Source organism: Apodemus sylvaticus, chromosome 2 (genome assembly GCF_947179515.1).
Source record: "Apodemus sylvaticus chromosome 2, mApoSyl1.1, whole genome shotgun sequence".
In the NCBI taxonomy this organism is placed as follows: domain Eukaryota; kingdom Metazoa; phylum Chordata; class Mammalia; order Rodentia; family Muridae; genus Apodemus; species Apodemus sylvaticus.
The window spans coordinates 54,402,105-54,536,005 of record NC_067473.1 but is presented as its reverse complement, the minus strand read 5'-3'; the positions used below and the strand labels follow the sequence as shown (position 1 = coordinate 54,536,005).

At 45.0% G+C, this 133,901-nt stretch overlaps 2 protein-coding genes across 3 annotated transcripts; one reads left to right on the top strand and one right to left on the bottom strand.

Annotated features, from left to right (window-relative positions):
- Positions 1-20,428: 20,428 nt before the first annotated feature.
- Klhdc10 (kelch domain containing 10) lies at positions 20,429-78,251 on the bottom strand. 2 transcript variants are annotated; one of them, XM_052173375.1, is made up of 10 exons: positions 77,969-78,251; positions 48,187-48,273; positions 34,434-34,655; positions 33,055-33,209; positions 31,114-31,262; positions 29,063-29,147; positions 28,352-28,418; positions 27,825-27,872; positions 25,951-26,090; positions 20,429-25,046 (listed from the first exon to the last, which is right to left on the bottom strand). In XM_052173375.1, the coding sequence occupies exons 1-10, from the start codon at positions 78,123-78,125 to the stop codon at positions 24,837-24,839; spliced, it is 1,320 nt and encodes a 439-aa protein (XP_052029335.1). In that variant the 5' UTR covers positions 78,126-78,251; the 3' UTR covers positions 20,429-24,836. The 2 variants fall into 2 exon arrangements, with proteins under 2 accessions (XP_052029335.1, XP_052029336.1); XM_052173376.1 differs by lacking the exon at positions 48,187-48,273.
- Positions 78,252-87,691: 9,440 nt separating this feature from the next.
- On the top strand, positions 87,692-109,745 carry Zc3hc1 (zinc finger C3HC-type containing 1). The gene is made up of 10 exons (XM_052173374.1): positions 87,692-87,873; positions 90,697-90,808; positions 93,132-93,282; positions 93,738-93,821; positions 100,004-100,131; positions 101,694-101,848; positions 103,158-103,398; positions 103,675-103,887; positions 105,884-106,087; positions 109,365-109,745. The coding sequence occupies exons 1-10, from the start codon at positions 87,728-87,730 to the stop codon at positions 109,437-109,439; spliced, it is 1,509 nt and encodes a 502-aa protein (XP_052029334.1). The 5' UTR covers positions 87,692-87,727; the 3' UTR covers positions 109,440-109,745.
- Positions 109,746-133,901: the final 24,156 nt, after the last annotated feature.

The following is a 133,901-nucleotide window of genomic DNA, read 5'->3' as shown; positions in this document are numbered from 1 at the left end:
AAGACAGCAGTAAAGACCCGCAGAGGCTGGCAGCCCTGCTCGGGAATGTGTCCATCTTTGAGCTTCTTGGAGCATCGGCAGGCTCTTGGGAAGGAAGGCTTCAGGGAAGGATGTCTCATCTGACCACCTAGGGAGGGAAGGCACAACCAGCGCCCAGTAACACTGCCATGGGCACTCAGTCACTTCCCACCGAGTCTAGGGTGGTTTCAGATCTGGCTGGAGCTGCATCTCAGTAGATATCAGTATTTCCCTTTCTTTACACCCTGAATGACTGATGGTTCATAATGGATTCCATGCAGTGGGGAAGAAGAGGACCAAGCAAGATGGATGTGGCCCAAGTGCACCACCAAGGACAGCATTGGCCCCAAAGATATTTCGTAGCAGCCCACAAGAAAATAACCATGCTTTCTGTGGAGGGAGTTTAAAGATAGAAGTGCTAATGCAGTGCTAAGGCAGTGGTTAGAGGCCAGCCTGTTCTATATAGTGAATTCCACGACAACCAGGGCTACATTGAAAGACCCAGTCTCAATAAATAAATAAGTCCTGCCTCCAAAACAAAGCAAATATTCTAAAATCAGTCTGACTTCAAAGAGCCACTTGACAGAATGCACTAATTTGTAGGGGCAAAGCAGTGGTTTTGAGTTTTGGGTTTTTTTGGTAGGGGTGGCTTTTTGTTTGTTTGTTTTGTTCTCTGAGCCAGGGTCTTACTATGTAGTCCATACTAACTATGAACTCCTGAAATCTTCCTACCTCAGCCTCTATAGTGAGTGCTAGGATCACAAACAGGTATACATCATTTACCTGCCTTCACGTGGAATTTCTGGTTGTAAGGTGACAGGAAGTTGCGGACAGTGCTCGTAGTGAAGAGAGAGAGTGGCACTGGGAATGCTTCCTTGTGTGGAATCACATCTTCAGGGGCCTTGACAGTTCACACCCCACCTCAGCCGCACAGCCCAGCTACTACGTTAGCTCCTTCCACATTAACCCTGGCTGTCCCCCTTCCCTTCCCCTGTTTTTCTTCTAAACTAGAAGGAAAAAAATAACAGACTGCTTTCATCAGCTGCATCCCACAGGGTAAAGTTAGAAGTGGGCAGTCCACTCCTGCGGGGGCAGCAACCAGGCTCAACTCTTTCTCAAACAAATGGCTCAAGAACAGCTCTGATGGTTTTGGCCCAGAGTATAGGCACCAATTTACTGCACTCCAGCTGCAAAGAAAGGCCCCTGTGTGCCTTAGAAGTGGAGTACCATCCAGACCACCCTGTGGCTGGACATGCCTTGCTAACTAGGGAGAGAGACTTGCAGAGGTCTTGCAATGAAACCATGGCCACCACACCTGGTGGCTTGAAGGTCTGCATGGCTTCCCTCATGAGCTCTGACCATCTTTTAAATCAATTCAACACAATGGTCTCTGTTCATGTCAATGTGTTCTGCATGAGTTCTTTGGTTTTTTTTTTTTTTTTAGGTTTTTGGGGATTTGGGTTTTGTTTGTTTGGTTGGTTGGTTTTGGGTTTGGTTTTTCGAGACGGGGTTTCTCTGTGTAGCCCTGACTGTCTTGGAACTCACTCTGTAGTCCAGGCTGGCCTCAAACTCAGAAATCTGCCCGCCTCTGCCTCCCAGAGTGCTGGGATTACAGGCGTGTGCCACCACCGCCCGGCTTCTGCATGAGTTCTTTAATGAACTTTTTTTTTTTTTTTGGATGCCATTTTAGAAATCCCTGGAATAGAGAACTTTAAAGTAGTGGTTAGATCCGTCTACACTAAGCGGCTTGAATCAAGCCTGAAGGAAAAACCACATCCTAATGTGGCCTTTAATGGACACTGACACCACATGCTTCTTTGTAACCAGGACAATGCTCTCTCACTTGAAATGCTTGCTGTATCCTCCACTTTGACCTCACCACATCTGCTTCTCCTTACCAAGCTCACTACCAATGCTTTGTAAAGTTAGTGAGGGGGTGGTGAGATGGCTCAGCAGACAAAGGTGCTTGCCACCAAGCCTGACAAAGAAAGTTCAACATGGTGAAAGGGAAGACCTGACTCATACAACTCTGGCTTCCTCCCACACATGCACTGTGGTATGTGCACCCACACACGTACACATGAGTCAGTGTAAACCTGTCAGTGTAAGGTCTGCAGGTTTCTACTTTATGACCTTCCTTGTGGGCACTTCCTGAACAAATGGACGGACGAGAACAAGTTCCCATAGACTATGATTTCCTTAAAGTCTGAAAGCAAATGTGTGTGAGGTGCTCAGTAAATATTTGCTGAGTTTAATAACTGGACTGTATAAACAGAGTTCACTGAATTTCTTGTGCTGGAATTTACAGTGAATACATCTTCTGTGCTGAAGACCACAGAGGGCACCACAGTGGGTTGGGTAGTAGAGAAAGGCCAGGAAGGAGCTGGCAGCTGGCTGAGTCCAGGTCTATGGAAGGAAAGTCTCCACTCCATTCCTGTCCCCACTCCCCCCCTGCAGTGGATGCTACGAAAATGGAGTCAGTAGTAAAAGGTCTGCAGATGGCTGTGAAGAACAAGCCATCTGGAGCTATTTCTGGCCGTAGCCTTGCCATCTCAGTCAGCACCAGATTGGATTAGATGCTATGATTTCCTTAAAGTCTGAAAGCAAATGTGTGTGAGGTGCTCAGTAAATATTTGCTGAGTTTAATAATTGTTTTATTGCTACTCACAGTTCTTAGCGGAGTCTATAGCCAAGTGTGTGTGTGTATGTGTGTGTGCGTACACATGTGGGTGTGTGTTTGTACTTCCATTGAAATAATGTGAGCCTGAGGAACGTCCCCTCTGCTCCCAGGGTACCGTGGTCATGTGCTCTGCCTGACAAGACTAGAGAAGTTGACCTAGGAAGGCCTAAAAAGAGACACCAGCAGACCCTTCACTGACAGTTTTTTAAATGATGTTTATCTGTGTGGTGTGTGTGTGTGTGTGCGCGCGCGCGCGCAGCGCGCGCGCGCTCACAGCATGGGGCACATGTGGACAAGGGACCATGGAGGACAGCTTTCTCAGACGCCTTTTATGATGAAGAAGCTAAGCCCAACGTGACCTGGTCTTTTTTGTTTGGTTTTCATTTTGTTTTGGATTTTTTTGGTTGGTTGGTTTGGTTTGGTTTTTTGAGACAAGAGTTTCTCTGTGTAGCTCTGGCTGTCCTGCAACTCGCTCTGTAGACCAGGCTAGGCTAAGTCTCAAACTCAGATTTACTTGCCTTTGTCTGACTTGCTCATAATCTTACAAATACACACTCTGGCTACATTATTTCAATGGACGTACAAACACACACCCACATGTGTACGCACGCACACATGCACACATACACTTGGCTATAGACTCCACTAAGAACTGTGAGTAGCAATAAAACAATTCCCCCTGGAAGAACAAACGCAAGCCCCTGGGAGGGCTGAGGCTGAGGGAATCTGCCCACTCCTTCCTCTGCAGCTGGTGGCTGTGCAGACAATGGGCAAGTAGACCTGCACATGGATCCCAGCGTCCTAGGTGTGTAAGAGATAGGCGCAAACACCGTCTGGCCCTTCTCCCAGCCTCAGGGATGCCGGCTAAGTTGGGCAGCTCCTTCCTGCTCTGCAGAATCTGCCTTTGAAGATAAGCATCATTAGTGCCGTGCACTCGGTCTGGCAGGTGGTGCCAGCGGCTAAGGAAGGACCCACCCGCAGCCCCCATAAGCAGCCTGGTCTTCCGCATAGCATGGTGGCTCAAATTCAAAGACGCCGTCCTGAGAAGAGGAGAAAGCGAGGGAGACCGGAGCTTTAAAGGGCTGGGAAGCTCCAGCATTTCTTCTGTTGTTTGTGCCAATGGAGCTACAAAGAGCGTCAGGGGGAAGAGCACAGCCCACTACAACTGGGTTAAGGAATGTCACAATGTTACTCATGGATAATCTAGAAGATAGATTTTACTCACCAAACACAGGCACATGGACATCTGCATGACCATCTTTGGAAAATACAATCTGCTATAATATGCAATGCCAAAAATGATTCATTAATAGCAAGGAAATCTATTCTAAGAATATAATCAACAGAAAAAATAGTTGTATCAAAAAGTATTCATCGTGTGAGCTTGTTATTTACTTCTGAATTATTTTCGCAGTAGTGGGAATCCAACTTGCGCTTACACATGCTGGACAGGAGCCTGCTGCTCAGCTACAGCCCCTGTGCCCCACCACACCCTTTTACAGTTTAAGCGCCTAACAAAACCTGGTCCTGAATCCCGAATCCTACCTCACCCTCTCAAGTAGCTGGGATTATAAACCCCATGCCTCCAGTCACAGCCATGGTACACATATATTCATTCTACATCTACCAGCATTGAAGTAATTTATGGTGGTGCTAAGACTGTCAAGGAGACTGAAGATTAAGTTCTTTCCCTCATACAGTGTCACTTAACAAAACCCCATGCTAGTGTCCAGTGCTGGGTCAATAAGTTACAGTCAGTCAGCTCAGACTCCCCCAGAGATGCCTTGGTGAGATGCTAATACATATTGAATGGTATCTTGTTAGTTCACCTGCAACCTTGAAAAGTCTGTGGGCTGATGAAGTGTGGGATAGAACTAACTGTTACTATGTAAAACTCTGCATGTGATAGAAGATTAAACTCATTGTTACTTACTTGGAATATAGAGGATTTTTGGTGTTTGTTGTATAAATGCTTTTGAAAGATATATTACTTTAAAAAAAAAAAAGATTTATTTACTTATATGAGGACATTGTCGCTGTCTTCAGATGCACCAGAAGAGGGCACCGGATCCCATTACAGATGGTTGTGAGCCACCATGTGGTTGCTGAGAATTGAACTCAGGACTTCTGGAAGAGCAGTCAGTGCTCTTAACCTCAGAGCCATCTCTCCAGTCCTGGTATATTACTTTTTAAAAAAAAAATATTTGTTATAATTTTTTAAATTTTGTTGATATATTGTATATACATTATTCTGCCTGTATGTATGCCTACATGCCAGAAGAGGGCATCAGATCTCATAATAGATGGTTATAAGCCACCATTTCATTGCTGGGAATTGAACTCAGGACCTTTGGAAGAACAACAGCCAGTGTTCTGAACCTCTAAACTGTCTCCCCAGAACAGTATACTACTTTTTGAAATAATTTATTTAAAATAGCTTTTGTTGTTATTTTTGTTCTTCTGCAACAGGTTTTCTTTGTATATCCTATATCCTTGACTGTCCTGGAACTCTCTCTGTAAACCAGGTTGGCCTCAAACTTACAGAGAGCCACCTGCCTCTGCTTGAGTGCTGGGATCAAAAGCACGTGCCACCACCACCTGGCTTTAGAATTTCTTACAGGATATATTTAGGAGCTCTTCCTTATATCGTTGTTTACATAGTTATAAGCCTATTGTTTAAAGACATATACTAAAACAAATGTTATATTCGTATCATAAGCATCTTCCTGTAATCTACTATACAGTTAAAATTAAACATAGAGAATGTTGTAACAGTTTTTAACTAAAATTTGTCTAACATTTTTTATGGTTCTGTTTTATAAAAAAACAGAACTTAAAGACAGGTAGTAGTCATTCTTAAATTTTATTCACAAAAACTCATAAGTGGCAGAGTTGCTAAAATGATCGCCTTTTTATTGAAACAAACTTTTCTGTAATATTTTATGGAATATAAAGACAGAAATTAAATAAAATAATATACATGTGCACATTTCTGTGTGTATGTGCACATGTGAGTGCAGGTGCCCTCGGAAACCAGAAGGGGGCCTCAGATTCACCAGAGCTGGAGTGACAGGCAGTTGTACCCTTTCCTGTCTTCAGTAAGATCTGTCCAAATGTAACTTCTTCATGCCTGTTAGGATTTGGATGTAAAATGCAGCACTCCATGTGTATAACCAGTTGGTCTCCAGATGATGGCACCATTTTGGAAGGCTACAGAAAACTTGAGGAGATAGGACCCAGCATAGGCCCTAAGGTTTACTGCTCTAGCATGCTTCCTGTCTCATTTCTGTGTCCTGGTCTGCTGAGGTGTGAGCCATCCCTTCCTGCAGTAACAGATGAGATCATATCACACTGTGAGCCGGAAGACAGCTCTCTCCTCTTGTCAGGGCCCAGAAAAGCTCAGAAGTGCTCGGAGATGAAGCTGACTGAATGTCTGCTTCTGCGGAATCCCAGAAAGGGGTGGCATGCCCAAGTCAGCCCAAGGGGCTTTTTCCTTCCCTTCCCTGTCCCCTGGCTGCCTCCATGGTCCAACACAGGCTCTGTCTGATCCTCCCATTGCCAACTTGGGTTAGACTGTTTCTAGCTTCTAGTCCCATCCTTGTCTCCCTTGACAGGAGTCCTTGTGCCCCGAGAACGTAGATGCGGACCACTGCACTCTGATATTTACTCCCAAAGATGCTTCCAAGTTAGGCATCCTGTCCTGTATGCTGAGGTGGTTGGAGAGGCTACTGCCTGATCTGACACAGCCTGCATGCTAGGAGCAAGACTCACCCTGAAGGAACTAGATGGAACAGTGCAGACTATACCCTGGGAAAGACGAGAGCATCAGGTGACAGGCTGGGCATGTATATTGCAGAGCAGATGCAGCCGCAAGGGCAGATGAATGTGCCAGGGGAGCTAGGGACGGGCAAGTAAGGTGTCAGATGGGCACGCTTTCCTCCAGGGGCAGCCAGGCTGTGCGAGAAGCCAGGCAGAGGACAGGGGGATGATTAGCAAGCTGGAGAATGAGTCACGCAGCCTGTCCCCTGGGCTGCTCCATGCGCAGCAGGCTCTCCTGGGTACTGCTCCATGCCAGGCTGCACAGCTGGCAAAGAGAAAGGGGCCAGAGCTCCTGCAGGGCCTCTCGAGGATGGGCTAGGAGCCTGGCTTCTAATAACCACCTGCTCCTGGCTTGGGGCCAGAGCTGCCTACCATCTCTGTCTCTGGGTACAGCTTACTCCCCATGGCTTCTGAGCAGGCCCCGACTTAGGGGGCTGTACTTCTCCCCTCTACCCTCCTGCCCCTTTTCACTCCACGCCACAGTGAGACTTCTAGTTTCCAGAGACCTTAAAGCTGTGGGGGAAGCAGTTGACAGGGCCAGCCTCCCTCATAGGACCACCTTCGCTGGGAGACTTCGAGAGAAGGGCAAGGCAGAGAGCCAACTCCTGCCCTTTGGCGAATGGAGCAAGACAGGCATCAGCAGCCCCTCACCCTGAAATGGAAAAGATATAGCCTGACCCTGAGACGTTCTGACTCAGCTGCTCTGGCCAGGGTGTCCCAGACGCATCTGTGGGCAGACAGCATGAACACAGCCGTCCCTGACTCTGACAGCCAGTCGTTTCTCATGACATGGGGAGTTATAGGCAGAAGAGACCTAATTACCTTGGCTGCAGAGCCACCAGTGGTCTGCCAGGAGTTGGGATGCGAGGGCACAGGAGACTTGCTGTGTCCCCTCAACCATGTTTTTCAGAACTGGTTCTTCTGTCTTCCTCCCTCACAAAGAACCTGGGTAGGCATTTCAGTGAGCTCTGAAAAGAGTGTGGTGGCACACGGTGGCAGTGTAGAGGCTTAAAGTTGCCAGAGAAACGGGGTCTCTCACTGTCTGGAGCTCTCCGAGGCTCGGCTGCTGGGCCAGTGAACCAGTGGTCGCTTGTCTCTGCCTCCCCAGTGCTGGGATCACAGGCATGTGCCACTCCATCCACACTGCTGTCCTTGTTGTTTGCTTGTTTCTTCTTAGGAGTCTGGAGTCAAATTCAGGTTCCTGCATGCTCTACTGACCCGGCCATCTCCCTGGCCGGGGCTCCCCTTCGGATGCAGGTGGCTACTCTGGCCTCATAATCTAAGCGTAATCTTTGCAGCTCTACAAACAGCTTCCAGGGGCCAGAGAATTATTCACTGTGCCTTCAGTGGTCATTAAGTTTGCTCCTTTCCTTCCAGAGCAGCTAGAGTAGGGCGTGGAGGAGTCAGATACTCAGGAAATGATGGTGTGTGTGTGTGTGTGTGTGTGTGTGTCTGTGTGTCTGTGTGTCTGTGTGTCTGTGCTGTGTGTGTAAATGCCTTTGTCCTATCTGGCCCCAGCAAAGGGAAGAGCCACTGCAGTCTTGCTCAGGCCCCCTGCCCTGCTGCTGACCAGTGTAGGAGGAGGAAGATGGCTGCTTCAGCGTCCTTCCTGGCCTGTGATTCAGTCAGTGGATTTATTGAACACTTAAGCTGCCCAGGGCCCTGGCTGCTTCACTTCTGGCTCTGTCCCTGCTTCCCTGTAGCCATTTTCTCCATCTGCAAATGAGATCGGTAAATCTGAGCACTGAGCCTGCAGGGCCAGCTACAGCACTGCTGGTGAGCAAGCAGCCAGGGCGGGGCAGCGCTTTCCTACACAGCCATGGCCTGAGTGGTAAAAGATGCAGTGAGGCCCCATCAGGACCCTTCGCCTGCTCGGTAACTCACTGCATGGATGGCGTACGTGGCTGTCTCCAGCCGCAGATTCTGAGTCCCTGCCAGATGCGTGTCCAAGCCAAGGTTAAATGGGCTCCTGGGACATTGAGTGTGTGGGTGTGATGAATTTGCATCTGTGGTGTGGGGCTGTATATTGTATGTTTCTGTATTATGGTGAAGAGGCCTTTGGGTGTGTAGTGTGTGCTAGTATGTGTCTGGGTGTGTGAGGTGTATGTGGTTTGTGAGGATACAATGAGGTGTAAGTGTGGTTTGTGGAGGCAATATGAAATATGTGTGGTTTATGGGGTAGTGTGGGGTATGTGGTATATGTGTAGTTTGTAGGAGGTGTGGTATGTTGTATGTGACTCGTGGTGGGTTGGTTTTGGATTTGTGGTGCATGAGGGGTGTCTAAAGTCCTATCTGATATGGAGGGTGTGGCTCCTGTGGGCGGTACCGTAAAGGATGAGAAATCCTAGTTTCACCTTGAAGTACCTGCTGTGAGGTTGGGGGCCCTGGTTACAATTCTCAAGGCGCATGGCAGCTCCACTTCCTGCAGAGTCAGCCACAGACTTTTCATGGACACGCAGGTTTGGGCTGACTCTGTTTAAAGGAGCACCTCTAGTGGGAGGACTCTCCACAGCATTTTATCACACGATCCCAAGTGACAGCTGTACACTCAAGGCTGAGCTACTAGGCCACAGCCAGCTGAGTCCACGTAGATCCCCCAAAACCTGACAGTGGGCTTTCTGTCTGCTGGGGCACACTTGCAGGGGTGGGGCCCATCTCCAGGGTCAATGTCATGCTCACACTAACACTCCTGAATCTCTAACGTACCCTCTTCCCAGCCCCTCTGCCAGTCACAGCCTTGTGGTTGTGTGCACAAATCCTTCACTAGTCCAGGTGACTGTGGTGGGCAGAACACCCACCCGGACATCTCCAAGGTGTGCACAGGGCACAAGTGAACCTGGTCATGTTCAGTGTGGGTCCTCCCACCCCTCCCCACTATCTCTTCTTCTGGCCCTGCAGAAGTGAAGACACCATTCTGTAAGAAAAGGCCCCAGTGCTGCACCTCATCTGGAGTCCCCGAGCCACATTTGGGAAGGGACCACAAATCTTCAAAGCCAAAACTGGCCGTGGATGACTGGGGGGGGGGGGGGGGAGCATTGCAGGTTTTGTTTTTCGGGTTTTTTTGTTTGTTTTTTGTTTGTTTGTTTTTCGAGACAGGGTTTCTCTGTGTAGTCCTGGCTGTCCTGGAACTCACTCTGTAGACCAGGCTGGCCTCGAACTCAAAAATCCGCCTGCCTCTGCCTCCCAAGTGCTGGGATCAAAGGCGTGCGCCACCACGTTGCTGGCACGTTGCAGGTTTTAATAAGAATTAGACTAACACCTCCCTGCTGTAGGGAGAAGACCCCTCCTTCCCCCCAATACCAAGTGTTTTCATAGGCTTTTAACCTTCCCTTACCCTCAAAATGAATTGCTAACTGAAACCTCTAAAGCAGGAAGTCCTCCAGAAACTATTCCCAGAGTCTTCTGTCCGGGACTTGACTGCACCCTGGCTTGGTGGGAGGATCAAAGTAGGTCACAGGCGGACTTGGATGACCATCTCAGAGCACTGAGCAGATGCCCCAGCACCCCGTCCTCTCCCAGTGCTGAACTCAGAAGAAGTCTGGCTTGGTGTTGGAGCTTAGTAAGAGACTATTTGCCCAGCATGTGCTTGGCCCTGGCGACTGTCCCCAACACAATTAATAATGAGTGGAACCCGGGAGAGTCACCCTGGGCTGTAGGTGTGGCTCAGGGTGACTATTTTTGCCCAGCATGCAAAAGGCCATGTGTTCACTATCACTTCCATAAAAAGGAAGGGGCATCCTGTCTGGCTCTAGCCAGCCCCTGAGATGCACGGAGTTCAATCAGTCAAATTTTGAACTTTACGGTAACGAGGAAGCCACTCTTACCTTGGCAGAGCAGACACCAAATGTATGGTACCACCTGGGCCTGCCAAGGGAAAGAGCTGGCACAGCCCCACTTTGGAATTCAAGGTTACAAAAAAAATTACTTCTCATGTGCTGGACAGTGGTGGCGCATGTCTTTGATCCCAGCACTAGGGAGGCAGAGGCAGTTGGATTTCTGAGTTTGAGGGCAGCCTGGTCTACAGAGTGAGTTCCAGGATGGCCAGGGCTATACTGAAAAACCCTGTCTCGAAAAAACGAAAAAACAAACAACAACAACAAAAAATTACTTCTAGCCAGGTAGGTGGTGGTGCACACCTTTGATCCCAGTACTTGGGAGGCAGAGGCAGGCGGATTTCTGAGTTCGAGGCCAGCCTGGTCTACAGAGTGAGTTCCAGAACAACCAGGGCTACACAGAGAAACCCTGTCTCGGAAAAACAAACAAACAAACAAACAAAAATTACTTCTCATGGGCATAAAGATTACACCTAAACAAATTATGTCTAAAATATCACTGGATACCAAGGTCGGTGGTGCTTGTCTGCAATCCCAGCACTGGGTAAGCTGAGAAGATGGGCAGTCAGGACTGCCTTGGGCAACAGTGAGATTGTGTCTCAAAGACAAGGAAGGGGAAGTGGCCGAGTGAAGCAGGAAGCCGAAGAAGGAAGGAGGAGGAGGAGGAGGAAAAGCAGAACTGGCTTTCCGCATCCTCTCTGCCCCTAGGCCAGCTCCCCTCTTTTCCTATTCTAAGTCCAAAAATCCAGCATGGCCTCTTCAAGAAGGGCCCCTCCGCAGCCTCTCCCAGGAGGCACACAGGGAAGTCCAGAAGCAGGAAGTCCATTCGTAGACACAAAGTTTGTGTCTAATCCCACAGGACGTGGCGCTCTCCCTTTCCAGCGTCCACCTCGCTCTCTGAGGAAGACTCTGCACATCAGCCTGTGAAGGGAAGATGGAGAAGAGACAACGCCCCCCGGCAGGCACCGCCCAGAAGAACAGTCAAGGAGAGGAACAGAAAAACTCTAACTTTTTTCTTAGGCATCATGGAAAGGGAGCACAAGTGCGTAGCCCTGGGAGGGCAACTCTGCTAGGGGCACAGGCAGGGCACCCCCACCCCACCCCACCCCACTCCTATCCCCCCACCCCCATCCCCCACCCTACTCCACCCCTACCCCCCACCATGGGATGGCCTTGCCCTTGCCTTACTTGGTATATTCTTAGGGAAGAGTAGCAAAGGGCAGCAGGGAGCACTCCGCAGGGAGCACTCAGCAGGGTGGCTCAGAACTGCTGGGAGGGAGTGGCTTAGACTCTTCTTCCCCAGAGGGCTATGGAGGAAGAAGCCACCGTCTGAACTCTCTGTGGCTCTGAGCCCTTGACTCCACCCTCACCTGGCTGCCTCCTCAGACTCCCCCAGGCTGGGGAAATGTGCTGGATACACCATCAACGGCCCTCTCTCTGCTTGTCCTTTCCCCAAGGAGCACTGCAGGCTGCCGTGTCTGGGGCAGCCAGTCTGTGAGGTATGAAGAAGAGGTTCCTTCCGGGAAGAGCATTAGTCCTGAAGGACGGCTCTGGATGTCAGCGGGGGCACCCGGGCTCGCCATGTTCAGAGCTGCAGTAGTTAGGGCAGTTTTCGGGGCATGGCGGGGACCATGAGGAAGACACTGTTCAGCTGATGACAGTACTAAGAACACATATAGCCTTGCTCTGAGGCGTGCGGTGAGGTGAGTCAGAGCCGTGTCGGGACAGGCGCCACGCGGACCGTGTTTATGACTAGCCCAGCTGGTGCTGACTCCACGCCATCGGAGTACTCGCAGGTAATTTCACGAGGCTGGCTGCAATTCACGCCTGGATCTACTATCACAGCAACCTGTCACCACTCAGATGTGGCTTGGTTGGACACATTTTCCAGGTGTCAGCAGGCAATTCAACACATGGCAGATCCGCCTTCCCTCGGTGGAGGAGAACAAGCATGCGGCAGTCATGTCCCAAGGCTGTCCCCAAGGCTTGAAAGTCTATCTGCTTTCAGTTATTATTTATTTGAAACTGTCTCACTGTGTAGCCCAGGTTAGCCTTGAGCTCACTGTGAAGTCTAAACTCTTGATCCTCCTGAGTGCTAGGATGACAGGTTCGCGCCACCAGACCATGCTTCATTCATTCCCTTCTCTCTAAGCCAGTGTGCTCACACCAGACTCTCTCCTGAGGTGATTTCAGCAGGAATTCTCTCCAGATCTATCGCCCCAAAGTACTTACATCTGACACGCACAGCCATTTGTATTTTCTTCTGGGGTCCTCTTTGCAATGCTGACTTCAAGCAAGCTAATTAATTATTTTAGAAACCACGATGAAATCGACACAGTGACTAATCTGATAATCCTTTTTATGAAATTACCTCGGAAATGCTAGCTTTTCATCTTTTGAGACTCGTCGTGTAAATTACTCTGAAGATTACATTGTACCAGCTTTTGGCTCTGTAAATCTTAATGGCAATGTTTTTTGCCAAAAGCAATAAAAGCTGGCCTGGACTTATCAGGTCCATCAGGGAAGAGGCAGGCAGGCAGGAAATTGAAGGTGACTCACACTGCAAAGGAGGGGGCGCTGACTGAAGAAACTATCAGAACTTGCTACTGTGGCCACAAGCAAGGAGGTGAGTGGCCTCCAGAGCAGTGGGGCCTGCAGAGCTCCAGTGGCAGCGGCCAAGGCTCCCTGTGTGAGTGAAGAGACGTCCAGTTCTTACAGCTGGAAGCCTTCCATTCTAGACCCTTCTCCCTACCCCCAGCATCTCCCAGTGCACAGGGCTGGGTCTCGGCACGCAGCCCGAGTTCTAAGCTTAGAGGGCAGACCCGTTGCTAATGAACCTGCAACAGCCCCCAGACTCCCTCTGCATAGGGCAGCCGCAGGGAGTGTGCGTGGGCTGTCGTCTTCCTCTGCTACACCCAATGGGCAGGGTCCTGGGCCTCAGGCTGACTGGAGTCTCTCCAGTCCTGCTTTAGATGTTATCAACCACGATTCCTGCAGCCTGGCTGCAGTGAGCAAGCCTTTCCAAGCGCAGCATCCTCTTCTGTTACAGCTTTTGCTTCTTTTCTACTTAGTAGCTACACACTGGATCCCTCTGTGGGCCTCACTGAAGTGTGTTACATTTGCTCTGCAGCTTGGAGGAGGTGACAGGTACCACAGGCCTCTACAGATTGCAGGGCAGGTGGAGGACACCACCTTCTGAACCTAGGCCCCCCAACTATCCAGCTATCTGAAAGTGTTAATTGAACACCTACTTTCTCCAAGCTCTAAGGAATATGGACTGAACAAGGTAGAGTCAGCTCCAGGCCTCCTAATGGTGGAACTAATAGGCAGTAGACTCTATGAACACGAGGAGGATGGGAAGGGGACAGAGCCTGTAGAGGGGTCAGGGCAAAGGCCTGAGGGTCTCTTAGCAGTGTTCTAGCTTTAACTCTTCCTCACTGAGATGCCATTTGAATAGAGAAGTGGAGATGGTGGACGGAGCCACATAAACGCAGGAGGAAGAGCGAGCAGGTAGAGCGAGCCGCTGGTGTCGAGCCCCACCAAGGCCATGGCTAGACTAAAGGGAGCGTCCTGGCAAGACACCAAAGTCAGGGAGCTTTGGAATCCCCAGGCCATGGAAAGAGCTGAGCTGTGGCCTTTCTGCGCATCTTACAAGAAAACCCCGTCGGTCGATCTGTTGTTGCCTTGTTTGGGTTGGAAAGGCAGATCACGTGCTTCCACTGGCTCAGGTGAAAAGGCTTCCGGGCTGGGGTTTCCAAATCTTGGAAGCCTCACTGCCAGGAGTCACCGTGTGGCCTGAGGAAACCAGGGCTCCTCACACAGGTTCCACAGAGCCCCGGTCTCTACTGCTGCCTCTCTGGGGACGGAAGAGGACCAACCCACAGCTTCCATCTCTTCTCCTAGCCGGGCTACTCAGATGATAGCTACAGACAAGGCAAGCTGCATCACCTTCCCCAAGCCCCGACGCGAGGAGGAAGCTGATAGGAACCCTGACAGGCTACTGGCCCTCTCAGGTTGCTCCTCAGAGGATTCTCAATGGTAATTATTTGGACAGTGAGGACTTCAGTTGTCCCTCTGAAGAGACAGCACAGCCCTCCTTCAGGAGATGGTGACCCACGCCAATCATCCCATGCTGGGGTTATTGTGTTCTTCTCATGACGCCACACAGGGCTGGGCCAGTCTGGAGGAGAAAGGATGCTGGAGCCTTCCTCTCAGGCGAGGAGCATCCTCGCAGCACACTCGGCTATTCTAAGAACCGGGCACCGAGACTTTCAGACAGAACCTGTCTTTGGCCCTGGGCCTCATCCCTGTGGCCGCCTCTCAGCAGAGCGGCCATGGAAGCTTTTCTGGGATGGGCTGGCGAGGTGTGAGGGTCTAGGCGTGTGCCCGGGGAGCTCTGGCACCTGTTTGACACTTCCCAGGTTGATGGTGGCGTTTCCAGTGTGAATCCAGCCCCTGATTACATCTGTGTACCCAGGTCCGGGCTCCATCGTCCACCTCACTAAGAGGATGGCGGGCTCCTCCCCGCTCCTGCACCCGGCCCACACCACCTTCCAGAATGACCCCCATCATGAACGTTGTTAGGGTCTTTCCTCCCTGTTGCTTTTCCAGTGAGGCCTCTTTTTTTTTTTCCCCCTAAAGTCAAACCAGCACTTCTGAGAGAGCCATATCGACCGACCGCCCTCTAGGTTGCCATGGAAACAGAGCTTTCTTTCCTCCCTCCTGTTTACCTTGGTCAGGGGACTGCGGCAGAAAGCAGCCTGTCGCAGGAGGAGAAGGGAGGGCGGGGGAGAGTGGGAGGCAGAACCAGCCCGCCTTAAACCAGATCATTCCGGTTTGGAGTGGTTCTCCCCCGCAGCCCTAGGCCCCTCTTGCAATACAGCACTGCGTTACCACACAGGGTTGTGGGGGAGGGGGGAGGCTCACCCTACGAAGCTTTAGTGGAGAAGGTCCCGGACGCGTGGCACCCCTGTCCTAATTCCATGTGGACCTGTCTCCCCCAAGGCCGGAGCTTCGCATCCAGGGCATCCTCTGGAGGTGCTGCCCCAGGGAGACTGCTGTGCCCAGGTTGTCCCTCACCTCAGGATAAAGAGATGGGTGCGGAAGCCAGGCCTTGCTCTGTGTATGTGATCTTGAGTGTCCTGGCCAAAGTGGCCTCACCCTCTTTACCAAAAGGATCGTTGGTCGTAGCCCCGAACTTAACATTTCCCAGCGAACCCCGATGATGTACCATTGCGTTCCGAGCATGGCCTCTCCTCGCCCTAACTTTCCACGTCTCCTCCTGCAGGTTTTTCTGGTTTCTCTTGTCGCCTTCCTCCCTTTCCAGAAGCCACCGGAAGGTGGGTGCTGTCCCTGAAACACTTTCTAGCTCTTTGTGCTCCTCTGAGACTTGAGCTACTGTCCTCTAACCGGTTTGCTGGGTAGAAGCCCTGCCTCCGGGTGCTATCTGCCTGAACGCAAGGCTGCGCCCCCGTGGCATCCCAGCGGTGGGGTCCCCACTAGATGCACAGTTAGCGTGGGCAGCGGCCGCTGCTAGCCGCGGTGCCCACGACCAGGCCCCGCGCCGCCCGCCAGGGGGCGGCAGAGAAGCCACCTGGGCAGCTTCTCCGCGAAGCACGAGGCCATCTTATATTTGGAAAATCCTGACCTGGCCCCGCAGCTGTGTGGACACTGGGAGCTTTGCCGGGACAAGTGACTGGCGGTGGCACCTGGGGGACTTGGCGCTCGCAGCCACAGGCTTTACCGTGCTGCCCCGCGGCTCCGCGGAGCCCCGCCCGCCGGGGAAGCGTCGCGGGGCTCCCCCTGCCCCACCCCGGTGCCCACCCTGCTTCCCGGGCACCGGAAGGCGCAGAAAGAGTGAGAGTTCTTGCTGAGGAGACCCTTCCTCTGGCATTGGGAAAGCTGGTAACTCCCTTGGCAACAACACTTCGGTGGACCTTGGCCTGTCCTCCCGTGAAGGCCGAGACCTTCAAGCTTATGTTCCAACACAATGTTTTTGTTTGGTTTCTGAGTTTGTTTTAAGAAGCCTGGCTGGCCTGGAACTCCGTGTGTAGGCCAGGCTAGCATCAAACGCACAGATCCACCTGCTTCGGCCCAAATGCCGATGAAAATGGGATGAAAAACAACTGTGTGTCACCACGCGGGCTCCAGCACAAATTATCTAAGGAGTAATGCTGGACTGCAGCGTGTGGCGGCTGTGGCTATGCTACCCTGGAGGGAGGGGACGTTGGCCTTCCAGTCTTGTCAGCTTACAGGCTACAGGCCGACAGCTGTGCGCACCCCCCATGTTCAGCATTCCTACGGGTTCCATCTGCGCAGCAGGCAGTGCAGGGTGAACCAGGAGCACATATCTAGAACCCTGATCACAGTTTGCTCGCTGGAGGCTGGAATTCTGGTCGTAAACAAGGGAATCAGCCACAGGGTTATAATGAAATGTGTTCCCTTACAAGGGGGTGGGAGAAATTTTGGAAACTGGTAAAGATTAAAAACCTTCTCAGGCCCAAACTCTTGGTAGTTTTAGTGAGGAGGTTCATAAAAGATAAACGGATCTGCCTGTCCCTTGTTGGGTGGCATACACTGACACCCGATGTATTTCACAGATGCCATTGCTGTGAAGATCCTGGCTTGGGGTGCCAAAAATAGTAAGTGGCCCAAGTGTGCAGCTGTCTCTGCCGTCTCCGTCTCCTCGCCAGCCCTAGAGCTGTGCTGAGGAGCTACACTAGGCTGGCCCCGCCTGCCTGGCTGCTGCTCTGACCTGAGAGGATCTCACTTCTGTATGTAAGGCTGTGCTGTCGGAACCTCGGGGAAGCAGAACGGCTAATCGGCAGGGTCTCCTGGGCATGTAAGGTCCCCCGCCCCCACACACACCTCTTTTCACCCAGCTCAGGAGAAAAAAGTACAATGTTCTTGCGTGATGTTGTGAGGGGGTAAGATGGTGAGGAATATGCTTCCGGCCACACAATAAAACCACACACTGAGAACAACAGATTTTTTTTTTTTAACAAACCTCCTCCCCCTTCATTTTTTCCTCTCTAGAATTGGCTCTTAACGATTCCTAAATGCCAGTCAGGCTGCATGTGAACGAGTGAGGAACTTAACAGCTGTATCCTTTGAATCACTAGAACTACAGACTTAATGAGAAAGGATAGTCACACTATCAAGGAAAACAAGTTGTTTGGTTTTTGTTTTGTAAGGGGAGGGAGATGCCACATGCCACATGCTAGGCAGGCTTCCCACCGCCTTGCTCCAGCCTCCACCTCCTCTGTCTGTCTCAAAGCTCCCAGACTCAGCCTCCACCTCCTCTGTCTGTCTCAAAGCTCCTGGACTAAGTAGCCCAGGCTATGATGCTTTGTTTGTTTTAGATAGTATCCTTTTTATCTCTAACTGAAATGTTACCTGATGGCGGTCCCAGTCTGAGACCTCTGTGCTCTGGAGAGCGGCTATGACTAACACCTATGCAATCAATAGGACCATCAGGCCTCAGTCTAAGTACTGTCCACAGTCACCGAAGCCTCACAGAGATCTCAGGAGACACTATTAGTCCACTTGAGGGACAATGACACAGGTGCCATTTTACTCATTTCAGTGGCTCTCAAGGGAGGGGAAGGGACAGAGTCTGATCAGACTGTCATCGTCACATCAAGGTGACAAGGCAAGGACCAGCAATGTTCATTCTGGCCTTGACTCTATTCTCTGCAGGACAATTAGAAACAAGGATGAGAGTGAGGAGCTACGAGACGGGGTCCCCAAATCCTTAAACCAGCTGATACAGAACTGAGATTTGTTAAAGTAGCATAATTTATTTAAAAAACAAAATAAAGCCGGGCGGTGGTGGCGCACACCTGTAATCCCAGCACTTAGGAGGCAGAGGTAGGCGGATTTCTGAGTTCGAGGCCAGCCTGGTCTACAGAGTGAGTTCCAGGACAGCCAGAACTACACAGAGAAACCTGTCTCAAAAAACCAACAAAACAAAACAAAACTGAGTTTTGAGGATTCAGACACCAAAATTTTCATTTTTAATAAATATGTATTATTTTTTGAATGACTGTTGCATGGTTTAGAAGCCAGTGGCTTACACGTTAGCGCTGCAGCTGGCTCTGTTCTGCCTCCTCCATTATGGCACCTCCTGCTCCGTCCGAGCCTGTATTGTACGTGTGAGCACGCCACAAGTGCAGCACTCATGGTCTACGCAGCTGACACCAAATGCAGCAGCCCCGCCCCAGGCCAGTTATGGAGTTGTACAATACCTGTGGCAAGCATCCTACCTCACCAGAGGCCTGATTCCCAGGGTCCCGCACATCCTATCTAGTCTACTTCCTTTGATGAATAAACCACAGCCAAGGGAAAGAGAGTTCCAGAGAGGAGGCGGGTTTCTGAGAGGTAGGAAGAAGAGTCCTGCCCCAAACCCACGTCTCCCTAAAGCTGCCAATCTGTGGCTGGAACCAAGTGTGGCTATTTATATTTAAATACATTTTAATCCTGATTCAGTTTGTCTGTCCCAGTGACCACAGTTGGGGTGTTCTATAGCCTACGTGGCTGCCACCCTAGTGAACAGCACAGGGAGAGACCTTGTCCTTTCACTAAACAGGGCTCTCTGACCTGGTGGCTGAGCAGGGTGGAGACTGCAGTGGTGTGGCCTAACCACGCTAGGTAAAGCGCGGTAGCTCTGGAATAGTTTCCTGATAAACTAGAAGCTTGGAACCAGATGGAGCCAGAGGAACCAAATCATGAGATACTGCTGCCCCTCCCCTCTCACTAGGCCAAAATGGCTCTGGCCTAGGAACCCAGTCAAAGGCAAAGAAGAGTTTTTCTCGGGGACTGAAAGATGGCTTGGTAGTTAAAAAATGACATAGGGTACTTGGGAGTTCAATTTGCAGTCCCCATGCCAGTGGCTTACGACCCCGTTGGGACTCCAGCTTTGATCAGGGACAGGGTCTCTATGTAGCCCTAGCCTTCCTGGGGACTGGTCTCTATTATCTGTCTGTCTGTCTAGAGACAGGGTTTCTGTGTAGCCCCAGCAGCCCTGGAATGCACCATGTAGACCAGGCTGGAGCCCAGGATTAAAGGTGTGCACTACTATGCCTCTTTTTTCTTTTCTTCCCCCCCCCCCCCCCCCCAGACAGGGTTTCTCTGTATAATCCTGGCTGTCCTGGAACTCACTCTGTAGACCAGGCTGGCCTGGAACGAACTCAGAAATCTGCCTGCCTCTGCCTCCCGAGTGCTGGGATTAAAGGTGTGCGCCACTGCCTGGCTTCTTTTCTTTCTTCTTCTTTTTCTTAAGAGTCTTTTTCAAAGCTCTTGCAGTTAAAACATACGAATGTTAAAGGGATTAACTTCTTATTCTTTAGGAGGGAAGGAAGGCAAAGGAAGGAAGGTGGGCAAATGAGCTCAGACCCTTTCCTCATTGTAGACTTTCACTGTAATAGGAAAGGGCTCTGTCCTTAGAAAGTTAATGGGAATAGAACGGAGTGTGTCCAATTCTAGAAGGCAAGCCTTAAGAGTACTTGATGTGATGGAGTGTCCCTGTCTACTCTGGATTAACAGAGTTGAGATGTATTGCTGGGGCAAAGGTTACAAAGTGAAGCAGGGCTGAGAACCGTGGTTTAAGCCCCAGAGAACCCCAGAACAGGACTCATCTCCAACGATGGCCTTTTCTCTGCACTGTGAAGTCCTAGGACTGCCCACAGGGCTCACACAGCCCCTACACTTCACCATATCTCCTCTGCAACACTTCAGGGAAGTCCAACACCATACAAACCTGCTCAGTAATGGTTTGGGGTATAGGAAATGTTGCAGTAAGGGGGGAAGGGGCCTGCCCCACAGGCGTTCCCTTGCTGAGAGCCAGCCAAGTTCTGCAGAGTGGGCTACTGTGTGTCCAGAAGTTCCGGAAGGTGAACAGAGAGGGGTGGGGGTAATAGTGGAGGGCACACAGATATGAGAGAGCAAAGATGACTCTGGTGGGGACTTTAGAATGCATGGTGACAGGGGGAGGACTGGTGTTGTATATGTCAAACAGGTGAACTCATACATGTGCACAAATTACTGCAGACTGCAAACAATCATGGCAACTTGGACCAAGTAGATTTAGAGATTTATTGATCAGATTGTTTTAGAAAACCAACAGCGAACACTGACAAGGTAGGTGAGTACAGAGCGAACATTTCAGGGTAGGCTTACTTGCTCACAGGAAGCTGGGGGAGGGGAAAGCTGTCCTGATCACATGGCATGCACACCAGACTGCAAAAGGACATCCACACTGTGTAACAGGACTGTGGCAAACAGCTTTACAGTAAGGCAAGCACTGTGTATGGCCTCCAATACCTGCAGGAAGAGCAGAGTCCGGCCCAGCCTCAGAGCAGCTCCAAAGGGAGGCTGTCCTCTCCTGCCTGTCCCTCCAGCCTCTGCAGGGAGATGTCTGCACTCTCCCTAAGACTCCACCCCAGCCAGTGAGCCTCCTCTGCATTCCTTCCGTGTAACTAGCACAACAGCAATTACAACTACTTAGTGAAATTGGCCTTTTCTCCGAAAACTGCCTCTGACTCACCCTGTGCAGACTAAGCGGGGCCTTTAAAAAAAACTTCTCAAAAGTTTTAAAAAAGATTAACAACATGGAAAGAACACCAAGGAGATGGCGCTACCATTGAAGCGCCACTCAGAACTTCTGTTTTTAACACCAGAGAAGGGGAGAATTTTTTTTTCTTCCAAATCTCACAAACTTAGACAGGTGACAACATATGGAGGTCCCAGAACCCCACCGCGCCTGCTCTAAGGTGCCTGGGGACCAGTGGGATTCACACCTGTGATAACCAGCTCTTGACAACAAACCTTCCCACATTCACCCTGAAACCCAACACCAGGAAACAAGAAAGAACAAAAGGGAAAATGGCTTTTTGTGCTATGTCAGAGTGTTGGTGGAAGGGCCAGTCTCTAAGCATCACTAAGATCACAGAAAACCAAACTGCTTTTACAGGAGACAAAACCAACACAGTCCCAGAGGACAGAGCACCCTTGCTGCACAGCAGGACATCAGAAGGTGACTCTAAAGGAAGAAACAGAAAAGCAGGCTTTGCCAAGAGCCAGGAGATGTGCTCAAGAGGCGGGCTTTTGTTTCTGTCCCACACAGCCAGTTCATCCCACAGGGACCGAGTCCTCTGTCAGGAGGCAGCAAAGAACTCTGCAGCACACTGTGCTCAAGGTTCTCCAATCAGTGTCTACACATCTAAGCTAACTGGGACCTTGGCCTGATGGCTAGCTGCTGGCCCTTCTTTCCTGATTTCTAGTCCCTTGAAAAGGGGATGTGTGTGGAAGAGGAACGGGAAGGGACAAGATATATATGTAAATCAACTGTTTGACAGAGAAGCCGAAACACTGATCATCTATGGATCTCCATTGTGTGTGCTCTCACCTTGCCACTGTGGAGAACGAAAGATCAGCACTTTTAATCTAGAATGTTAATATTTTCATCATATATATAAATTTTAAATCTAGCTCTGTACTGGACATGAATGCTATAAAGCAAGCTTTTATATCAAGTCATGAGGCCCTGAAAGATGATTTCTGCCAGTGGAAAGAAAGGGTTTTGTTTGTCCTGCAAAGCAGATAAAGTTTCAATCTATTATAGACTGGTTTGCAGTTTTCTGTAAAGTGGAAAATACCTTATAGTAAAGAAAGCATCATTTAATAAGGTATTACATTCCCAGATAAATTAGAGTATATGGGGGGAACTGTATAATAATAGGTTTTATTCTCCATCTGGGCAACACTTTCAAGGGGACTTCCTTATTCCTAGGCAAGGCATGCATAGGAGACAGTACAAACAGGAATGGGAAAAACCCTCAACTCTAAACAAACTGAGGAACAGTAATTTTTTTTTAATAACTAGAATAAGAAAACATGGACCTGAAATAAACCCAGCTTTACCAAGAAGTTGGTTTATGATCACACTAAAGTTCTTTTACTCTAAGGTAATAAGTTGACTTGCCCAAGACAGATATAAAAAGTAGTGTCACTGCTCTACAGTCATAGTTTCTACATAATCTGTACAGACCATGTTTCTACATATTGCACTTCCACTTCCAGGACTGCAGGAAGATGCCGGCATACCTCACAAAGGCAGAGGAGCAGCAGGCATCAGAACCTCCCCACACCAAGTGATGCCATCGGGAATCCGAGTGCTGGTTATAGAGAGACCAAAATGCTGGTGACCCTTCGAGAGGATCCAGTCACTTCCTTTAAGTCCTTCTCCACAGTCATTTGGCATCCAGAACATGTGCATGAGCGGCTGTGGCACTCGGCTGCTCCCTGCACCGTGTTCACTAGTGTTCTAGTCAAAGACACTTTAGACCAAACATGCACTTCTAAGATACAGAAGGTCCTTGATGTCAGGCCTCCAACATCTATCTCAGAGACTGCCTTCAAAGGGCTTAAAAAGGATGCTCACAAGTGCAGCTTCAATCAGAGCCCTTTCTACAGCTTTCTGGTGTAACCGAACCAGAGATGGCCTCTTTGTAGTCCAAGGACCATGGGAGTCAAAGCACAGAGGTTGAAAATTGCCTTTGGTCCCTATATAAACCAATGACAAAAATCCTCTGTCACCCTAGAAAACATGGCTTATTTAGCTTGGGATCTATTTCCACCATGTGTCCGGGAGACCTGGCCCAGAGTCACACAGTTTTGAGCACACGCAGAGGCTCAGGCTGCCTTGCTCTGGAGAGGGGTCTTCTGAGGAGGGCACCTATCGGGGCAGGAAGTAAAAGCCACACCAATGGGAAGTAGTAGGAGCTGAGGCAGGGGTATGTGGTGGGGGTGGGGGTAGGACCCCAGAGGAGCAGCTCCGTTCCCTCACTCACAGATAAGGGCTTCTCTCAGGCCCACAGAGCAAAGGCTCCACTAACTTACCCCATGTGGATGGAGCATAAGGCCTGCAGGGAGCTGAAGTCAACAGACCTCTCTAGGACTGCACACCAGGCAGGAACTGGTTTTTACTGTAACTTGAAGGTGACTTAAATTCATACAAACTAAAGCAATCTCTTCTGGGCTAAAAGAAAAAGAAGAATAATATTAAAGCTAGGTGGAAGAGAGGCACTTAAAGGAAAAATGTTTGAAATCTCCTGCAAGCCCCCTCTGGAAGGAGCCTGCAGGGGGCCTGGCTACACCCTCCTGCAGGCCTCCAGCACCCTGACTGCACCTATGGACACCCATGGGCTCACACAAGTCACTCCCAAACTCTTCTAGCAGTCTCAGGACAAAAGGAGTAAAAACCTAGGTTACTTTTCTTTCCAGAATAGATAAAACCAACCAGAACTCAAATCTCTCTCCCCAACAGAAGCAAATCACCCTGTCTCACTCCTTCCTCCTGCTGGGCCTTCCACTGACCCTTGCGTCCTGAAGAAGGCTACATGTGCCGTTCTCCAGGCACTAGGCAATCACAGTATTGTGTGCACTGAAGCGGAGAGCAAAGGGGGCACCAAGCTCAGGAGGGAATCAAGAACCAACTGCTTGAGAAAATGCAAGAACATGGTCCAGAGATTTAAAAAAAGAAACAAGTTCTAAAAAAGAAGCAGCCGCTATGCTAGCCAAAGCCCATCACCCCAAGCAGAAGCTAAGACAGTAAGTCTGAAGGGGGCAGGGGGGGGAGGGGAGGGGGCGGGGCGGCGCTCTATCTACGTCTTTAGACATTTACACCACACACTGAGAATCTACAATCCCCCATGAAGAGGTCAACGACAGATTTAAAGCCATTAATAAGCACAGGGGAAGTTCAAAACTGCCTGGGAAGATCTTGATGCCATACACATTTAATTTGAAAGACAACAACAGGGGGTGATGGTGACAGACACACTAAATACTGGCAGGCCAACGCTAACCACTGGAGTATACAAGATCGAAGGGATCACTATCAGACGCCACTGAACTGCCTGCTCTCATCAAGGTCAGGCATTTTTACACCAAGCCATGAAGCACCGCTGAGTCCAGCCACTCAGCATGTCTCAGAAACACCAGTTCCACACCCAGCTCTGAGAACAACCTGCGAGACCACCAGCATCAGTGCTCTCGCCCCGGCTCCAGACTGCTAGCTGCTGTTGCTGGCTTTAAGCTTTGTGTTTGTGGACGATGATATTTTAATCTGTAGTGTTAGTTGACATGGTCAAGATGTTCAGAATTTAAAAAAAAAGCAACAATTTATCTCTCTTGATTCTTAACATTATAAGGGACTTTCGGATATTCCCTCAACTCCATCAAGAAAGAGGGAGTGCATAAGTATGGGGTATATTATGGGGGGCAGGAGGGAGGGGAGCAAAGAAAGCACATGAGAGTGAGATGTCCATAAACTTAAAACCCATTCGCAAAAAGGCATCTGATGTATTTTCTGAATAAGGCCTTGATCAGGGTAACCAATCCTCTTTGTAGCACATTCTACACTGCCCATAAATAAAGGAGTCTCTTTAAATTAACATTTCCAGTATCAATGAACAGTCCAGAAATCCTCATTTCAAACGCTCGATGAGTTCCTGTGTGAGTCCAAGGTGCAGAAGCTGTGTTCGGGAGAGGTTTGCTAGGTTGGGGAAGGCCGCGAGCAGCTTCTCCCATGCCAGTTCCAGCAGGCTAGGGACCACCAGCCAGATCTTAAACAGCGACCCAGTCCGTTTGTTTTCATGGATGTTCACCACTCCTCCATGGATGTACATGCAACCGGCCTGTGAACAAATGGCGTTAGAAGAAGACAAAGTCAAATGCCAGAAAAATAGTGACCAATAGAGACTCAGCAAGGGAATGAGAACAGCCTAGATCTAACTACGGTGAGATGGATCAAAACAGTCTCCTAGGCTGGAGATACAAACCAGGTACGGCACTTGTATAAGTGCCAGGCCTGGGGTCCACACACAGCCCCACAAACTGACTGCCTCACTGATCCAAACCTATGTGGAAACCAAGACTGTTTATATAATGAGCAGGTTATTAAGGAAAGATGAGGCTTTGGGGGGACTTTTGGTTTTGATATAAGGTTTCTGTGCGGCCGAGCTGGGATTGTATTCTCAAGCTCAAGCGCCCTGCCCAGCTCAGCCTCGTGAGTGGTGGGATTACCACGGCCAATTCTATAGTTTCGTTTTGTAATTTGCTTTTACTGTGTTTTTGTTTGGTTGGGATTTCTTTGTTTTGTTTTGCTTTGTTTTGTTTTTTTGAGACAGGGTTTTTCTGTGTAGTTCTGGCTATCCAGGAACTCGCTCTGCAGACCAGGCTGGCCTCAAGATCACAGAGATCCACCTGCCTCTGCCTCCTGAGTGTTGGAATTAAAGGTGTCCATGTGTTTTAACTTCAAGTACAAAGAACTTTTTATTAACAATTAAATTTAGAGTATACTAATTATCCAAAGTACCAAATGCAGGTTATACTACAAAAATGAAAGCCATGTTATGTTCAATAATACAGTAACAAAGGGTATCATCATTCTGTTCTCTTATACATGCATTGCTCTTTTAAACATGGATGTGATTGTTTTTCCCTCTCCTTTTCCAAATCTGGTTGCTATCAGCAGCTTTTTCCTGGCCTGTCTTCCTCACCACCTACAACCACGTAAGATCACCATGAGTGAAGACTCACAGGAGTGACGGCCGCACAGTGGAAGTAAACGGGCTCTGGCATGGTGGCAGGGAGCTTCACCCACTGGAAAGTCTGCAGGTTCAGCTTCCAGATGTCCCCCAGGATCACTTCTCCGTTATAGCCCCCACAAATGAAGACATCTGCCACGAAAGGAAAAAGCCAATAGCACACAAAGGAAACAAACCGCAGCTACAGCGCATCTTACAGGAGAACACATGGCAAGCTGACAGGTGGACCATTGCTCAACACAACTGGGACATTTCACTGGGATGGAGGATGCCAGCCTCAAAGGGGACTTCATGCCAAGGCTCTCAAATTCAAATATTTCTAGGTTATATACACAGCAAGTAAGTGAACAGAGAAACCCTGCACTGAAAATAAATAAACAAACGGAGGTCTAGGGAAAGCTCATGCCTTGAAGGAGGGCGGCCATGCAGTACCAGGGAGACACCCTGGAGGGGGCAGGTTAGCAACTTCTTCCCAGTTTCCAAGAGAGGCTAAAAATCCCACTAGTCAAGAAAACATTAATCAAAAACAAAACACAGCCGGGCAGTGGTGGCACATGCCTATAATCCCAGCACTCTGAGAGGCAGAGACAGGTGGATTTCTGAGTTCGAGACCAGCCTGGTCTACGGAGTGAGTTCCAGGACAGCCAGGACTACACAGAGAAACCCTGTCTCGAAAAAAAACAAGTCCAAAACAAAAACAAAAACAAAAACAAACAAAAAAAAAAGAAAAAAACAAAAACAAAAACAAAACACAGCTACAGACGAGTTTCCAAACTCTTCCTCTGAGTAACATCTTGGAAAGAGCATGCATTTTTTATTCCCAGAGACAAGTATGCTCCATATGGACATTTTACCTATGGTGAAATGCCTACTGCAATGTGCAGTCTGGGCTGGCAAATAGGTTCTTCCCAGCTATCTTCAGTCATAACAGCGAAAACTCATTCGATCTGGAGAGCTGGGGGTGGTTAGTTCATAACTATTGATCAACTTGTAGTAAAGGCCATGTGTGTGACCTTTCAAAGGCCCAGAAGTTCCAACTATATAGTGTGACTTCCAGGAAGCAAATGAATAAATGGCTAATTCAAGTTGGGACCATGTTTAATCCAATGCTTAACTAAACTATAAAATACAGCAGGAAGTATTTTGGCTAGGATGCAAGAAAAACTGGAAAGCATCTCTCTGTTCTCAGAGGCAAAGCAGAGCAGCACCACCACCTATAAACCTTATCTAAAGGCATAAGCACATGTTTTAAAAAGTCCCAGTGTGTATATAAAATGGCAGATAAATGCTACGTAAGTCCTAACTGGAATGCTAAAAGGTCCAGCTCTTGCATATACCCCTTCCCAGGACTGGGGAGGAGGACGGGGTGTGCTCATGAAGGTGTATCAAACTATAAAAGCTACTGATTGTCTAGTAAATTAAAAGCCATTAGCCAAAGACTCATTATCATACTTAGATAAATCATACCAAGCCTTTGCTACAGGAGGCCCAAAGAATGAACTCAGAGCCCTGACATCGAACAGAGAATAGAACAAACTTGACGGTATAACACTCAGAGTTACTACAGTTTTAGTACGGTGTGCACCAAGGTCTTACTGCATAAGCACCCACCATGCTACAGCCGCAAATCATGCTGAAGGAGCCTGCGGTACAAAAGCCATCGACTTCAGAGTCCAGACACAAAACTAGTTTACATTCTGAAAACTGCCAAGAGGCAAAACTCTCTAGAGTTCCCTTTAAGTTTAAATTACAGAAAGAAGGTGCTGTCCAAAATTATGCACCCCTTTTGAGGAGCTAATTAGGAAACCAGTCATTCTCAGCAGCTATGATTACAGAAATGAATCAAACTTCATTTAGACTCCATACCATTTTTTATTTGAACACAACTGTGACATCGTCGGGCTGCAGGAAAACCTGTCAAATACATAAATACAGAAACTCAATTATTCACAGAAAACAACACATTTTTTCGTTGTTGTGGGAGTGTGTGTGTGTCTCCGAGAGCCCTGCAGAGGAGAGTACATCACTTGGAGTGACCTGGAGTTGAGTGGCTGTGAACTGCCTGAGGGTGGCTCTGAGCTCAGGTCCTCTGGGGAGCAGTCTGTGCTTTAGTTATGGCCCCTTCCAGCTCTGGCCCGTTCCTATCTCACACGTGCTCTACCCGCTGTGCCATGTAACCCAAAGACCCCTGTGAAACCTCTCCGCTGGGTTCTAAGGAAGAGTAATAACTGAGCTGAAGACTATAAGTAGCTTCTAAAGCCAGTTTTATAAATATTTTATTTGCCATACTACTTCAGAGAGTCACCCTTAAACAACCCCCACCCCCCACCCCACCCCACCCCCACCACAGTATAAACACCCTTGTGAAGACACGGTCAGTACTTTCAACTCACCTATTTTCTCATGAGGTTTTGTTGCGATCTCCTCCCATGCATTTGTTTCAAGATTGTATGCGTGGATCTTGAAACAAACATAACGATAACCTCAGTCACCATGAAAGCAGATTTAGAAAAACTAGACTAAGGAGAGATACACACGCCTCTTAGTGGTCTGTGCTGTCCTTAACTGTTCACATGTCCACAGTGAGTGAGAGACATTCTTGTATCAGCAAGAAACAAAGCAGCATTGGTGGGGGTACAGACAAGCCCAGCAGACCTTACTGCAGCTCCAAGGCTGACCAAGAGCTCTGTCACCTGATCCTCATCTCCTCTGGGATTTCTAGCTGATCTGAAATGCCCTGGGGATGGATGACTAAGAGTTGGAAAAAGCTCGACTCTCTGGACTCAGTGGTGCGGAGTCCTGACAGCGATGGCATATTCCCAGAGACCTGCTCCAACTCTTAAGTACTACCTGGTCCTACTCACCACCCCGCCCACCAGGTGTTCAGAAAGACTTTTCAGCATGTGGAGAATGTGACTATCAACAGCAAAGCCAGCCTATCAGGAGCTGAGCTCAACCTTCCATCACAGAGAGAACACCGATCACAAAACTAGTGTTGGAAGCTGCTCCAAAATTCAAGTACCCACAAGCCGTCTTGATTAGCAGGATGTATACCTGTCTAGTCACCTCCCAGTACCTTTTACTTCTTTAAAAAAAAAAAATACCTTGTTTAAGGAATAGGCTGTCCAGGAAGTACCTCCTCCCAAGATGTAAATCCTCTGCCCATCATGAGCAATTTCATGTCTGTACCTGAAAATACAAAATACAACTAGGTGAAAATGACCTTCCTAAGGTTCTGCTGTGAGATTTTTATTAACTAAATATATAACATGGTAATAAATGATTAGAAATGACCTAAGTGTTAACCAACAGTGAACTGGTTAATGAATTACAGAATATGCACAAAATGCATTAGTATATAATCAATGAGGAATAAAGGACAGCTAATCCCTTCAGAAGTTCTTTTCACACCATTACCTGGAAAGAAATGAGCACACTAAACAGACTGCAGGCAGGTTTAAATCTCCCAGACATGCAAACACACATGGGTAAGAGAGTGTCTAATCTCTCCTGGTAATCTTAGCTATCTCTAAGTTTAATTTTCTTTCTTTCTTAATCCGCTGATTTGTATTTTTTATATTGTCTATAATCTTCCTGCCATAGGTTTATAAAAGGAGCAACTATCATCTAATAAATGATCTACCTGTATTTAATTAAACCCTGCACTATGAATTTCTAAGATATGCGACAGAAATTGTGCATACAGTCTGCTGAAAGGAACACCTGCTAGAACTTTCATCCAGGTAACTGAGCTACAGAAGAAACTCCCCCTAGAGTGAAAGGCTCTGTGTACTACCCTTGGCTGTCAATTTGAGTATATCTGGAATTAACTAAAACTAGATATACCTGTGAGGACTTTTTTCTTAAAACATCTGAAGTCAAAGACCCACTTTGAATCCCAATCTCTTGAGGTAAGAGGATTCACCTGTGGGGACAACCTGTACAAAGGACACACGGAGGAATCATGCTCACTGGCAAGTCCGTTCCATCACCAACACTCAGTCTAGATCCCAGCGTATACTGAAGACCAAATGAGACATCCAGCCTACAGATAGCCATTGTTGGACTAGTTGGACCATAGCCTATAAGCCTCTGTGTGTGTGTGTGTGTGTGTATATTCATTTTATAAATTTGGTTCCTCTAGAGACCCCTGACTAGTACAAGCACAGGCTTTCTTTGAATTGGAATTTCTTTTTTAAAAAGATGTATTTTATATACATGGGTATTTCATCTGTATGTATTCTGCATGTCAGAGGAGAGAATCAGATCCCATGGAACTCTAGTTACAGACCACAGACGGTTGTGAGCTGCCACATGGGTGCTGAGACTTGAACTTGAGGCCTCTGGAAGCCATATTACCGTTGAACCATCCCCCAGCCCTTTATAACTGAAATTCTTTTTTTTGAGGGACAAAGGGGCTGGGGTTTGAGACAGAATTTCTCTGTGCAGCCCCAGCCCCGGCTGTCCTGGAATTCACTCTGAAGACCAGGCTGGCCTCAAACTCAGAGAGATCTACCTGCCTCTGTCTCCCCAGTACGGGGACTTATAGGCCTGTGTAACTACCTCCTGGCTCAGAACTGGAATTCTTTTGAGGTGAGAGGATCCTGCTTCAGTCTCCCAGTGGCAACAATGTATATAGAAGGCCACTAAGTGAAAATGCTTGTCTTTCCCTGAAATGCCCAATGCTCAAAGCACAAATTATATCCAAAGAATTGCATTAACGACCATCTCCCAAGTTCCCTCCTAGTAACTCTGAAATCAGCAGTCCAGCAACATCCTGCTGCGAGGACACTAGAATACAGCAAATGCAGACATGTTGTTTACGGCAACAGAAGACACCCAATCAGTCTGAACAGAGATATACGCTTGTCCAGTCAATACTCACTGACTTTCATTATGACTTAGTGGTAACTGCTATACTGGTTTCTTTTAAACATTGCTAGCCTCTTACTACTAAAAGACTAAAAAATACAACAGAAATAATATATTAAAAATGCTACACTTAAAGGAAAATATTCTATTCTCATTAGCAGACCTTTCTTTCCTACTAGTCTGGATCCAGTGCCAGTTAACTACTGTCCTTCTTCATGTTGCTAAGGCTCTGGAAGAGGTCAGTCTCAGTAAGAAAGGCAAGTGCCCAGTCCCCACTCCTCACCTCTCCTCCGGCAGGTCACAGGACAGGTTGTTTGGTTTGAGTTGTGTCCACACCATGGTGTTGAGATCTAACTTGTGCAGGTCTGTGCTATAGATGTAGCCGGTTGTTCCCCCAAAGACATAAAGGGACCCATTGATGAGGGCCATGGCCTGTGGAAGGTGAATAAGAATGACTCCTTAATACTTTAGCACAGAACTTAAATTTAGCAGATGTCCCCAAACTGTGTTTTACCAAATTCTCAATCTCTCTCTCTCTTTGTTTTTTTGTTTTTGTTTGTTTGTTTGTTTGTTTGTTTGCTTCAAGACAGGGTTTCTCTGTGTAGCCCTGGCTGTCTTGGAACTCACTCTGTAGACCAGGCTGGCCTTGAACTCAGAAATCCGCCTGCCTCTGCCTCCCAAGTGCTGGGGTTAAAGGCGTGCGCCATCACTGCCCGGTCTTGTTTTTGTTTTTCAAGACAGGGTTTCTCTGTGTAGCTCTGACTGTCCTGGAACTCACTCTATAGACCATGCTGGCCACGAATTCAGAGATCCATTTGCCTTTGCCCTCCCTGAGTGCTTTGTCAGTTCTACCTAGAAAAGAATCTGTCCAATGACTCTTGGAGATCACGACTGTAGGGACAGTGAACAGGAGCATCCCCTGGAAAGCTGCTTCTCTAAGCAGTCTGAAGAAAAACACTCAAAGACGCAGCAACAGATGGAAACTGAGCTAGCATCCTTCTAGAAGTTTGAAGCACAGAGTTTGCACTTTCCACCAGACTCCTCTTCAAAGTATCTACTCTGAAGCCTTACCACCGGTGCTTCTCAGAGCTTGAGTGGCTCCTGTGGCGGGACAGAGAATGATCTAGAACGTGTCCCTTTCTGGCTTTTTTGTTTTGTTTTTTGTTTGTTTTTTGTATTTTGGTTTTTTTCTCGAGACAGGGTTTCTCTGTATAGCCCTGGCTGTCCTGAAACTCACTCTGTAGACCAGGCTGGCCTCCAACTCAGAAATCCACTTGCCTCTGCCTCCCAGAGTGCTGGGATTACAGGCGTGTGCCACCACTGCCCGCCTGAGCAGGTCCCTTTCAAAGTTAGAGCTCAGAGTGGTAATCACTCTTGTGTGCCAGGCAGCTGAGCCTGATGCCAAACAGTGCCTATTGTAAGTGCAGCCACTGGTCTCAAAGTCTGTTTACAGGGGCAGCCCACTATCTTTCTGAATATAACTTTACAAACCAAAGATTAAACTGACCTACACACAGTGTCTACATGTTTTAGTTCAGACTCATGTTCAGTCTCTTATGAGCTACACTTCTTAGGAGATAAAGTTCTTCAGAGAGCTCTGTCATCAGCCCAGACTCAGAGCATGCTAGAGCTGCATCTTACTCTACTGGTTGGTGTAGTTAAAGAAATTTCCGAGCAGACCTAGCTCCGGACCTTCACGTCAGGATCAGAGGCAAACAGTGGCCCTGGGAAGATGGCTCGCTGGGTAGAATGCTGCTGTGCAGCCTGAGGCCCGAGTTCAGTTCCTAGCACTGCTGTGAGACAACAGACAAAGCTAGCCATGAGTGTGAGATTACTTGTGCAAGCAGTGCTGGCCAGGCAAGGTCGGCAGACCCCTGCAGTCACTGGCCAGGCAGTCTGGCCTCATCAGCAACCAGCAAGCCCCAGAAGCCAGAGAGACACAGTCTCAAAAAAAGAAAGACAAATCAAAAGGTTGACAGCTTCCCAGGAACAATACCTGAGGCTGTCCTCTAGCCTACACATGGAAAACAAACCCAACACACTGCAAAGAACGGCGACAGTACGCCGGGATAGTAAGAGCCATAAGTTATTCTTTCACACCAGAAAGTGAAATGTCCCATCAAGTTCTGTGGCCGCTGAAGCCACAGCAGCACTGTGTTCTGGCACTGTTGCTAGAGCACATGAAGCAAGGGCACGCCGGGAAGCTGCGTGGAATGGATAGTACCTGTCCGTATATACGGCTGGGCCTCTTCCCCCGACAGCTGAGTAAAGCCCATCGCTTGTACTTCACATTGCAGACGTGGACGTCATTGCCGTTGCTCTCCCCGAAAGGGATGCCTGTACCTCCGAACACTAACAGATTGTTTCCATGCAGCACAACTGGGGAGGAAGAAGCACACATTCCGCTCATGCATTGCTTTCTGGAGTGTGTTGCCCATGAACCCAGAGCACCTGAGAAGCTCAAACGTCTTTGCTTTACTGATCTGGCTAAGGTCGCATATATCTAACTATAAGAGTTTGCTAAAGAAATGGCTTAGTTTATACTATTGTGGGTTATCTCACGTGGCTCATGGTTAGATATGTGATACGCAGTCAAAATGCACTTGGAGAATTCACTAAATAAAATAATATACATAGCAATGTCAAGTCTACAGACTACATAATACCATTGCTGTTCAAGACAGCTCAAATACACAGCAAACCAGAGGAAAATCATCTATCATCTTTGTCTTAGAACAGACCCCATAGGACTAGAATGGGGGATTAAGGGATCATTCTCTGTTATTCCTCTCTCTCCTGTCTCCCTTTCTGTGCGAAGTCTGCACCCAGACCTTGATGCACTCCACCATTAAGCAATGAGCCCATCTCCATTTTTAGAGATGCTAAACAGAAACAGAAGTAGCAAATGTTTGTTTTTTAATTTTTCTATTTATTTCCCAAGACTTGCTATGTAGCTCAGGCTGGCCTCAGAATCACTATGTAGCCCAGGTTAGCCTCAAATTCATTGCAATCCTTCTGTTTCAGACTCCCAAGTGCTGGGATTACGGGTATGCACCACTGTGCTGACAAAAAGAGTTTAAATAGCTTGCTGAAGGTTTCCTACAAAGAGGTGGGAGTCAATCTCAAGCAGCCTGGCTTCAGAGCATATACTCTTAGCCATTTATTCCCAGGGCCCCTCTGAAACTTCGGTTCTTTGTACAATGGCAATCACAGTAGAAACTTCTATCACATGATGCTGTAAGGACGTGAAGTCCTTCCTTTAATAGCTATTCATTACTATAACTGCAACTCTAGTTTTTCATTTGACTACATTTTTCCTAGGATATATGTAATACTTTATACTGAACCTGAGATGTTGTTATTCTCACTTTACAGGTAAATAGTTAAAAACTCATCTGGCAATCCAGTATTATACAGGTAGATTTAAACCTGGGAATTCAGTGATTCAGAGTCATTACACTATATTATCAGCACAGTGAAATACCTATTCAGTGACAATAATTATGTTACAATAGTGTACATTATTAATAAGGAACAAGTGACATTGAACCTGCCATTTCAGATAGTTCACAAAGTCAAAACTTCGAAACTGCTGGTACTTACGTGACATAGATGCCAATTCCCGGGGCATGTAGCCATCTGTGCCCATCTGGTGCCACACGCCTGTTGCAAAATGATACCTCCAAAGCTCCCTGAAGAGAGGATAGTCTTCGTTATCTGGCCCTCCCGATTCATCATAGTCTGGATTATACCCTCCAAACACATAGAGATTGGTATTATCTGCCACACAACGGTGTCCACTGCGGGCTGGGGGAGGTCTGTGGCCTAAAGAAGAAGAAGATGGTTTTCCAAAGGTGGGCCACAGATAAAGAGCATAAACAAAATTAGTAACAAACATCTGAACTTCAAAAGGGAGTCAGGGAGGGATTCCTAACACAATGTATATGCCATTTACCTAGCTAATTTTATGCACTTACACAGACTACTTAAGATTTTAGGGAGTTAGTCTCCATTTTTATTCCCTATGATTTTTAAATTTCAAAGACTAAAAGATTCTTCCCAGGAGAGGTGACACAGCATGATAAACTCAAGGAAATGACTGACGATATGGAATTCAAGAGAAGAAAGAGAGGACTGGTGCTTCAGAGGCTGAGGTCAGAGGTCAGATTTCTTCCTCTTTAGGTGAGAGAGCACAGGCAAGCTAGACTTAAACTGTGACTACTGGAGAGAGCAATCACAAACACAAATGAGTCATGTCTAAGTAAACACACACATGGAAGTGTAAGCATAAAAAGAAAACTGGCTCTCATGTGCTCAGAGCAAAATCAATTCTTTGAATACCATTCCAAGATTTTTCAAAGAAAATCCTGCATTTATCCCAAAGAATATCTTACATTCTACTTAAGGCTATTACTAAGAAAAGCTATTTATGAAAAAAATTTAAACTCAAACAATCAAAAAAAAAAAAAAAACCAAAAAACCAAAAAAACAAAAAAAACCTGTAGGTAAGACCTGACCTCTGAAACACTTCATGATATTTGTAAAGACAGTATTTTCTGGATAGGACTCTGGGATACTTCCCCACTACCTTCTACCCAAAAGGGCAAAGTTTGTTGAACAGGAAGGAAGCAAGTTATAGATCTTAAATATTTCTCTTATGATAGCAGGAGGCAAACTCGCCTTTGCATGGTTAGCAAGCATTCTGCCCCTGAGCTACAGCCTGAAGTTTCAATGACATCAACTAGTCAGGCCGTGTGGCACAAGCCTGTAATCAAAATTACTCAGAAGGCTGAGACAGGACAACCATAATTTCAGTGCCTGCCTGAGCTGAGAATATAAGTTCAAGACCAGCCTAGGCAATTTGGGGATATAGCTCAAGTGGGTAGAGTACTTGCCTAGCATATTTATGGCCCTTGGTTAAATACCTGGTATTCAATAAGTAAATGACTAAATTATATACATTAATTCATTTAAAATAATTTTGAGGTCATTTTAAGGGGAGGAAAAAAAATCCACTACTTTATAGTTCTATTATCCTTACAACTTCTTATACCAGTCTACAGAAGCCCTTGAATAGTTACAGAACAAACTGAAATACAATATGGACTAAGAGGACTCTACATTTGTTACTACCCGAAAGACATCTCTATTTCATGTGCTACTGATGATTGTATAATGTTCACTAGTACTTAGGACACTACTAGATACCTAATAAATATGCTTTAATAATTAGTATTTATCATCAACCTAATAAGGCCTTTTGTGTCTTTTTAAGCAAAAACCCTACTTTATATGGTAAACTTTGGAACAAGAATTAAAATGTTATATACAGTTACTAGAGTAACTGAAAAACAAAGCAACAATGTATCTTGTAGTCATTCTGGTCCTGTCAGTCCTATATATAAATCACTGACAGTTCTTTAAGGCCTCAGTCAAGCATCTCAGAGCCCTCTGATGCTAAATTACTTCCTTTTACTTACTCACTAGGGCTGTTAGCCTCACTGCCAACAAGCCTGAAGTCCTTCCTTTGACCTTGGCCTAGGCCATCTGCTCTTTGAGCCTCCAGTGGTAGAAATGCTCTCAAGTCTACCATATGCCCCTTTAGGGTTCTTCTGATTCAGCAGCCTCCTGCTCAAACGTTGGGGCAGACCTAAACAATTATCAGGATGGGAATACTGTATTTTGCAAATATAAGTCCAATACCAGGCAACTAGAATCCAGGCAACTAGACATTTACAAATGATGTGTGATTTGGTGTAAGTGAAGCACTGAGTCTCCTTCTGGCGCACTGAAAGCAGGGGCGTAAGCTGTGCGAGGGTGAGCAAGGGCTCCCAGACAGCCGGGCTCTTCATCTAGGACCTTGATGTAGAAGTCACAACCTTTCACTGAATCTGTTTCCTCATCTGTCCTGGGTTAGTACCACTGTACCCCACACATTTGCTATTCTTAAATGTTTACTGGCTTACGTGTCTATCTTTCCAGGTGGTAGAGAGCTATTTGAGGAAAGAGAAATGTAGGTGCACCCACTTTTCTGTAACCTAGTGTAAGGGTCACAGAAAACACTGAAGGAGGTTGTAAATAGAACTGGTTTATAACTGATTCTTCTCCACTCATTTCATCTGTTTGTTTTTCTATTGCAAACAGAGTAAAAGTTCCTCAAAGGCAAACAGCATGTACAATTATCCTTCATCACCCACATCACCTGACAGCCGGAAAAATACAACATGTCTAAAAGTTTCCCTGAGTTTAACTTTAGGCCAAAGTAAACAGTGGCAGGGATGATCAAAACAATGCCCAGCTCTGTGGACTCTGACACAGTATTTCCAACATAGATGGCGTGGAGCTCAACAGCGAGCAGGTGCTGAGCATGTGAGAGGCCTGGCTTCAAACTCCAGCACCAAGGGAAGAAAAGGAGAGAGGGGAGTGTGGTCTGGGGGACAGGCTAGATTGAGTAATGATTTTTGCAAGTTACAAATGCATCTAGGAATTAGCAAGACAAACTTAAAACAGCTGCTATGTTCACTGGTCAGGAACTAAGACTTCATTTTTTTTGTTTCTAGGAGCCATTAGATAATTCTTAGGTTTTTGGGAAAATGTGAAAAGAAATACAGTAGCGTTCTAGGACTTTCAACGGACAGAGCAGAGAACATGTTCCAGGTTTACCACCATCTTTGTGATGAGCATAACTCACATGGATCAGACACTGCAGCAAAATGAAAACATGATTTGACATAAAATGTATCCATTCATTCATTCTAAGCCCAAAAATTACTGGACAACAGCTGTGAACTGTTACTGTGACAGGTTCTGAGCCAATGACACTGTCTCTGGGGCTTATAGCCTAGCTCTGCCCAGCATAATGCAGTAATTCCTGGCTACACTTAAATGTGGCTGGGCCCAACTGGAATTTGTGTTCAAAGATTTAGCATCCCTAAAAGAATGTAACATTACCAGTTCTATGTTAATGATATAAAATGATATGAGTTAGGTAAAAATATTAACATAATGACTTGTTTTTCATGTGGCTGCTACAAAACTGGTAGCTCCTGTTTCTCCCAGGGAGTGCTGAGTTAATCTAACTGATAACTTCTGTTGTTCTCATGATCTAGTCTATTGAAATGGCTGGGTAAGAGCATCTGATCAGTACCGGATAGATGCTCAACATTCTGCCAAGGAGCCTTTAGAGCTGCACAGAGTAAGTTACTTCTCTTTCCACAGACCTCCTTCCTACAGTCCTGGCCCAAGAGTGACACCAAATATCAGAAACCCATTTCATTTTTAAAAATCACAAGAATTTGTCAGGGCGGAACCAAGCATTCATTTCCATCGAGTGGCATATAGCACCAGCTCCTTGACCTTGACAAAATGAAATTTAGTTTTAGTCTAAAGTCTCTGAACTGGAGAGTCCAAGTTTTCTGCTAATACAATCATCCATAGGTTTGGATTGCCTGCTTCCAAACAAAACTTTCACTAGAGAACAGAGGAGTAGGGTTTCAGAGTGAGCTCAGAAATAAAGATTCACAGAGCCAAGCCCAACGACCAGCATCCCACTCCTGGAATGTATCTCTCTCTGACTCTCTCTCTCTCTGACTCTCTCTCTCTCTCTCTCTCTCTCTCTCTCTCTCTCACACACACACACACACACACACACACACACACGCAATGTGAAAATGTATAAATGAGAAATGAAAAATGAACCTACATGCTGAAGTGATCTGAACACCCAGAGGAGACCCACAGTTGTGGGACCTGGGCATCTGAGCCATTTTCTTTCCCCAGTCAAGCATCTGCTCTAACTCAGGGGTAAACAGGAGCTATGGTAAGTGGGTTTGAATTTGTAGCAGAAACCAGCTAGTTCTGATATTATACAACAGATGACTATGTCATTTCCAATGTTGTAATGTTATTACAAATAATATTGGAATAAAGTTTCTTCTACATACTCATATGAATAATTCTAGAAATAGAACTTTTGGGTCAAAGAAACATGCATTTCAAATATTTACAGATAAAACTATTGTAGAGCTATATTGTTCCTACAACAGTTGAACTGAACCAATTTATACTCCTAAATATCTGTATAAAAGTGTATACTTTGTTCTTTTTTTGAGACAGGGTCTAAAGTAGCCCAGGATTACCTTAAGCTCTCTACATAGCCCAGGATGATTTGAGCTACTGATCCTCCTACTCCTACTTCTGAATGCTAGAATTACAGATATGGATCATCATGTCCAGTTTTCAGAGCAGGGGATGGAACTGACAAGCAAGAATGCTACTAACTGAGCTATATATGCTCCCAGCACCACTATCTTCCTATCATCCTTTATTGAGACAGGGTCTGAGTATGTAGTTTGGGCTAGCTTTTAACTCTGTTGAGGTAGGATCTCATATAGTATTAGCTGACCTGAAATACATTTTTTAGACCAGACTAGCCTTAAACTCTTAGAAACCTGTTTATGCCTCTTCACTGCAAAGATTAAAGGCATGTACCACCGCATCTAGTCAAGCCTCAAACTCTTGATCTTCCTCTGCTTCCCCAGAGTGCAGCCCAGAAAAATATTTTTAATATTTTTAATATTTTAATACTTTTAATTTATTAATAAGCTTAATTTTCTGTGTGTATGACTGCCTACATGTATATATACTATGTGCATGCCTAGTTGCCCGAGGGGTCAGCTCCTCTGGAGCTGGAGTTAGAGATAATTGTGAGCTGTCATGCAGTGCTAGAGACAAATCAGGGTCTTAATTCAGTGTTCTTCATCACTGAGCCGTCTCTCCAGCCCCCCAGGAAAGACAGTTTTTTAAATTTATCCTATTCAAGTTTTAGCTGAAATTTAACAGAACAAGGTTGAATAGAAGAGCTGATACTCTCGATTAGTCTTGCTTAATTTAATTCAGTGAGGATGATGGTCAAATTTCACTTTTTTAAGATTTATTTGTTTTATGTATATGAATACACTGTAGCTGTCTTCAGACACTCCAGAACAGGGCATCAGATTCTATTATTACAGATGGTTGCGAGTCACCATGTGGTTGCTGGGAATTGAACTCAGGACCTCTGGAAGAGCAGTCAGTGCTCTTAACCACTGAGCCATCTCTCCAGCCCCAAATTTCACTTCTAAATTATACATTTTTTCTTGGTTTCTTGTTAATGGTCTACCAATAAAATAATCGTTAGATTTTGTTCCTTATCAGAAAAGGGTATGTTTTTAAAATAAAATATGCATTGAAATGTTACATACAGAAAGGGACACATAAGGCCACTGTGTGATACATTTTAACAAAAAAGAATGCTTAGATTTTTGTTAGGTTTTCTATGGGGAGGTCATACTTCCTCTCTGAACCTCTTCTTGCAGGACTCTGACTCTCAGAAGCCTGCCCTTCATGACCACAGCCCCTCTGATGCACCTCATTACCTGACATATTGTCAGTTGCCAATCAGATGCTGGGAATCAAACCTGGGTCCAAACAAGAGCCACAAATGCTTTTAATCTCTGATGCATTTCTCCAATCCCATTTATTTTTCTGTCAATCATAAAACTATCGGTCTTTATAGCTTTATTATACATTATCATACCTAAGTGTTCATTTCCAAATAATATCTGAAGTGTATAACAAAATGATACAGCAGCTGGGTGGTGGGGTAGCACATGCCTTTGTAACACTTGGGAGATAGAGGCAGGAGGATCTCTGAGTTCGAGGCCAGACTGGTCTACAATGCAAGTTCCAGGACAGTTAGGGCTACATAGAGAAACTGTCTCAAAAAACCAAAATAAAAAGCTGTAGTACCTATTCTTTTGGGCTCTTATTTATGACTGTCCCAAGGCCTCCTTTATGCTGCTGCTGAAGATGGTGTGCGCAGTCCGCTCCTCTGCACTGCTGAGTGGCCCTCTGCATGAGTGCTCGGCCCAGTTCACTTACTCAGTCTAGTTCTGTGACTAGACATTTAGGTGCTTTCTTTCAACCTGTGGCTCTTAATGTTGATATAAACATTTTCATACATATTTTCAGGTGTACAGGGGGCCACTATGCTGTTGGCTATAAATCCAGAAATTGAATTACTGAATCTTAAAGGAAATCCTTATTAGATGAGGCCATAATTTTCGAAACAACGGTTAGAACAGTTCCCCTAGCCACCAAGGCATGAGAGTCCCTCAGTCCACGTGCATGCCAACACTTGGCACAGTCACTGCTCCCATTTGAACACTTCCTGTTAGTCTACAAACCTATCTCACACTGGAACATACATTTTTCTCACTGCTGATAAAATTAAGCACTTTTTAAAAAATCTTTTTAGATGGGTCTCTCCAAGCTATCCTGTAAATCACTATGTAGACAGGCTGTCCTTGAACTCACAGAGATCTTCTAGCTTCTGCCTCCAAGAATGCTGAGATTAAAGGTGTACCTCACCACGCCCAACCAAGTTGAGCACTTTTTATGTTAGTTGGCCATCTGGAATTTTCTTTCAGTAAATGCCTACTCCTGACTTACACATTCTTATAGAGAGATGTCCTTCATAAATCCTGATTTGTATAAACTCATTATATGTGCCTAAAATAAGCACACTCACTCTTCTCCTTTATATTTCAGTATTATTGAAATCTTGTATTTTTACTAAGATTTATTTTCGCTTATGTATATGTGTGTTGTGTATGCATTTGTGTGTGTGCATGTGTGTGTGCATGTGTGTAAAGGCATAGGTATGTGTGCATGAAGACCCAAGGCTGACTCCAGGGGTCTCCTCCCTTCCTTCCTCTTGCTGCCTGAGGAAAATTCCTTCCGTTCACTAGTCTGACTAGCCAGCTGGCTCTAGGACCTACTGTCTCAGCCTCCCCAGAACTGCTCTGCCCCTGGCATTACACACATTTCGAGGGATCCAAACTGGTCCTTCGGTGTGTACAGCAAGCACTTTATTCACTACACAAAAAATTGGATTTTTTATGTTACCAGAAGTATCTTTCCAACTAAATTTTCCCAAAATGAGTATACAGCATAAATTTCAGCTCTCTGACTCGCCCTACCTTAAGCAGACTTTATCTACAAAATAATTTCCCATGAGAACGCTGAATGCAATCAATCATCTTTAGCAGTCTGGGTTGCAGGTTAGAAACCCAGGGTCGGTTTTGAGTGCAATGAGTAAACAGTTCACTAGTGGATCTGTGAGGACACGGCTCGACAGAAGAGCTTCCCCTCAACCTGCTTCTGCCATGGCTGGCTGCTTCATTTCTTCATCTTAAGTCATCCATATCAAGTTCCCTTTAGTGTCTGTGAGCCTGACACTGACAAAATGAAAGTCAGGCATAACTGTGACACTTCTCTTTTTCTTTTTCTTTTGGTTTTTCGAGACAGGGTTTCTCTGTGTAGCCCTGGCTGTCCTGGAACTCACTCTGTAGACCAGGCTGGCCTGGAACTCAGAAATCCGCCTGCCTCTCCCGTCCGGCTTTTTTTCTCTTTTTCTTTTTTCTTTTGAACTGTGACACTTTTAATCTAGCAATCTCTGTTAGTTGAGGCCATTGAGTCTCAGGCAAGCTGAAGCTACTTAGTGAGACCCTGTCTTAAATATGAAATAAAATAAACACTAGTCAAAAAAAAATCAAAACTATGTATAGTGGCACATGCCTTTAATTCTAGCACTCAGGAGTTAAGAGACAGGAGGATTAATGAATTCAAGGCTAGCCTAGTCTGTATAATGAGTTCCAGGCCAGCAAAGGAGATATCTCAAGACTGAGTCTTTAAAAAACAAACAAACAAAAAACAAAAACAAAACAACCAGGAGGCCAGAGGTGAAGGATGCCTTTAATTTAAGCACTCAGAGGCAAAGGCAGGCAGATCTCGGTGTTCAAGGACTGCCACATCTGGAGAGGAGCTTCTACGCCAGATAGGACTACACAGTGAGATACTATTTCAAAACAAACAACCAAAAATAAATAAATTCCCTGATATCAATCATACATCAACTGTATTATATTTTCAGTGTTGGTTTTCTGAGTTGATATAATTCCATTTTTAAGACAGCGCTGTGTAGCCCAGGCTGTTGTAGGACTCCATATAGCTGATGTTGACCCTGATCCTTCTACCTCCACCTTCTAAGTTCTAGGATACAGGTGTGTCACACCATGTGTACTTTTTGGGTTCCCTACCACTGGGCTCCTTTTTCCCACAGCCACTTGTTTTTAACTACCTTGAAATTCCTCAACAATAAAAACGATAGCAGCTAACATTAACGTTTCTAAATGTCATTTAAAGCTTGGTAAATATTCTCTCTTGATATTTCTCTCTGTGAATAGGAACTATTTTTAACATCCTAGCTTTACAAAAAGGAAACTGAGGGAAATCATAAGCAAGTACTTGCCCAAAGTCACACAGGGGGCAAATGGCAGAGCCTGGACTCAGATGCAGGTAATTTGACTCCACACTTCCTTTTTCTGTTGTTTTCAATAGAATTATGATGACACCTCATCATTTATCTTTTTTTCATTATAAATGACATTGGAGAACTGAGGAAGGTAAGTGGATACTTTGTTTACTACTTTATGATGGAAATCCAGTGTTTCAGTACACCAGAACTGTTTTTACCATACCACACTGTTGGTTGGTAGAAACCTCTTTTGAGAAGATGCAGGATCTAGTTACAGACTCTATGTATGAAACTGTTTTCAACCAAGGCAAAGGGTTTCCAAAATGAAAGGCCTGAAAATATTTTGAGAGATTATTTCTAAAGTATAAATAAGGTGGGGTTTTTTTTTAAAAAGAAAACACCTAATGAATTACTGAGAAAGCATTTTCATGTTCTCAACAATTTGTTACCACTTACAACTACAAGAGTTGAGGATATACTAAAATTTACAGCCATGCTCTTCCCTGACCGCAGCTGTGTAATTAGATCTAACTCCATATACCTCTCACATGCACTGTACTACCAAACAGAAATGAAGAAATCAGAGCAGCTGGCCCACTGCCCCTGCCCCTGCCCCTGCTCTGGCAGATCTTACAGTCTGGGGGGAGGGAGGTACACACAAGTGAACAGAACTCCATGTGGTCAGTGCTGTTACAGGCTGTACATAGAAGGTGACATCAGAACAAAGTGGGGACAGGCCTTCCAAGTCTTCCTAGAAGTAACTGCTAGACTTACTGTTAAAGAATCAGAGGTTTTAGCCAGGCAGTGGCACACGCCTTTAATCCTACCACTTGAGAGGCAGAGGCAGGCAGATTTCTGAGTTCAAGGCCAGCCTGGTCTACAGAGTGAGTTCTAGGACAGCCAGGGCTACGCAGAGAAACTCTTGTTTGGGGGGGAGGGGGGGAATCCGAGATTTTTCTGGAAATACTTCTTAAAAGTGTTAAGGGATAATCAACTAGTAGTTTGCAAATCAATGGGAGTTTATCACCTACTCCTAAACTCTGCCCTGTGATTATCCATGCCATGCCTAGTGACAAGAAGTATGTCACACAAGAAAATCTGGAAGTCACTTTTTAAAAAGATTATTTTTATTCAGTGTGTATGAGTACTGTGCCTTCAGCATACATGTGCCCTGGCGTCTGCCTGGTGCCCACAGAGCCACCACTCTACAACCAGCCCCTGGAAGCCATTCCTTGTTTTCCCTCATACTCTTCAATTAGTGAGCAAGTCTCTAATTCAGCACATGCATAATTCAAGTTCCTCCCCCCCATCCCTACTGCAGCTGCATCATCTCAGGCTATAGCTTTCCTCAGCTTTGTAACTGTAATCATTCTCTCTTTACTAGCTACAAGACCAAGTCTGATCCTGAAAACTCTCCTTCAGTGGTGCTTGCTCTATCAGGCCCCTTCCAGATTCTGGCTGCCATTTCCCACTATGCTGAACTTTCTACAGACCTTTGAAAGCATCTACACAATCACCATATTCAAGCTATCTGGCACCTGTGTCTGCAATTTTACCCTTCCCTCAAAAAAACCTACTTAGGTTTAAGTGACTTATCTGAGAAACCAAATGATACTATTCTTCGTCTTCCCCACTTGCTGAGAAACCTCTCTGTGTGCTCCACTACTCTATCAGGACACTGTCATAAATAACTTCATTTCAATCACTCTGCAGTTGTCCATTCACCTGGTTCTCTAGATCTGCATCGTCCATCTATGAAGTACAGTAACTGCGACATGGGAAGCCATCCAGAAACCCTAGTGAAGGGATGATGATGAGCAGAGCTAAACCTAGGAATGCCGATGGGACACTCAGAGATCATGGGAAAGGACATGACACAGAGTTTCCACCTTTAATGGGTAGAAATAAGAAAACACAGAAGGGAACAAAATGGACAAAGAGGAGGCAGCAGAAAACATCTAGAATCATACACAGTGCTGTGACCCAAGGGAAGAAAAGCGTTAAGGAGATGCAGGTGGCCAACAGCATCAAACACTGACACTAGTCAAAGGAGAGAAGACAGACAAAGCCACTGCTTCTAAGGAGGCTAGTGGTCTTTACACCCATCTGCTGAGCCTGCTCCTACTTCAGTCAGCTCGGCATTACCTATCACCAACCGTCACAGCCATTCTGAATTTAGGACTTATAAATATCCAATGGTATAAAACTTACCTGTGCAGTGTTTTCCCTCAGTGATTAATTTAAAAAAAAATAAGGAAACTATACAAAAAACAAAAAACAACCCACCATCCAGATAGAACCTGTTTTTTTTTTACTATTTCTTTTGACATTTTATATTTTATAGTATTTTATAGAATTTTTAATTGTTTTTAAATGTGTTTGAGTGTTTGCCTGCAAGTATGTGCACCACACACACACACACACACACACACACACACACACACACACACCTAATGTCTGCAGAAGCCAGAGAAGGGTGTCAGAGCCTCTGGGAGGGGCATAAGTGCTTGTCAGCCACCATGTGGGCGGTGGCAACTGAATAGAGGCAAGGCAGCCCATGCTCCTCTCCTCCGAGCTCTCTCTCCAGCCTCACATAACTGCTTTTCATTAAACTCTACGTCCTAATTGTTTTTCTTTTCGTGGTGGCGGTGGCAGTGGTGGTGGTGGTGGTGGTGGTGACACAGTCTCCTGTGCTTCAGGCTCCTTGAACTCACTATGTAGCTGGAGACAACCCTGAACTTCTGATCATCTTGCCTCCACCTCCCTTTTAAAGTGTTAGAATTAAAAATGGTACCATTTTTGCCTTTGTTTGCTTTGGTGAGGTTTTGTTTTAATTTTATTGTATTCATTTTGTATAGAAGAGAATAGTTTTGCTTTGAGAATACATGGAGGTCAGAAAACAACTTGTAGGTGCTTTTTTCCTTCTACCATGTGGATCCCAGGGATTGTGAGTTGGGTGTCAAGTCTGAGCCATCGCCCAGTCCCCACACTTGGTTTTACATGCAGTACTGGGGGGTCAGGGTTCTACAGGTGGCTTTGGGCATGCTTGATTTAGGCACCCTACCAACTAAGCTAGAGCTCTAACCCTTGTTCTGGTTCTTTAGACAGAGTTTCATTCACTATGCAACCCAGGCTGTCCTATATTATAAAAGGACATCCTCCTGCCTCAGCCTCCCAAATTTGGGGTTTATAGACCTGAACTACCATGTCTGGCTTTAAATTACCTCTTAATTATGCTTATATTTAGTAAGCATGAGTAATTAAAATAATGCTACATTGCTTATGAAGTCTAGTTTATGCTTATTTTAGACTAAGTTAAATTTCTCAGTTTAAAAAAGTCAATAAATTAGCATTTTAATCTAAAAAGAAAATATTACAGAACTAAACATTTTTCCTTGCTAAGCTACTTATACATATTACTTTTCCATCACATACTACTAAAGTACCTTTGACCTTCATCAATAACATTATTTGTACTGCTAGGCACCTTGCTACCACTGAATTTCTTATCTCGATCCATTCAGGCCTGGTTTTAAGTCTGTTCATGTTCCAGGGTTTGGCTGCTAAAAATATGTTAAAAACTAGATAGGAAAACATCTATAGCAGTTGTGGAATTTACCTTAGGTGGTCTTTGTAGTTTGTCTGTCTGTTTATTTTTGAGAAAGGGTCTTTCTGTCTAAGCCTGGCTGCTCTGGAACTTGCTATGTGGCTGGGGTTCACCGATCTGCCTGCTTTAAAGCTGTATGTTGCTACATGCCACTTAAGGTTTTTTACTTTATCTCTTTAGTTAAAATTAAATGAATAACTTGTAAGTAATTTAATAAGGTCTTAATTGCAGCATCAAGCATGCTTGTCTGATAATTTGCTATAGCTGAAAAACAAGAAAGGAAGAAAGAAAAACTGTGAGTGAGCTAGACTTTCCAATCCCCTTCAGAGTAACTTTTTACTCAGAACAGTCTACAGCTGATAGAAAAGTAGTCAGCAGAAACAGTGCAGACTTGGAAAGAAGAACTGCCCTGTCAACCCCGTCAACAGCTTTAAAGGTGATGCACTTTGCTAGTTAAGTCCTAAGAGTGCATAAAAGCTCACATTTAAGCTTTTTTTCCCCATACCCTTGCCAACACGGATTGCTTTAATCTTCCCATCTAATAAGTAAAATATTGTATTATTTTACTTATTGTGTTTGTGACAGTAGTGAACTAATGAGGCTTATATTTACTGGCATTTGTTTTTAACTTTCATTACATTTATATATTACTAATTTATAAATTACATGTGCTGTATGTGGGTGTGTGTGCATGCTGTGCCACAGCACATGTGTAGAAGCAGGACAATGTGTTGGAGTAATTTCTGTCCCCACCATGTGGGTCCCAGAGATCAAACTCAGGCCAGCAAGCCTAGCAACAAGCACTTTGGCCCTCTCAGCCAGCTGGCCTCCCCAACTAGCATTTTTTATATATTGACTATTCCTATGCACTCACTTATTTTTCTTGTAGGTACAGTGTACTAGTTTCTGGGAGCTCTTTATATTCAGATTAATGACCTGTTATAAATGCTTCCCATGGCTATGTTTTCATTTATGATGTTTGATACAGAGGATTCTTAGACTATCACATCAGCATTTATTTCTTCCTTAGAATCACATCCTACACTTGAAGGGTTTTTTGTTTTTTGTTTTTTGGGTTTGTTTTGCTTTTTTTGTTTTATTTTGTTTTGTTTTGTTTTTTGATGTAGTTATGGTGGACTCCCACAAATACTGGTGAGGTAATCTACTCTACTATCTAAGATATATTAAGAGAATCTAACTTCCCCAAAACTTATCATTATAATTCCAACAGTGGTCAATATAAAACATAAACTTAAAACTAAGGCCTAGACTTTTTGTTTCAATTTTGACTGTTAAGACAACTTTAAGAAAACAGTTTTGAGTTTAGAAAATCCATTCAAAATTCCCTTCAACCCACAGGAAGCACAGACCTCTTGCTAGTTATCACCCACCTCTCAAGAACCTGTTAGGGATCCTTATGATGGGACAGGACTGAATGAAGCGCCTCCTAACTGGGTCCCATCGTATTTTCTTCTTACCTGTCACCACAATTATCAGCAGTAAGTCAGACACATACAACACATGGCAAATAATACATAGTTACTGTATTATAAAGACAGAAAAACAGGAAACAAAACAATACTTGAATACAGAAGGAAAGTGATATAAAGAATCATTTAACTCTGGAAGTTAAAATGACATAATACATAAGCAGTGATGAAAGTTTTCAACTCTTACCCCGACAACACAATCATATGCACTTTTTAAAGCTGTTCAATAGCCTGTGCACTCAAATAATCACCAATGTCATCTTGTGGCAAAAATTTACCAGGAATTTTAGATGTAATTAGAAAGAACAGCCTTTTAAAGCCAATGAAGTCAAAAGGAGCTCCACCCAAAAGAATCAGGCACAACATAGGCTCCTCTGCTCAAGGTTTCTTTTACTAGTTACAAAGCAATGGATACTGACCTTTAATAAGAAATCTGCTGGTCTCAAAAATTAAAACTAGATGACAACCAAGTCAAACAAAGCATTACTATCTGGGCACCTCTGTGCAGCATAGGGAGCGAATGAGCCCCACACGAATCCCAATTAAAACTTGTTTTCTTACAAAACAGTAGAAAAATGTAATGGACTCATAGAGCTGTTCAATGGAGCGATTTTCTCTCTTCCCGAAGTTTTGATACTTCCCATTAAAATACCTCTTGTCCAAAAAACAAACATTGCTTGCATAACACATAAAGTTTATATTACATCATATAATTCCCTCAGCAATCCAGAACTAGCTCTATACTCATTTGTTTAGGCACCTGCCATACCTGCATCCCCGTTTTAGGACCTAGAGTTGCAAAAGAAGGATATGACTCACCCTACCTAGAACAACTCTTGCCTGCTCAGGTAAGCAAAAGACTTGTATAAGTAATCATATTACAGTGAGGTAAGTGTAACAAGGGCTCTCAAACCCCTCGAAGGTCTTATCCTAGTCAACATGTAAGGAAAGACGCCGAAAGAAACTGTCTGGACTGTGAGGACCTGGCCTAAGCACCCCATCTTCCCACTCCATCACACCTACTATGACTCCAATTCCCTAGACAGAGAATGGGGCTTGCTTTAAGAAATTGGAGGTATGTTCAGATGGTCACAAGGTCTAGCTTGCTTATTTCAAATACTCTAACATGGAGAAACACAAATTCTGTTTAACGCAGTAATATGACCTTCACAACACTGGGGAGAAAAGAGACTTGTGGGGAAATTATATATCTGGCAAAATATCTAAAATCTTTTAAGTCTGTCATTCTCAAATGCTGGTCTCTAGTTCACTGCTAGCTTAAAGTGAAAATTCCAAGCCCAATATAAAAGGAGAAAAATACAGACAAAAAGCTAAAATGTTCTCTTTAAAAGTCTATCCTTTTTATTGTTAAATATTCTTTATTTTTCTAAGGGAATGATAATAGAAAATTACACTGGTTATATTTTTACATATCATCACTTAGAAAAATAGAAAATTTGCAAACAAAAATTTACTCTAAAATATACACACACCCATATATTTTAAATATACAGACTGAAACACTGCTTGAAATCAGTATGATACACCACTGATGACTCATGAGTCCTACACAGGAAGCCATACTGCCAAAAGGTACTACATACACTATAGCCTTCCCTTAGTCTCAACTATGCTCCAATTAGAAAGACAAGACACACACACGAAACCACTGAATAGCAATACAAGACAGAATATGACAAGTGGTTAGTTACTTCAAATATGACCTTTTATGTATCAAACGTGTTAAAGTGTACATACCCTTTGCCCCAGCTATCCCACTTCTGGGAATCTATTCCTAAAGAAACAACCATAGATGCATGGAAAGATGTATGGACAAAGATATTAACTATGGTAATATTTATAGTGGTAAAAAAGTTATAAACACTTTCAATGTCCAACAAGAGGGAGATGGTTAAGTATGTTAGCTAAACATACTTAAATATATTCATATGCTATATACCACTTAAAAGTTTATATAAGGCTATTAACTTTAACAAGCATTTACAATGTATTGCAAATGAACCAGTTACAAAGTAGCATTACAGTAAGATAAAATCTTATAAAAATTAGTATATGATCATGAAAAATACAAAAAAGATTTATAACAAGTTTTAATTGTGATTATTATCTTTGGGTAGATTTCCAGTGATTTTGTTTTTTCCCCTTTGTTCTTGCCTTTATTTTCCAAGCTTTTGAGAACACATTACTTTTGGACTGGAAAAAGACAATACCATATTATTTTAATTTTTGAAAATATAATTTAAAAAATACTGGAAAGAAACACACCAAACTGTTAACAGTGAGTTATGACTAAAGTTGAAGTAATTACTCTTTTTATGTTAGCCAAAAATTTTATGGCATATTATTTATAGAAAATAATATAATCATATAAATTTTCCCTTTGCTTTTTTGAGCTAGGACCTCCTTTATATAGGCTTGGCTGCCCCGGAACTCACAGAGATCCACCTGCCTCTTCCTTGCTTGAATTAAAGATATGTTCTACCACATCTGGCTGCCATGAGAAATTTAAAACTACTTTAGAATATAGAGATAACAAAAAAAAATAGTGAATCAAAGCTGTAACTGAAGACCTTTTGGAGTCTTCTTGGGTGTGTAGTTCAGTATAGAGCACACTAGGCCAGCAAGCACAGGGCCCTGAGTCAAACCTAAGCACCCACCCTGTTTTGTTTTATTAGAACTTCTGTTAAACATCTTTGGCATGTTTCTCTCACAGTAACCAACATATTATTTCTGTCACAGATGGAGCTAATGCTACCTTCATGGGAGTTATTCAGTCAAAATGGATGCTGACCTTAGGACCCACGTGCTCTTCCTCACCCAAAGAGCAGAGATGGGGGAGGGGAGGATGGGGGATGCGGGAAGAGGAGGAGAAATAGAGAATAAAGGGGAAGGGCAGGAGAAGGAAGGAGGAGCACAGTAGCATAACAATAACATACAGTCATGTACACATGCACCTTTTTATTTTTACAGAAACATATATCTTTTAAATTTCATAATTTATTCCTGACCTAAACTTGTTCATTAAAGTTTACACAAACATAAGCTGCTTATAGTGAAAATTAAGCAAACTACCAATCTCCATTAGTGCTTATTTTAAAATAAACATTCACAAGGAAAAACATAATTTCTCCAATCATTTAACCAATATTTAATCTGCCACCTTCATTTTCTTCTTTTTATAAAATTTGCTTCACCATAATCACTAAAATTAAAACTTTAGCAAGAAGCTAACTCAGCTTCTCCCCAGTTTCATAAACAACGTCATCTTTTTATAAATCTACAGAGGTTACACATGCTTTATATCCCTTGGGAGGCAGAGGCAGATGGATCTGAGTTCAAGGCCAGTGTGGTCTATAGAGTGTGCTCCGGCACAGCCAAGGCTACACAGTGCAACCCTTTAGGGGGTGGGAGGCCTACACAAAAAAGAACAAAACAACAACAAATACCCTAATAGACTAAAACTAACAGGAGTCAGTGAGCGATAAAGAGAAGAAAGGGCAAGCTGAGAGAACAGACTCAGAAATCAGTCCAATAACAGCCAGGAGTGGGGGAGAGGTGGCTTGACTGGTTTAAACAGATGAACTAAGACCATAGAGGCAGGCAGCAGAGAGAGCTGAAACAGTCTGTAAAACTCAACACACTGGTGGTTGGTGATACACAGAAGTTATATTACAGATCAACCCCTCCCAACTACTTGTCTCCTTGAGTCAAGTGTTTAAGAAGAGGATTCTGCCCCCTGATGAGACAGGTGGCAATGCTCCCCAGGTAGGAACAAGATGAGAGGTTGGCTCTAAGAAGAATCCTGTGTGGATATCTGCATTCTGACAGATTGGCGACTGCTACACTAGAAAATGGTCGGTATCAGGTACACTTCAACTCACCGTGACTCACCCAGTGGCAGCTCTTCCCCCTACCACAAGTAGTGGAATCTGTGCAAAACACTGAGGGAAAGTCACAGCAAGGCTAGCAAAGACTCTCAAAGCAGTATGAACCAGCATAAAATCAAGGCCCATATATGGTAAAAGTCAGAAGTAAAAGTTAAGATACCAAAGAGAAATCATATCTATCAAAATTTGAAGTACTGTTTTTTTTTTTTAATTACAGAAATGAACAAATGAATCTTAACCCTCATATAGAAATGGAAGGAGCCCTGAACTCCACAACTATCTGAAAAAGAAATTGGAAGACTAACATGACACTTCACTCCCAAACTTACAATGGTACAGTATTTAAAGGCATAAGGAAGAACACGCATAAACAAGTGATTTCCAATGAGAACTCTGTACTGTGGCGGCAATGTGCCTGTAATCCCAGAACTCACACAGAAGACAGAGATCCAGGAGGATCATCAGGAGTTTGAGGTCTACAAGCAAAGTTCCAGGGCAGCCAAGAAAGTCTACATAATCAGACACTGTGTCAACAAACCATAAATAGATGGATGGATGGATGGATGGATGGATGGCTGGATGGGTGTTTGAATTCAGAGAATTCAAACATCTATTAGCTATTAATTTTTGAGAAGTGACAAGGACGTTAACTGATTAAGTCTTACAGGTAACAAGAATCATCTTTCCAACTAACTTTATAATTACGTACGCTTTTACCTAACATTTTTTTGGGGAAAGGGATGGGTAGATATTGTTATTCTGTGTTTCCAGGTGGGATTCTCACTCTGTGGCTAGGTTTAAATTGGTTATGAGTCTCTTTGTCTGCCTCCTGAGGGCTGGAATTATTGGCATGCCCCCCATGTTCAACCTTAAACCTAGAATTCTACACATAATCTCTTTCTCATGTATGAAGAAGGGCATTTTTAGATATGTGAGAATACAATAAAATTGCTCCTTCATAAGTCGGAAAAGGGAATCACTCAACATAGACATGCAATTAAAAAATAATAACGGGACATAAGAAAGAGTGACCAGGGAAGCCTAGTAGGCATAGGCCGAGTGGGAAATAACAAATTACTGACATTCATAACTACAATTAGCTTGGGCTAGATAGAGGGAGACCCTCAAAACACACATAAAAAGCCAGGGCGTGATGGAGCAGACCTTTAATCCTAGCACCCAACAAGCAGATCTCTGAGTCTACTTAGTGAGTTCCAGGCCAGCCCAGGTTACATAGTGACCCCATCTCAAAAACCAAGTAAATAAAACCCCAAACAACACACACACACACACACACACACACACACACACACACGAGAGAGAGAGAGAGAGAGAGAGAGAGAGAGAGAGAGAGAGAGAGACAGACAGACAGACTGACAGACACTAGGTACATCTTTTGCTAAAAAGTCCTTGATTTTAGTTTCTCTCAAAACTGACCTGCAGGGACTACAGAGATGGCTCAGCGGTTAAGGACACATGTTGGTTGCTCTTACAGGGGACCCACAATCAGTTCCCAGCACCCATGTGGTAGCATACAGCCATATGTAATTCTAGTTCCAGGGTACCCAATATCAGGGTACCCAATATCCTCTTCTGACATACAGGGATACCAGGCACACATACGGCACACATGCATACAGCCAGGTGTGCTAGCTAGTTTGTCAGTTTGACACAGTCATCTGAAAGGAGGGAACATCATTTGAGAAAACACTTTCCTAAGATCCAACTGTAGGTAAGCCAAACTGTAGGGCATTCTCTCTCTCTCTCTCTCTCTCTCTCTCTGTGTGTGTGTGTGTGTGTGTGTGTGTGTGAGAGAGAGAGAGAGAGAGAGAGAGAGAGAGAGAGAGAGAGAGAGAATGAGAATATATGTTTGTGTTACACTGGGCTGGTGGTCTGTGTGTGTTTGTATGTATGTACCCCTGGGCTGGTGGTCTGTGTGTGTTTGTATGTATGTACCCCTGGGCTGGTGGTCTGGGTCTCTTAAGAAAGCAGATTGAGCAAGCTCTTCATCAGCTTCTCCATCCAGGTTCTTCTCTGTTTGACTACATTCAATGATAGATTGTGCTATGGAAATGTAAGTGAAATAAACCCTTTCCCACCCAAGTCACTTTTGGTCATAGTGTTTCATCACAGCAACAGAAACCCTAATGAAGACAAGAGTCAAAAACCATATACATATAATAAATACTTTTAAAAGATTTTTCAAAACTGTATATCATATCATACCAATTTAAAAAATGATAGTACTGAATACTGGTGAGCATGCACAGAAACTAGGTCATGTAAACACTCAGGTGTGGTAAGACATAATCCCAGTACTTGGGAGGCAGAGGTAGAATATCTGTAAGTTTGAAGCCAGCATGGTCTACACAGTTCCAGGACAGCCAGGGCTATGTAGTAAGATCCTGTCTCAAACCCTCTCCTGCCAAAAAGAAAAACGAGGAAAAGGAAAAGAAAAAGGGAAAGGAAGAAAAGGGAAAGGAAAAGGAAAAGGAAGGAAAGGAAAAGGAAAAAGAAGCAAAGGAAAGGAGGCAGGCAGAGAGGGAGGGAAGGAGAAAGGGAGGAAGAAGGAGGAAGGAAGGAAGGAAGGAAGGAAGGAAGGAAGGAAGGAAGGAAGGAAGGAAAGAAGGAAGGAAAGAGAGAGAGAGAGAAAGAAAGAAAGAAAGAAAGAAAGAAAGAAAGAAAGAAAGAAAGAAAGAAAGAAAGAAAGAAAGAAAGAAAGGAAGGAAGGAAGGAAGGAAGGAAGGAAGGAAGGAAGGAAGGAAGGAAGGGAAGGAAGGAAGGAAGGAAGAAAAGTTACACAGTCACTCTGAAAAGGATAACACAGCAAGAATAAACAGGTGCTTACTATAGAATAAGGCAATTACATTCTTGGGCATTCATCCCAAATAAGTGAAATTTTATGTTCACATAAAACATATACACAAAGCTCATGACAAATTTATTCACAATAGTTCAAAATATGAAGCAACCCCGATTTCCTTGAGTGGTTAAACAAACTGATACATATATGAAATGCTGACATGCGGAACAACTTGGGTAGGTCAGAAGGGAATTATAAAGGGTAAAATGCACCAGTTTACCAAGGCGTTTCCCATAGTTAATCTTGAGGTCAGCTTAGCTGGATTTAAGGTGGTTTGTGAGGCTGTTTTCAGAGAGGGGAAGGCCCACTGTGAATGTAGGTGACCAATATTACAGGCTGGGATCCAGATGGAGCAGAGTGGAAAAGAGACCCCAGAACAGGCTGTTGCAGTGTGAGTAATAATGGCCCCCAGAGTCTCATATATCTACATGCTTGGTCCCCATTTGAAGAACTGTTTGGAAGGATTAGGAGGTATGAAAGAGGTTGCCACTGGGGGTGGCCTCTGAGGTTTCAAAAGCTCATACCAGACCCCTTTCCTGCCTGTGAGTCAGGGTGTAAACTCTCAGCTCCAGGCAGTCCTGCAGGCTTGCTTTCACACTTCCCACCATGATGGTAATGAACTAAACCTCTGAGATTGTAAGCCAGCCTTCAAGAGCTGCCTTGGTCATGATGTCTCTTCATAGCAACAACAGTGACTAAGACACAGACATTTTCCTTTACTGCTTCCTGCCTACCATGCTTCTACAACAATATTCTACCTTAACATGGCCCCAGAAACCATGGAACCAGGACTATAGAAAGAAACATTGCAAGTCATAAGTCATCTCCTTTTAAGTTGTTTCTCTGGTGTTCATCATAGAGATGAAAAATTAACACACACACACTGCTTCCAGAATAGTAGGGCTATTGCTACCATTTCGTTCTGAAGCCTTTGTACCTGGTTTGGAGGAGAATTTCAGAAGAGTTTGGAATGCATACCACAGAAGTCCTAGAACTACTACAAGCTTAGCTTAACTCTGGTGTGAAGTCAAGCCTTGCAGTAGAGACAGCTCAACAGGCTTCTTCCAAGCAGAAATGAGGACTCTCTTGAAACCGAACATGGGGCCACTTGTGTCTTATCACAGCAAAGAATTTGTCTCTATTTTGCCCATGGCTTACAGACTACAGACTAAACGAATCTAGTACAGGAATGTCTGGACCACCCATCCTTCAAACTAGGGCATGGACATTGCTGACTGCTTTTACTGAGTTTGCAGTGAGAACTGGGGATAAAAATTGAGCAAAACAGTTGGCAAGTAGAAAAATGTACAGTTTGGCTAGGAAAAGAAGCATACGTGATTCTCTCACTCTCCTACCCTCTTGTGCTCCTCTCTGTCCCGCTGCTCCCCTCACTCCACGTGGTCATGGCCAGCCTCTGCTTTTCTACTCTCTCCCTCTCTCTGTCTTTCTCTGCCTCTATTACCCCGTTAACTCCCCTCTCCATGCCCTGAATAAACTCTATTCTATACTAAAAAAAAAAAAAAAAGAAGCATATGTAAGTCAAAACCAATGACGCTGTGATGGCAGACAAGAAGAGCCCTTCTAAAAAGCTATGCATCTTACAAAGGGACAACAGGGGATACGATTCAAGGGCATCTTGGGCACTGGCTGGGGCCACACTCAGGACCCATCTTTGACAGGCTCAATGGTACAGACTTTGCTTTGAGAAGAAAACTCTAGAGCTCCCTGTTCACACTTGGCTGCCCAGGCCAGTGTTTCTCTGAGGTCAGCAGCCCAAGAGTGAAAAGACCATAGTAGCAATTACATAAGTGAGACTCTTCCTTAAGCTAGTGGCAGACCTTGGAGTCAAGACATGATAATGGAGGGGTTTTTGTTTGTTTGTTTTAACATAGAAAGACAGCCAACGATTACCATGCTTGGATGACAGTGAGATCACTGCATAGTGTTCTATGATTTTTGTTTTTTTCCAAACTTGTTTTCCAACAAGTCATTGATGTACCATTTTTAAAAAGATTTTTATTTTTTATTATGTGTGCGCTCATAGGTGCTTGCAGAGGCCAGAAACATATCTCCTGAGGCTAGAGTTACAGGTGGTGGTGAGCTGCCCCTAACAACGGTACTTCTGGAAGAGCAGCAAGTGATCGTAACTGCTGAGCTCTCTGTTCAGCCTCTCAGATTGGAGACTTTGAACCTGGACTTGTTAGCAATGCTGGAAACAGTAGGATTAAGGGGACTCCTAGAGATGTGCTAATGCATTTTGTATTCTGAAATAGACATGAACCCTTTAATGGGGGCTGGTGCGGCAGTGGGGGGGTAGGAGGTGGGTGGGGGTGTAGCAGAGGTAAAAATGACAAGCTTAAAGAAATGTATCTGATGATAAGCAACAAGAGGTAGGCTTGGATTTGTGATGCTTAACTTTAATCATCAACCTGACTGAACTGAGAAACACCCAGGAGGGCTGCAGAGTTGTTGGCTCAGTGATTAAGACCACTTGTTCTTACAAAGGACTTGGATTTGATTTCCAACACCTATTTGGAGTTCACCACCTCCTCAGACACCAGGCATGCATATGGAGCACAGACACATACATAGGCAATATGCTCATACACACAAAATAATAAATCTAAAAAAAAAAACCCAATTAAGCAAAAGAAAGAGGGGAAAACCCACACCTCTTGAGTGCATCTGTGAAGGCATTCCCAGGAGATAAACTAGGCAGGGGTTAGGGAGGACCTGCCCTGAATGGGAAGGCACCATTTCCACTGGATGGGGAGCTGCTGAGAGAAAAGGAGTGATAGCAACCTACCAGGTAACACTGCACTCCCCAGCATTCCCAGAGGCATACAGGGTCCACCTGAAGAGGAAGCCTTCTGAAACTTCACAAGAGCAAATGTTGGTTTAGTATTGATCACACTTGCTAAATAAATGGCTTTCTTTTAAATTTAGGAGAATGAACACTTGAGTATCTATTCTAACACTTATATATCATTAGCTTCAAATTTCTGCCTTTTGTTCTTAAAAAAAGAAACTGTAAGCCAGGCATGTCAAGGTATTCCTATAACCAAGAAATCTGAACTCAGGACCAGACACAGTAGCACAGTTTAAATTCCAGCACTCAAGAACAGAGGCAGGCACATCTCTGGGAGTCCAATACCAGCCTAGTCTATAATATTAAGCTCCAGTACAGCCAAAACTACATAGTAAAGCAACACTCCCCTCATCCCCTGCAATATAAGGAGAGAGAGATCTAAATCCACATCTCAGCTCTTCCTTCCTGAAGAGTACTCCTTAGAGGACTTCAGTTCCATTTCAAATCCTTTTTGAAATAAAGTACTATAAAAACAAACAGCATATTAAAATATAACTCAAAACGCCATGTTGTATTATGGTCTAGTTTGATTAGCCACAGCACTGTACCTCTCCATGAAAATAGCTGCATATATTACTGGCATGGAGCAGAATTTTTGCAGAGCCATTGTATCTGGAATGAATTCCAGATTGGTGGCATCTAGACTTGAAGTAGCTTTTTGTCAATAATTGTTATCTGAGATTTTATGGGGTTGCTCCTTTGAAGGATTCTCAGGCTTGTGTACAGCTCTGAGAAACGACTGGCAAACTAGGATGCCTCATATGACTGAGAATTGATAAAGGTTATGCTTCTCTCAAGACAAACCCTAGCTCAGAGAAGAAGTTTTGGTATGTGGAAACTGACTTGCTAAAACTGCCTTTTGTGTAACAATAAAGAGGCTCTGGAAAAAGAGTTTGGGGGTTCAGTCCTTAAGAGGCTGATTCCCCTGCTGCTGAGAAGTCTAAATTCATCCTGCAATGTCTGTCTGTCTTTTGTCAGTCATTCCACAGATACCAGTCCACAGACACTAGCACTATTAGAACTCATTTAATCTCTCCACAACTCTGATTCTGATACTACCATGCTTCCCAATTTACAGATGAGGATACTAAGAATAGTGAGATTTGTATAAGAACACTTAAGTACCAAGTGGAATTTAATGGTTTTTTTTGTTGTTGTTTTATTTTGTTTTGTTTTGTTGCTTACTTGTGAGACAGACCTCTGCATGAAACTACAGTTTACCTGGAATCGGTATTATACAGTCCAGGCTTTCTGCCTTAGCCTCTTTCTGCCTCAGTCTCCCAAATCTCTGTAATCTCTGAATTACAGAGATTATGCATCACCAAGCCCAGCTACACCAGTACATGTGAATCTAAATTTCTCTTAATTACCATACGGTCATGCTCTTGATGAGAGTTCAGTTTGGCACCTAAACAGGTTATGTCTAATAAAGGCATTTAATCAATACCTGCTGAATGAAGACTAAGACACTGATTCTCAGTAAGAGCAGTCCTCTAATCCTCCAAAGGAGTTACTCTTCCATGATTCTAATATTAGCTCCATTACTCTGCGCATTGCCAAATCCCATTATAAATCAAAACCAGAGAAGGTCATGTTTTCTATAACACCAAAATTTCAGGAGTTAAGAAAACAAAGTCTATTAATTAAGAACAACTGTAGTGGACCTATAGTGGTAGCAAAGACCTATAATTCCAGTACTCAGGAAATAAAGCAGGACAGTCCGCTTTTGTTGGAAGTTGCATTTCACTATAAGTTGAGGCCCCCCTAGGCTACACAAGACCCTGTTCAAAACAATCAAATGTACTGACAGCCTCAACATGTACTTGGATGATGCCCTTATAAACCTTCTAGCTACAGTGTAAGGAGCTGTTGACTACGACTCTCCTCTACTGTACTCCCTAATATTAACAGCAGCAAACACATCTTTAAGCAGTACACTGAGGCAAAAGCAACTTTCTGCCTGTGGTGCTTTGAATGAAAATGGCCCCCAAAGGTGCATAGGGAGTGGCACTTTTAGGAGGTATAGCATGCTGGTGTAGGTGTGGGCTTCTTGTAGGAAGTATGTCACTGGGGGTGGACTTTGAGGTCTCAGATTCTCAAGCCTGGCAAGTGGCTGTCTCTTCTGGCTGCCTGCAGATCTAGATGTAGAACTCTTAGCTCCTTCTCCAGCACCATGTCTACCTATAAGCCACCATGCTAAAGACTAAACCTCTGAAACTGTAAGCCAACCCTAATTAATTGTTTTCCTTTATAAGAGTTGCTGTAATCATAGTGTCTCTTCACAGCAATGGAAACCCTATGACTGCCCCTAGACATTAGACATGTTACCTCTTCTAAGTCTAACCACAGCTTATATACATTTATGCTAAGCACTGCTTTCTTTTTTTAAAGATTTATTTATTTATTATTATATGTAAGTACACTGTAGCAGTCTTTAGACACACCAGAAGAGGGCATCAGATCTCATTATGGATGGTTGTGAGCCACCATGTGGTTTCTGGGATTTGAACTCAGGACCTTCAGAAGAGCAGTCAGTGCTCTTAACTGCTGAGCCATCTCTCCAGCCCAGCACTGTGTTTTTATACATACTCATTTATAAATTATTGCAACTATGTGGGGACTACCAGAGGAATAAACAGGTAAGTGGGCAGAAAGGGCTCGTTTTCAACTTTCCCGTTGCTTGATATTCTATCTTTCTGAACAGCCTGGTGGTCCCTTCTCTTGCCATGTTTCAGTAGTTTTCTTTCTTTCTCTTATTCCTCCAACATTATTTTTATTTTTTATAAAACAAGGCAGGCTATCATAGACATTTCTTCTGTAAATATGAAGTAACTATAGCATAGTGAGGAAAAGTTTCTAACCTTGAGCTAGTCTTTGTCATTTTGGTCTTACTATTCAAGCATCCTTTTTCTGGAAAAAAAAAAGTAGGCTCATTAGGTGAGGAGTTTTTGTCTTTGGGAAAAAGAAAGGGCACGAACAGAAATGACACTCATCTACATAAATGACTGATTCTTGGCTAGACTATCCTTGAGAAATAAGCTAAAATCTACATATTTACATATATTAATCAAAAAATATTATAATTCATAAATCTGTTAGATTGAACTATTACATCTGAATCTAATAAATACAAAATTCCTGAGAACACTCTGATTTAAAATAATATCATCATATTCTTAATGTTTATGAATGTCTGCCAAGACCTCAACATAAAACTCTACCCACATCTGGAGACGTGGCTCAGTGATTAAGAACACTTGCTGCTCTTCCAGAAGACCTAGATCCGATTTTAACTCCATTTCCAGGGAATCTGAGGCCCTCTTCTGGCCTTCAGGAGCACCAAGTAGGCATGTGTTGCGCGCGCGCGCGCGTGCGCGCACACACACACACACACACACACACACACACACACACACGCAAGCAAAGCACATATAAAATATACATATCTTTTTTTAAAAAAAAGTGGAAACTAAAGCTTAAAACAAAAACAAATACTCCACCCTTTTGGCAGTCTCTCAAGCCCCCAAATCCTACAACCCTCAAAGGAACTGCAAATACTTACAGATCCTTATAACTACCCACTACAATGGTTACTGAGATACTAGACTAGAAAAACAAAACAAAACAAAACAAAACAACAACAACAACAACAAAAAAAAAACCCAGATTGACAGCCTTCTCTCCATAAGGCTGGAACTTAAACTCAGGCTGGAGAAGGGATAGTTCAGTAGTTAGAGTACTAGCTGCCCTTGAAGAAGACTGGGGTTTGACTCCCAATACCCATGTGGAGGCTCACAACCACCTGTAATTGCAACTGGGAGGAAAGGGGGTCTAACAGCCCCTTCTGGCCTCTGTGGGCATTGCATGCACATGGTATACAGACATGCAGGCAGATAAACACACACATAAAATAAAAATAACTAAGTCTTAAACATAGGCTGGAGAAATTAGTTTCCAAAGAACTAAAACCTGGCTTTCTCCTGAGAAGAATGTAACATCTGATAGAGCCCCTGAAAAATATCCATTAGACTCAGCAGTTAATGAACTACATTAAAAAGAAAAAAGTTACATTCACAAATCTATGACTATTTTCAAGAGGGCAATTCAATGGACTTGTACATTATAGGAAAGACACCTATCAGGAGAAATAACAGAAGTTATGATTGAATGTATGACAACTTTTTGGAATAATTAGGACCTGCAAACAATGTGCCAGCTTTCTTTCCAAGAAATAGATAATGCATTATTCTAAAAGTCTTAAATGTGTAGACCTCTTAAGGTTCAAGTTAGTAACAACAAAAAATACTAAGAGATTTTTATTGTGTGTGTATGTGTAAGATGTGTCAGGTACCAGTGCTCGTGCGGGTAAGGCACTCGTGCGGAGGCAGGCATGTCTACCTCAGGCATTGGTCCTTAGGAGTCACCTTGCCTTGAGATGGGCTCTGTCACTGGCACTGGGATTTTCTGATTGAGATAGGCTGGCTGGTCAGAGAGCCTCAAGGATCCTTCTGTCTTTACTTCCGCAGCTCTGGGACTCCAAGTGTGAGCCGCCCATCCAGCTTTTCACATAGGTAGGTACAGGGGACTCCTACTAAGATTAGGGCTTTTAGAAGAAGGTTTATGACCATTAGAGTTAATGTTAGTTAATTAGGGTTAGTGTTAAGACTTCTAAGGTCTTTTTTAATTTAAACATTTTATGATTCAAAGAAGTTTCAAAGGAGAGAAAAACTAAAATTTTGTTCTAAATATTTGTTATTATTTATAAGGTTGATTTCTGTGTTTGAGGATTTAAAAGCAAAACCCCTGCCTTCATTATAGTCTACATTTTTCTGCAAATGAGTCTATAATGAAATATACACTATAACTACTAAAGCCATTTGCTTGATTCTTTTATTGTTAGTGGTGTTTGATTGTTATTACTCTGATTCTAGGATCTTACACACACGAAGCACATGCTTTACTTCAAAGCTACAACCTCAGCCCGATTTGATTCAGTATCACCTCCATCTTTAGCAAAAATCTGTTTTAAAAATGATGAGGCTGGAGAGATGGTTCAGCAGTTAAGAACAATTGTTGCTCTTGCCTAGGACCCACATGGTTCATGACCATCCTATTTTTATTTTGGTTTTTCAAGACAGGGTTTCTCTGTGTAACCCTGGCTGTCCTGGAACTCACTCTGTAGATCAGGCTGGCTTCACACTCAGAAATCCGCCTGCCTCTGCCTCCCAAGTGCTGGGATTACAGGCTCATGACCATCCTTAACTCCTGTTCTCTGTGACTCTCTCTTTTGACCCCCATGGGCTCCAGGAACACATGTGGTGTATATGCATACATTCAGGCAAAATACTCATACATACAAAATAAATCTAATGAAAAAAATTTTGGTCCATACTTTTAATCTCAGAACTGGGGAGGCAGAAGCAGGTATATGTATGTGTGTGTATGTGTGTGTATATATATCCCTGTGCATCTGAAGCAAGTCTCTTTACACAGAGAGTTCCGAGTCGACCCACATGGTAGGAGAGGACTCTTGAAAGACCTCTGACCTCCATACATGCACTGTAGAATGTAATATACAAAAAAACTCACACATAAAAGTAAATAAAATGTAATTTTTAAAAATATTTAATAAGGAAACCAGGCATGGGCCACCATGCCTGTAATCTCAGCATTTGAGAAGCAAAAGCTATGCTACCTGGTATTTCAGGGTATGTATGATCTTGTCTCCAAAAACTTCCTTTTTTTGGGGGGGGGAGGGTTTTTTTTGGTTTTTTTTTTTTTTTTTTTTTTTTTTTGGTTTTTATGGATTTGGTTTTTTTCGAGACAGGGTTTCTCTGTATAGCCCTGGCTGTCCTGGAACTCACTCTGTAGACCAGGCTGGCCTCGAACTCAGAAATCCGCCTGCCTCTCCCTCCCAGAGTGCTGGGATTACAGGTGTGCGCCACCACACCCGGCCAAAAACTTCCTTTATATATATATATATATATATATATCAGATATAATTGAGAATACAGCTTAGTGGCATGTATCCATTGCCTAGCACGCATGATACCCTAGGTTCAATCCCAGTATCTACCCCAACCCCAAAAGGTAGCATGTAGCCAGGGTAGGAGCATAGCTTAAAATCACAGTGCTGAGGACAGCGAAGCAGGGGCCTGCAGGGGCCTGTCTTGAGCTGGAAGCCAGTCTGGGCTACATTGGACATTGCAGATCAGTCTGGACTACGAAGGGAATTTTGTCTCAAAAACTAAGTTGTAGCCAGGCATGGTGATATACATCTTTAATTCTTGCACTAGGAAGACAGAGGTAGGAGAACCTGTGAGTTCAAGGCCAGTCTGGTCTATGCAGGAGCTCCAGGACAGCCAGCCAGACCTACATAGAGAGAACTGGCAAAACAAAACAAAACAAAATTCAAGGTATGTGGTTTGAATAAAAAATGCCCCCAAAGTGGATATATTTGAACATTTGGTCCCCGGTGGGTGGAACTGTTTGGGAAGGGTCTGAAGGTGTGGCTTGTTGAAAGGGTATAAGTAGGTATAGACTTTGACAAAGTTATTAAGACAACCAGGAAGGTGAATTCACGAGAATTCAGAAGTTCAAGGTCATTCTCAGCTATACCATGAGTTCAAAGCCAAAATGAACATAAGATTCTGTCTCAAAAACTAAAAAAGTATGAATTAGAGTATGGCCAAAGTAAGCAAGGTATCTAGGCCTAGTATGACTTCGGAACAATGTACTACACTGAGAACTATCAGTGTGCACACCCCTAATCCAAGTTGCACTGGAGGCTAAGGCAGGAGGATCTTAAGTTACAGGTCAGTGTAGGCTACACAGTTAGATACCATATCAGAAAAGTGAACCTCTTTTCTTGGAAAGCGGAATGATGAAAGGCAGTATGTGCACTAGCGTATGCTCCCATAAGATCAGACGAGTTTCACTTAAGATCACATTCTCGGCTCCTTTTTGAGACAGGGTCTCACTATGTATCCCTGATTGATCTGGACCTCTTCTTGTAGCCCAGGCTGACCTTGAATTCACAGAGATATGCTTGTCTGCCTCTGCCCCAGAGTTTGGGATAGAAGGCGCGTACCATGGCTATTTCAAGTCCCTAAATTTTCTGATACAGCTTTAAGAAGCTGTTTTCCACTTGGAGGTGGAAAACGCCTTTAATCCCAGCACTTGGGAAGCAGAGGCAGGTGGATTTCTGAGTTCAAGGCCAGCCTGGTCTATAGAGTGAGTTCCAGGACAGCTAGGGTTACACAGAGAAACCCTATCTCGAAAAACCAAAAAAAAAAAAAAAAAAAAAAAAAAAAAAGTTTCATGTGACACCAAGATGTATAGTTAGCAATTAATTATATATCTGATTTGAGCTAACAGTTGACAGTTTAATGATGAAACCATAAGGCAAGAAGTAGTTACTGTGGATAAAAAGGTGTCATTCAACTCCAAATTATTTTATCATCTCATTTTGTTACTAGTCATTATACTTTTCATTTTACTACCTAAGCTTACTTTCAATGATTTCATCCTAGATAGCATAAGTCCAGGCTGGATTCTAAATGTGGCAGAAAACCAATGTAGAAATATGATCTAGGAAGCAATACAAATATAATTGTGCTTTAGTCAAGATTAATTCTGCTTCAACACATAGGGTAGATCAGAAGACTAAGAATAACAGTATATATCTGCGTGTGTGTGTGTGTGTGTGTGTGTGTGTGTGTGTGTGTGTGTGTGTACACTGCAACTGAAGGTAGTAAAGACCGAAATCATGGTAGTGCTAGAGTGAACTGGAAGGAACAAGCTGAGGAAGGAACACAGCACAGCAGTCAAGTGGATGACTTGTAGAATTGCTGGGACCTACAGCCTGACTCTGTAACCTTTCCCCTGCATGGTCACAGACAAGAATTTTTTTTACCTTCTGTGCCTCAGTATTCTTACCTACAAAAAGGGGACAAACATCAGTACCTAATTTACCTACTTACGCACTGGGTTGTGAATGAATGTGTATAGAAGCACCCAACTAGGGCCGGCAGATGTCTCAGTAGTTAAAAGCACTGACTGCTCTTCCAAAGGTTCTGAGTACAATTCCTGGCAGCATGGTGGCTCATAACCATGGTGGCTGTAATAGGATCTGACGTTCTCTTCTGGTTTGTCTGAAGACAGCTACAGTGTACTCATATACATAAAATAAATCTTTTTTTAAAAAAAAGCCTCTGTTTCAAACAAACAAACAGTTTAGTAAAAAAGCAAGGGATAAGGCAGGTACACACCTTTAATTCCAGTGTTTGGGAGAGAAGAGCCAAGTTCAAAGCCAGCCTGGTCTAGACAAGGAGCTATCTCGGACAGTCAGAGTTACCTATATAATGAGACCCTATCTTGAAAAACCAACAACATAAAACAAACAAAGAAAAAGCAAGCACATGACCAGCCACAGTGGTACAGACATATCCCTCTAGCACTCAGGAGCTGTCTCAGCAAAGAAACAGGAAAGTGAGGTAAGCCCGCCTTAGCTGATGGCTTTGTACTGATAGACAAATTCATTCTCAAATTGATGTGAAATTGTAAGAGACCCAGAATGGCCAAAATGAACCTTTGAAAGAAGAGTAAAATAGGAAGGCTCATAATATTTTATTTCAAAACCTTTTTGTTGTTGTTTCTTGGGGTTTTTTTGTTTTTGTTTTTCGAGACAGGGTTTCTCTATATAGCCCTGGCTGTCCTAGAACTCACCCTGTAGACCAGGCTGACCTCAAACTCAGAAATCCACCTGCCTCTGCCTCCCAGAGTGCTGGGATTAAAGGTGTGCGCCAGCACTGCCTGGCTCAAAACTTATTTCAAAGTACCAATAAATGAAGTAATATGGTACTGGAATATGAACAGACACACTGATCAATGGAACAGAAAGGAGAGATCAGAATGAGCCCACTTTACTGTAATCAAATGATTTTTGACAAGGGTGACAGGACCATTCAGAAGTGAAAGAAAAGTGCTATAAACCAACAACACCAGATGGCCCGACAGAGCTCAGAAGACCCTGACACCAAGTACAGGGACAACCACAAGACCACAAAACACTAAAGGAAAGCACAGGGGTGCATCTTTATGACCTTGTATTTGGCAAAGGATCCTTGTACATCACACCAAAACATGGACAACAAAAGGAAAAAAGTAACTAGACTTCATCAAAATTTAAAAGATCAGTGTGTGCTTTTAGCAACACAACTAAGAATCTGATAAAATGGGAGGAAATACACATATAAATGTCAAATTAGATAAACAAAGGACTTAAGTCTAAAATATATAAAGAACTCTTAAAACAACAGAAAGACAACCTAATTAAAAACAGGATGGGACGTTTAAACACATAACTCCCTAACAAGGAAGTAGCTACAGACAAATGGTCAACAGGCACATAAAAAATGTGCTTGGCATTATTAGTCATCGAAGGAAAACACATCAAAACTACAACGAAGGCTGTTTCAGCTTAGGAGTCTAAGACAAGCCAGAACAACACAAAGACAAGAGTATTACGATCATGTCCCACACATGTTAAAACAGTTGGTACAGAGACTCAGACAGTGAGATGACCAGTGTTTGGGAAGATGCACACAGCATTGGTGGGGATGTAAAATCCCACTTGCTCTAGAAAACTGTCTGGCCATTCATCAAGTTGCTAAACTTATTCAGCAGAGTTACTACATGATTCAGCAACTGTACTCTAGATATCTACCTAAGGGAAACACATATCCAGACAACTACACACAGGTATACACGCACGGCAGCATTACACGTAACAGTCAAAAACTAAAAACAACCTAAGCACGTATCAACAGATGGTTTGGTAAGTTAATATGGGAAAGATAAAAACAAAACACAGGAGGGCTAAGATGGCTCAGCTGGTGAATGTGCTTGTTGTGATCATCTGTGTCTGATCCCTGGAACCCCCATGGGAGAAAACTAAATACACATGCCTACACACAAACAAATAAATGTCAATAAATAAATAAGTGAAGTCAGAGTCAGAGAGATAGCTCATGGATTAGAACACTTGCTTCATAATTATGAGGACCAAAGCTCAGGTCCCAACACCCATATAACACGCCTTCACCCCTGCTCCAAGGGGACTGGAGATGGTGTATTGTCGGAGCTGCTGCTTCAAGCCTACCTAAGACAAACGAGACCCCAACCTCAGCGCATAGATGCACACAACCACATACATGAATATACAGACATACAAATAAATCAACCTTTAAAGAGAGAGAGAGAGAGAGAGAGAGAGAGAGAGAGCAGCAGCAGCAAGCAGCAGGACTATGCAGTGCATGCCTTTAATCCTAACACTAGATATTATTCTTGAGCTCTAAAGAATAAAATTGTGTCATTACTAAGAAAATCAACAGAACTAAGATCACATTAAAGAACTGAGCTTACATCCAGGTGGTGATAATACATGCCTTCAATTCCAGCACTCAGGAGGCAGAAACAAGAGGATCTTCATAAGTTCGAGGCCAGCCTGGACTACAGAGAGAATTCCACGAAGGCTACACCTACATAGAGAAAAACCCTGTCTCAAAAAACAAAGCAGAGCCGGGCGGTTGTGGCACACACCTGTAATCCCAGCACTCTGGGAGGCAAAGGCAGGCGGATTTCTAAGTTCGAGACCAGCCTGGTCTACAAAGTGAGTTCCAGGACAGCCAGGGCTACACAGAGAAACCCTGTCTCAAAAAAACCAAATCCAAAAAACAAACAAACAAACAAACAAACAAACAAAAAAACAAAAATAACCAAAGCAAACAAATAGAAACAAATAAATAAATAAGGAAAAAAGGAATAGAAGAGAGAGGGCTCTGAGATTAAGAGAACTAACCGGCTCCTCTTCTTTGGTCCTGAGTTCAATTCCCAGCAATTACAAAGTGGCTCACAAACATCTATAATGGGGATCTAATGCCCTCTTCTGGCATGCAGGCACATATGCAAAGCACTCATATGCTAAGAAAGAAAAGAAAAAAGAAAAGAAAAGAGAAGAGAAGAGAAAAGAAAAGAAAAGAAAGATAGATGAATAAAAATGTTAAATAAGACATGTTCTCTCCTATATCCCTGGCTGCCCTGGAACCTAATTTATAAAAAAAAAAAAAAGGGTACCAGCAAGGCGGCTTGACAACTAAAGGCACTTCAGGCTTTATGACCTAAGTTCCTCCACTCCTAGAACACACACAATGAAAGGTGAGTACCAGCTCCTAAAGCTGTCTCTCTGCATGGTGTAATCTGAGCTCACAAACACACAAAAATATGCAAATGTGAAAAGGGCTGAAGTGTTGCAGAAAATGTGAACATCAAGAAAGGCCAGGCGGTGGTAGCGCACTCCTGTAATCCCAACACTCTGGGAGGCAGAGGGAGGCGGATTTCTGAGTTCGAGGGCAGCATGGTCTACAGAGTGAGTTCCACGACAGCCAGGGCTACACAGAGAAACCCTGTCTCAAAAAAACCAAATCCAAAAACAAAACAAAACAAAAAAAGTCAAGAGCTGTAATGGATCTGACGCCCTCTTCTGGTGTATCTGAAGACAGCCTCAGTGTTCTCACATACATAAAAAATAAGCAAATAAGCCGGGCGGTGGTGGCACATGCCTGTAATCCCAGCACTTGGGAGGCAGAGGCAGGCGGATTTCTGAGTTCGAGGCCAGCCTGGTCTACAGACTGAGTTCCAGGACAGCCAGGGCTACACAGAGAAACCCTGTCTCGAAAAAAACAAATCCAAAAAACCAAAAAAAAAGCAAACAAATCTTACAAAAAAAGAAAGAAAGAAAGAAAGAAAGAAAGAAAGAAAGAAAGAAAGAAAGAAAGAAAGAAAGAAAGAAAAAAGAAAGAAAGAAAGAGAAGCTCTGTCTCAAAAAACAAAAACAGCAACCAAAAAATGAGAAAAGAAAGAAAGGAATACCCTCAAATTAAAAAATAAAAATAGGCAAGGTTTCATGTAACTCAAGATGGCCTATTTTACCTCAAACTAAACCACCATGTGGTTGCTGGGAATTGAACTCAGGACCTCTAGAAGAGTAGCCAATGCTCTTAACTGCTGAGCTATCTCTCAAGTCTCCTATTTCTTTTTTAAAGATGTGTGTGTATATGTGTATGTGTGTACGCGTGTGCGTGTGTGCGTGTGCATGCGAGTGTGCGCAACACATACTCACTCTCACATGCACATCTCCTAGAGCTGGAGTTTCAGGCAGCTATGCACTATGCACCACTGTGTGGGTGCTTGGAACTGAACTACAGACCTCTGCAGAAGCAGTGCACACTCTTAAATACCAAACCAGTACTCCAGCTCACTCCCAACACCAAGGCCTCAAAGGCTGAGCAAAAAGGTCACTTGAGCCCAAAAACTGCAACAAGATTACCCTAGGTAACAAAAGCCAGGCATGGCAGTCCACACCTGTAATACAGGCACTCAGAAGAAGGCAGAAGAATCAGGAGTTCAAAGCCAGCCTCAGCTATGTAGCAATTCAAAGCTAACTGGAGATACATAAGACTCTGACTGAAAAAGAAAACAAAATTAAGATTTTTGGAGGCATTAATCAACTGATTTCATATCTATGGAAAAATAAGGAAAAACAAATGGGAATAGAACATGGGGCAACAATAATCAAAGAATGGACTGATCAACAAAGCACAACAGTGGTCACATTCAATTCAGGAACTAAGCAGGCCTACAGATAGAAGTCACATGCAGGGAACTCATGGGTACCTAGTGGGTGCCCAGCGATGGTGCTCAAGAATGGGCAGGCATCCAGAGGAAGGCACACTCCAGTTCGGAGCCGGGCAGTGGTGGCGCATGCCTGTAATCACAGCACTCTGGGAGACAGAGGCAGGTGGATTTCTGAGTTCGAGGCCAGCCTGGTCTACAGAGTGAGCTCCAGGACAGCCAGGGCTACACAGAGAAACCCTGTCTCGAAAAAAACAAATTCAAAAAACAAACAAAAAAATAAATAAATAAATAAACTCCAGTTCGGCCTCAGTGCTTGCCTAAATTTACATCTACAGGGTGAATGCTTACACACAAAGATAAAACTATGAAAATACCAAGAATAACGCAAGAGCATACATTCCAATTCTAGCTAGAGTACTGGTACAAGGATGATCTTTTTAAAAAAATTATTTATTTTGTGTATATGAGTACACCGTTGCTCTTCAAACACACCAGAAGAGAATATCAGAGCCCATTACAGATGGTTGTGAGCCACCATGTGGTTGCTGGGAACTGAACTCAGGACCTCTGAAGAGCAGTTGGTGCTCTTAACCGCTGAGCCATCTCTCCAGCCCAAGGATGATCTGTCTTAACCACAAATTATTAGACTCCAGTGGTTCAAGTATGGCCGAGTATAGGCTCTTGCAGAGGACCCAAGTTTGGATCTCAGCTCACTCTTCCTACAGCACACGTCCTGTAACTCCTGCTCCTGCCCCTGCCCCAGGGGATCCAAAACCATTTTCTGGACTGAAAGGACACCAGCACTCACATAAATATATGCATGAACATCACATAATTTAATGTTTAAAAAGCTTTACTGAAAAAATTTAATAAACTACATAACATTGTTTAATCCTGCTGGAAAACATCTATCTATAAACAAGGTTCAAAGATAAACTGAAAAACTGTGGAAAATATTTACAACATGTGTCAAAAAGTAGTAAGTACTAGTCTCCTTAGAATATGAGTTCCTATAAACAACGTAAAGCTTTTCAATAGAAAAATGAACAGAATCTGTAGAGAATATAAGTAACTGAAACAAACATGGTTCTTTCATTTGCTAAAAAGATGCTTAAAAAAATATTCAGCTGGGTGGAGAGGGCTAATCCCAGCAGAGGCAATCAGCTCTCTGAGTTCGAGGCTAGTCTGGCCTACAGAGCTAGTTCCAGAAAGCCAAGGCTACACAGAGAAACCCAGTCCTGAAAAAGCAAAAACAACAGCAACAACAAAAGGTTTAGGATTTCAGAGAGACAGATAGATGCCACAGAGGTTAAGAGCACTGGTGGCTTTTCCTAAGGACCTGGGTTCAATTCCTGGAATCCACAAGGTGGCTCACAACACAATAATTCCAGTTCCAGGGGATCTGATGCTCTCTTCTGATCTCTGAGGGTACCCAGTACACACATGGTACACAGACACATACATGCAAGGAAAACACCTGTACACATTTTTTAAAAGATGAAGTAAAAATCTAGCCAGGCATAATGTACATGCTAATAATGCCAGCACTTGAAGCAGAAGTAGAAGGATTCCTACACATTCCAAGGCAGTCTGGGCTACACAGGAACACCCTAACTCCAAAACAAGCGTGATGCAAGGTTTTAATCCCAGCAGAAGGGAGGCAAAAACAGGAAGATCTCTGTGAATTTGAGGCCAGTCTGGTCATACAAAGAGTTCCAGGTCAGCCAGGGCTACAGAGTGAGACCCAGTCTCACAAACAAAAAAAATCTAATCTCTGGCGTGAAGGAATAGCTTCAGGGTAGCATTGCCTATCAAATACAAGCCAGGGTTCCATCCATAGCTATTACAAAGATGGGGAGGGGGCTGGTATTCCAATAAAGGAACCAAGCAAGAACCACCTGCAGGTTAGCACTGTCATCAGACCACGGATTGACCCAGCCTCTACAGAGGGCAATTTGACAGTTTATCAAGATTTAGATAGTGAATATCTTTGGACTCAACAACTGAGCTTCTAGGAATTTACCTGCAAGATAAAGATCCTAAGAGTGAAATTCCTCACATACAGGGAAACTCAAGGCATCATTGAGGCAGGAGACTGCACTTTAAAGACCCTTAAGGCATATCTAAACAATCAACAGCTCCACCCTAGGCATAATGCACACTCCTTCTGGAAAAAAAAAAAAACAGGCAGGAAAAGCACCATAGTTTGCTACTAAGGAGAGAAGCCAACAGTCATAAAGAGGCAGAAAGAAAACTTGCCTTCTCCATGTTTTGTTTTATTGCTTTTTGAGACAAGGTTTCATGTAGCCCAAGATGGCCTCCAACCCAAATGCAGCTATGACGTGGAGCCCTGGCCTTCCTGCCTTCCTCAGGCTTTGATCTCAGACACTTACTACCAGGTGTAGCTAACACATGTTCTTTTCTTTTCTTTTCTCTTCTCTTCTCTTTTCTTTTCTTTGGATTTGGTTTTTTCGAGACAGGGTTTCTCTGTGTAGCCCTGTCCTGGAACTCACTCTGTAGACCAGGCTGGCCTCACACTCAGAAATCCGCCTGCCTCTGCCTCCCAAGTGCTGGGATTACAGGCATGCGCCACCACTTCCCGGGCACATGTTCTTTTCTACCACTTGAATTTTACATTTATTTAAAACTTTAAAATTAATATTTCACAATTATTTTTTACCATGCTTACTGTTAAGTATGCCTTTCTCTTTGTCATTTTTCTGTGTTAGCAACGATGTTTAACTTTTTTCCTACTAACACATTTACTTAATTAAACTCACACATTAAAATGTAATACTAACTTGTATTCTGGCCCCCAATTCCCTTGCTTTCTGAGCTCTATCTCTAAATGCTTAATCTACAAAATAGCAGCACCATTCCCTATTTTTCCCTAGGTATATAAAGATTATTAATTACTAAACTAAAAACCTAAAAATGTTCTTAGCCTGTTGGGTAAACATAGCATCACTGCTGTATCCTAGAAAATAGCAGAAAAGGGCCAGCAAGATGGCTTAGCAGGTAAATGAGCTTGCTGACAAATCTAATGACCTGAGTTCTAGTCCTAGGACCCCTCGGTAGAATGCAAAAGAAACCCGACTCCCAAAAGTTGCCCTCTGACACCCACATACACACTGGCACATGCATAAGGGAATGAGTGCGTGCGCGTGCGCGCGCGCACACACACACAATAAGTAATTCTGTTTTGGTTTTTTTTTTAAGATTTTTTTTTTTTTTATTATATGTAAGTACAGTGTAGCTGTCTTCAGACACTCCATTAGAGGGAGTCAGATCTCATTATGGATGGTTGTGAGCCACCATGTGGTTGCTGGGATTTGAACTCAGGACCTTTGGAAGAACAGTCAGTGCTCTTAACTTAGCCATCTCTCCAGCCCTCCAGTAATTCTGTTTTTAAAGAAAAAAGTTTTAGAAATAAAAAGATGCAGAACAGCAAAGCAATATTCAAAATTTCAAAAACAGTATGCTGACACAATGTCTGATGTAGTACTTGATACTTTTAAGGATTTAATATCTGTTTGTCTAGAGCCAGTGGGGCTATGCCAAACTGAACTACAACAAGTAAGTCACTATATATTAATATCTTATATATATATATAATGCCAAAGCATTAATTTTTTAAAGATTTATTTATTTATTTGTAAGTACACTGTAGCTGTCTTCAGACACCCCAGAAGAGGGCATCAGATCTCCTTACAGATGGTTGTGAGCCACCATGTGGTTGCTGGGATTTGAACTCAGGACCTTTGGAAGAGCAGTTAGTGCTCTTAACCACTGAGCCATCTCTCCAGCCCCAGTATTAATTTAATCTTTTTAAAATTAAGAATTTTTTTTTTCTCAAGACAGGGTTTCTCTATGTAGCCCTGGCTGTCCCAGAACTCACTACTAGACCTGTCTGGACTTAAACTCACAGAGATCCATCTGCCTCTGACTCCCAAATATTGGAATTAATGGTATGCACCACCACTGCTCCGCCTTAAAAATAAAAAATCTTAATTTTGTGTGTTCAGATATTTTGCCTGCCTAGATGTCTGTATACCACCTATATGCCTGGTCCCTGTGGAGGCCACAAAGGACATCAGGTGCCCTGGCAGTGGATGGAGTTATGGGTAGTTGGTTATAAGTCACTATGTGGATGCTGGGAATGAAAACCTCTTCTCTGAAAGAGCAGCCTCTAAACTTTTGAGCCCTCTCTACAGTACCTAGTTAAAAATTGCTAATATATTACATCATGGTACATGCATACAGATACAATTTGTAGATATATGTGTATACACACACACATAGCACCTCTTTCCCAACAATATTCACACACAAATGCTATGTATACCTTAGGAAAAATGCATGATACTAGGAGAGGATACAGGGAGAAGGGCCATGTCAGAAAGGCGAGAGAAGGCTCTTATGGAAAAAAATACAAGTAAGATCCAGTAGAGGGAAGTTAACTAAGAGGAGGAGTCACAAGGGTTCCTCCAGGACAGAAGACCCAGAAGACTGTGTGCAGTGGCTTCCTGTGGTGAGGGAAGCAGAGCAGAGAACAAAATGGAGGACCAGCTCAAGGCGAGAAGGCAGCTGGTGTGGTGCCTTTTAGGACACAATAATAAGGGTCTTAGCCTTACTGTGAGAACAATGAAGCAGCAAGACAGGCTGGGTGCGATAGCACAGGCCTGCATGCCACTACTCTAGAAGCTGACACTGTAAGATGGAAGGTTTGAGGCCAGCCTGGACAAAGGTTACACCCTACCTTAAAAACAAAATAAGCTAAAAGAGCCGTAAGCAGAGATGATAAGAGATGAATGGGAGGTTCTAGCAGAGGTAGAAAGGCTGCTTAGAAAACTACTGCAGGGAACCTAAAGGACAGTGACAGAATTAGTTACAACAGAAGCAAAATAAACAAGACTAGGTAGCCAATTATAACGGAAGTCAGTGGGGGGCTTAAGGAGACCCCCCTGATTTCTGATTCCCATAAGTAGATGAGTATAGGTCCGACCACCAAGCCAGGGACAGGAGCACAGACCTTTAATCCCAGCGCATAGAAGGTAGAGCTTAGAAGATCTCTTTCAGTTTGAAGCCACCCTGGACTACATGCTATATAGTAAGATTTTTGTCTTTTAAATTTTCTCAAAAGACACTATCTCTGGAAGACAATGGGAACACTGCAGGGAGACCACCATGTTGTACTGCTTTGCTCCATAGGGACTGGGCACAAGGTAGAAATGTACAGGGTCTACAAGTATGTGGAAGCCTCAGTAAAGAAGGGTGAATTAGAAAATAGGAAGTCAAAAGAGATGGAAAGTCAATATACAAAACAAACAAAAAACAAACACAAAAACAAAAAAAGAGCACGAAAAGATAATTATCCAGAGTCAGCCATAAAAGAGACCTACACATTCCTATTCCTCAGTACTACTTAAAATATTGTGAACTGTTTCAAAATAGAGCAAAGAGCTATAATATGCAATACCTAGGAGAACAAAGGACTTGTATGAAAGAATTCATTATTTATATCAAAATATATTATTGAAATATTGGAAATTTTCTAATTTTGAGAACGAGAGAAAGCTGGAAACCGCCTGTGTGGGAAGAAGGAACTGAATGTCGGCCTGGAAGAAAGGAAGCAGAACGAAGACTGATGACTCCACTTCTCCAGTTTTCACAGTTTAAGCACGTTTTATCTTCACCTCTGGACAAATGGCTGTTCTTGCCCTCATGTGCTAAGGGAATGCAGAAATAGCGCCATACTTCAGGCCCTTATTTGAAATCATGGCTTGCCCTGCCCTCATGTGGTAGCAGAGCGGAACTGCACCAATATATTACAGGACTCTGAGAATGCACCCACATGAAGTTCATGGTATAATAATTAATCTATGACCAAAGACTTAAAAATTGCAGGCAGAGAGCAAACTGGGAATAGTCCTAGCCAAGGGGTTTATCTTCTAGTCTAGTAAACTAGGGTTTTGTTAACTGGAGATAACAAAAAAAGATGTCTCTTTTTTTTCTTGTTAAAGATCACATTATTGAGCAATTCCAGGATACCCAATCTGACACTGTTTTTTCAAATCCAATTTATGGTATATTTGATTATTTACAAATGTCTCAATTTTATCTTAATGGCATGCACAAATGGATTAATGAACATTTCTGGCACACATCAAAAACCGTATCACAAATATTAGTAATTGTCTCTTTGAATAAGTAAAATCCCCTTTGTTATCTTTAAATTAATCAACTGATTTTTAACTACCTAGGAGAACAAGTCACAATACTAAACACAATTCAGAAGCAATCAGGTTCTCAAAACTATCTAAACAAATATATCATTGATACAATCAACACTAGTCACACATACACACACACACACAAAACATGGCGAAGGTCTAATACATCATTCCTGACAATTCTCTTCAGGGTGAAAAAAAAAAAAACACGATTGCCCAATAAAATGATTGGCTTTCTGTGCATGATTTAATTCTCTACCTTCCTTTTAACAGACTAAAAACTTATATAAACGTATGTTTTTTTACAACTGTTTACACACATATCAATTTGACTTTGGCCTTTTTAAAAATTTTTTAAGGCATGTAAATTCAAGGACCAAAACACGAAATTTGTAGCAATAGGTATATTTTTCCAATTTTCAGTTTTGATACCGGGATCACATAATTTCGTTTCTTTATATTCATGATCTTCATTTCTCCCTTTTAAAATCCAGACACCATTATTCATTCTGTCTCTGTACATCTCCAAATATTACTGATTCAACCGTTTCCCTTAATCTTTTTGGTTTTCTTTCTCATATACTTACTCTCTCCTCTCTCCTCTCTCTCTCTCTCTCTCTCTCTCTCTCTCTCTCTCTCTCACACACACACACACACACACACAGACACACACTTTCACATGCTCATTTCGTTTCAAAATACCCAACTCTTACACAGTTGGTTGGCTTTTTTTCCTTTCAAACACAATCACTCCTATATTGCTCTTGTCTCCTCTCCTTAATTTGGCACTCCTTTTGAAATAATTTTCCACAGCTGAACACCAATGTCTTTCTTTCACAACATCAATCTGCGAAAGGGGAAAAGATTAGGAACCGGGCAAGCGAAACATTTGGGAATGTCAAAGAGACAGCGGCCTCTCCTTTGGGAGTAAAATACAACTCTCATCACCGAGCTGTCGACACAGCGAGACTTTTCTTCAGGCGTGCTCCGGTTCCCCTCCTGACCTCAACGCCACCTTCCTGGCGCTCTGCTTCCCTGTCCTCGGCTGTGTGTCCGAGGGGCAGCAGAGCCCGGCGGCCGCCGCCTTCTCTCCGGCAGCGGCCCCACCACTCACCTGGCAGGTGCGGCCGTCCGGAGAGCTGCACGAATCGGTTGAGCTGTCCGGTGCCCCGACCCCCGCCGGCCGCGCCGGCCCCGCTAACCCCGCTGGCCCCGCCGGCCGCACCTCCTCCCCGCCGGCGGTTCCGGTCCCAGCCCTGGGCAGCCGACATGGCCCGCTAACGATTGCCGCAGCCCGGTCCCGGCAAGCCCCTGCCCCGGCAGCGCGAGCCGAGCCTCCTTCCCGGGCTCCTCAAGAGACCCGGGAGACAGGGGCCGGGGGAGCGCCAGGCTCGCCAACAACCAATGGCTGGCCGCCCTGGTGACAGAGGACCAATGGGCAGTCTCTTTCTTGGCAGGTGGAAGGAGGCGGGGAGAGACGTGGTAACCATAGCTATAGCAAAAAGAGATGGGGGAAGAAAAGACATAAGCAGCCGCTCACGGAGCGCATCGATTCCCTGGAGCTAGCCCGCTTCAACGGGATGCTGGGTGCTCAGACCAGATAGTCGTAAGTCGAGCGGGAGACTACGCCTGAGGAGACTCCCAAGCAGGGTCGCTGCCCTAGCCTAGTAGATACTCCGGAACTCTGTTCCAAAAGCACTTTATTTAGGAGTATCATATGTACACAATGCAAGTACTTGGTGTCAGTACATCTGTCTTCAGTTCTGCAAACTGAGACCAGGTCTGCGAACTGTTGCCACACACAAAGGGCTCATAGGAGGTGGGGGCGGGGGGGGGGGGGCGGGAGGAGTCAGATGAAATCTAAAAAACTCGTGGCTTTCATCATTTGTTTTGTCTCACAGTGGCACTGCTGAGACCCTTCCCCTGCATAAGCCACGTCAAGAGCAAACAGCTTTAAACCTGATTAGCAAATACCAAAAACTGTTCGATGTTAGAGTAATCATAGAAACACAAATGAAAATTCTTGTAAGAAAACCTTTCAGGCTTCACATACATCAGTGAAGATCTGTAAACAACACGCGACTTGTGTGTGCCTGACAAGAAAAAAAAAATAAAAAAGAAAGAAAAAGATACTCATAGATGACCGACAACCATGTAAATGTTTTTACTCAAAAAAAAAAAAAACACTTCAATTGTCTTACAATATACGTAATTAACGACAGAAAATGGAACGGACGATGTAATTTTAAAATGTAAATATCAGAAATTCCCATCTCAAAATTAAACAGAAAATTTGGCTTTGAACTTGGGGAGGCGCAGTGCACAGTGGGAAAATGCAGATACACATTGCTGTTTCCAAATAAGGAAAAAACATACATTTCTCAAGGGAAACAAAACCTTTCAAGATCTAATCTGATAGACTGCTGACCCCCTTGATGTTTCACACCTGAGAACCTCACAAGTTGGGTTTTATTTTTAAGGACTGGGGTGGAGAAGAAGAAAGTGCTGAGACCAGAAGTATCCTTTGATCTCAGTGAGCAAATTTCATGTCACTCTGAGATTTTGGTTTTGTCCCCACGCTCAGTTTCTGTAGGAAAAGAAGTATTTTATCAATTATGCATTATAATACAGCTTATTGAAATGTTTGACATCAGAAAAAAGGGAAACCCGCAGTGCTAGGGATGTAGGTAGCTCAGTTGCTTAAAGTACTTGTCTAGCACCAAAGGTGCAGTCTCCTACCACAGTATAAATAAAAGTCAGCATAGTGGCACTCTCTTGTAATCCCAGAACTGAGGATGATGGCAGGAAGGTCAACCATTCAAGTCCAGCCTCACTCAGATACATTACAAGTTCAAGGCCAACCTTAGCAGCATAAAAGACTGTTTCAATAAACAAATATATAAACAAACAAACATACCAGGACCACCGAGGGTTAGAAGGATGCGTGCAGAGCACCGACTGGTCTTTCAGAGGACCTGGGTTCGATTTCTAGTACTCACAGAACAGCTCACACCCATCTGTAACTCCAAATCCAGGATCAGCAGGATCAGACACTCTCTTATGACCTCCTCCAGGTGTTGGGCATGCAAGTTATGTACAGTACAGAAAGATGTGCAAAACACCCAGACATATAAAATTAAATTAGATTTTTTAAAAAAAAAAAAGGCAGGAGCAAACAGAAGTCCAGTGTTGGTGCTTGTCTGTACCCCACCCAGCCCAACGCCTCACTGGGAGAAGTAGGAGGCCAGGCATTCAAGTGCTTTGGATATATAATGAGTTTAAAGTCACTCTGTGATTTATGAGACTGTCCCTAGCTGTGCCTCCCAAAACAAAGTCTGTGGTCCTAAAACAGGAAGAAAAAAACTAACGAGTGTTAATTTCTCTAAAGAATTGCATGTACTCCCACAGCTGGAGGGATGACCCAGTAGTTAAAAGCACTGGCTACTCTTCCAGAACACCTGGATTTGATTCCTAGTACCCACATGACAACTTAGAACCACCTGTAATTCCAGTCCCAGAGGGTCTAATTCCCTCTTCTGGCTTCCACGGCACTGGGCACACATAAGGTACACAGACATACATACAAACAAAACACTCATACACATAAATATTCTAAAAAAGAATCGTACCAACTGAATAGCACGATTCCAATATAAGGAAATATTCTCTTTTAAGGCTTGTTCATTTATTTTATGCATATGAGCACACTGTAGCTGTCTCCAGGCACACCAGAAGAGGACACTGGATCCCATTAGATTATGAGCCATCATGGGGTTGCTGGGAATTGAGCTCAGGACCTCTGGAAGGTCAGTCAATTGCTGAGCTATCTCTCCAGAGCCAAGAAATGTTATCTTTCTAGACTTCTATATAAACAAGGAATGATAGGATACCACCATTTTGCCACCCATAATGAATTAAGAGATCTTCCCCTTGAATGTCCGCCACCACTAGCATCACATGACAGTATAACATGATAATGCAGTAAGCTTAAGGGGGAGGGCAGTGAAATGGCTCAGTGAGTAAAGGCAGAATGTAGGAGCTGAAAGATGGAAGGCAGTGTATGAGACTCTACTCACTGCACTGCAAATAAATATCAGCTATGGTTACCTGCATAAGACCCAGCTGATCAACATTCCAACACGGGTCTCTGTGGGGGGAGGGGCTCATGAGATGCTATGTCTAGCTGAGGAACTCTGGACAACTGATGGCTACTGGATGAGGGCCATTCTTCTTCAAGGGTGTGGCTAATGGTAGTTGCTCATGTTCCAGTGTATAAACCCACACCTGCATGCAGGGAACACCAACTGGACTCTGCGGTAATTTTTCTAAAAGTTAAGAGCTATGGTCTGGCAGTTGAGTATGCTTATTCTGAAGAACCCAGGTTAGATTCCCAGCACCCACACCAGACAGTTCACAACTGCCTGTAGTTCAGTTCTTTACACACATAGTACACCTAACCCCTTATACACAAAGATAAATAAACCTTTAAAAGGTTGCTGGGCGTGGTAGTAATTCCAGTCATTCAGAAGGTAGAGGCAGGTGGATCTCTGTGAATTGGAGCCAATCTGGTCTACATATGTTCTAGGGCAGCCAGAGATATAAAGTGGGATACTGGCTCCAAAGGAAGACATTGGGGAAGGGAGAGGGGGTTAGCTGGAAAGATGGCTTACCAGTTAAAAGCACTGGCTGCTCTTCCAGAAGAACTATATTCCATTCATAGCACCAACATAGAGGCCCACAGCCATCTGTAACTCCAATTCCAGGAAATCCAACCCCCTTTCCTGGCCTCTGTGGCCAACAAAGATGAAACAGTACACAGCCATACAGCCATACATGCAAACACTAACACATACATTTAAAAAGAAATGAGGGGGTTGGAGACGCAAGACAGGGTTATTGTGTAGTCCTGGAAATTACTCTGTAGATCAGGATGGCCTTGAAATCAGAGATCCACCTGCCTCTCTACCTTCCAAGTGCTGGGATTAAAGGCATGCACCATCACTGCCCAGCTAAAAAAGCAAATATTTAATAAAGAAAATTATGTGGAAATAGTTATACAAAAAAAAAAAAAAATCCTGAGCCAGGCGGTGGTGGTGCACTCCTGTAATCCCAGCACTCTGGGAGGCAGAGGCGGGTGGATTTCTGAGTTCGAGGCCAGCCTGGTCTACAGAGTGAGTTCCAGGACAGCCAAGGCTATACAGAGAAACCCTGTCTTGAAAAAACCAAATCCAAGAAAAAAAAAATCCTATGTCAGAACTAGGAAAACAGCCCAGTAGCTAAAGATAATGGCTGGGGGGTGCAGTAGGGTGTGTGCAGAATACTGGAGAAAGGTGACCAATCAGATTAGAAATATCTAGGAATTGATGCTTGTTGTAGCTAGATGATAGATCTTTAGAGTTCACTGTATTGTTCTCCCTCTAGTTTTTGTTTTGTTTTGTTTTGTTGTTGTTATTTTTGTTGTTTTGTTTCCGAGACAGGGTTTCTCTGTATAGCCCTGGCTGTCCTGGAACTCACTCTGCAGACCTGGCCAGCCTCGAAGCTCTCTAGTTTTAAAAACAAGGTTTTAAAGCTGGGCATGGCAGTTCATGCCTTTAGTCCCAGCATTCAGGAATTAGAAGCAGGTGGATCTATGTGAGTTCGAAGCCAGCCTGGTCTACAAACAAATTCAACAACAACAACAACAAAAATGTAGATTTGAATTTTTTTTCCCTCATCGAGGGGTTTTTAAGGATAGTTTTCAAAGGACCAATTCTAGATGACATAGTGCAGATTGTGAACTCTGGCTGATAATGATGCACAAGGCTTGTTCATTGGTTCTGACAATGGAGCCGCACACTGGCGGGTACAGTGTGTTGATAGCTGGGGAAGCCACACAGCAGGGACAAGATGGGCTGTGAACTCTCTGTATTTTCTATCTGATTCACTATGAACTGAAAACACTCTGAAAAAATAAGAAGTCATTCATTCAAAAGGGGGATTTGTAGGAAATTCTGCCTAGGAACCAGCAGGAGCTAGAAAATTCTTCCCTGTAGATAGTCAAATAGGCAGCTTGTGTTAGACAGGGTTCTCTAGAGTCACAGAACTTATGGGATGTTTCTATATATGAAGGGAACCTATTGGAATGACTAACAGTCTTCAGTCCAGCTAACCCAACAATGGGCAGCTGTGAATGGGAAGTCCAAGAATCTAGTAGCTGCTCAGTCCCACGATGCTAGCTGTTTCAGCTGGTCTTCTGTAGAAGCTGAAAAAATAGGTTCCGACTGATGTGTAGGCAATTAAAGTGCAAGCAGGAAAAGAAAAGTGATTCTTCTTTCTTCCATTGTTCTTATGTAGGCCTCCAGACAGAAGGTATCGCCTCTGTCTCCTGTCCCCTGGGATTAAAGGGGTGCACTCCCTCACCCGGGCCTAAACTTCTCATGGCTACTATGCCTCAAGATCTGGATCACAGATGTGCCCTCCATTTCTGGATTGTAGTTCAATCCAGGTGTACTTGAGTTGGCAATCAGGAATAGCCATCACACAGTACACAGCCTACTATGGGGGGACAGAATGAACGATAGAACTTTTTATATGAGAGAGAGAGAGAGAGAGAGAGAGAGAGAGAGAGAGAGAGAGAGATCAGGTGAGCCTTGAACATCCTATGTAGCAGAGGATAATCTTGAGGTTCTTCTCCTCTTCCCTCCACTCGCCCAGCACCACTCTGCCTAACTTATATAGTGTATGCTAGGCTAGCACGCTCCCATCTATCTGCATACCCTCCTCCCTCAGAGCCTTTAACCACCCCTCCCCCATGTTCAGTCAGGCCTTTGGTCTTTTCCTTGTAACTGTAAGAACTTGATGTTCTTACAGAACCCACCTAAATAAAAGCCAGAGCCCCACTCAATCCCCCAGTTGCCCCATAAGCCAGGCCTGGTGGCACATGCTGGAAATCATGGTGCTGGTGAGGTGGAAACAGGTAGTTCTCTGGGATTCACAGACAAGCCAGGCTAACCTATTTGCCAAGTTAAAACTCGGCCATGTAGGATATTATCTTAAAAACAAAAACACAAACAAGGCAGACATCTGAGGTTGACCTCTGGGCTTCATACACATGAATATTCACATGTACACTACTCAAGTATACATGCATGTGTGCGTGTACACAGAGTCATATGAGCCACATGGGTTCTGGGGATTGAACTCAAGTTGTCAGGCTGGGCTGTGCTTCTCTGTGTAGCCCTGGCTGTCCTGGAACTCACTCCATAGACCAGGCTGGCCTCGAACTCAGAAATCCACCTACCTCTGCCTCCAAAGTGCTGGGATTAAAGGCATGGGCCACCACTGCCCTGCGAGGCTTGACTGCGCTTACCCACTGAGAAACATCTCCCTAGCCTCAGTGTGTGTGTGTGTGTGTGTGTGTGTGTGTGTGTGTGTGTTGTAGTAAGGCTAATTCAGTGAGCTCTGGATTCAGTGGAAGATCTTCTCTAAAACAAGATGGAGAGCGAAGAAGACGCTGACGTCAAGCTCTGGCCCACACACCTAGCCATATGGAAATGAGTGCAGCCAGGCTTTGCTACTTTGTGGGTCTTCTTGTTCCCCGGCCTTTTGTTCCCCCATCCCTTGGTTTTACCCCCTAACACAGATAGGAGAGAAACAAAGATAGGGGAGAGAAGGAATCAGGAAAATCCCTGAATCTAATTTCTTTCCTTTTGCTTCTTCTTTGGCTGGGACTACTAACAAGCCACAACCAATCCCACGGACCGATCAACAACCATGGATCCCCACCTATCCCTGCCCAGCAGGACTCTAGCATGTGTACACCCACTAAAAAGACTGCAGCGTTCCAAACACCACACAATCTTAGAAACTATCTGCAGCTAGCAAAACCAAGCTTCTGCTAGAGCGCCAGGGAAGTCATAGCCAGCTGCTGTGGACAGTCCGAAGCAACCCCACGTCCCCATGCCTGGGATTAAAATGAAAACACATTCTTATAATAGTTCTCTGTTTTTAAAGAAACTAAAGTTCCAAAATTGTCATTACACGTGAGAGTGCATACACATATATACAATATGTACATATACCTACATCACACACAAAATAAAAAATAATAGTAGGCAGATTTCTAAGTTTGAGACCAGCCTGGTCTACAGAGTGAGTTCCAGGACAGCCAGGGCTACACAGAGAAACCCTGTCTGGAGGTGGGGGAGAAGCCAGGCAGTGGTGGTGCACGCCTTTAATCCCAGCACTTGGGAGGCAGAGGCAGGTGGATTTCTGAGTTCGAGGCCAGCCTGATCTACAGAGTGAGTTCCAGGACAGCCAGGGCTATACAGAGAAACCATGTCTCGAAAAAAAAAATAGTAATAGATACGTAGCAAAAGAAAAAAGTAACCGGGGCTGAAGGGATGGCTCAGTGGTAAATAACACAGGCTCCTCTTGTAGAGTGCCTGGGGTTGATTCTCGGGACCCATATACATACATTCAGCAGGACATTCATAAACATAAAATAAATTAATCTAGAGGGAGGAAAAAAAAAGGCTAGCAATGCATGCCCAAATGCGAGTTCAGACATCTCAGGAGAGTCACACTTAGGTGTCATGTGATTCCATGGCTTCTTAAGTTCCGTTGGTCTTAATTAAGATAAGGTTTAAAGATTAAGCTGGTCTGGTGATTGAGCCATGGAACCCTTGAAAAGGTGGAAGGAAATAATTGACTCCACAAGTCATCCTCTGACCTGCATATATGCCATGGGACATGTGTCCACACGTACACACCACACACACACACACTAATAACAAAAAACAAGTGAGTGAGTCATAATGACACGCGCCCTTGGGAGGCAGAGGCGGGTAGATCGCCATGAGTCTGAGGCCAATGTGGTCTACAAAGTGACTTCTAGGACAGTCAGACCCTGTCTGGAAAAGAGGGAGTGGGAGGCAAGAGGGGGAGGTAGGAGGGAGAGGGAGAGGGAGAATAAAGTTTAAGAGTTAAAGAGAGGGCTGGAGAGATGACTCAGCAGTTAAGAGCACTGACTGCTCTTCCTGAGGTCCTGAGTTCAATTCCCAGCAACCACATGGTGGCTCACAACCATCTGTAAAGAGATCTGACTCCCTATTCTAGAGTCTCTGAAAACAGCTACTCACATATGACAAATAAATAAATCTTTTTTAAAAATTAAGGAGAATTATATGGGGCTGGAAGAGCTGGCTCAGAGGTTAAGAGGTCCTGAGTTCGATTCCTGACAACCACATGGTGGCTCAAAACTATCTGTAATTAGATCTGGTGCCCTCTTCTGACCTGCAGACACACATCCAGGCAGAAGACTGTGTAAAAAAATAAATGACTAAGTCTTTTTTTAAAATTAAAGAATTAGCCAGGCAGTGGTGGCACACACCTTTATCCCCAGCACTTGGGAGGCAGAGGCAGGCGGGTTTCTGAGTTCGAGGCCAGCCTGGTCTACACAGTGAGTTCCAGGACAGCCAGGGCTACACAGAGAAACCCTGTCTTGAAAAACCAACCAACCAAACAAACAAAAACATAAAAATTAAAGAATTAAAATTAAGTAAAAAGATAATTTCTTATTTCTCTCAAAGTACTTCCTTTTGTAAATGGCATTTCCCCTGGTTTTTGAGACAGGATTTCTTCATGTAGTCCATGGCTGTCTTGAAACTCACTCTGTAGACGAGGCTGGTCTCAAACTCAAAGATCACCTGCTGAGATTAAAAGTGTGCACTATCACTGTCTGGCTATAAATGGCATTTTAAGGTATATTTACCAGATGCACCATTTATGTTTAGGAACGAATAGGAGTGCTAAAAAATTTGATAAAACAAAGCTCAAGACCACAGGCATTCCATCTCTACATAAGCAGTTTAGTTATTAGAACATTCTTGTTTGAGAAAAACATGTTTGAGGAAAATCAGCATTATCTCTGAAGGCTGTTTTCAGTTTTGCTGAAATTTCTGGCTCTTGGCTGCAAGGCATATAAACCAAATTCTGTGGTGAAAGGGCTTCTTTTTCTTCCTTTGCCCCCTCCTGTTTTGGAAAGAGGGCCTCATGGAGCTCTGACTGGACTGATATTATGGAGACCAGGCTTCAAACTTACAGAGATCTGTCTGCTTCTGCATCCACATGCTAGATCCATGGGTTTCAAATTCCAGTGTCTGGGCACTGTGTTGGAGACAGGAGCCACAGGACATAAACTGAAAGAGAGATGATCCTGCTGTCTTCTTTGCTCACTGTCCCTACACATCAGTCTTGCAGCTGGAGGTTTTGGAATATCCTGTACAGGTTTCTTCCCAACGACCTCATCCACTTCAGTACTAACACTGGATTTCCGCTGGGCAGTGGTGGCACGCGCCTTAATACCAGCACTTGGGACTTCGGAGGCAGAGGCAGGCAGATCTCTGGGAGTTCAAGGCCAGTCTGGTCTACAAATCTAGTTCAAGGACTGCTAGGGCTACACAAAGAAACCTTAATCTGAAAAACAAAAACAAGCAAACAAACTATAACAACAAACCTAGGGTTCGACAGGTAGTGGTGGCACACGCCTTTAATACCAGCACTTGGGAGGCAGAGGCAGGCAGATTTCTAAGTTTGAGGCCAGCTACAGAGTAAGTTCCAGGACAACCAGGGCTATACAGAGAAACCCTCTCTCGAAAAACCAAAAAAGAAAAAAAGAAAACTTTGTTAATCTAAATATGCTAACTCGTCAGACAAGCAAATAACCTACACTTAGCCTTAAAAAATATAACCACTTTTAAATTCTTTTAGAGATAACCAAGAAAGGGTGGGACTTGCAGTAACTATTTTGATAGGTCAGGGGGCGGGACTTAACTCAGAACGTAAGTTCCTGAGTCTAAACACCCGAGGGGAACACAATTCCGGACGGACCAGGATGGCGGCCACCAGTGAGGGGCAGCTCTTTGCCGCGGGTATTGAAAAGACTTGGGGTGCAGTCGTACGTTCCCCTGAAGGAACACCCCAGAAAGTTCGGCAGCTCATAGATGAAGGAATTGTCCCGGAAGAGGGAGGCACAGAACCGTGAGTTATCCAGGCTGTGGGCGCTGGAGTGGCTTGGGGAACAACGGCCTGGAGCAGGGGGCGGGGGCTGCGGCGGGTAACTTCAGTCCGTGACTTGGTGGTTAGGCTGAATTCTTCCTGAACTTTGAAAAAGGCTAGCCTTCTCTGTGGCTCGGCTTCGGTAGCCTCCGATGTACCTGATGCCGCATCACTAGCGAAATTTTGAAATAAACCTTTGAGAGAGGACTGTTAGCTGAATAAGCACACCTGAGTACTAAAGCCGTGGAGTCTCACTGTGTAGTGAAGCTTAGCAAGCCCTTGACCGAAGAACAGTCTTAAATGTATAAAGCAAATTACACGGGATTGTAAATGAAACGATCACACAGTAGTTAGCAAGGTAGTAAAATGAAGTTATGCGACGACATACCGTTTTCCTCCCTCACTCCTTCCTTCCTTAGTTAACTAGTTAATGCTGGCCTAGGAGTTAGATAGCCTAGCATGCACTGAGCTCAAGATTTGATCCCTATCACTTTATTAAACTGGTAGTGGTATCATACAACTCTAAATCCTTGGAAGGTGGAGGATCTCAAGTTCTAGGCTAATTTGAGGCCCTGTGACAGAGAGAGGTGTAGGGAGAAGGAAGAGAAGAAAAAAAAGAGTTAATATCTAGTGGCATGTCTACAATCAATCATAATTTTGAATTAGTGATACTGTGTTAGTGATACTATTTCAAAATATAGTCAGCCTTAATATGAATGAACTTTTTTCTTTTATGTATGTGAATACACTGTAACTGTCTTCAGACACACCAAAAGAAGGCATCAGATCCCATTACAGATGGTTGTGAGCCACTATGTGGTTGTTGGGAATTGAACTCAGGACTTCTGGAAGAACAGTCAGTGCTCTTAACCACTAAACCATCTCTCCAGCTCTTTCTCATTCTTTCTTTCTGTTTTTGTGTTGTTGTTTGAGACAGGATTTCTCTGTAAGAGCCCTGGCTCTTGGGCCTATCCAGAACCCACTTTGTAGACCAGGCTGGCCTAGGAACTCACAGAGATCCCCTACCTCTGTATCATGAATGCTGGGATTAAAGGCCTGTGCCACCACACCCAGCCCAGGTTTGGACTTTCTTAACCTTGATAATGAAGCCATTCTGTAGTACTCAAAGATCTTTAAAATAAATGTCATTTTATGCCTATCCAGGTTTAGGGATCTTCTGAACCATACTCCCCACCCCCCACCCGCCAAGAACCACATTTTCTTGATTTTTTTTTTTTAATCTGTAAATCTCTGAGGAATTGTCTTAGAATAATTTTCTTTCAAATCACAATTATTGGTGCTATCTTATTGTTAAAATGGCGTATAGCTGAGCATAGGGGTGCACCTTCACAATGCTAGTGCTTGAAAGTTTGAAGGTAGGGGATTGTTGTAAATTTTACATCAGCTTGTTTTATATTGTTCCAGGACCAGTCTGAATTACAAAATGAGACCCTGTCTCTCAAAACATAAACAGGGATATTCAGGATGACACAGTAGAAATGATGGAGGGGGTTGGGGTGCTAGCGGCACATGCCTTTAATCCTAGCACTCAGAGGCAAGGGCAGGCAGATCCCTGAGTTCAAGGCCAGCCTGGTACACAAAGTGAATTCCAGGACAGCCAGGGCTACATAGAGAAACCCTGTCTCAAACAAACAAAACTGGGGAAAAAAAATGGCTGAATAGATGTATGAGTCAGGGTTCTCTAGAGTCACAGAACTTATGGGTAGTCTCTCTTTATAGCAAGGGAATTTGTTCAAAATTGTTTTCACTGAAAATGAAAGAATGACTTGCTGGCTTTGTATTTGGTTTTAAATTTGTATTTAAATTGTATTTTTCTGACATTTCTTCTTGAAATGGAAAGATTCTGTCTTTGATTTTCATTTTTATTTATGTTGTGCATATGAGTACAATGTAGCTGTCTGTGTCACTGTGACACACCAGAAGAGGGCATCAGATCCCATTACAGATGATTGTGAGCTACCAAGTGGTTGCTGGGAATTGAACTCAGGATCTCTGAAAAAGTAGTCAGTGCCCTTAACCACTGAACCATCTCTCCAGCCCATGACTTGAATTTTCTACTTGAGGTAATGAAAAACAAGGGTCCATGTACATAGCAATATCTAAGCTATTCTTTCCTCATATCGAGAGTTAAATGTATGGGCCAGATCTGGTGCATCTGGCCCATACATTTAACATTGCAAGCCTGGTGATCTGAGGTCAAGCCCTGAACCCACATAAAGGTAGAAGAAAAGACCTCTCTCCACAGAGTTCTTCTGATTTCTATACATATACCTGGGCACATGCATTCACATATATATTGCATATGCACACATGTACACACGCATATTTCCCACAGTAGTAATCTTAACACTTAAGAGGCTGAACAGGAGGATTGCTGTGAATTCTATGTCAGCCTGGGTTATAAAGTGAGACTCTGCCTCAAAAAAGAAAAGGAATTATTTCTCTGAAGTGGTTTAAATCGTATTATTATTCAATACTTAAACCCTTGAAGGCCTTATTTTGTGTTTACTAAGGTTATGCAAAATATTGTTGGAGAACTGTGAATGAGCTAGGAGAGGCTGGCTAAACTGTAACTAATCTGTGACTCCCAGATTGAAGGATTTAGAGTTTATAATTTAGTACTATGAAGTCGTGGGCTGTATTAAGCAGAGGAATGGCTTGACTGAAATGATTTTTAGAAACTTAAAAACTAGTTTAGATTTGGTATGTGATGTGTGTGGAATATCCAGGCTCAGAAGATTTAAGGATGGTACAGAGATCACTAACAGCTCTACTTGATTTCAGAAAGGACACATCTGCCACATTCCAGTCAGTTGACGGATCTCCTCAAGCAGAACAGCCTCCATTGGAATCCACAAGCAAAGAAGCCTTTTTTCACAGAGTGGAAACCTTTTCTATATCCTTTTCAGTTTGTATAAGTGGTTCTACCTGCTGCAGAATTGTTACTGGAGAGGCACTGCTACCCTGAAGCAGCATAGTAGAATATAGGGACTGCTTACTCTGATCTTTTGTTTTCTGTGTGTGGGTGTTTTGCCTATATGTTTGTGAACTGTGTTCGTGCAGTGCCCTAAGAGTCCAAAAAAGCACATCAGATCCACTGGGAGGAGTTACAGCTGGTTGTTACCCACCGTGAGAGGGGTGAGTGCTAGCAGTTGAACTGAAGAGTAGCCATCTCTCCAGCCCCTTACTCTGATCTTTTAAACCAAAGAATTGGTATTGGTAAGAACTTTTTTCGGATAATGAGCACCATAATATATTATCCTGCAAAGTATCGGTTGAGAGATAGATCAAATCTTTTGTTTGTTTGTTTCTGAGTTTGGGTTTTTTGTTTGGTTTGGTTTTGGTTTTTTGAGACAGGGTTTCTCCATCTAGCCCTGGCTGTCCCGGAATTCAGTGTGCTCTTAACCACTGAGCCATCTCGTTAGCCCCCTAAATGTTTTTAAATTTAACCTTTTTTTTTTCCTGTTTTTTGGATTTTGTTTTTTTCAAGACAAGGTTTCTCTGTATAGCCCTGGCTGTCCTGGAACTCACTCTGTAGACCAGGTTGGCCTCAAACTCAGAAATCCACCTGCCTTTGCCTCCCAGAGTGCTGAGATTACAGGCGTGCGCCACCACCGCCTGCTAACTTTTTTTTTAAGATTTGTTTATTTTATGTGTATGAGTACACTGTAGCTGTACAGATGGTTGTGAGCCTTTGTGTGCTTGCTGGGAATTGAATTTAGGACCTTTGCTTGCTCCGCTCAACCCCGCTTGCTGTGGTCGGCCCAGCTCACTCAGTCCCTGACTCACTCAGGCCCAAAGATTTATTTATTATAAATAAATAAATGGGCCTTTTTATTTTTAAAAGATAGATTCCCTAAGCTGGGAGATGGTGGCGCACGCCTGTAATCCCAGCACTCTGGGAGGCAGAGACAGGCAGATTTCTGAGTTTGAGGCCAGCCTGGTCTATAGAGTGAGTTCCAGGACAGCCAGGGCTACACAGAGAAACCCTGTCTCGAAAAAGCCAAAAAAAAAAGAAAAAAGAAAAAAAAAAGATAGATTCCCACTGTGTTGTGCAGGGCAGTCCTGTCCTTGTGGGCCCAACTGTCCATCTGTGAAACCTTGGTAATAGCTAGAACAGTTGGCATGCTATAAAACATTTGAGTCTCCCTAGACAAATGTTCATAGTTTTTACTCTCTTATTACTCTGCTTATTACTCATGACTACCATCCTGCAAAGTTTGTACTCTAAAAGTGGAATTGAGGTTGAAGAAATGGCCCAGTCGTAAAGAGCCCTGGCCCCTCTACCAGAGGATCTGAGTTCGAAGCCCAGCACCTACGTGGCAGTTTACAGCTATCTTTAATACCAATCATAGGGCATACAATGCTTCTTTTGGCCTCTGGACACTGCATGCACACAGTGTATAAACATACATGCAGCCAAAACACATGTAAATCTTTTTAAAAAGTTAAAGATAAAAAATGATCTTTAGTAGCTGGAATAATGGCTCACACCTTTAGTCTAGAAGGATTTTCAGGAGTTTGAGGCCTGCCTGGGCTACAGATTGAACTCCACTCCAAAAACAGCACTGAGAGGCTAGGGAGACGACTCTGGGTGAAACAGTTGCTGTGTGAACGTGAAGGCCAGAGTTGGGATTCTAGAACCCACATAAAAGCTGGTGGGACCAGCAGTGTGCCTGCAGTCCCGGCCACCAGGAAGCAGGAGCGCCATCCCGGCAGCTGGCTGGCTAGCCAGCACAATGTTTGTGCCCCATAGGTGTCACCTGTGCCTGCTTCCCACAGGCAGCAGAGGTGTGAGAGCCCCTGGAACTGGAGGTGCAGATGGGTTTCGAGCTGCTGTGTGGTACTGGGACCTGAACCTGAGTCCTTTGCAAGAGCATCGAGGGCACTTAACATCTGAGCTGTCTGTCCAGCCCCCAGCAGACGAGCTAAAATGGCAAACTCCAGGTTCAAAGAGACACTTCTGCCTCACTGTATAAAGTGGGCAACAATTGAGGAAGAAACTGGATGTCAACCTCAGGCTTTCACATGCACGTGTGCCTCTCTATGAGTGTAAACGTGCACACACATGCATATGTATAATACATACACAGAAAAACTAAGCCTGCCAATTTCTTTACCATCTGCTTTTATGACTGTATTCCTCTGTATGTTGAGAATGTGCTCAGGTTGTATTTGTGTCTGGTTTTCATGTGCACGGTTTTCTTTAACGTGAGTACTCTTTGAAATGGGCCGGGAAGCCCCCCGAGCTGTCTCCACTTATCTGCGCAAAATATGGTTGGATCACGGTTGAATGTGACATGCTCAAGTGCTCCAGCTGCCAGGCTTTCCTCTGCGCCAGCCTGCAGCCCACCTTTGACTTCAGCAGGTGTGAGTATGAAGTCCAGGTTCTCTACACATTCGAAGGTGCACTGGAGCTGGTGACATAGCCAGTGCTGCAGCACTTGCCTAGTGCATGCAGGGCGCCGGACTGGCCGTCTGTCTCAGCAAATAATGTGCTGTTGACATATGACATGGCAAAGTTGCGGTGCTCTTTGCCCTATGGCCCCAGTTGTTCTCTGCAGTGGACCTGATTTTGTGTGTTCTAGATCAACTTGGAAATCCATTCTTTCTTTGCACTAACAAAGGATCTTTGGTTTTAGAAACCGGGTTTCTCTGAGTGCTAGGATTAAAGGTATATGCCACCACACCCGGCCTTTTAAGGTATCCTAATTATTTAAAATATGTGTGTGCTTAGGTTTGGTCTCTAAAAGACTCTTGGCTTTTTTTTTTTTTTTTCATTTGGAGTCTGCACAGTGTATAACTTCTACCTCGTGTGCTTTCAGATAAGGAGCGATGTGCGGAGCTCAAGAAATCCTTGTGCAGTGCCCATGAGAAGTTCTGTTTTTGGCCAGACAGCCCCTCTCCAGGTACAGTCTAAGGATTCCATTTACCCTTTCTCCTGGGTCAACATGTTTCTAATAGTGTCCATTTTCTTATGGACATCAAATCTTTGAAGTTGCTTTTTTTCTTTTTGTGCTTTTCAAGACTTGCATTTATTAACTTTTCCAGGTGCATTTGTGCCACCAGCTCTTGAGTGAGTGAGTGAGTGAGTGAGTGAGTGAGTGAGAAAGAGAGAGAGACAGAGAGAGACAGGGAGAGAGAAAGAGACAGAGAGAGACAGAGAGAGAGAGAGAGAGAGAGAGAGAGACAGACAGGGAGAGAGAGAGAGAGATAGAGAGAGAAAGAGAGGGAGAGAGAGAGACAGAGAGAGAGAGTACTTGAACACATATTGAAGGAGTGACTTAGAGAAGGCTTTACTTTCCTTCCTTTCCACCATGTGGGCCCCGGGATTGGGCCAAGATGAATTTGGTAGTATATCTTTTCTCACTGAATCCTCTCACTGGCCCTCAGCTGGAACTTTTAATCATTCTCTTGTCCGGCTGGCATATCTCTGCTAAGTAAACAGATTTAACAGCAGAGCCCTCTGGTGGAGAATCTCTCTGAGTCCAGGTACAAACTTCCTCAGACCCAGGGTTTCCTAACAGCGCTGGTTGTCCATGTGTGTTGTGACTACTAGTCAGTGCAGTCTAGGTGTATTGTTTGGTCTTAGTAGGATGGTTCAAGCTAACCCCCAGGTCACTGTGGCTAGGAATATTCCATGGCCCACAGCACCTATCAGAAGTGACTAGATGTCTATCCTGATGAAACTTTTAAAGCGAAAGTGACTGTAAAACAGGGATTTTTTTCCACCTCTGGCCTGCTTTCCTTTCCCCTGTATAATATAGCGCAGCTCAGTCCTGTGTGGATTTGAGGTTATTTCTGGCCAATCACCTAGGCTCCTTTTAGGATGTGCCCAGAGAGCTGTTGGTGGGTCTCCGCTCTTGTTATTATATGCTCTGCTTTCTAGATCCATCACAACTAGATTCTCCTTGAGGAACCTCTCATTCCTATCTAGACCTCTTTGAGCATGACTCATTTTCAACTACCTCACCAGCATTTCTGCTTGATATTATAAGAGGTACCTGGCCCTCAGCAGTGCAAACTGAACTGTCTAATGAAATACCATCCAGTTATTATTGCCAGAAATCTGAAAGTTGTTTTAATATCTTTCATGCTTTTCTTTTTTTATAAAATCCCTGTGACTTATTTACATGTATGGGTGTTTGCCTGCATGTGTGTCTAGACATTGTGCATTCAGTGCCCTCAGAGGCCAGAGGAGGGTGCCAGATCTTCTACAACTGGAGTTACAAAAGTTGTTTGGGTCATGACCTGGTTTCTGGAGGAACAGCCAGTGCTCGTAACCACCAAGCCATCTGCCCAGCCCTGTTGTGTTTTTCTTTCAAACAGGGTCTCACATTGTCACTCTAGCTAGGCTGAAACTCGACGTGTAGAACAAGCTGGCCTTGAACTCAGAGATCTGTCTCCATCTCCCTCTGCCTCACAAGAGCTGTAATTAAAGGCGTGTACCAGGACAGAGCTGGAGAGACGGCTCAGTGGTTAAGAGCACTTGTTGTTCTCGCAGAGGATCTGGGCTCAGCTCCTAGCTCTCACGTGAGGGCTCAAACCCTCCATGACTCAAGTTCCAGAAGCTCTTGTTGTATGTGGAGAACATCACACGCAGGCAATATACGCAAAATATTTTTTAAAGATTTATTTTATATATGTGAGTACACTGTTGCGATCTTCAGACACATCAGAAGAGGGCATCATATCCCATTACAGATGGTTGTGAGCCACCATGTGGTTGCTAGGAATTGAACTCAGGACCTCTGGAAGAGCAGTCAGTGCTCTTAACTGCTGAGCCACCTCTCCAGCCCTCAAAATATTTTTTTAGAAAATGTCACCATATCTGGCTACTGTTTTCTTTTCCCTCCCTCCCTCCCTCCCTTCCTTCCCCTTTGGTTGTTGTTTATCTTGTTCATTTTTAAAATGTTTTATGTGTATGTGTGTGTATGTAAGTATACTCCCATGTGTGTAGGAGCCCTGGGAGGTCAGAACAGGCACCAGATCCCCTGAAACTGAAGTTACAGACAACTGTGACCCCATCATGGGGGTGCTGGGAGCCAAACCCTGGTTCTCTGCAGAATCAATGAGCACTCTTTACTAAGCCACCTTTCCAGCCATAACCACTGCCTTTGGTTGGTTGGTTTGGATTTTTCAAGACAAGGTCTTACTGTGTAGCTCTAGCAATCTTAGAACTCACTATGTAGACTAGGCTGGCCTTGAACTACAGAGATCCCTCCGCCTCCACCTCCACCCCCAGCTTCTGAGTGCTAGGATTAAAGGCATGTGCCACTTACTACACCCCAATAGGTTTCGCTTTTGTTATGTTGTTTTGAGGCAGGGTCTGTTTTGAAGCTCAGATTGTCTACCTTGTAGTCGGCCTGACTCTCTGTGTAGCTAGGATGGCCTTGACATCTTGGTAATCTCTACACTAACCTCCCAAGTGCTGGGATTCCAGGACTGACCTAGCATACATAGCTTCAGATGGTTTTTCTTATTACCAACTTTGTCCTTATTCTTCCTCCAACGATCTCATGTACAGCTTCCAATAGTATCATCTGTTAGCTGTGCTTTTAATATTCAGGTAACTTATGTGGAAAAAGGAATACCTATACTTATTTATACGCCAAGGCCCAATTTACTGTACATTCTCAATAAATAGAATTTGTTGGGATTTACTGTTTTGGTTCTTGAACTAGAATCTCACAGTCTAGACAGGCCTTAAGCTCTCTGCAGCTGAGAATGGCCTTAAGCTCTTAATCTTCCCATCCCTTCCGAGTACTGAGATTGCTGGCAGGGGCCACCATGAATTGGCCGGTTATTACAGTTTTATGGTAATTTTTCTAATATCTATTACTAATAAATTAAATCCCTTTAAATATTTTAAGTGAAAGTTACAAATTTACTAGGGGTGAATAATTTGAAGATATACAGAGGCCCAGTATACAAATAAATTAATTATGAAGTATATTTAAGTTTCTTGTAACCTTGTTGGTGTCCTGCTTGTTTTGTTTTGTTTTGTTTTGTTTTTTGGATTTGGTTCCCCCCCCCCCCCCACAGGGTTTCTCTGTAGCCCTGGCTGTCCTGGAGCTCACTCTATAGACCAGGCTGGCCTCGAACTCAGAAATCCCCCTGCCTCTGCCTCCCAGAGTGCTGGGATTACAGGCGGCTGGCCTCGAACTCAGAAATCCCCCTGCCTCTGCCTCTGCCTCCCAGAGTGCTGGGATTACAGGCGTGCGCCACCACCGCCCCGGCAGTGCCCTGCTTTTTAATTAAGCAGATTAGAACGGCCTTTACTTTCATCATCCTTTGTATGTAATGTCTCACTTTCTGAATGTATTCCCAGCACTGGGGCCCAGAGCTTTGCTGTACGCTTGAGGCCAGTCTGAACTACAGTATGAACTTCTGTTTCAAACACAGCCCTTACAAATGATTTTCTGTGTTTCATTTTGAAGAATAACTTATTGAATTCCCTACAAGGGAACAGGGCGCTGGGAAGTAACTGAAATGTGTCATGCTTGGTTTGGAATTTTGAAAGAGAGTCTCGCCATGTCGTTCTGGCTGGTTGGCCTAGAGCATCCTGTGTAGACTAGGCTGTCTTCAATTTGATCCAGTGCAGGTTCAGGGGTTGCAGGTGCACATCTCTGCTGCCTATATCATTTTTAGTGGTGGTGCTGTTTGGTTTTGGGTTTTGTTGTTGTTGTTTTTAAAGTCTCAGGTAACTCAAACTGTCTCTGAACTAAAGCTCTTGCCTCAACTTCTGGAGCACTCAGATTACAGGTGTACAACTCGGGCTGGTGAGACGGCTCATCAATTAATGAGTTCAAATCCCAGCAACCACATAGTGGGTGGCTCACAACCATTGGTAATGAGAAACAAATAAAGAACCTATGGGGCGGGCAGTGGTGGTGCACGCCTGTAATCCTACCACTTGGGAGGCAGAGGCAGGCAGATTTCTGAGTTCCAGGACAGCCAGGGCTACACAGAGAAACCTGTCTGGGGGAGGGGGGGGGGAACCTGTGGGCCTGAGTGAGCAGGAGAAAGGGAAGGGAGGAAAAACAAAAAAACAAAACAAATAATCCCCAAGTGTACAACTCTGCCCAGCCTGCATTTTTATTCTTTTTAATTTTTTATTGATTATTTATAAGATTTTATATGTATGGATGTTTTGCCTGCATGTATGCCTGTTTACTATGTATATGCCTAGTGTCCAAAGAGGCCAAAAGAGGGCATTGGGTCCTCTGGAACTGGAGTTAGAGACCGTTGTGAGCCACCGTGTGAGTTCTCAGGTCCCATGCACGCTCCAGCCCCATGCCTGGCTTTTTACATGGGACCCAGAGATCCAAATTCAGGCCTCATGCTGCCACAGTGGTACTTTACTACCTGAGTCATCTTCCCAGCCCAGGACTTTTTATGATAGTATTTTGAGATTATAATGTAATTATAACATTGCTGCTTTCCCATTCCTCCCTCCACCCTTCCCATGGTCCCTCCTTGCTCTCTCAAAATCATGGCCTCTTTTTCTCTAATTGTTGGTACATGCATGCATGTATGTATTAGTAAATGTATACTGCAACCTGCTCGGTCTGTGTAATGTTACTCTCTGTATGTGCTTTCAGAGCTCACCATTGGCTAGTGTGTAACCACTTAATGTGCTCTTCCCTGGGAAAGACTTCCTCCTCTTCTCAGCATTCCTTGGTTGCCTGTAGTTAGTCTTGTGTGTGGGGTGGAGGCCTCCTGATCTTTCCCCCTTGTATTAGCATGTCTGTTGGAGGTGTCCTTGTTCAGATCTTTTTTAGGCAGCCATGTTGGTGAGACTTACTGGGTGTATCTTCTCTGAGGTTTCTAGGAGACAGAACCCACAGCAGATTTCTGTCCTGTCTTTTGCAACCTTCTCCTCCCTCTTCAAATGTGATCCCTGAGCCTTGGGAACAGTGTTGTAGATGTATCAGTTGGGAATGGGCTCTACAGATCTGCATTTTGATAGAGTGTGGTTTTCTGTCTGTTGCAGAGGGTTTCCTTGAGGAAGGGCGAGCACTACACTTTTCAGTGGGTCTGAGGACAAGTAGGAGAATAGAGTTGGGTATTGTGCTGGTTTCTTAAGTGGCAGTTGTAGGTTTCCCTCCAAGAGTCATGGATTCACTAGCCCTGGGTATTTGGCTAGCTTTCTAGTTCCAGGTGTGATTTCCTTCTTGTCGAGCAGGCCTTGAGTACAGTTAGAGAGCTGTTGATGCTCCCCAAGGCTCTGTGTTGCTGCTCTACTCCTAGGGCTATGATCCGTGCGGCCATTGCTGGGTTCACAGGTGTCACAGCTGAGGAGGACTGACGGTTGCTTCCTGCCTTTGGGAGCTTGTTTGGTACACTCGGGGGAGGCATTCAAGTCACATGTAGCATGGATCTCTTGGTCCTGAGTCTGAAGTACATGGTGCCTTCAGCAAGAGGAATTTACCTTCTACTTCAACAACTCACAGTGAACTATCTACAACTTGATAATTATTATAAAATATTGTTTCTTTAATTTCTGTCTGGTAAATCAAAGCTTCAGTATTTGTTTTCATTCTTCCTCTGAGTTTTCTTAAAGTACCTGTTACATACATACACAGAAGCACAAAGAATAGTTCATAATTAAATGCTCTTCACCTGTCAACTACTTCAATAATCATCAGTTTTTAGCTTGTTGGTTTTTTTTCCCCTAGTAAGGCTGGGAATGGAAACCAGGTCTCCGCCTGTGAGGCGAGAGCTACACTCTTCTCCACCTGCCCCTACAGCAGGGCTTCTCTGGGATTACTCCTAACCCCTACTTCTAGACAGTCTTGTTTCTTCAGTGCTCATGCACCTCACTGTCTGCATCGTTTAGAAGCTCACGCCCCACACATTTCTTTTCTTTCCGAGAAGGTATCAGTTGCAAGTAGCTTCTTGGTTAGGAGTGGTACTTTGGTCCTCTTAGAGCTGGATCTTGTCGGGTTTGGTCCTGTTCAGGTCTCTGTTCTCATGTAAGACACTGGTGGCTTCTTGCTCTCTTCAGCTGTCCGCTTACACACCGCCACTTGCTCTCTCCATGTTCTTACTCTTCCTCCCAGCTAACTCCAGGTTATCTTTCCCACAGATAGATTTGGGATGTTGCCGTTGGGGGAGCCTGCTGTTCTTGTCAGTGAGTTTCTGGACCGCTTTCAAAGCCTTTGTCATTTGGATGTCCAGCTTCCTTCCCTGAGGCCCGAGGACTTGAAAAGGATGGTGAGTGTTTGCTAGCTTGCTGACTTGAGTTTCTTCCAGAAAGGCAGTGGAGGGTGGGAGCCAATGATTTCCTTTTTTTTTTTCCCCAGAGCTGAGGACTGGATCCAGGGCCTTGTCCCTGCTAGGCAAGTGCTCTACCACTGAGCTAAATCCCCAGCCCCAAGCAAATGATTTCCATTTAAACAATTAAAAGGGATCTTTCTTTCTTGTTTTTTGTTTGTTTGTTTTGTTTTGTTTTGTTTTGTTTTGTGACAGGGTTTCTCTGTGTAGCCCTGGCTGTCCTATAACTCACTCTATAGACCAGGCTGGCCTCAGAAATCCACCTACCTCTGCCTCCCAAGTGCTAGGATTAAAGGCATGAGCCGCCACTGCCTGGCTGGATAGAGATCTTTTAATAAGCCTTTTAAAAAAAAGATGTATTTATTATTTTATATGTAAGTACACTGTAGCTGTCTTCAGACACACTAGAAGAGGGCATCCGATCACAGTATAGATGGTTGTGAGCTACCACGTGGTTGCTAGGATTTGAACTCAGGACCTTCAGAAAAGCAGTCAGTGCTCTTAACCACTGAGCCATCTATCCAGCCCTTAAATAAACTTTTTTTTAGAGATTTATTTATTTACTGTATGTGAGTACACTGTATCTGTCTTCAGACACTCCAGAAGATCTCATTATGGATGGTTGTGAGCCACCATGTGGTTGCTGGGATTTGAACTCAGGACCTTTGAAAGAGAAGTCAGTGCTCTTAACCACTGAGCCATCTCTCCAGCCCCCTTAAATAAACTTTTTGAGACAGGGTCTCACTGTGTAGTTCTGGCTGACCTAGAACCTATTATGTGAACCAGGTTGCTCTGAATTCACAGAGATTCACCTTCCTCTGCCTGTGGAGTGCTGGGATTAAAGGCCTGTACCCCCACATCTGGCCCTACAAATTCAATTTTATTTTGATTTGTTACTCAAACTGATCATTGTATATCATTTTCCATAAGTGTCACCCCTTCACCAAGGCAGCCCCCCTTACCCCACCCCAGGAGTCAGAGTGCCTTATTATCCACAGGCCAAAAATTAACACTGTCAAGTTTGTTCTGTTAAAAGTAAATTCAGGTCAGGCGTGGTGGTACACGCTTGTAATCCCAGCACTTGAGAGGCAGAGGCAGGCAGATTTCTGAGTTCAAGGTCAGCCTGTTCTACAGAGTGAGTTCCAAGACAGCCAGGGCTTTACAGAGAAACCCTGTCTCAAGAAAAAAAAAAAAGTAAATTCAGTGTGGGGCCAAGACATAGAGAGTAGTCTTTTTATTGTTTGGGTTTGAAAGTCACAAGTTTCAGATCAAATCTACAATTGGCAAATTAAGGGCCGTCTAATACTTAGGAAGACTGCTACGTTTTTCAGTCAGCAATTTAGGAAGCTCGTGTGACACCTTAGTCCTGCCCTAGAACATGTCTTTCCTGTGAAGATGCTGCCTCGGAGTCACAGTGTCCCCAGTCTAGGTGTGTCATTGTGGGTTTTCTTTCTGTAGAGGCTGAAACTTGGAGTTGATTTTTAACCTCGGTTCCTTTGCAGTGCTTGACAGAAGACAAGATCAGTGCCCTGCTGCACCTGCTGGAAGATGAGCTTTCTTACCAAACTGATGACAGAAAAACTACAAGCAAATTAGGCTCAGACATCCACGTCCAAGCCACTGCCTGTGTTCTCTCTCTGTGTGGCTGGGCATTTAGGTTAGTGAGTGTTACCCAGAAACACAAAGCACGGGATGGTCACTGTCACTGTTTACAAACCAACCTGTGTCCTCTGAGAAGACAGAAAGGGAAATGGAGGGATAGAGAGGTGGATAGGAATCCCAGCCAACCAGAAGGAAAGCTAAAGGCACTCGAGTGTCCACAGCCGCTGTGTCCACAGCCGCATTTCCCTCGCACAGCCTCCTTCCAGCTGGGAACTTAGGTTCCCATAAACAGTGTAGCTCTTTCTAAAAGCAGAGGGAAAATAATGTCCTATTTTTAGAAAGGAAGAAAACTAAACTTAATTGATCAAATCCCCTAGAGATGGCCCAGCCCCATGTTGGCATTTCCGTTCCACCTTAGTTTGGTGTTGACTTTCTAAGGAAGAAGGCTGTCAGAGCCAGTCTTGATTTACTTAAAGGTTTGCTTTTTCCATCTCAGTGTATTGTGGGGGTGGGCATACCCGTGCGTGTGCTGGGGCATGAGTGGGAGGGAGGTCGGGGTGCTTGGAGGAGTCTTCTCCCCCCTCCTACCATGAGGGTTCTGGGGACTAAACTCAGGCTGTCAGTCAGGCTTAAGCAAGCAGCTTTACCTGCGGAGCCAGCTTCCTGGCCTTTGCTTTATTTACTTCATTTTAAAAAAAAGAAAATTTTATTTATATATGTTCATCTGTGTCTGTGCGAGTGTATGCCACATATGTGCAGGTTCCTTCAAAGACCAAAAGAGGGCTTTAGCATTGTAGGTGACTATGAGTCTCCCAGTGTGAGTGCTGAAATCCAAACTTGTGTCCTCTGGAAGAGCATCTTAACCTTTGCCTCTCCAGGCCTTCCCCTGCGCATACACACCATTTACTTCAAAAAGGCTTTATTATTGATGGGTTGTGGGGTAGGGCGTGCCGTGCCTCTAATCACAGGACTTGGGGGGATATATCATAAATTTGAGACTACCCTGAGCTACAGAGTGAAGTGAAACCCTATCTCATACAAACAAAATAAGTTAAGTAAATGTGCTTTCTTTGGTAGATTGAGAAAAAAGTTTTAAGAGAATCAGGAGTTTATTAAACATATTTCACAATGTCCTTGCCAGCAAGAACATACCAGGACCCCTGGACCTCTTCAAGAAAGTAATGTGGGAGTCGGTGAAGGTCAGGTCCTCAGATGAAGGCTCTGAGAGAGTTCATGGTCTAGCCCTCTGGCTGACTGCAGAGACTGCTTGCTGAGATAAAGCAGAAATCATTGCATGTAGTCACATGGAAATGTCACCTTTGGAAACATCCATTTTTTGTTTTGTTTTTCCCATTCCTTCCTAGTTCTTTGGAACCTACACAGCTCTCCCTGATAACATGTTACCAGTGTATGAGAAAGGTCGGTCTCTGGGGCTTTCAGCAGATAGAATCGTCCGTGACAGATCTGGAGACTTCCTTTGGGCTGACGAGCTCCCCCATCCCAGGGGTAGAGGGTCGGCCTGAGCTCTTCCCTCTGGTGCCTGAATCTCCCAGGAGGATGATGACCCGAAGCCAAGATGCCACAGTTTCTCCAAGCTCTGAGCAGGTATTAGCTTCTACAGCAGGTTGGAATTGGTGCTGGGCTTTACTCTAAACTCTGTTAGGAAGACTGTCCTATCACGTTCCCCTTCACAGATAGAGAGCTAAATTTGTTATGGAAGCTAAGTATAGAACTACAATATTTGAAGATCTTAGTTATGTTGGCAGTTGAGATTCTAAATTTATATTACAAATTCTAAAATACTATGTTTCACATGCTAGGAGCACTCGGGCTAAAACTGTAACATTGTTCATATACTTCATTGCTTTTCTTTTCCTTCAGTCTGAAAAAAGTCCAGGTCCCATTGTTTCCCGATCCCGGAGTTGGGAGTCTCCCAGTCCTGTTGACCGACCTGAGCTAGAAGCAGCCAGCCCTACCACCAGAAGCCGCCCGGTGACCCGAAGCATGGGAACTGGGGATTCTGTGGGTTCGGAAGTTTCCTCAAGCCCTCTCCGGAGAGCCAAGCGAGCTCGCCTCTGCTCGTCCAGCAGCTCGGTGAGTCTGCCTTTGTGGGAGCCGAGATGGCACAAAGAGCAGAGGCGCCTTTATAGGTATCAGGAAGAAGCAGGCACAAGCCCTCCCCGGATTCTGGCCAAAAGCAGACTTAGCTGTGCGGCGCATGCCTTTAATCCCAGCACTTGGGAGGCAGGGGCAGGTGGATTTGAGTTCGAGACCAGCCTGGCCTACAGAGTGAGTTCTAGGACAACCAGGGCTATAGAGAAACCTTTTCTCAAAAAAAAAAAAAAAAATAGTAAGTTTAAAGATGGGACATGGTTTGTTACCTATAATCCCACCACTTGAGAGGTGGAGACAGGACCACAAGTGGCCAGCCTGCACTGCTGAGTTCAAGACCAGATTGTGAGACTTGGGGTCTTGTCTCAAAAAACAGGCTGGTGAGCTAGCTCAATGGGTAAAGGTGCGGCATAGCCTCGCACACACGCACGCACACACACGCGCACACACACACACACACACAAGATAAACAAATGCTTGAGAGGAGGAGGGACGGTTGGTTGATCAGAAGGGAAAGGTTTGCAGTGGAGTCTAGGGAGGTCATACATACCTAAACTAGGAAGACAGCAACACAGTAGGGCCACAGATCTGATGAAGGAGGCTTTCTGGGTTCGCCCTCCCACTACACCAGGTCTCATGTAGCTCAGGTTGCCCTGGAACTCCCTGTATAACCCAGGGGATCTTAGATTTGCACCAGTCCTCTCAGTCTCATTCCTGGGATTATAAACTTGACCTACCACGGCTGGTGGGTAGTTTGTTTTTGTTCATTATTAATATTTAAGAAAAGATGCATATGTAGACCAGGCTGGCATCAAATTCAGGGCTCTGCCTTCCTCTGTTTCCTAAGTGCTGGGATTAAAGGCCTGCACCACCACACCCAGCTGGTTTAGGTTCATTTAGTTGATGTTGTTGTTTCAGGTTTTTTAGATGAACGTGCGAGGTTATGGTTTCATATGGCACCTCCGTTCTTTGTTTGTTGGTCTGCCTTTCTTTTCTCTTCTGGGGCTCTGCCTTCCTCTACAGTCCCATCTCCCCAGGCTTGTCTACTCCTTTGGATCTGTGTTTCGGGGTGGGGGTGGGGGGGTTTATTTGGTTGGTTGGTTGTTTTTTTGTTTGGTTTGATTTGGTTTTTGTTTTGTTTTGGTTGTTGATTTTGTTTTTGTTGGTTGGTTGGGTTTTTTTCCTGCTTTTTTGAGATGGGGTTTCTTTATGTTAATAGCTCTGGCTGGCCTCAAACTCAGAGATCCCCCTGCCTTGGCCTCCTGAGTGCTGGGATTAAAGGCATGCCCTACCATCACCAGGTTTGATGTTTTCTTGATGTTGGCTGTTGTGACTGGGCAGAGATAGAATATCAAGGTAGTTCTGATTTGCAATTCTCTGCTTGCTAAGGATGTTGGACACTTTAAAAAATATTTCTTGGCTCTTTTTTTGAGAACTGTCTGGCCCACTTATTGATTGGAAGTTTTGGTTTAGGTTCTGGGGTTCTGTATATTCTAGGTGTCCACTCTGTCTGCAGTGCAGTGCTGACCCTCCCTCTCAGGCTGGCCTCGCTCTGCTCAGACTGGGGTCGGCTCTCAGGGTTGTTTCCTGTGCTGTGCCCATGCTTCAGAGCATTCAAATAGCTAATGTGGTCGGTCACAGCTCCAGTCCCAGCACTCCAGGGGCCGACGGGGAGGGCAAATCAAGGCTGTCCTGGGCTGCACACAGACCCTGCTCCTATCTCATCAGAAGGGGGCAGGGTTAGAGACAGAGGAAAATGAGAGGGCAGTGTAAGAGTCACTTGGGAGGCTGAGGCAGGACAGTGACCAGCCTTGGCTACGTGGCATGATTTCTACATCAAAACAACAAAAATAAGATAAGAAAGAAGAGCGAGCCCCAGGTGTGGGCAGCTGTGTGAGTCTGCGCTTGAGGAGCTGCAGTGCGTCACCGTCACCGGGCTAGCTTCTATCCTTCAGGACTCTGTCTCTCCCTCCCTCAGGACACCTGCCCCCGAAGCTTCTTTGATCCCACCTCTCAGCACAGAGATTGGTGCCCTTGGGTGAATATCACACTCAAAGAAACCAAGGAGAATGGGAAAACGGAAGAGGAGGCCTGCACCCCAGCAGAGCCTGGCTGGAAGGCAGTGCTGACCATCCTGCTGGCCCACAAGCATTGTAACCAGCCAGCTGAGACTGACTCCATGGTGAGTTGCCCGGACGAGCAGCAGAGGCTGGCCCTGTAGTTAGTGCTTGCCTGTTTTCAGCTCCCTAAGTCAAGTCTAGCTTCGGGAGTAAGGCATGGGAGTGGGTCAGTCCTTCTGACCTGCTCAGCACATGGCGTTCATGACATCCTGGCAAATTCTTTGTTCTTCCAGCTGAAATACTCTGAGTAGGGAAGGAATACAGAAACAGAAATAGGCGAGTGGGCAGCCTCACCGGCCCCGTGCTGCCACGCTCTGTCAGCCTCGGTCACTTGCGTTTGGAACGTGGCCAGTTAACTCAGCTGTTGGGAGCTCTTGTCACCTGATACCAAACCTGCCTCTATTTCCTGTCTTCATGTTTCTTCACTCTTCCACAGCCTGGCACATGCTCTTGCCAACCTTAGCTATCACACTCGGGACTGCCGCCATTACAGGACCTGAGGAAATGCAAAGCCATCAGAGCCATCTGGGAAAACAAGAATGGAAGCAAGAGGGTAGACAGAGGAGTCCAGAGAACTGTCTTTGTATTTCTTTCCAGGCTCAGCTCTGTATTTGCCTCATAGCCTGGCATAAATGTAGCCGTATCTGCCCCCTATGCTTTTCATAGACTAAAGCAGATAGATGCTTTCCCATCAGGCTTCCCAAATCCATGGTGGTCAGTCAGGTCACAGGATTTCCACCAAAGGGACTTATAATTATACCAGAAGCCCAACAAAGATATCATTAGTACACTTAATAAATAAGTAGAAGAAATGTTTCCAAAGTAAGTCACTCTTCCTTCCTTTCTTCCTTCCTTTTCTTTTCTTTTCTCTTCTCTTCTCTTCTCTTCTCTTCTCTTCTCTCTTCTCTCTTCTCTTCTCTTCTCTTCTCTTCTCTTCTCTTTTCTTTTCTTTTCTTTTCTTTTCTTTCATTTAAAAATATTTAGGCCAGAGCCTAGCTTGATGGCTCAGTAAGGGAGCTTGCTAAATTCAGTACCCAGAACCAAGCCAAGAAGGAGAGGACTGACTCCAGGATGTTCTCCTCCACGAGCCTACATTGGTATTCATGCACATACACATGCACACACTAAATAAATAAATCCATAAATGCATTGATGCATAAATATTTAATGTTTAGGTAGATACAGTAGTACACACTTGTGCCAGCACTCAGTAGGCTTGCAAAAGGATCACAAACCAGAGACCAGCCTGGCCGATACAGGAGGCTCAGTCTCCAAAACAACAACAAAAGAGATTTGGGATATAATAAGTATATAAAGACAAATAGTTGACCCACCATGCAAACTGGAGTCTGTCAAATCTGTCTCTGTCCACAAAGTCAGGAAGTAGTTTTGGCAAGGTTGTTTGTTTGTTTGTTTTTAATAAGATGTTTCTCTGTTGCCAGCCGTAGTAGCACACTACTGTGAGTCAGAGGCCAGTGTGGTCGACACAGTGAGTTCAGGACAATCGGGGCTGAATGTGTACTATACGAATACCTAGGGATTACAGATGGTTGTGACCACCATGTGGGTGCTAAAAATTGAATCCAGTTTCTCTGCAAGAGCAACATATGATCTTATCCAGCTCTTTAGTCCCATGTATTTTGTTTTGTTTTAAAGGTTTATTTTTAAGTATAGGTAGGGCTCTGTGTGTGTGTGTGTGCGCGCGCGCGCACACACACACACATAAGAATGCTGGAGCTAGAGTTCTAAGCCACCTGTGCTACAAACCAAACTTGAGTCCTCTGGAAGAGCAGTTAAATGCTCTTTACACTGAGTCATCTCTCCACCCCTGTTTTGCTTTAAAACAGGAAAAAGAAAAAGAAAAGTATTGGGGGGTGGAGGGGTAAGGGTTCTTTCCACTGAGCTTGATGGCCAGAGTTTGATCGAGATACCTACAGGATAAGAGAGGACCAACCTGCAAGTTGTCTTTTGACTTTCACACATAGCATGGCATGTACATGCCTGCATATACAATGAATGAATGAATGAATGAATGAATCTAAATTTGAATAGTGGAGCACACCTTTAATTCTAATGATTGAGAGGTCAAGACATTGTATTTCTGTGAGTTCAAGACCAGCCTGTTCTACATAGTGAATTCCAGGACCTGTTTTGGATGGATGGATGGATGGATGGATGGATGGATGGATGGATGATGGATAGACGATGAACACACACATACACACCCATGGTAAGGAAGCAGTGGAAATGTGTTTCATAAATTGAAGTTAAACTCTCTTGCTGTTATCTTTGTAGTGTCATGGAGACGGTGCCAGATGGAGCATCTATCTGTCCTTGGTGCCGCTCAGAGGCGGGCAGAGCCAAGTGTTCGATTGACTGAGAACTTTTCTGGCTAGGGAATTGCTGTGTCTTCCTGTAACCACTCCTCAGACTCTAAGAATGTGTCCTAAGTGTGATCAGGTAGCAGTGAGGCCTCTCTAAACATGAAGCTCAGAGAGCCAGAGTTAAGCTTAAGCTCTTTGGGGTCATATTTTGTTTTATTTCTCAAACTTTGATGCTATAGTTATCCCAGCTGGGGACCACTTGTATCACTGTGTGTGGGAAATAACTAAAAGTCCAATTAAGCATCCTCGGTAAAAGCCAGCAGGAGCCAGGCGTGGTGGCGCATGCCTTTAATCCTAGCACTTGGGAGGCAGAGGCAGGCGGATTTCTGAGTTCGAGGCCAGCCTGGCTACAGAGTGAGTTCCAGGACAGCCAGGACTACACAGAGAAACCCTGTCTTGAAAAAACAAAAAACAAACAAACAAACAACTAATTTTTAAGCCAGGCGTTGGTGGCGCACGCCTGTAATCCCAGCACTCTGAGAGGCAGAGGCAGGCGGATTTCTGAGTTTGAGGCCAACCAGGTCTACAGACAGCCAGGGCTATACAGAGAAACCCTGTCTCAAAAAAAACAAATCCCCCCCCTCCAAAAAAAAAGCCAAGCAGGGCACATGCTGCTCTCAGGGTGTGTCACAACAAAGATGGGGACAGAAGCAGATGCTGGAGGACAATATGAGCTAGGCTCTGGGGATTCCGAGGGTTGGCAGTGGTCTGGCAGTAGAACACAGGTTCAGGGCTGGAGAGATGGCTCAACGGTTAAGAGCACTGACTGCTCTTCCAGAGGTCCTGAGTTTAAATCCCAGCAACCACATGGTGGCTCACAACCATCTGTTAATGGGGTCTGGTGCCTTCTTTTGGTGTGTCTGAAGACAGCAATGGTGGTGTGTTCTATGTATAAAATAAATACATATTTGGGAAAAAAGAATATAATTCTAATAATAAGCTTTTCTACCTACAGAGTCTCTCTGAAAAATCAAGGAAAGTGTTCCGAATATTCCGACAGTGGGAGTCGGAGTCTTTATCCTCATCCTGAAAATGCTCCAGACAAAACTGTTGAGGGTGACTTTTTGAAAAATAAGTCTGAGTTCTCTTTGGTCAGCTGATGCTGCTTTTGCTCATTCTGGTGTAATTGCAAGTACAAAGGCCTGCCATCGGCATGATGAAGGGAGACCAGCTCACCATGTGGGGTGTGAACAGGGTAAGATACAGCAGGCCTGGTTCTGTCGGGGACTGCAGGGTTATGAGCCAGCCACAAGACCTCGAGGCTACATCTGGCACAGAGTCCTGAGCACATAGCTCAGGGATGTGACAGTATTTGTTAATAAAGTGTTTGCTAAGACTCCTGCTGCTAGAGAACTGTTTTCTCCCTCTCTGCTTCCCCAGGGGAATGGTCAAAAAATTTAGTAGTGGTTTGACATTGGGCCTTAGAAAGAAGCAGTCTAGCTATTGCTTAGTCATTCTCAAGAGAAAATTCTTGCAATAGTAATATTCTATTCATACTTTGCCTCAATTGATATCACTAAAAAATATGACTTCTTTAGTATAGATTATATCCAGCAAAATTAATCCCTAAATATCACTTAACTAATCTATATTCAAAATTTGTAAGTAGGAGGCTGGAAGTATAGCCACATGATGCTAAACATGTATTTGGCATGGGCAGGTTCTGGATATAAGTCCCAGCATGCCCTCACCCTAGATTTCTGATTTCTTCTTCTTTTTTTTTTTTGTTTTTTTTTGTTTTGTTTTGTTTTGTTTTTCGAGACAGGGTTGCTCTGTATAGCCTTGGCTTTCTTGGAACTCACTCTGTAGACCAGGCTGGCCTCGAACTCAGAAATCCACCTGCCTCTGCCTCCCAAGTGCTGGGATCAGCACAGGCATGCGCCACCACTGCCCAGCACCCTAGATTTCTATTGTTCCAAATATGATTCACATATGATTTGTCTACCCTCAAAGGCTCTAGGAAAAGTAAAATAGGAAGTTAAGTCATCTTAGTGGCTCACACCTGTAATCTAATACCTGGAGGCTAAGGCAGGAGGATTATTAAGACTAGACTGAGGGGAAAAAAAGGGAAAGGAAAAAAAAAAAAGGCCAGGTAATGGTGGCAGCCCATGTCCTTAATCCCAGCACTCAGGAGACAGAGGCAGGCAAATCTCTGAGTTTGGGGCCAACCTGGTCTACAGAGTTCCAGGACAGCTAAGAGTACATAAAAACCCTGTCTCAGAGAGCGAGGTGGGGGTGGGGAGGGGACATTAGTGCTCACAGATGGAAATGGAGAGAGTGTCTAGGGAAGTGTTGAGCTGAGTTCCTCATGACTCAGTCCTGAAAAGCTGACTGGGGCAATGAGGGAGCGAAGGGAAAGCCAACACAGGACCATGGAGGGGGGAACATGGGACCCGGTGGGCTGCTCACACTCTGTTGGGCAGCCCCAGCAACAGACCAGCTCAGCACATTCATTACCCACGGTGCAGGAAGAGTAGCCAGCCTAGAGAGGCCCCTGTCTCAGCCAGTCGACGGGAGAGCGGCAGTGTTTGCACATACTGCCAACACCCACACTGAGACGGAGGAGCCTCTGCCACCCGCAGGTCTGAGGCCCTGGGGTCATTGGCTCAGGACGTCACACAAGGCCTCTTCCATTCCTCACAAGGCAGACTGGAGCAGGAGCTGGGTTCCAGGAGGACAGAACAGGAAGCTTGCCTTTCTTGGTTTTAATCCCAACACAGTGAAATGCATAGCACACAATCAGTACTCAGTTCTTAAAAATGTCATTTAAACCAGATGGTGGTCCACACACCTTTAATCCCAACACTCAGGAGGCAGAGACAGGCGGATCTCTGAGTTCTAGGTCAGCCTGGTCTACGGAGTAAGTTCCTGGACAGAAAAGCCCTGGTTTTGGGGGTGGGGAAGAATGTTTAAACCAAATGTAATAGGACATTACATTTGGTAATGTAATATATATATATAAAGTGCCTGGTACACTTGAGACCTGGTACCTCAAACCACACCCACAGTGGACACGGCAGCCGAGCTCAGTGCTGGCGGGTGTTCTGGGGCTAGCCTTGCATTCATCCTGCTAGCCGGGCAAGGAGGCAGTTGGCTTGAGTGGAGTCTTTGACTTAAAAGCTTGAGCTTGATTCTGTGTGGAAGGGAGGTAGTAGGAGACGCTCTGAGCAGAGATGCCCTTCATGCCCAAGAAATGAATGCTGGTGCCCCCAGACACAGCACTGAGACAAGGCAGGTCAGAGACAGGGAGGAGGGTGGCCGGGCAGTGGGAGGCGTGGTCTGAGAGAAGTATCATGTGATCAGTTTGGATGCGAAAAGAGGAGTGGTGAGAGACTTGGAAGACGCCTCTGTCGTTAAAGAGCTTGCCACAAAACAAACAAACAAACAAACAAAAAACCTGAAGGACTTGCATTAGGATTCCCAACACCCACACAAAAGCCAGGGCGTTGATGCTGGGGATATGGAAACAGGAAGATCCCGGCTGCCTGGCGCGATTGAACCATTTATCTCCAAGTTCTGTGAGAGAGCCTGTTTCAGAAAAATAAAACGAAATCCTCTGACCTCCACAGATGTACACAAACGCACCCACGGGCCAAGCGAGTCAAAGATGACCTGAGGATGTGGCCTAACCCAGATGGCTCAGGTGTCGAGGAATGACGATCATTTACCCTTTCTGAGAGACCCGCTCCTAGCTCTTACACTTAGCGTGGTGACTTCTGTCCTGTGGCTTGATTGCTGCCTAGCATGGCCGTGTAACGTGAAGCGCTTGTCCCTTGTGAGCATGTGGGGCCCCACCTGTAGAATCGGTCCTCTCCGCCCCCTTAGGTGGATTCTAGAAGTCGGTCTCCGGTTTCTAGCCGCTTCTCCTGACTCTTGAGCCGCCTCATTGACCCTTATGTTTCCTTAGCTTGCTTGCTTGCTTGCTTGCTTGCTTGCTTGCTTGCTTGCTTGCTTTTTACAGTTTCCAACAACTGTTGTGTGTGCTGGGTGTTCTGTCTGCATGTATACCTAGGTACCAGAGGCACGCCCGGTACCTGTGGAGGCCAGATGAGGTATCTGATCCCCTGGAACTGTGAGCGCTAGGAACCACTGAGCCATTCCTTCAGCTTCTCTGTCCCTCTGCTTTTTTGTTCCTTTGTTTGAAAGCTTAAGCCAGTCCAGGCTGGTTTCCCTATGTACCTGGGGATGGTCTTAGACTCCTGAGCCTTCTGCTTCAGCTTCCCAAGTGCTAGGATTACAGGAGTGTACCACCACAGCCCGCCGATTTGATTCTTTATCATTTTGTGTATGTAAGTGTGCATGGTCATGTGTGTGGCTGTACATACTTGTGTTCGTGTGTGTGGAGGACATAGGACAACCCTGGATGTCACCTTAAGGAACTCAGTCTACTTTCTTTGAGCCTGGGTCTTATCAATAAGGCTAGACTAGCTGCCAGCCATCTCCAAGTATCCTCTGTCCCATGTCCCCAGAGCTGGGATCACAAGCACACACCCGCACCCAGCAATGGGTTTTAGGGATCAAATTCCAGTCCTTTTGCTTATCAGGGACACACTGCTATCTCATCTATTTCCCCAGACACTTCCACCTTTTTTGAGAACAGGCTCTGGCTCTCCCTAATAACCTGGACTAACCTTAAATTCAAGATCCTGCCTTTGAGGGCTGGGGTTACAGGCATAGCCACCATAGCCATCATCCCATTAAAAGATCATTATTGGCCGGGCGGTGGTGCACGCCTTTAATCCCAGCACTTGGGAGGCAGAGGCAGGTGGATTTCTGAGTTCGAGGCCAGCCTGGTCTACAGAGTGAGTTCTAGGACAGAGAAACCCTGTTTTGAAAAACCACACACACACACACACAAAAAAAGGATCATTGTTTATTTTTATTAATTTAGTGCTGTGGTTTGAATATTTTTTTCTCACACCCAAATAGGAGACATTCCATTGATGGCTGTTGAGACCTCTAACAGAGACTAATGCTTTCCTCATAGGGTGAATTCTGGCTTTCCTGGGACTGGTATGGTTACCACAACAGTACATTGTTTAAAAGTTAGTTTGGGAGGCTGGTGATGGGGCTCAGTTGTAGAGTACTTGCTTAGCATCCATAAAGCCCTGTGTTTGGTCCCCCAACATTGCAAAAACCAGACATGATGGTGCCTTCCTATATCCAGCACTTGGTAGGTGGAGGCAGGATCGAGGCTTCAAAGCTACATAGAGAATTCCAGACCATCCTGAGCTACATGAAACCCTGTCTCAAAGCACAAAACCACGGGCCTGAGAGATGCTCCAGTGAGTGAAGTACCTGCGAGGACTGACCTGAGAGCAATCCTCCTGCCCCACAGGAGAGGGGAGAGCAGATTCCAAGTTCCCTGTCCTCCACATGCGGATGGCGTCACATGCTTACTGCACACATACATGTACACAAAATAAAATGATACTTTTATGTTTAGTTAACAAAACTAAACATAAAAGGTTAAGCTTTTTGGGATCACTCTGCCTCTCATGGTCACATGATAAGTCCCACCAGAAATGCTGACCGTGCTCTTAGCCCTCCAGAACATGGCCTTTTTGTTGTTGTTGTTGTGTTGTTTTGTTTTTCGAGATAGGGTTTCTCTGTGTAGCCCCGGCTGAGCTGGAACTCATTCTGTAGACCAGGCTTGCCTCAAACTCAGAAATCCGCCTGCCTCTGCCTCCCAAGAGCATACTCTACCACAGCCTGGCTTCTTTTTTTTTCTTTTCCTTCTTCTTTTTTTTTTTTTTGTTTGTTTGTTTGTTTCTCATTATGAGATGGTTGTGAGCCACCATGTGGTTGCTGGGATTTGAACTCATGACCTCCAGAAAAGCAGTCAGTGCTCTTAACTGCTGAGCTATCTCTCCAGCCCTTTTTTGGAGACAGGGTTTCTCTGTATAGCCCTGGCTGTTCTTGAATTCAGTCTCTGGAGCAGGCTGGCCTTGAACAGAGTTCCACCTGCCTTTGCCTGAGTGCTAGAATTAAAGGTGTGTGCTACCACCACATGACCAGAAAGCTTCTTTCTTTTATTACTCAGTCTTGGGTGTTTTCTAACAGCAACACAAAACACACTAACACATTTATTACCCACAAAAATGCTCCTATAAGATTTCCTACTTTATTAATTATATCGGGCAATCTTATGGGATGCTGGCTGACCTCTGACTTCTCCTGGGAAACAGCTCCCAGCTCCCCTTCTTTGTTTCCCAGCTTCGCACCTTCTTTCACTGTCCGTGGTCCTAGCGAGGGTCAAGGTCACCCAGACCCTTTGCTCTCTGTCCATCCTCCCGGCCTGTGGTTGTCCTACCAGGATGTGTCGCTGGGGCCTCTAGGATTCTCTGGGGTAGAGGTTGGCTTTCTCATGCAAGCTGATTTGCTTTTCAAGGAGAAGACTGAAGCTCGAAGCTATTTAATACCTAGCTCTGTCCTAGCTGGAGCCTGGCAGACAGTGACACTCCAGTCCTCCCCTCCCTCCCGGCCTAATGCTCTCTCCATTGCCTGGCAGCCAGGAATAACTCAGGCCCCGTGATTCTGGTTTTCCTTTCCCAAGCCCTGAACTGAGCACTTCCTCGCCCGGTTGAAAGGAAGATCGTGTTGCCAAGGCTCATAAAACACTGGTTTCCTAGCTCTTTTTAGATTTTAGCCGATTTTAGTAGACTCACCAAGTAGGACATTATTTTCCAGGGCTTTCCACATTTGGTCATTGCACTGTTAACAATTGGGATTGTTTCTCAGCCAACTCTTGAATCTCTTCCACCCAGTTCGGTCTTAGCAACCCAAACAGCTGCTTGTACGGCCTGACCACCACCAAGAGCTCAGGCGCTTCCTCCTCAAGTTTTCCTGCCTATTTTTAGTTGTGTTCCTATTCTGGGTTTTCTTTGGCTTTATATAGCTGTCACCTGGCCGGGTGACCCACGCCTTTAGAAGAGAACGCTACACGTGAGCCCTTCACCGAGAGACCGTTCTTTCCATCTTTAGCCCTTGTTCTCCTTTCAGTGCCTCCCTGGCTAAATTGATTTGTGTAGCTGAAGCCAATTGAGGATCAGGAGACCATGCACAGGCCCTGGGTAGGGCAGTCAGGTCACAGAGACTGAGGGTCAGGGTGTTCTCATCCGAGCAGTGCCCTTCTTGTACTCGCTGCTCTGAGCTATCTCTCCAGTGTATCAGTGAGCCGTAGTAGAGACGAAAGTGGCGACCAGAGGATAGAAGTAGGGACCAAAATGCTTAGAAAGGACTCCAGACTTACCTCCCAGGAAGGCCTTCACTACCCTCAGGAAGAAGTCAAGACCTGAGACCACACACACACACACACACACACACGCACACATACAAAAACACAGCCCTTTTCAAAGTCCATTCAGTCCAGGCCAGTCCTGTCCATCCCAATAAGAGCCAATAGAAAGGAAGGTGCACTGCAATCCCCACACATGAGGCAGATCTACGGCCATTTTGAGAGCAAAGGCTGTGGCTGGAATGTGTTTCTCATGCAGTGTGAGGGAGGTGGGAAGGGAGGAGAGCAGTGTTCAGCAGACCTTGGAAAACTGATTTTACTCCAGCTTTTCAGGCACTGGCCTCAATGCTAGGCCTAGTTTCATTGTTTCGTCACTAGAGCCCCATATAATCACTATCCCTTTTTATAACTGAGGACGCTGAAACATGAGTTAATACTTTGCTCAAAGTCCCCAGCCAGTGAGGGCCAACATTCAGGTTTGGACCATCTGTATCTGACGTCTGACCTTGGTTGTCTGCTTCCCAACCAAGGTTCCGCAAAAGACCAGACATGCACCTGACAATATTTATATATTGCTACTTGAAATAAATGGAAAATAACCTAAACTTCTGGTATCTGATAGTTGGGAGACTATAATTTAAATTATTGAAATGATTCTTGTAAGGGCTAGGGAAATGGCTCAGTGGTTAAAAGCACGTCTTCATCTTAGGATCCAGGCTCAGTTTTCACCACCCGCCTGGCCCATAACCCCAGTTCTAGAGAACCTGATGTCCTCCTCTGGTCTCCTCTCACACCAGGTATGCAGGGGATACATAAACATCCATGCAGGAGAAACAGTCAGACGCAGAAAATAGATCTAAAAAAATATTGTAGTCATTCATAGTGACTGGTACATTTAATGTCAACTTTCAGGAGGTAGAGTCGGGAGAAACTGTGCATATTGCGTCAGGTAAGGCTGTGTGTACTGAGGCCAGTCTGTTCTACATAGTTCCAGGCTGGCCCTACATAATGAGACCCTGCCTTACAAAACAAAATAAGAGGAACATTGCCTCAAAAAACATCAAAGAACTATTACTGTAATATAGTCTATTCCTATAGTGGAATGATACTCGGAGTTCACGTTGTTCCTTTTTTTTTTTTTTTTTTTTTTTTGATTTGTTTTTTTCGAGACAGGGTTTCTCTGTATAGCCCTGGCTGTCCTGGAACTCACTCTGTAGACCAGGCTGGCCTCAGACTCAGAAATCCGCCTGCCTCTGCCTCCCAGAGTGCTGGGATTACAGGCGTGTGCCACCACCGCCCTGCCAGTTGTTCCTTTTCTAATGTGGGACAAAAACAGAAGTGTAACTAGAGTGATCTGCCTTCTGTAGGTAACTAGACATTCAGGAAAATGTGACTTATAAGACAGTAAATGGCTGGAAAACTTTCCCTTCATGAGAGCCATAGCGGCTGCCCACTTTCCAAAGCTTAGGTACTTAGTCCCACTTAGACCCAAGGTCAGGCTAGCCTTAGTGTCAAGCTGTAATGCTAGCAGTACCTACTAGAGCCAGTAGGTGCCGCCAGTGCTTCACGTTCAACTCCAGCTTGCCTTTCAAACAACCAGGGCTCCACCACCACCAATCACTGGGGGACTAGTCCTGGGCCACACTCCCCTTTCCAAATGGCACGCCCTCGTGTCTGCAACATTCATTGGGTTTTTATGTTTGGTTTGGTTTTGTTTTAGAAAAGGTCTCACTTTGTAGCCTTGTCGGGTCTGGAATTCTGTCAGTGGTTCTCAACCATCTTAATGCTGTGACCCTTTTAATTCAGTTTCTCTCTCTCTGTCTGTCTTTTTTTGTTTTGTTTTGGTTTTGTTTTGTTTTGTTGTTCGAGACAGGGTTTCTCTGTCTAGCTCTAGCTGTCCTGGAATTCACTCTGTAGACCAGGCTGGCCTCGAACTCAGAAATCCACCTGCCTCTGCCTCCCAAGTGGTGGGATTAAAGGTGTGCCCCACCACCGCCTGGCTTAATTCAGTTTCTCATGTTGTGATTTTTTTCATAACTAATTAATTTTGCTGCTCTTATGAATGATAATTTTGAAAACATTAAGGTTGAAAACTTCTACTCTATTTAGACTAGATTGACCTCAGACACAGAGCCCCACCTCCATGTGCCTCCCCAGTGCTGGTATTGAAGGCAGACACCACCTCCAGCCTCGCCCCAGCATCTGGCTTTGTCTTTGTTCAGTGAACACTGGAAGCCGGATCTGCCCACTCTGTACCACAGACTAGCCCAGTGATAGGAAGACGGACGGCATGGAGGTGGGTGCTCCGAGAGGAGGAAGATGGGGGGGATTTAATGAAGTTCCAGAGAAGTGGAGGATGCCCTCCTTAAAGTTCAGGGCTAATCCCTTGTATCCAGCATGAGAGACATGAAGAAGTGCCTAAAAACCAGTTTGACTGGGAAACCCAAAGAGAAAAACACAAAAGAAAACGACCCATTGGCAGCCACCCTGGTACACCTGGCTGCACTGAAGCCAGTCCTCCCAAGGTGTCACCAACACTTGGGCTGAGTCACTCCAAACCCAGCCCAAGCATTAAGCCAGTAACAAAACCTGGAGGACACGCCCACAAGGCCAAGTGCAGTGTCACCATGGCCACCGCGCAGCTCAGGCCCAGCAGATGACCCTTTCCTCGTGAGCATCCCAGAGCGTGTGACTAATGCTCATTAACCCTGATTCATAGCAGCACCGAACACAAAGAGGCCATTACTGCCCCTTGATCAAGTGGGGAAACTGAGGAATGGAGTGGGGAAGCAGCTTTGCCCCATGAGTCAGCGGCACCAGGTCATGAGTTCATTTCCACCCTGTCAGGTGCCTGTGATGCCGCCCTTCCCAATCAGGAATAAACATGGCTGTCCAGGGCCGGGGAGGGGAGGCCGTCCATCCGGCGCCCTCTCCATACCTAGAGAGCGGTAGAACTAGAGACTCCCCTGTGTTCCACACTGAGGATCCCGAAGGTCAGAGTAGGAGGTGGCAGCCAAGATGGCACAGCAGTTGTGGCCAAGCCCGTGATCTGACCATCTGGACTCAAATACTGGATGTACTCATTATCAGTCTGTCTTCTGCACCAGCCCCTCAGGGCCTCTGATTCTTTTTCTGTAAAAGGGGCAGGAGCGGTCAGCATCTGAGTGGACCTAATGTTTGTTACCGGTTGCTAAGCAGTCCTTAGCTGCACACCTGGCCACTCGTGTCTCCAGGCCATCCAGACGTTTGGGTCTGAGGAAAGGAATGGGTGTTGGGCTCAGACTAAAACATCCCAGAATTTCTTGTTCATTCATCCTTGCTGTGGGTGGGTAGGATTCTGTTCGCCCAGCACTCTCCACCATCAGCAGAGGCGCTGGTACTTCAGCTCGATGCCCAGTTTTAGAAGCATCAGGAAGCATCTTGGGCAACGAAACACAAACGGAGATAACCACGTTCTTGCCAGCCTCCCCCAGCCTTGGCTCAGTGCCCAGCAGGGCCACCCTTAGGAGACAGTGCTAAGAAGACAACAGGAGAGCTAATTATAGGCTCGGCCCGCTGGGCTGTGGATACTGCTTGTTTGGCCTTCACGGCTTACCTGAGTCATCTATCCTGTGGCCACTTGAGCCTGGACCTGGACTAGCAGGCCACGGGGAGTCTGGAGCACCTTCCCTGTGCTCAGTCTGGTCAGCTGTAGCACTTCCTGCCTGTTTTCCCCTCAGAAAGCCAGCTGAGGCAGATTAGATGGAGCTTCCAGCTGAGCTAGCAGCCTGGCCGGGGCCTGATCAGAGGCCAGAAGGCCTGGGGCCTACTGCGAGGTGACCACAGAGCTGGAGTCCCGGAGTCTCTGGAAAATCACTTCACAGGTCAGAATAAAAGGCAGAGAATGAACAGGATGGTAGCCGCCTCCTTCCGCCACACCATCCACACCTCCACCCGCTCCCTGAACCTCACTGGTCCGCAGGCCCACGGCTCTCTTGCCCCTCCGTGGCCAGCTGTGATCACAAGAGAACTAGAAAACATTTTTACGGTGTTAGAAATGAGAGTAAATAACAAAGACTCCAGCTCTTTGGACTTGGGGCATTAGGAAGGCAAGGGCGTGGCAGGAGAAAAACTCACTCAGGGTACCTACCCTCTGTGAGTCAGGAGGGGAATGTTTGTGCCCTGAGCGTTTCCATAGCAGGCCTCATCTATATACTAGAAGGCCAGAGGCAGGGGGATTAGGAGTTCAAGGTCAGCCTTGGGATAAGTGGTGAGTTAGAAGCCAACCTGGGCTACATGAGCTCCTCCTGCTAAAAAAAAAATAATAATAAGGCAAAGGGGCCATGAGTGGGATGGGACAAAAGCAGGAGATGACGTGATGTGGGTGCTGTTTTGTCTTGCTTCTGTTTTTGAGAGGGAGAAGGAGAGGTAAGGGAAGGGGGAGAGGGAGAGAGTTGTGCGGTCGCCCTGGAGGAGGCCGAAGACCATAGGTCTCCAGGAGCAGGAGTCACAGGAAGTGAGTCGTCTGACATAGATGTCTGGAGTTGAACTCCAGTCCTTTGGAAGAGTAACACTTGTTCTTAACTACTGAGTCACCTCTGCAGCTTCTTTATTATTATTATTTTTTTTTTTTTAAAATGTGTGTACGATTGGAGGGGTCTGTCATGGCACCAGTGTGGAGGTCAAAGGACACCTTTGGAGTTGACTCTGTCCATTTACCTTTAGGTGGGTCCCAGGAGTCAAATTTAGATTCTCATAACAGGAGCCATCTCACAAACCTGTTCTTTTGGTTGTTTTTTTCCCCCTCTGTCTTATTTTATCTATCTCTCTATGTATTTATTTTAAGACGGGGTTTCTCTGTGTAGCCCTGGCTGGCCTGGAACTCACTCTGTAGACCAGGCTGGCCTTGAACTCAGAGTGCTGGTACTTAAGGCGTACAACCCTGCCTTTCTTCCTTTTTTTTTTTTTTTTTGACAAGGTCTCGCTATGTAAGCCTGGCTAGCCTGCCACTTGCTATGTAGACAAGGCTCAAGGCTAGACTCAAACTTAGAGATCCTGCCTGCTGAGCCTCCCTAGTGCTGGGCTTACAGGCTTGTGCCACGTCACCCTGCTTTGTGTCCTGCTATTTGAGACAGGTTCTCTTGTAGCCCGAGTCAGCTTTAAGCTCTCCGCCTTGCAAGTGCTGGGACCACAGGTGTGTACCGTGATGCTTGACTGTTTTGAAGGAGCCATCCTCCTTTTGGAGTAGGAATAAAGCTCTCTGCTCCCCAGGAGAGTGGATTGCCTGGTCTCCCTGTCTCTCTCTGCAGCTCCCACATCATTAGAGGCCTGGCGACACCCTCTGCTATCTAAGCCTCAGTGCTGCTGTTACCACCCACAGCCCCTCACCCCTTTCTACCCTTCCTGAAGTGAGCCTGATTACAGACTGCCCCCTGGGGGGAGGGAGAGGCAGGCGGGTGGAGGGAGACCTAGTTCTGGCCTTGCTGACTAAAAGGATGACCTCAGTGTCATAATGACTGGCTCTCTGGTTAAGCTGCCAACCTGGGTGCCTCCCCACTCCGGCCTTTAAGTTAGCTCCGCACAGGATATTGTGTTGGCCGAGAGCAGCTGGCCTCCTGCAGACGTGGGTCAGGAGCTGGTCCAGCCTCAGCCTCCATACCACCCGCATTGGGGCTCAGGATGGAACTCCCCAGGACAGAACCCTTTTTCTGGTTTGATTTGTCTAGCCAGGGTTTCTCCGTGTAGCCCTGGCTGTCCTGGAACTCTTCCCTGTAGAGCAGGCTGGCTTCAAACGCAGAGATCTGCTTGTCTCTCTGGAGTGCTGAGAGTAGAGGTGTGCTGGCCCTGCTCCAGGACAGAGCCTGGAACCTGTGACTCCGGAAACCTCTTATCACTCTACAATCTGAAGGGAAGATCCGGGCACTGAGACTAACTTTGTACATGAAAGCGCTATGGCAGTTTAAAACCGAGACTGGCAGCGAATGCATGCTGTCCAGTCCATCCCTGTAATCTCCGCACTCAAGGTCGATGTGACGCGCTCCATGGAGGCCCGGAGGCCGCAGCTCAGTGGCCAGATCCCAATATGGGTGGCAGGACACCCTGCTCGGCCTTTGCGTGTTTGAGGTTTTTTTGTTTGCTTTCTGTGACTGGAAGCATCCTGGGGAGGAAAGGGTTGAGTCATCTTACATCTCTGTCTCTGAGGGAAGGCAGGCAGGACCTTGAGACAGGAACTGAAGCAGAGGTCGTGAAGGAAGGAGCACTGTTTGCTGACTTGTTCTCCCTGGCTTGCTCGGGGCTGCTTCTATTATAACAACCCAGGCCCATCTGCCCCTGGGTGGCACCATCCTCAGTGGGCTGGGTCCTCCTCCATCAATTAGCAATCAAGAAAATACCCCCACAGACATGCCCACAGGCTAGTCTGGAGGGATGGAGTCACTTCCTCAGCTGAGAGTTCTCTCCCAGGAGTATCAAGTTGACAAGCAAGATTAACCACCACACTGTCACAGCAAAATCAAAAGCTGAATGAAAGACTAGGTCAAGAGGAGAAGACAGGTGGCTTAACCCCCTACACCCACCCCTCCAAAAAAGAAAGAAAACAGAGACCCTGGGCTGGAGAGATGGCTCAGTGGTTAAAAGCACTGACTGTTCTTCTGAAGGTCCTGAGTTCAAATCCCAGCAACCACATGGTGGCTCACAGCCACCTGTAATGAGATCTGATGCCCTCTTCTGGAGTGTCTGAAGATAGCTACAGTGTACTTATATATGATAAATAAATCTTTAAAGAAAAAAAGAAAAAGAAAAAGAAAACAGAGAGCCCAGGAAGAAAGCCCCAAGGAATCAGACTGAGAAGCAAACTGGGCACCAGAAAGTGACTCAGGACATCTGAAGCCATACACCAGAGGTGACAGGCAGATGCCCTTTTCACTGGGCTCAGAAGCACTAAGCTCTTGAAGACTGTCCACAGAACTGCCATTGACGCCGCTGAAACAGGTTCTCCATTCTCAGTGAGAATCTAGACAAGCCTTGGAGAGATCTGATTTGTGCCCCTCCAACTACCCACACCAGAATTTAGTGCCATGGAGGGGACAGTGGGGACATCCTCCAGTTGTTTCAAACTCACGGATTCTCCTCAGCCTTGGAAGTGCTGAGATTTACAAGGAAGAACCACCGTGCCTCACTAACCCCGAGCCCTTTGATATTTCAAGGAATCCCAAACGTGGCTTTCCACGTATGTGTTCTTGGATAGCCCAGTGCCCATAGGCCAGCCATCACGAGGAGGTGGCTTCCATCCGTTCCATCCGCCTCCCTGGCTCTGAGTTTAGCTCCTACCCCGCTGACCTTGCAGACCCCCCAAGCTCCTGGGGGGTCAAAGACACCATGCTTCCACAGGTTTCAAGAAGCAGTGCTCCCTGTCTCTATGGTGATGACCCCTCCCAATTTAGTGCCAAGCTTGTAGGTTACCTGGAAGCCATATGAGCAGTTGGGCTAGACTATGACCCTTACCCTACAGGGTGTGTCCGACCCACAGCCAAGGGTCCATGGACCTCGGGATGGCTATGAATGAGACCCAACACAGAATCATAAAATTACTTAAAACATTGAGAAATTTTTTTTAATTTATCTTTTTCTTATGTGAATTGGTGTTTTGCCTGCGTGTATATCCGTGTAAGGGTGTCCAGTCTTGGAATTCTAGACAGTTGTAAGCAGCCATGCGGGTGCTGAGATATGAACCCTGGTCCTTTGGAGGAGCAGCCAGTCTTCTTAGAGGCTGAGCCTACTCGCCAGTCCCAGGATTTTTTTTTTCTTTTAAATTTGCAACTCGATTTTCTGATTCATGAACTTTATAGGCAACATCATGTCATAATGTCAAAACACTGGGCCACCTGGCTGACACTGAACTGAGACCAGGAACCTGGAGAGAACAGAGACACCTGCCCACTCAGCCCTCCCTCCTTCCGCCCACATCCCTTCGCCCGGTCCCTTTGGCACCTGAAAGCAGTTCTGTTCCGTGGAGCCAGGGCAGGCACAGGTGCCACCTCTGTCCTAAGAAGCTGCTCATCCTTGTTCCATTATCAGCAACATCAATCTTAGTGCTTTTCCCTCGAAACAAAGTTACTGGATGTCCTAGAGGTAAATAGCAGTTTGTACCGGAACAGGATTCTGATGAGAAGTTCATTTTGATCTTCCTCAGGGCACATTAAAAATCTGAGGACTGAGTTTCTTCAGAGCATAGTGTCACATCAGGGTACAAGGAATAAGTAAGACAAATTGAGCGTAGAAAGAGGGGACTGCATGAGCATGATGACCTTTGACCTCTCAGAACTCAGCTGCCTGGTCAGCCATGTCCTCTGCATCCCTACACATAACAAGTATTCAGCACATGCCTGGTCCAGAAGGGGCCTTGGAAAGTGTGTGTTAATTATGTGAACACATAATATGTTTACAGTTACCTGCAAGAGTTTGGAGGCATGGCAGAGTTCGTGGTGCGACCGTGGTGCGACCATTGGATGAGGAACTCCCTTCTGCTCATTTGAAGGAACTGCTTTGAGGGACTGGAGGTGTAGTTCAGTGGGACACTGAATGTTGACCATGTCTACGGTACCAGGTCTGATCCCCTAACACACACACACACACACACACACACACACACACACACACGCACACACACTACAACCAAAACAACAGTAAAATCCTACTTTGAGGCCCAGAGGCACTGGGACACATCTTTGATCCTAGTACTCAGGGGGCAGAGGCAGGTAGATCTCTGTAAGTTTAAGGCCAGCCTGGTCTACAGAACGAATTCCAGGATAGCCAGAGCTATACACAGAAAGCTTGTCTCAAAAAAACAAGGAAAGGAAGGAAGGAAGGAAGGAAGGAAGGAAGGGAGGGAGGGAGGGAGGGAGGGAGGGAGGGAGGGAGGGAGAAAAAAGAGTCCTCCTTTGAAAGTGCCCCGGATGCCAGGACCAGCAGTGTGTGGCTTTCACCTGTGACCGCAGAACTTGTGAGTTTTGAGGCAGGAGGATCATGAAATTGAATTCAGCCCGGGACTACTACATAACAGAAACTCTGGATCATATTTTGGTGGGGGGAAAACAGAAAGAAAAGAGCGGGGGGGGGGGGGGGGGGGAGGGGGGGAGAGAGAGAGAGAGGGAGAAGGAGAGGGAGAGGAAGAGGGAGGGGGGGATGAAGGGAGAGAGGGGCAGTGGTGGCGCACGCCTTTAATCCCAGCACTTGGGAGGCAGAGGCAGGCGGATTTCTGAGTTCGAGGCCAGCCTGGTCTACAGAGTGAGTTCCAGGATAGGACAGCCAGGGCTACACAGAGAAACCCTGTTTCGAATCCCCCCCCCAAAATTGTATGGGTGTTTTAGCTGCATGTGTCTGTGGACTCTATTTGTACCTGGTGCCTTAGGATCCTCTAAGACCAGACTTACAGATTGTTGTGTGTGCCACATGGGTCCTGGGAACTGACTCTGGGTCCTCTGAAGAGCTGCCAGAACTCTTACCATGGAGCTATTGTCCCATCTCTCAGATAGCCTTTTATAAATGCCAGTTGAAAGCAAGTCCCCAGTTTGGATATGTATGTATGGTATTTCCTGGTGATTAGTCTAAATATATTTTTTTGCTTATTTTGTTTTTAAAATTTACTTTTATTTTTGATGCACTCACCTGGATTGAGGCCCCTGAAGGGAGCTGAAGAAGGGATGGATTCCCCTGGAGCTGGAGTTACAGGCAGTTGTGAGTCACCCAGCCTGGGACGGAGACAGAATTCAAGTTCTCTGCAAGGGCAACAACTGTTTTTCACATCTGAACCATCTCTCTAGCCCCTCAACAGGGTTTCTCTTGACCCCTGGCTGTCCTGGGACTCACTCTGTAGACCAGGGTGGCGTGGAAATCAGAAATCTACGTGTGTCACCAATGCTGGGAAAACGAGCACTTTTGTTGGTTTTTGAGACAAGGTGTCATGGAGAGTAGGGTGGCCTCAAACTCAACATGTAACAAAGTATGGCCCTCAACCGCCTTCCTACTGGTCCTCCCTTCCCAAATGCTGGGATTTCAGACATGTAGGTAACCCTGGCTCACTGTTGATGCTGTAGTCAATTAAAACACTATTTATTTGTGTGTGTGTGGGCATAGAGATCAGAGGATTGTTTACAAGAGTTGGTACCATGTGAGTTCCAGGAATTGAAAGCAGGTCATCAGGCTGGGCACTTTTTACTGCTGAGCCAGCTCATTGGGCCTTTGTTTTATTTTTGAGACAGAGTCTTGCTATCTAGCTGTGGCTGGTCTGGCAGAAAGATCCTCCTGCCTCTGCCTTTCTCTTGCTGGGATGGAGTGAAGGTGTGAACCTGCATGCCCGACTAGATTAGTTGTTTACTTAACTATTCAATAACTAACAACACATTCTTCATGAGATTCCACACACTGGGACACACAGTATCTTTTAATGAGACAGTCTTTGTTCTGTCACCATGTTGCTCTGATCACACCTGCTCTGCTCTGATCTTAGAAGCTAAGCAGGGTCTACCCTGGTTAGTACTCAAATGGGAGCTGCAGGTTTTGATCCCTCGGTTAAGATGTCTAATCTCTTTTCCTGTTATTATCTGCCCTTTTGTAATTATGAGTAATTTCTGACAAATTAGTTTGAGACTACACTACATGAGTGTCCCACTTCTCACCTGTGCCCCCTCCCTGATTCTTTGTCCAATGGCCTGGATCAATTTTTACTAAGATATGTCTTTGTGCCGGGGCAGTGGTGGCACACGCCTGTAATCCCAGCACTCTGGGAGGCAGAAGCAGGCAGATTTCTGAGTTCAAGGCCAGCATGGTGTACAGAGTGAGTTCCAGGACTGCCAGAGCTATACAAAGAAACCCTGTCTTGAAAAAAACCAAATCCAAAAAACAAACAAACAAACAAACAACAACAACAACAACAACAAAAAAGACGTGTCTTTGTTGCTACTATTACCTATGAGCCAAAGCTTTCATACCAACATATCTTATAAAATGTTCGCTATGAAAAATATGCAGCCTGGTCTTTTGAAAGCAGAACTCAAAGGATGTTTTTGCATCTCAAGTATGGCTAGGGAGGGGCTTGGATGGTAGCATTAGCTGTGGGTTTCCTGCTGGCTGCTGGCCCAGGACCTTGTGACAGGAGGACTAGAACACACTGAGGCTTCCCAGCGAAGACCTTGCCACCCTCTGACAAGCTGTTCTTTGTGCTCTCCCTACGACTTCTAACCTTTCCCCTTTTCCTAGCCCAGACTTGTTTGGCTCACCACCCTTTCTCACAGATTCCTGGATGTTTCTACCTGGACATCCTGTTGTCACCTCCAACTTAGCAAAAGCCACATCCCATTTTCTGTCTAGGTTGTCATAGTTACAATGGTTACAAGGCGACAACTTTTATATACCTGAGTCATCTCTCCAGCCTTCCTTTCATTTTTCTCAGCAGGCTCTCACTGGACAGGTACAGCTGGCCGTGAGCTCAGTCCTCCCACCTCAGCATCCCCATTACTCAGATTGTCTGTTTTGTTTTTAACACCTTTTATGAGAAGGCTGTTCTTCCCCAAAACACACTCAGCAGATCCTCGAGCTAGTGACTTTTAAATGTCCCTTTGTGTCCCACTCCCTGTCTCACTGGTGTCTATCCCTTCAGGACTCAGTGACACTCCCAACTCCAAAGCAGCTCACAGCTCTAAACTCTATAGGATTTCCTTTCAGTGAAGCAGGCACAATTATTTTCTGCTCCCATTCTGACAACATTGCTCACAGCTGACAACACTATTCTACCACAATGGTCAAAAAATGTGGGCTTTGGGGCTGGGCATTATGGTGTGTCTGTGATCCCAGCTCAGAAGACTGAGTCAGGAGGATTGTTATGAGTTCAGGACCAGCTTGAACTACATAGTAAGTATCAGGCTAGCCAAGACATCTTTAAAAAAATAAAAATAAGTCGGGCGGTGGTGGCGCACGCCTGTAATCCCAGCACTTGGGAGGCAGAGGCAGGCGGATCTCTGAATTCGAGGCCAGCCTGGTCTACAGAGTGAGTTCCAGGACAGCCAGGGCCACACGGAAAAACCCTGTCTTGAAAAAAAAAAGAAAAGGAAAAAAAAAAAGAAAAGAAAAGGAAAAGAAAAAAAAGAAAAGAAATTCTGTGTCCGTGTGTCCGAGTATGTGTCTAAAAGAATTGAATGCAGGGCAGGGTGTGGTGGCACATGAAACCCTCCCTAGTTCTTGGGAGGCTGAGGCAGGGTGATTGTGAGTTCCAGGCCAGCCTGGACTGCAGGGTCAGACCTTGTCTCTTAGGAACACTCCAAACATGGTGAGACACCACTACAAGTCTTCCGAATTCCGGAGGTAGAGGCAGAAGGATCAGTTCAAGATCATCCTTAGCCATAGAGTAAATTGAAGACCATTCTGCGTTATGAAAGAACCTGCCCCAAATACCCAGAAAGAAATGAAACAAAATTCAAGTTTGATGCTGACTAGGAAAACCTGCTAATCAAAAGAAACCAGACATAATTTTTTTCTTTTTCTTCCTTTTTTTTTTTTTTTTTTTTTTTTTTTTTTTTTTTTTTTTTTTGAAACAGGGTCTCACTCTGGCTAGCCCTGCTGGCCTGGAACTAAGAGAGATCCACCTGCCTCAGCCTTCTGAGTACTAGGATTAAAGGTGTGAGAGAACACAGGCAGCCCCTCAAATGTTAATGTGTATGACTGTGATCCCGTTTATTTGAAAGAGGAAGGGGAGAGAGAGAGAGGGAGGGAAGGAGGGGGAGAGGGAAGGAAGGAGAACAGAAGGGCAGGAGGGAGAGAGAGAGAGAAGGGAGAGGGAGGGAGGAAGGAAGGGAGGGAGGGACGGTGCTGGGAGAGAGGGTGGGTGGAGGAGACTCCTGAGGGTGTAGGAGGTAAGTGAAAAAGGAGTTTCTGTGAAAAGCTGTGAAACTTGTAGCAATGGGAGCTGCTGCCTGCCACCGGCTGGACAGGGTGACAGGGTGAGCAGCACCGAGCATGTGCAAACGTTACTTAATTTTACAAGTAAAATGGTTACATTGACAACATTTCTTTAGGTGTATTCTACTACAATTAAATATTCCCTTCCGCAAGAAAGGAGTCTCTTTGCAGTGTGGGCGACGGTCAGTATGGACCACGTTCAGTCTCTCACACTGTTGGGCTGTCCAGGCCCACACTTAATGCATGACACCTGGACTCACCTTGCTCCAAAGCCTGGACCTCCAGATCCAGAGGCTCGATCCTGTTTGAGCCGCTTCAGGGGACCAGCCCCAGGGGAAGTGACTCATAGAAGTCAAATTCCCTCACAGTGGCCAGCCAGTTCTCCAGATGTGCATTCTTGGAAAACTTTATGGAAAAACAACTGTGCTCTAAAGATTGCTTAAAGAGCCGCAGAGGGCAGGAGTAAGGGAACCTTGGCCACTGGTAGCACTGGGCTGTAACTCTGGGCTCCCTCACCCTCTGTAAGAATGACTTTTGTAGGAGTGTGCACACTGTTCAAGACACCTACCCACTGGGGATCAAACCCTGGAATATATACTGACTAGCATTGCTTTGTTTTGATCTACCTACAATATTGTTGTAGGTAGATCCTCTGGACCGTTTATCCATTTATTTAAATTTTTCCAGTCCTAGGAATCAAACCCAGGGGCTTATATATGCTAGTCAAGTGTTCTACCACTGAGCGAATATCCAGTCCCCAACCTTTATCTCAGTAAGACATTCATCTATTCCGTTTGTATTTTCCCCCTCCCCTCGGTTTGTATTTTTGTTTTGTTTTGTTTTTGAGGCAGGGTCTCATTTTGTGGCCCAGGCTGCCCTAGAACTCAGAATCCTCCTGCCTCAGCCTCTCAAGTGCTAGGATTGCAGGCATGTACCATCATGCCTTGCTAGGACGTTTGTTAGTCGAATTCTAAAACTACAGCTCACTTGTGAGCCCTCTGTATTCTAGATGTAGCTCTCCTTCTTGGAATTCTAGAAGATTTTCCAAGCCTTCAGCATCAGTAGCACAGCGATTGGCTGATTTCAGGGGGAAATCTATACCCTAAGCCTTTTTCTTTCTCTAGGAAGGTAACCATGTCCACGTTGTGAGGGCACCTCCCCACAGCTATATGACAGCTGCAGTACTCCATTGCTGCCCACGGGTCCTGATGTCGCTTACTGTGTCCTGTCCATTCCTTCAGCAAGCATCATTCCAGCAGCTGCTGGGGTCTGCTCATGTGCTAAGTGCTAAGGATACAGAGGTGGACCAAATGGACCCATCTTCAGGGCCAATAGCTGAGTAGACAAGGTGACTAAAAGCAGAACAGGAAGTTTGCAGTTGGAGCTAGCGTTCAGTCAGTAGACAGCTTGCCTCATATGCACAAAGCCATCAGCCCAGGGCCCAGAGCGCCAGCATAAATGAAGGGGTGGCAAATGTTTGTAATCCCAGCAATTGGGATGTGGAGGCAAAAGGCTCAGAAGTTTCAGAGCCATCCTCAGCTACACAGCAAGCTTGAGGCCAGTCACAGCTCTGGAGGTCCTGCCGCTGGTTAGCTGGGCTGTTTCTGTTTTGTTTTGTTTTGTTTTGTTGATCAGGGTTTCTCTGTGTAGTCCTGGCTGTCCTGAAACTTGCTCTGTAGACCAGGCTGGCCTAAAACTTAGCAATCCACCTGCCTCTGCCTCCCAAAGGCTGAGATTAAAAGTATGTGCCACTACTGCTCAGCTGAGATTCTATCTCTAAAATTTTCAATTTAAAATTTAGAACTTAGAATTGAAGCTTTCAAAGGACTACTTGCCTTCACACAAGAGCTGGGAAGATAGCAAAATGCTTAAGAGTTGAGTTTGATAAGAATCTATATAAAAATGCTGGCCATGGGTGCATATTTTTATAATCCCAGCACTAGGGAGATGGAGGTAGGAGGATCTCTGAGGCTCATTGGCTGGCTAACCATGCGTGCTGAGTGAGCACTAACTCAAAAAAGAGATTCTGTCTTAGAAAGCAAACTGGGGTGGGGCAGTGGTTTTGCACCCCTTTAATCCAGTACTCAGAAGTAGAGGCGGGCAGATCTCTACCTTCGAGCTAGCCTGGTCTATAGAGGTGAATGAATGTGTATATTCACACACACAAAATGTTACTTGAGATTAAACCTCTCCTGCCTCACTAACAAGGCTCCCTCTACTCAGAAGGTTTTGTTTTTATAGTTCTCCCCAAGCCCAGCAGTGGTGGTGCACACCTTTAATCCCAGTACAGAGGCAGAGGCAGGGGGATTTCTGAGTTCGAGGCCAGCCTGATTTACAGAGTGAGTTCCAGGACAGCTAGGGCTGTACAGAGAAACCCTACTTTGGGGGGGGGGGAGGGGGAACTAAAAATAAGAAAGTTCTCCCCACCCTCCTGAGCCCCAAGAACATTCTGGCACAGTGTTTTGAATATCCCCAGAGGTGGCAGAGCTAACTGGTTGACTTTGGCTCTGATTTGCAGGAAAAGGCGTTCCTGGTTAAAGTCTGGCAAATCAGCCCTGTGATAAAGCTAGGCAGTAACATGGTTGTAGTGGGTTGGCCTAAAGCTGCTTGTATTCTAATGCTAATTTGGGGCCCCCAAGACTGGTTACCTCAAAGATGAAAGAGTCCTCACAGAAGTCACTAAGTGTCCCTGCCCCCAATTAATTGTGATTGGTAAATAAAGATGCCAATAGCTGGTCAGAAGAAGCATAGGTGGGGCCGAGGTTTCTCAGGCTTGGGGAGAGAGGGAGGGGAGGAGGAGGGAGACGCCGCCATGGGATGAAAGAATGTGCTGGAGAGGAAAAAGCTGCCACGGGGTCGGCTGAGCCATAAAAATGTGGTCCTAAAAAAAACAAAAAACCTGAAAAGCCGGGCGGTGGTGGCGCATGCCTATAATCCCAGCACTCTGGGAGGCAGAGGCAGGCAGATTTCTGAGTTCGAGGCCAGCCTGGTCTACAGAGTGAGTTCCAGGACAGCCAGGGCTATACAGAGAAACCCTGTCTCAAAAAAAACCAAATCCAACAAAGAAAAAAGAAAAAAGTGGCCCTGAGGGCTGCCCAATAGGAGTTAAGAGCTGTCTGGGACAGAGAAAGTGGTAATAACTCTGGGCTATCAATAGGAAAGTACATTCTAACAGTGTGGAGGGTAACCCAGCTATGGTGCTGTTTAAGGTATATTGTAAATATAAAGGGTGTGCGCGTGTTTCATCCAGGAACTCAATAACCAAAGGTGGGTTAGAAGCTCTGGGCTTTAATATTTACTACTACACTTTGTGGGCAAATGAATAATAAATAAGCAGCCTTCTCTGGGGGCTAATTATTGTCTTGTACGAAAACTGCTTCTGAGCCAGGCAGTGGTGGTGCACGCCTTTAATCCCAGCACTTGGGAGGCAGAAGCAGGTGGGTCTCTTAAGTTCCAGGACAGCCTGGTCTACAGAGTGAGTTCCAGGACACCAGGGCTACACAGAGAAACTCTGTCTAGGGAGAAAGAAAGAAAGAAAGAAAGAAAGAAAGAAAGAAAGAAAGAAAGAAAGAAAGAAAGAAAGAAAGAAAGAAAGAAAGAAAGAAAGAAAGAAAGAAAGAAAGAAAGAAAGAAAGAAAGAAAGAAAGAAAGAAAGAAAGAAAAAGAAAGAAAGAAAGAAAGAAAGAAAGAAAGAAAGAAAGGAAGAAAGGAAGGAAGAAAGAAAGAAAGAGCTGGGCGGTGGTGGCGCACGCCTGTAATCCCAGCACTTGGGAGGCAGAGGCAGGTGGATTTCTGAGTTCGAGGCCAGCCTGGTCTACAGAGTGAGTTCCAGGACAGCCAGGGCTACACAGAGAAACCCTGTCTTGAAAAACCAAAAAAAAATAAAAAAATAAAAAAATAAAAAAAAAAAAAGGAAGGAAGGAAAGAAAGGAAGGAAAGGAAAAGGAAGGAAAGGAAAAGGAAGGAAAGGAAAAGGAAGGAAAGGAAAAGGAAGGAAAGGAAAAGGAAGGAAAGGAAAAGGAAGGAAAGGAAAAGGGAAAGAAAGAAAGGAAGGAAAGAAAGAAAGAAAAGAAAGAAAGGAAAGAAAGAAAAGAAAAGAAAAGAAAAGAAAAGAAAAGAAAAGAAAAGAAAAAGTGTTTCTGGAGGAAAACTGCAACTCTGCAGAGCCAATAATCTTTGTCAGGACACCAGTTAAAAAGAGCAGTGCCGAGGGTGTGAGGCATGGCGGTCTCGTCACCGTCCACAGCCAAGGCCTTCCCATGATCCTATTTCTCATCTATAAAACAATCTTACCATTTCTAGCTAGGACCTCCCAGGAGGAGGAAGGGGCCTCTGACTGAGTGTTCCTGGCCACATCTGTCAAATCACATTTAAGGATGGTGTAGTGCCAGGGTGATCAGCCCAGCTGTGGATGCCCACATCTGGATTCAGACCCAAGCTCTGTCCGTCAATAGTCAACCAAATGCAAATGACTCAGCGTCTGTGTGTGCAGGTGGACAGAGGCACCTGTGTCTGGAGGCCAGAGATCAGATTGGGATGTTGTTCCTCAGATCCTAGCTACCTTGTTTTTTTTTGTTGTTGTTGTTATAATTTTGTGTATGCATGAGATGGGCGCATGTGTCAGGTTTGCAGGACAGGCACCTTTCCCCATTGAGCCATATCCCAGGCCCTACTATAGGTTTTGTTGTTGTTATATTTGCTTGTTTCTTTATTTTAACAGGGTCTTACCATGTAATTTTAACTGTCCTGGAACTCACTATGTAGACCAGCCTGGCCCAGAACTCACAGAGATCTTTCTGCTTCTGCCTTCTGAGCGCTGGGACTAGCTCAACTCTCTCTCTCTCTATATATATGTGTGTGTGTGTGTGTGTGTGTGTGTGTGTGTGTGTATACACACACATACATCATATACATACACATATACATATATGCTGCACAGGGTTTCTCAGTGGTCTGGAGTTCACTGATTCCACTAGGCTAGCAGTGAATCCCAGGGACCTACCTGTTTCTGTCTGCCAGTGCTGGGATTACAAGTGTCTACCACCATGCCGGCTCTTTCCCATGGGATCTAGAGGACCCACGTAAACCCATGAACTCAGGACTTCATGCTCACTGGGCAAGCATGTCCCCAGACTGTTCTGATCACTGACAATCTCAGGTGTGACTTCCTTGAGGCCATTCTTTAACGTAGGAAAATTCAGCCCGGGTGGTGGTTGACACATGCCTTTAGTCCTAGCACTTAGGAGGCAGAGGCAGGTGAATCTCTGAGTTTGAGGCCAGCCAGGAACTCATACTACAGAGTGAATCTGTCTTGAAAAAACAGGG

Excerpts from the sequence above, each read along its gene's own strand:
- Klhdc10 (XM_052173375.1), bottom strand. The coding sequence starts at position 78,125 with ATGTCGGCTGCCCAGGGCTGGGACCGGAACCGCCGGCGGGGAGGAGGT. Across the intron at positions 31,263-33,054 it reads CCAGCCGTATATACGGACAG|GCCATGGCCCTCATCAATGG; the intron begins GTACTATCCATT and ends CACCTTCCACAG. Across the intron at positions 29,148-31,113 it reads TGTGACCTGCCGGAGGAGAG|GTACAGACATGAAATTGCTC; the intron begins GTGAGGAGTGGG and ends TTGTATTTTCAG.
- Zc3hc1 (XM_052173374.1), top strand. The coding sequence starts at position 87,728 with ATGGCGGCCACCAGTGAGGGGCAGCTCTTTGCCGCGGGTATTGAAAAG. Across the intron at positions 103,399-103,674 it reads TTTCTCCAAGCTCTGAGCAG|TCTGAAAAAAGTCCAGGTCC; the intron begins GTATTAGCTTCT and ends CTTTTCCTTCAG. Across the intron at positions 106,088-109,364 it reads CAGCTGAGACTGACTCCATG|AGTCTCTCTGAAAAATCAAG; the intron begins GTGAGTTGCCCG and ends TTCTACCTACAG.